This window comes from Helianthus annuus, chromosome 3, assembly GCF_002127325.2.
Source record: "Helianthus annuus cultivar XRQ/B chromosome 3, HanXRQr2.0-SUNRISE, whole genome shotgun sequence".
Taxonomy (NCBI): domain Eukaryota; kingdom Viridiplantae; phylum Streptophyta; class Magnoliopsida; order Asterales; family Asteraceae; genus Helianthus; species Helianthus annuus.
In genome coordinates this window covers 113167661-113311839 of record NC_035435.2, presented here as the reverse complement: position 1 = coordinate 113311839, position 144179 = coordinate 113167661, and the positions used below count along the sequence as shown (strand labels likewise).

General features: G+C 39.4%; 5 protein-coding genes, 3 long non-coding RNA genes and 1 pseudogene across 10 annotated transcripts in view; 6 read left to right on the top strand and 3 right to left on the bottom strand.

Moving 5' to 3' along the window:
- Positions 1-4026, bottom strand: part of LOC110931796 — a 5475-nt gene extending 1449 nt beyond the window's left edge. Inside the window, exon 1 of the mRNA XM_035988124.1 lies at positions 3767-4026. Within this exon, the coding sequence (XP_035844017.1) occupies positions 3767-4026 (260 nt within the window). The remainder of the gene's footprint in view (positions 1-3766) is intronic.
- A 37170-nt stretch (positions 4027-41196) lies between these two features.
- Positions 41197-44249, top strand: LOC110929361. 2 transcript variants are annotated; one of them, XR_002587052.2, is made up of 4 exons: positions 41197-41401; positions 41489-41555; positions 43667-43797; positions 43884-44249. It is a non-coding gene; the product is annotated as an uncharacterized LOC110929361 (long non-coding RNA). The 2 variants fall into 2 exon arrangements; XR_002587053.2 differs by having other exon boundaries at positions 41198-41401; positions 41492-41555.
- Positions 44250-47521: 3272 nt separating this feature from the next.
- Positions 47522-73520, top strand: LOC110927858. Of its 2 annotated transcripts, XR_004889553.1 has the most exons (6): positions 47522-47581; positions 47813-47883; positions 72408-72513; positions 72755-72816; positions 72878-72977; positions 73168-73520. It is a non-coding gene; the product is annotated as an uncharacterized LOC110927858 (long non-coding RNA). The 2 variants fall into 2 exon arrangements; XR_004889552.1 differs by having other exon boundaries at positions 72878-73520.
- Positions 73521-75930: 2410 nt separating this feature from the next.
- LOC110929392 lies at positions 75931-81059 on the bottom strand (annotated as a pseudogene).
- A 2807-nt stretch (positions 81060-83866) lies between these two features.
- LOC110927857 (homeobox-DDT domain protein RLT1) lies at positions 83867-85725 on the top strand. The gene is made up of 2 exons (XM_035988369.1): positions 83867-84958; positions 85518-85725. The coding sequence occupies exons 1-2, from the start codon at positions 84592-84594 to the stop codon at positions 85532-85534; spliced, it is 384 nt and encodes a 127-aa protein (XP_035844262.1). The 5' UTR covers positions 83867-84591; the 3' UTR covers positions 85535-85725.
- Positions 85726-86582: 857 nt separating this feature from the next.
- Positions 86583-87979, top strand: LOC110929391 (probable carboxylesterase 12). The gene has a single exon (XM_022172546.2). The coding sequence runs from the start codon at positions 86874-86876 to the stop codon at positions 87786-87788; it is 915 nt and encodes a 304-aa protein (XP_022028238.1). The 5' UTR covers positions 86583-86873; the 3' UTR covers positions 87789-87979.
- A 6443-nt stretch (positions 87980-94422) lies between these two features.
- LOC110929390 (trafficking protein particle complex subunit 6B) lies at positions 94423-98993 on the top strand. Its single transcript, XM_022172545.2, has 4 exons — positions 94423-94695; positions 96570-96687; positions 96783-96999; positions 98746-98993. The coding sequence occupies exons 1-4, from the start codon at positions 94544-94546 to the stop codon at positions 98772-98774; spliced, it is 516 nt and encodes a 171-aa protein (XP_022028237.1). The 5' UTR covers positions 94423-94543; the 3' UTR covers positions 98775-98993.
- A 21791-nt stretch (positions 98994-120784) lies between these two features.
- LOC118490612 lies at positions 120785-122384 on the bottom strand. Its single transcript, XR_004889551.1, has 2 exons — positions 122344-122384; positions 120785-120939 (listed from the first exon to the last, which is right to left on the bottom strand). It is a non-coding gene; the product is annotated as an uncharacterized LOC118490612 (long non-coding RNA).
- Positions 122385-143312: 20928 nt separating this feature from the next.
- Positions 143313-144179, top strand: part of LOC110929389 (autophagy-related protein 2) — an 8775-nt gene continuing 7908 nt past the window's right edge. The window contains exon 1 of the mRNA XM_022172544.2: positions 143313-143667. Coding sequence (XP_022028236.1) covers positions 143464-143667 — 204 coding nt within the window. The 5' untranslated portion in view covers positions 143313-143463. The remainder of the gene's footprint in view (positions 143668-144179) is intronic.

The window sequence follows — 144179 nt, the reverse complement described above, 5'->3', positions numbered from 1 at the left end:
ATGAAAATGATATATACAGTGGTCAATCTTAAACTTTTATGTTCTTGCTAATTAATCAATTATATTTAACCCAAAAAAGGGCTTAGCTTATTAAGTTATTTTACAATCTCAAACCCCCAATAAATAATTCACTTTCACTTGAACCTTAAATCATCCTTTCTTTTTGTCTTATATCATGTTTGGATTCCAACAAAATAAGTAATTATGTGCACTGAAACAGAAACATTTAACACTTTTTCATAGAGTTGATCGACTCTTTCCAACATCGACGAATCCAGGAATTTTTTTCACCTGGTTCATTTTGGTAGATTATCACTAATTTTCACTATTTTTTTTAAATCATACAAAATTTCTACTACTTTTTTCATTTTTTTCTAAACCGAGGGGGTTCAAGGGAACTCCAAAACACCCCTTGATCTGCCACTCTCCATCCCTATCAATATGATAACTTTTCCCTAATGGAAAAGAAGAAAAGATACAAAACAAATTGGAATAATTAAATAATAAGATATTTTCATGTCCTGCAGGCTGCAACACAGTTTTTTGGTATTTAAATATCAAACTAATCAGATATGGATTAAATTATAACAAATAATGTTAAAGAACATCACAATTTCACTGAAGCAGCTACAATACTACAGTTTTTTTTAAGTGATTTCTTTCTTTTTATTAAAGTAAAAACTTATTTTTTATTGATTTTAAAACTTTGAAGTTTGATATAAACTCAGGTAATAAGATAGAGTTTTGTTTTATCAAGTGATGGTTTAAAGCAGGGCCGGCACATGCCGGGTGGGCGACCGCTCTGCGCCCAATTAGAAATATAGGTCCCGAAAAATTTTATAGTTTTTTTTACATATATATTTAAAAAAAAGTCAGTATGTTAAAAAAAAAACTTAAAGGCCCTGGATTTAGGGTCGAAGTATTGTGGTTGCCCGGGGGTGCACTCGCCCACCCCAATGTTTCGGTTAGAAGTGTATAAGTTTCGATTTTTCGTCCGAAAACTTTAAAATTATATAGGATCGCCCTCCCGATTATTTTTCCTAAATTGTATATCCTAAATATTTATAAACTTTGTATATAAATATGATGGGTGGTTTTGTAAATATACACTTTGTTTTATTTGGAACTATTATTATTTGACCCGACTTGAATCGAATAGCCAACCCGACCCGACCCAAAACATAACGATAAGAAAAAAAAATTTGGGTCCTATCACTTTGCGTCCCCTCGAAATTTTTGGTCAAGCTCCGCCACTGCCTGGATTTATAAAGCATGAACCAAAAACATGAAAAAAATTATAGTTTATATATATATATATTCAAAAATAATCACTATGTTAAAAAAAAAAAAACTTAAAGGCCCTGGATTTATAAAGTATGAACCAAAAATATTAAAGCCTAACTATTTTAATTTGCTAATCAGATTGAGAAGCCCATTGGCATTAGTGTATAATGGATTAATGACTTGACCCAAATCAGCAAACAAAGATAATAGATTAATGAATAGGGCCAGCCAGCCAAATTATTTTTGTGATTTTCGGAGACGCCCTGGTTTAACGCGCCACAAAGTAGTTATTTATTAATTGATAATTATTAAATTATAAAATCCAGTTACACAAGAAACAAAAACCTAAAGCTTATACAGATTATCATGTTTTCTTCACAAAATCATTAATAAAACATGCATGCAGAAAAAGCAAACGAACAACAAAAACTAATACTAGTACTACAACATAGAATACGATCGAAGAAAACAAATAATTAAAAAAATAGAGATTTGAGAGAGTGATCAAACACCTGAACGAGAGTTTGCGAGAATGATTTTGGTTTTTGATATTCGGAGAAGAAGGAAGTTGAAGTATAAATAGGATTAGGGTTTTGGGTTTGGGGTGAATATCTATATATGTATGTATAATTTTCTAGAGATTCTGATTTGAGATAAACCGTTGCATGCAACAAGGAATACGCGCAAACTTATGTTTTCTTGTTTAGCACGTAATGATTATATTATATCAAAACTATAATAAAATAATATTATAGAATATACTATAATATCAGTGTAGTTATGTTTTCTTGTTTACAGACATTCTTTTTGCGAGTTTTGAGGGTAAGAGAATCATATCAGTGTACGGTCATGCCAAAACGCTCTTGTTATTCAGTTAGTTAATACTAAGATAAGCCTCCTATAACGATTATCGGTATTGTTGTCCACTTAAGCTCAACTTATCAGATGTACTCGCGATTAGGGGATATGTTAAGGTATGATTTATACTTACCGACCGGTGTTCATCCACACACGACACATTCCAGTATCAAGGTATGCACGAGAGTTCATCTTACTGGTGAGTATACCATTTATCATCTGTTTTCAACGCATATGATGTGAGATACTCACTTATTTTTGGGTGAATACAAGCCCTATGTGATAAAATCACTTATTTATGAGGAACTTGATATTCGATGCATGAGGGCACAGGAGCAAGTCCGTTAACAGGTTAGTACCATCGTACCGACAAAGAGACGAACTCGACTCCCGGATAAACAGTGATATTTTATCACTTATTGATTGGGACATGTGATTGTTTATCACTTATTGAGGTCGTATGCATCATGTATTATATACATGTTTGTATGATATATACACGTATGTATGGTATCATGGAAGATCTAGACTTGTGTCCCCGTTGTTTTCCGGTAAAAGAAACAACCATGATACCCAGATGATAAACAACATAAAGACCACATATCTCAGAACCTCGGCAATCTATCAAATGAAATTTTGGTACCAAGACCATATGCCAATGAGCGGTTCCCACACGGTCTTCAGTCGATTTAGGTTTATATCACCCAGCACACTTTAAAATGATTGTGAGCCTACCGATACATCTTACATAGAGCTGCTTATCGTTTTTCATTTTAGGTTTAAAGAGGTTTCGACAGACCACTGATGTACTATCATTTTCTCTTTTTCTCGCCAGGAAACTCATTTTTGTTTTTCTATTGTTTTGTGTTTTTGAAATTTTTAGATGTTTTTGTATTTTTTAAAAGTTTTTCAATGTTTTTGTATTTTTCGTTTTTACTCCCCCTAAAATGCAAAAAGTACGAGAAATTAAGAAAACACAAATAAATATTTACAAAAATGATTTTCCGATGTTGGTTTTACTCTGGCTTGACCTTAATGTCGTCTACCATTAGTAAATAGTCAAATCGTGATTTGTCAAAAGCTTTGGTAAAAAGGTCGGCACGTTGGTCATCGATGTGGATTTTCAGAACATCGATAAGTTTCTTTTCATAACAGTCTCGTATGAAATGATACTTTAACTCGATGTGTTTTGTCTTTCAGTGCTGTACATGATTACGAGTGATCTGTAAAGCAGCTGAATTATCAACATAAATAGGAGTAGTTAGGAATTCAAAACCGTAGTCGCGCATTTGTTGTTGGATCCATAGAACTTGCGAGCAACAACTTGAGGCAACAATGTACTCAACTTCACATGTTGAAGTAGCCACACAGGTCTGCTTTTTTACATTGCCACGTGACTAGACGATTCCCCAAAAACTGACATCCAGCTGATGTTGACTTTGCATCAATCTTGCAGCCGCCATGATCAGAATCACTGAATGCAATCAAATCGAAGTTATCATCCTTAGGATACCACAGACCGGTGTCTGGACAACCCTTCAGATAACGAAAAATCCTCTTAACAACCATTATATGAGAAACCTTCGGATTACACTGGTAATGAGCAAGAAGACATGTTGGATACATAATATCGGGCCTTGAAGCGGTAAGATACATGAGAGATCCGATCATAGCACGATAGAGAGAAGGTTCCACATGTTCATCGGTACCATCAGGAGTAATTCCATGATTCTGAGCCAAAGGAGTTCCCGCAGGCTTCGAGTCTTCCATCTGAAATCGCTTTAAGATATCCCCAACGTACTTTGTCTGATGAATGAAGATCCCTTTCTCACACTGATGAACCTGCAAACCCAAAAAGAAATTCATTTCTCCCATAACACTCATCTCGAACTTCTCTTGCATCACCCGCTCAAATTCCTTGCTGTAACACCTCGAAATTTTTGCGTCCAATAATGTATTGACACGTGTCATAAGTTTACACATGGTATTGCACACTAAATAAAGGACCAAAGTTGACAAACATTGAAAGTATGTACATTCGAGGGTTAAAAATGTCAACGAGGGATAGATATACTGTACAGTGACCCTAAATGATGCTCGTACCTTCAAACGAATGAATCATGGATCGTACGGAATGAATTATGGAAGAAAGTGAGAAATTACAAACTACAGGGGCCAAATGTGTCAACATGTTTAAGTTATACCTCTGAGTGACCTTTGGTCATACCCAAGGCTTTGTAATGGTAAATTATTCTCCCTAGAATGCGCGATATAAATTTCACGAAGTTCCGTATTAAAACGAGAAAGTTATGATCGAATTCATTAAAAAAGGGTTAAAAGCGTCAAACATTGAAAGATAAGACTTTTCGGGTAATAATAAATTAACCAAGGGTCAATATGTTGGGTAGAAGTTCCGAGGCCCTTATACGCAAATAATCCAGGCCCAAATCGCAAAGTTACCCTTCGAAACCGAAAGGCCAGGTCAATGATTACAAAAGATTTGAAAATCTTGAAAATCAAGTCTTAAGCGACCCGCGTTAGAGATGCAAATGATCTTACGCAGGCCGCGAGCCATGTGCAGATTCGTTGCCTGACATTAGGATTCAGGCGACCCGCGTAAGGGTAGCCTGATCCTTAACGCGGGCCGCGTCAGGCCGCCAGATGCAGAATACGGGGACAGGAGCACTGTTTGCTATTTTAACCGACTTATATGGCAATTATGGCAGCATGAGCGCCCCCTAAACGACCCCTAGCACCCATGGACACATGTTGATGATCAAGGAACCCTTATAGCCTTAGTTGTGATGATCTTGTGCTTCCATTTTCACTATAAAAGGCCATGAGTTGTGCACTTAGTAAACACACCTCAAACCTGCTCTCTTGATCACATCTGAAGCTCAAGAGCACTCTTCTAACATCTCTGGTCGTGTACCAAGCTTCTGTAAGTATGCCTAACCCTTTGTGGTTTAGTTTTACATAGTTTTAGCTTAAAAGTCAATTCGTCGTAATTAACGATTGACTTTACGATAAATCACAAATGGTCCAGTGGGTTGTCGAATCAAAAGTAGTTATATGTTGTTAATCATGTGGGCATTAAACCCCTAAAAGGGCACCCTCTGATTCCCACTCTAACTTGTCCGAATGTCGAGTCAAACTTGCTTAGAAAAAGTCAACAGAATGCTATTTTGCGATTTTATGCATAATCGGTAATGTAGATAGCGTGTAACCTGTTTTAACACTCATATAACATGATAATAAGTATATTAACTAGTCTAAGCTTGTTTGATCCGACCATTTACTGTTTTGACCCGGTTCGGAACCGAAAGTCGCAAAACTTTGACTTTTGCTTTGACTTCAGTTCTGACCCGTTATGGTATGAGTTAGATATGCCTTAGGACTCTCTTAGGACCAGGTTACATGATGGTATAACCCTCTGTGACCGGTTCGTAGTTTGTCCAAGTCTTTAGCACATTTCCGCTAAAAGCTTAAAAGTTGACCGTAACGCCCTTTTTACTTTAAAAAGAGAATTTTGGACACGTGAAAGGACAATAACCTTAGTTACTGATTTCTAAGCATGTCCCTAAAATTTCACGTCAATCCGAGGTCTAGAATAGGAGTTATGCTAAATAGCGCAATTACGGAAACTTTAGTAATAAAACGGCGCATTTAGCGTAAAGCCTATCTAAACCCAAATTTCGACACCAAACCTTTTACACACTGATGTAAAATAATATTTTGAGATTTTTAAAGATTTTTAATCATTTTTAACCTGCTCATAACCTGCGGTTATGGCACCGGTTCGGTAAATACCGAATATACCCTTTTTGGACATAACTTGAGTTCTACAAGGTATTTTGACCCGATTCCAGTTGCTACTGATTTTAAATAATAAATAGAGTATTTTGGACTTTATAAACCGTTTGGAAAACTCAGATTTCCTGTAGAACTCAGAAACCTCTTTTATAATCTTTAAAATGACCAAAATACCCCTACGGGGCATATAATGGATTTAAACTCGTTACGGGCATTATAGAAGGTATCCTACTGATACCACAACCTCTTTAAAGCATATTGACTTAGGAAACTTGTGTAGGACTCTTACGGTTACCCGTTATGCCTTTTGCGCGCACGGTTCGGTTTATGTAACTAGTTTACATAAACTAGCCGAAACGGGTCAAACCTTATTGTTTTGACCTCAAAATCCAGAGTGTGGTTATATTACCCATATAAAACAAGTCTTTAAACTTGTTGGGTGCGAATCACATTCCATTCCCGGTTTTCGCCTTTCACGCGATTAAACCGTAATTATCCTTTGAAACTGATCGGTCTAAGCTAAGGCTAAATTAAAGACCCGTTAAGATTCTAATAGGCTGTTTAAACCTTCGTTCCAGAGTAGGAGACCAGTAAAAGAAACTTGCATTTGTTTATTAAGGATATTACTTGCTCAGGTAAATACTTTTAACTTGTTTTCCGTTATACGGGCTTGGGTTACGGTATTTAAAATACCGCTTGGTCGGGCAATTGACCCCAACTCATTAGTAGTCGGGTGCTTTCAATGTGACCCGTTTAAAAATTGGTTTTGTTGGCTTTACGCCTTTGGGAGCTTAATGACCATGTCCCGGATATCCTTGGCATCATTTTACGAAATGGCCACGACCCCGACACGCGGGTGTAGGCGTACACCCGGCAATGTGTCTATATTAATTAAAGGTATAACCGTTGGTTTTCCCGCCACGGCTTTATGCTTTGTGGCGTGTCTATTAACCTTAAACCCGGCACGACCCGGGCGACCGAACGCATAGTGAACATGTAATTCTTTTACAAGATTTAATTATAAATTATCCTAAGTTATAAAGAGTTTGTGCCTTGTGCATTCAAATCAATTTTATTAAACATTTTACAAAAGTGTCGGTTGAATGTATTTACCAGTGTAAACTGACGTATTTTCCCCAAAAAGATTAATGCAGGTTCTACACGTAATAGGCTGGCCACTCCTTAGCATCGTTAGAGTCTCGCAAGCTTGGGATGCCAATATCTGTTGAACAATTATTTTTCTATCTTATTTTGATCCCCTGTGGATTATATTTCGACGATTGTGATACTTGGATATTACATTCAATAGTTGAAATATATTTATCTTTATGCTTCCGCTGTGCATTTAAATATTGTGTGGTTTGACTATATTGTTGCCAACTACGTCACGGTAATCCCCCACCGGGCCCACCGGTGATACACGTGGAAATCAGGGTGTGACAGGTTGGTATCAGAGCCAACGTTGAGTGAATTAAACGCTATCCTTATGTGTTTAATCTCAATGACACAATTGCACATACTTGAGTCTAGACAAGAACATAGGACAAATTCGAATTGTTATTCCAGTTTGTCTTTTATTGTTTATTGTGATTTAAAAGTTGTTAAGCAGGAAATATGCCACCAGCAATTAGAAGAGGAGGAAGAGGCAAAGGGCCGATCACCACTCATAATGATCACGAGGCCGGACCTTCGAACATGCGAGCTCCTTCCAGCACGAGGAGTGAAGAACCTCAGAGACGTAGAAGAAACCTCTTTGAGCCAGCAAGACGGTATACCTCACACAGTTCGACACCTTCATACCGTCACTCTTTTGGACCATATTCGGAAAACAACCCCAGTAACCCTCAACCTTCATTTATAGCTCTCCAGCGATCTGCATCGCACCGTTCCTATGGCGATCCTACTCCTTTCTTTCAAGGACGATTTAATCCGGCTGATTATGTCCAGGAACCAATAGGTTATAAACCTTTAGGACCTGAAGACCATTTCTCCGAAGATAATGCGGTAGATATGGATGAAGACACGGATCCCATAGAACCTGCAAGGGGTACTCCCAACCACCCTATCGAGATCTCTGATGGGTCATCCTTTCATGGAACACCCTATCAAGGTCCCGACAGTTACCAGGCAAGGTTTAACCAGTGTGATTGGTACTTCACACCTTCTCACCACTTCTCGCCTCATGAGCAGCAGCAGCAGGATCCCTCTGAGGATTCGCGTTTCGTGGCAGTTACGCCACCGCCTCCACCGCCACCAGTTCAACCAGCACCTCCTGATCCGCCAAGGCGTAGGAGATCAGGCACGCGGATGTCTACCCGAGGAGGGGAAGTCCACTTTAGCACCCCTCGCCACTCGAGTGCAAGTCACTTTCTGCCAGTGCCTGAAGAACCACAGTTAGGGGAACCTTCTGGTCACCCTGCAGAGGTGAATTCTGCACCAGTTGCACCACCTCCGCCACCATTTGGGTATGATAACCCTATACCAGCGTACGTCGGTTCCACCGCGTACAACCCGTTTGAGTAGCCGACTCACACGCACTACAACTATAATTATGATGCCGACCCATACGTGGTAGCGGCTAATTACAATGCCCTCCATCCCGACAGACCTTATGGAAACCTTTGGGGAGTAGATTACTCAGCTCACGGGTATCCAGCACCTCCTAGACCTCCGGTTCAACAACCGTCGCAGCAGCCACGTTTTTCTCCACCAGAGCAGGAAGAAATCCTCCACCGTCTAAACCGAGTGGAACGAGACTTTGAGCAAGAACGTAAAAGTAATCGTGGATTCCTTAAAGGCCTAGCAAACTGATGCGGGCCCAAGTGTGGAGGAACGGGCTATTTTGTATTTGGAGGCCCAAGACCGCGTAACAAAAGGGGCCTCACTAAAATGGCTCTAACTTGGGCTACGGGGGTCCGTTTGGGACGTGCGACCAGGCGATTCGAACGTGAGAACAAGCTCTATCTTGCTGCAAACAGCCTATAGCGGTTTGGGTCATCGTCCGGGCTGAAAAAACGCTTATTTCTATTAGTTTTTTCCATTTTTATGTTTTTTCAAGTATTTTGGGCATTTTGTTTTTGGGCTTGTGTTTGGCCCGTTGTCTTTTTTAGGCCCATTTCGAATTTCTGTCTCTATATATGTATTGCCCTAGTCATTTGAACAATCAGAATTGAATTTTGAGAAAACAGTTTTTTCACTTCAAATTCCATGGCCTTTGGGGTTACAATTTGGGGGTTGGGGAAGAACTACACGGGTATTCGTAGAATCAACGTGTAATCTTCATTTATCGTACCACGCACTACATCAGTTGGTATCAGAGCCGAATTCCTGGCTCAAAATGCCTCCGAGAAGAAACAACAACAGGCCTCTCGATGAAGTGTATGAACGAGAGTTGGAGCAGTGACTTATGGCGAGAGTGGATGAACGGTTGGATCAAGTGGTCGATCAGTTGACTGACCGGATGGCCGACTTGATCAATCGTAGGAGGCAGAGACCCAATGACGGGTATGGTTCTGAACTTAGTAACCCATTTGGTGATGATTCGACTTCCGAAGACGAACGGGAGGGGCAACCAAGGGGTGAACGTGGAGGGGGTAACAGGCGTTGGGATTCTGGGATAAGAGTTGATATTCCAGAATTTGATGGGTCTAGTTTGAATCCGGAGGGGTTCATCGATTGGTTGGCTACCGTAGAGGAGGTGTTCGAGTACAAGGAGGTGCCTGAAAACAAGCGGGAGGCCTTGATCGCTACCAGGTTACGAGGTAGGGCCTCTGCGTGGTGGCAACAATTGAAATTAACACGGAATAGACTCGGGAAGTCAAGGATCGTGACGTGGGCCAAGATGAAAAAGTGCTTGCGGTCCAACTTTTTGCCTCATAATTTTCAAAGGTTGATGTACCAGCGTCTGCAGAATTTGAAACAGGGGGCTAAATCGGTTGATGATTATACCACAGAATTTTACCAGTTGATTGCGAGGAATGATATTCAAGAACCGGAGGAGCAACTTGTTTCTCGGTATATTGGGGGTCTAAGGGTTTAAATCATGGAGTCCGTGAATCTTTTTGATCCGTTAACCATTCCTGAGGCACACCAACGGGCGTTGGCCTTTGAGAAGCAAAACCGTCGGGTGGGTGGTTCATTTACCCCTGCTGGGGGAAACGTTGGGTCAGGCAGTGGGGCACCTCGTGGCGGGCCTAGTCAGCAGAAGCCAGGGGGTAGCAATACCGGGCCTACTTCTAAGGGGGCTAGTAGTAGTGGTCCGAGATGTTTCAATTGTGGTGAGACGGGCCATCGTCAAGCTGAGTGTAAGAAGGCCGGTAAGAGACACTTGTTTGCTGAGTCTGAGGATGAACAGTATGAGGAATATGAAAATAACCCAGTGTATGATGAAGAAACTGAGTACGAAGAAGAGGTTGTGACCGGTGATGTTGGAGTGAACCTGGTGGTCAGGCGCTCTTGCTATGCACCAAAGGCAGATGGGGATGATTGGCTGAAACACAACATCTTCCACTCAACATGTACCATTTTGGGGAAGGTTTGCACGTTTGTCATTGATTCGGGGAGTTGTGACAATCTGATTTCTGAAGAGGCAGTTCAAAAGTTGGCCTTGAAGACAGAGAGTCACCCGAAACCGTACAAGCTTCAATGGCTTAAAAAGGGAGGTGAAGTGACGGTATCTAAAAGGGCACTTGTTTCTATTTCTATTGGGTCAACGTACAAAGATGATGTTGTGTGTGATGTGGTCCCTATGGACGCGTGTCACTTATTGTTGGGTAGACCTTGGGAATATGAACGTAATATTGAGCATAACGGGCGGTCCAATACTTATAGTTTTCTGTTTGGTGGTGTGAAGATCACTCTTGTCCCTAGCAAGCCTAAACAGTTAGCCACGAAACAGTCGGGTAATTTGTTGACCATCAGCCAGTTTCAAGATGAATTGGAGGACACAGACAGTGTTTTTGTTTTGATAGGGAAAGCAGTGCCCGAGGAAGTCGAAATTCCTGAAGCTATGGTTCCTTTGCTTGAGGAATTTTCTGATGTGTTTCCGGTTGAGTTGCCTGATGGATTACCGCCTTTGCGTGACATCCAACATCATATTGATTTGGAGCCTAGGTCACAGTTACCCAATAGACCACATTACAGGATGAGCCCTGCTGAGCATGAAGAGTTGCGAAGACAGGTTGAGGAGTTGATTTCTAAGGGTCACGTTCGTGAAAGTATGAGCCCTTGTGCTGTTCCGGCTTTATTGACTCCAAAAAAAGATGGCACTTGGCGTATGTGTGTTGATAGTCGAGCAATCAACAAGATTACTGTGAGGTACAGGTTTCCTATTCCTCGACTTGATGATTTGCTTGATCAACTTAGTGGTGCTAGTATTTTTACGAAGTTAGATTTGAAGAGTGGTTATTACCAGATTCGTCTTAGACCGGGTGACGAGTGGAAGACTGCCTTCAAGACTCGTGAAGGATTGTATGAGTGGTTAGTGATGCCATTTGGTTTATCAAACGCACCTAGTACTTTTATGCGTGTGATCAATCAGTTGCTTAGGCCTTTTATTGGGAAGTTCGTGGTTGTGTATTTTGATGACATTCTCATTTATAGTGCTTCTTTCAGCGACCATGTTGTGCATGTGAGGCAGGTTTTGGCCTTACTTCGCAGGGACCGTTTTTATGCAGCCACCAAGAAGTGTGTGTTCATGACCCCTAAAGTGTTATTCTTGGGGTATGTTATTTCTGGTGAAGGGATACAGGTTGATGAATCCAAAGTGGCGGCTGTTCAAAATTAGCCAACTCCTACTACCATTACTGAAGTTCGTAGTTTCCATGGGCTTGCTTCTTTTTACAGAAGGTTTATTCCACACTTCAGTTCTATTATGGCCCCAGTGACAGATTGTATGAAGGGGAAGACGTTTGTATGGACAGATGAGGCAGAGTTGGCTTTTCAAATTGTGAAAGAGAAGCTCACTACAGCTCCAATTCTGGTATTGCCTAATTTTTCTCAAGTTTTTGAACTTCATACTGATGCCTCAAAGGTTGGAATTGGTGGGGTTCTTAGTCAGGGTGGTCGACCTGTTGCTTATTTTAGTGAGAAGTTAACTGGGCCTAAGTTGAGGTACAGTACTTATGACCTAGAGTTTTATGCAGTGGTCCAAGCTGTAAAGCATTGGCGTCATTACTTGTTTCAAAAGGAGTTTGTTTTATTCACTGATCATGATTCCCTAAGGCATATTCGTACTCAAGACAAGGTATCTCACAAGCATGGGCGATGGTTGGCCTTTCTTGAGAAGTTTACTTTTGTGGTCAAACACAAGACTGGTGTTTCAAATAGGGTTGCTGATGCCTTAAGCAGGAGGAGTAATCTGCTTGTATCTATGAGGGTTGATGTGCCGGGTCTGGAGGTCATTCGTGAGCAGTTAGCCATTGACCCTTATTTCTCAGTTATTTTGCAGGATGTGGAGACTGGGCAAAAGTCAGACTTTCTTTTGCATGAAGGTTTTCTGTTCAAGGGGAATCAGGTATGTATTCCTGATTCTAGTCTTCGCTTAAAGATTATTAAGGAGTTACATGGTGAAGGGCATGTTGGTCGTGATCGTACTTTACAATTGGTTCAAGCTTCTTATTATTGGCCAACTATGAGAAAAGAGGTGAATCGTTATGTGAAGAGGTGCCGTATTTGTCAGGTTTCCAAGGGCACGGCTACCAATGCGGGTCTCTATATGCCTTTGCCAATCCCTTCACAGCCATGGGTTGATATTAGTATGGATTTCGTGTTGGGGTTACCTCGTACTCAGAGAGGTAATGATTCCATATTTGTTGTGGTGGATCGGTTTTCTAAGATGGTACATTTTATTCCCTGCAAGAAGACGACTGATGCTGTTAATGTAGCCCAACTATTTTTTCGTGATGTGTATCGTTTGCATGGGCTACCTTCTTCAATTGTGTCTGATCGGGATACCCGATTTCTGAGTCATTTTTGGCGTAGCCTGTGGAAGATGGTGAATACTCAACTCAACTTCAGTAGTGCTTATCACCCACAAACTGATGGGCAAACTGAAGTTGTTAATCGGTCACTTGGGAATTTGCTGAGGTGTTTGGTTGGTGATCATGTAAAGGCATGGGATCAAAAATTGTGTCAAGCTGACTTTGCTCATAATCATGTTGTTAATCGGAGCACTGGATATAGCCCATTTCAGGTAGTTTATTCATCTCAGCCTCGGGGACCACTTGATTTGATGTCTCTTCCTGTTTCTGGATCTGTTCCAAAGAAAGTTCAGGATTTTGTGGAGGGTTTACATGAAGTTCATAATGCTGTGTATGATCATTTGACCCGAGCTAATCTGAAGTATAAGCAAGCTGCTGATCAGAAGCGTAGGCATGTTGAGTTCGAGGAAGGTGATTTTGTTTGGGCTGTTTTGACTAAAGATCGTTTTACAGTTGGGGAATACAACAAGTTATCAGCAAAGAAGATTGGCCCAATTGAAATCGTGGAGAAGATCAATCCGAATGCGTATCGTCTAAAGCTGCCTAGTCACATTCGTTGTTCTGATGTGTTTAACGTGAAGCATCTGTTGCCTTATTATGATTCTTCTGATGATGAACCTGTTGGTAATTCGAGGGCGAATTTTGTCTATCCAGGGGGGAATGATGCGGGCCCAAGTGTGGAGGAACGGGCTATTTTGTATTTGGAGGCCCAAGACCGCGTAACAAAAGGGGCCTCACTAAAATGGCTCTAACTTGGGCTACGGGGGTCCGTTTGGGACGTGCGACCAGGCGATTCGAACGTGAGAACAAGCTCTATCTTGCTGCAAACGCCTATGGCGGTTTGGGTCATCGTCCGGGCCGAAAAACGCTTATTTCTATTAGTTTTTTCCATTTTTATGTTTTTTCAAGTATTTTGGGCATTTTGTTTTTGGGCTTGTGTTTGGCCCGTTGTCTTTTTTAGGCCCATTTCGAATTTCTGTCTCTATTTATGTATTGCCCTAGTCATTTGAACAATCAGAATTGAATTTTGAGAAAACAGTTTTTTCACTTCAAATTCCGTGGCCTTTGGGGTTACAATTTGGGGGTTGGGGAAGAACTACACGGGTATTCGTAGAATCAACGTGTAATCTTCATTTATCGTACCACACACTACATCACAAACCTACTAAAAGGGATGAAGAAACAAGATCATTAGTCTCTCTATGTACTATAGTATTTACTATTACAATCAAGTCCCTGCGAGGACATTTGTTTTGAGTATTTTAGTCCCTACGTGGACATTTATCGTGTTTAGTCCCTGCGTGGACTATTGCATTTCAGTCCCTGCGTGGACTTATCTTTTAGTCCCTGTGCGGACATCTATCTATGTATTTGGTCCCTGCGTGGACTTGTTTTCTGTAAACCTCTGCGTAGGTATTTATCTATTTAAAAGTCCCGTTTAGGGCAGTGTGTAACCATTATTATGATTAATGGAATATATGTTATAAATTTCATTTTTGTTATTATATACATTATTATATGAAATAAATCAAAAATCATTCCTTTTTAAATTAATCTGCCTACCAAAGAATCTTAATGGTGAAACCTAGCCTGGTGTCATTATAAGACCCGACCAAGATGGTAAGACCTGATTAAAAGATTCAGATTTCTATTAACCTCTGTAAACATGTTAACATCCTTGGCAGATGTGATTCGTTAAAATCACACGCGTCATTCTTATATACAAATCCATTAAGGGATTCCAAAACCCAAATTAATGATTGGTAAATCATGGGTTAAATCGTCAATAAAGATGATCATTTATTTAAAACATCCATTAGTGATGAAGTGCCTACGGGCCATACTTATTGTCATATAAGACAGAAGGCAGTGGTAGTCTATGACTCCCTGTCAGAAAAGGTAAAAGGACTGCGGTTCAAACCTTCATGCCCTGATTCTCTGCAATATCGGCTTATATTATAAAAACGTCCTTGTGACTAGGCTTTTGTGCCACTAACTATATTGTTTGTAATTAGGATAAGTATATTCAAATCCTAAATAAAAGTGAGTAACAAATTAACCAAATATGGTCTATGTTTACCATGGTTAATGAATTGCTATAAAAGACAATTCCATAATAAACTCCTAAATAAAACGTTGTCATTATCTTCTGTAGCAGATTCAAGTTGCAATGGCTGATCCAAGTGGAGTTAATAGTCAATCAAAGGAGGATGACAACGATAACGCCCAGATTCATTTAACGGGCGCTGAATTGAAAGCCTTGGTAGACAACGCTGTGAAGATGGCCTTGGATCGTCAGTACGAAGAATACACCGAGTCCCGAAGCAGAACCCTATCTACACCACACTCAAAGCCAAAAACCCACTCTAAATCTCACAGCAAACCACCCTCGACTCCGTCTAAGCCTAAGAAGGACGACGATAGGCACTCATCCAATGAGAATAGTGTCCACCCTAAGAAGAAAATGGTCGATGATGCACCTCGCACCAGGGGTTGCACGTATAAGTATTTCGTTTCTTGTAAACCCCGAGATTTCACTGGGGAAAGGGGCGCTGTAGATTGCATAACCTGGTTAGACGAAATGGACACAGTTGTGGACATTAGTGGTTGTGCTGAGAGAGACGTGGTGAAGTTTGTATCACAGTCGTTCAAGGGTGAAGCCCTAGCGTAGTGGAGATCTATGGTTCAAGCCTCTGGGAAGGCTGTTCTGTATAGCATGACGTGGGAGGAATTTATTGCTCTCATCAAGGAAAATTACTGCCCTCAGCACGAGGTTGAGACGATAGAGTCTGACTTCTTATCGTTGGTCATGAAGAACCTGGATTGCCAGGCATATCTCACGACTTTCAACACTCTGTCGAGATTGGTTCCGTATCTTGTAACACCAGAACCCAAACGGATCACGCGCTTCATTGGGGGTTTGGCCCCAGAAATAAAAGCTAGCGTGAAGGCTTCTAGGCCTGCTACCTTCAGATCTGTGGCAGATATATCTCTGTCTCTCACGCTTGATGCAGTGAGACAGAGATCGTTGAGAAATGCCGATAGCGAAAAGAGGAAACGTGAGGATGATGATTCACGTAGATCTAGCAAGAAGCACCGGGGAAATCGTGACCACAAGAAGGGGTCAGAGAATAAAAGGAACGATCGACAGTCGGACGATAAGCCCTTGTGCAAGGTTTGTCAGAAGCACCACTTTGGAAGGTGCAGGTTCGAAAAGAAATCCCAGCCGAAGGCGTGTGGGATATGCAAGTCCTCTGAGCATAGGACTCTTGAGTGCAAGAAACTCAAGGATGCAACTTGCTGTAGTTGCAATGAGAAAGGGCACATCAAGACTAACTGCCCGAAGATAGTGAAGAAGGCTGAAGATGGGAAGAAGACCAATGCGAGGGTCTTTCAGATGGATGTTAAAGAGGCTATCCAGAACGACAACGTCATAACCGGTATGTTCCTTATCAATGATGTATTCGCAAGAGTCTTATTTGATTCTGGAGCAGATAAATCCTTCGTGGATGATAAGTTCTGCGAGTTGTTAAAATTGCCTGTTAAAACCTTGAATGTAAAATACGAAGTAGAACTAGCTGATGGTACTATGGGGACAGTTTCAACTGTCTTAGATGGATGTGTTATATCCATTAGGAATCACTCATTTCCTTTATCCCTGTTACCCTTTAGACTCGCTGGTGTCGACGTAGTATTGGGTATGGATTGGTTATCACATAACCAAGCCCAAATCGTGTGCAACCAGAAGCAAGTGGTAATCAAGACTCCGTCTGGAGAACCACTTACCATCCAAGGAGATACTCGACATGGATTGCCTGCACATGTATCCATGCTAAAGGCATCCAGATGTTTGAAGAAAGGATGTGTCATTTATCTTGCACAGGTGACCATCGGTGAGGAGAAACCCAGAATTGAAGACATCCCAGTCATCTCTGACTATCCTGAAGTATTCCCGGAAGAACTGCCTGGTTTACCACCAGACAGGCAAGTGGAATTCAGTATCGACATCATTCCAGGAGCCGCGCCTATTGCGAGAGCACCCTATAGATTGGCACCCACGGAAATGAAAGAATTAGGGACGCAGCTAGATGATCTGCTAGCCAAAGGTTTTGTTAGACCAAGTTCATCTCCTTGGGGAGCGCCAATCCTGTTCGTCAAGAAGAAAGATGGTTCGATGCGTCTATGCATCGATTACCGTGAGCTGAATAAAGTTACAATCAAGAATAGGTATCCTTTGCCCAGGATCGACGGTTTTTCGATCAGCTGCAAGGAGCGAGCTATTTTTCCAAGATTGACCTACGGTCAGGCTACCATCAATTGAAGGTCAAACACGAAGACGTGCACAAAACTGCATTTAGGACTCGATATGGTCATTTCGAGTTCCTAGTGATGCCTTTCGGGCTCACAAATGCACCTGCCGCATTCATGGATCTCATGAATCACGTATGTAAACCTTACTTGGATAAATTTGTCATTTTCTTCATCGATGACATCCTCATCTATTCAAAAAGTCGAGCTGACCACGAGAAACATCTTCGATGTATTCTCAAACTGCTTCATCAAGAAAAGCTTTACGCCAAATCCTCTAAATGTGAATTTTGGCTACGAGAAGTCCAGTTCCTTGGGCATGTAGTCAGCGAGCGTGGTATCCAGGTGGATCCCGCTAAAGTTGAAGCCGTCATGAACTGGCAGGAGCCGAAGACACCTACGGAGATTCGCAGTTTCCTAGGTCTAGCAGGATACTACAGACGCTTCATCGAAAATTTTTCAAGAATTGCTGCACCCCTAACTTCTTTAACTAGAAAGAATATAAAGTTCAATTGGGGCCCTAAGCAGCAAGAAGCTTTTGATATCCTCAAACAAAAGCTGAGCAATGCTCCAGTGTTAACATTGCCAGACGGAATGGAAGAATTTGTCGTACATTGTGATGCATCGCACACCGGTATGGGTTGTGTGCTTATGCAGAGAGGCAAGGTGATTGCCTATGCTTCGCGACAATTGAAAGTGCATGAAAAGAACTACACCACCCATGACTTGGAGTTGGGTGCCGTTGTATTTGCACTAAAGCTTTGGAGGCATGACCTTTATGGCATTAAATTTGTGATCTATTCTGATCACAAAAGCCTTCAGCATCTGTTCAATCAGAAAGATCTGAATATGAGGCAGCGACGTTGGATGGAAACTCTGAACGACTATGACTGTGAAATAAGATACCATCCAGGCAAGGCCAATGTAGTCGCAGATGCCTTGAGCAGGAAAGAAAGAGTGAAGCCAATAAGGATCAATGCCAAGAGCATTGAAATAAAGAACAGTCTGAATGAACGATTGTTAGCTGCACAGAAAGAAGCTGTGTTGGAAGCTAACTATCCAAACGAAAAGCTAGGGGTAACTGAAGAGCAGTTATCTTATGGCAAAGACGGAATTCTGAGATTGAATGGGAGGATATGGGTTCCTGTTTATGGAGGTCTTCGTGACGTTATTCTTCAGGAAGCCCACAGTTCCCGATATTCCGTTCATCCTGGTGCTGATAAAATGTACCAGGACTTGAAGGCAAATTTCTGGTGGATAGGCTTGAAGAAGTCTATAGCCACCCATGTAGCAAAGTGCTTGACTTGTGCGCAAGTGAAAGCTGAGCATCAAAAGCCGTCAGGCTTGCTACAACAGCCTGAACTTCCCGAGTGGAAGTGGGAGATGGTGACGATGGATTTCATCACCAAGTTGCCAAAGACAAAGAAGGGAAACGATACAATATGGGTAATAGTTGATAGACTGACTAAGTCAGCACATTTCCTACCCATAAAGGAGACTCATAGCTCCGATATATTAGCCCAATTGTTTGTAGACAAGATTGTAGCCCTTCATGGAGTGCCTGTGCCTATCATCTCTGATAGAGATACCAGATACACATCACACTTTTGGAGAAGCTTCCAACAATCTTTGGGTTCACGTTTGAATTTCAGTACGGCTTACCACCCTCAGACAGATGGACAGAGTGAGCGTACGATCCAAACGTTGGAAGACATGCTTCATGCATGTGCAATCGACTTAGGTGGCAGTTGGGATAACCCCCTACCATTAGTCGAATTCTCCTATAACAACAGCTACCATACAAGCATTAAAGTTGCACCTTTTGAAGCCCTATATGGTAGAAAATGTAGAACGCTCGTTTGTTGGGCAGAAGTTGGAGATGTCCAAATGACAGGACCTGATATTATCTTTGAAACGACGGACAAGATTGTCCAAATTCGCGATCGATTGAAAGCTGCCCGGGACAGGCAGAAGAGCTACGCGGATTTGAAGCGTAAGCCTTTCAATTTCGAAGTAGGCGACAAGGTTTTGCTTAAGGTATTACCCTGGAAGGGGGTGATGCGATTCGGTAAGAAAGGCAAGTTAAGCCCGAGATATATTGGACCCTTCGAGGTAATCGAACGTGTCGGATCGGTTGCCTACAAATTAAATTTACCGGAAGAGCTCAGTGGTATCCACAATGTGTTCCACATCTGTAACCTGAAGAAGTGTTTCGCTGACGAATCACTGGTTATACCGCATACAGATGTACACATCGACGAGAGCTTAAAATTCATTGAGAAACCTGTGTCGATCGAGGATCGACAGGTTAAAAAACTTCGCAGGAAGTATATACCTATTGTGAAGGTGAAATGGGATGCCCGTAGAGGTCCCGAGTACACGTGGGAGGTAGAGTCCACGATGAAGGAGAAGTACCCTCATCTATTCCAATAAATCTCGAGGACGAGATTTCTTTTAAGGGGGTGAGGATGTAACACCTCGAAATTTTTGCGTCCAATAATGTATTGACACGTGTCATAAGTTTACACGTGGTATTAAACACTAAATAAAGGACCAAAGTTGACAAACATTGAAAGTATGTACATTCGAGGGTTAAAAATGTCAGCGAGGGATAGATATACTGTACAGTGACCCTAAATGATGCTCGTACCTTCAAACGAATGAATCATGGATCGTACGGAACGAATTATGGAAGAAAGTGAAAATTACAAACTACAGGGGCCAAATGTGTCAACATGTTTAAGTTATACCTCTGAGTGACCTTTGGGCATACCCAAGGCTTTGTAATGGTAAATTATACTCCCTAGAATGCGCGATATAAATTTCGCGAAGTTCCGTATTAAAACGAGAAAGTTATGATCGAATTCGTTAAAAAAGGGTTAAAAGCGTCAAACATTGAAAGATAAGACTTTTCGGGTAATAATAAATTAACCAAGGGTTAACATGTTGGGTAGAAGTTCCAAGGCCCTTATACGCAAATAATCGAGTCCCAAATCGCAAAGTTACCCCTTCGAAACCGAAAGGCCAGGTCAATGATTACAAAAGATTTGAAAATCTTGAAAATCAAGTCTCAAGCGACCCGCGTTAGAGATGCAAATGATCTTACGCGGGCCACGAGCCATGTGCAGATTCGTTGCCTGACATTAGGATTCAGGCAACCCGCGTAAGGGTAGCCTGATCCTTAACGCGGGCCGCGTCAGGCCGCCAGATGCAGAATACGGGGACAGGAGCACTGTTTGCTATTTTAACCGACTTATATGGCAATTATGGCAGCATGGGCGCCCCCTAAACGACCCCTAGCACCCAGGGAGACATGTTGATGATCAAGTAACCCTTATAGCCTTAGTTGTGATGATCTTGTGCTTCCATTTTCACTATAAAAGGCCATGAGTTGTGCACTTAGTAAACACACCTCAAACCTGCTCTCTTGATCACATCTGAAGCTCAAGAGCACTCTTCTAACATCTCTGGTCGTGTACCAAGCTTCTGTAAGTATGCCTAACCCTTTGTGGTTTAGTTTTACCTAGTTTTAGCTTAAAAGTCAATCTGTCGTAATTAACGATTGACTTTATGATAAATCACAAATGGTCCAGTGGGTTGTCGAATCAAAAGTAGTTATATGTTGGTAATCATGTGGGCATTAAACCCCTAAAAGGGCACCCTCTGATTCCCACTCTAACTTGTCCGAATGTCGAGTCAAACTTGCTTAGAAAAAGTCAACAGAATGCTATTTTGCGATTTTATGCATAATCGGTAATGTAGATAGCGTGTAACCTGTTTTAACACTCATATAACATGATAATAAGTATATTAACTAGTCTAAGCTTGTTTGATCCGACCATTTACTATTTTGACCCGGTTCGGAACCTAAAGTCGCAAAACTTTGACTTTTGCTTTGACTTCAGTTCTGACCCGTTATGGTATGAGTTAGATATGCCTTAGGACTCTCTTAGGACCAGGTTACATGATGGTATAACCCTCTGTGACCGGTTCATAGTTTGTCCGAATCTTTAGCACATTTCCGCTAAAAGCTTAAAAGTTGACCGTAACGCCCTTTTTACTTTAAAAAGATAATTTTGGACACGTGAAAGGACAATAATCTTAGTTACTGATTTCTAAGCATGTCCTTAAAATTTCACGTCAATCTGAGGTCTAGAATAGGAGTTATGCTAAATAGCGCAATTACGGAAACTTTAGTAATAAAACGGCGCATTTAGCGTAAAGCCTATCTAAACCAAAATTTCGACACCAAACCTTTTACACGCTGATGTAAAATAATATTTTGAGATTTTTAAAGATTTTTAATCATTTTTAACCTGCTCATTACGGGCATTATGGAAGGTATCCTACTGATACCACAACCTCTTTAAAGCATATTGACTTAGGAAACTTGTGTAGGACTCTTACGGTTACCCGTTACGCCTTTTGCGCGCACGGTTCGGTTTATGTAACTAGTTTACATAAACTAGACGAAACGGGTCAAACCTTATTGTTTTGACCTCAAAATCCAGAGTGTGGTTATATTACCCATATAAAATAAGTCTTCAAACTTGTTGGGTCCGAATCACATTCCATTCCCGGTTTTCGCCTTTCACGCGATTAAACCGTAATTATCCTTTGAAACTGACCGGTCTAAGCTAAGGCTAAATTAAAGACCCGTTAGGATTCTAATAGGTTGTTTAAACCTTCGTTCCAGAGTAGGAGACCAGTAAAATAAACTTTCATTTGTTTATTAAGGATATTACTTGCTCAGGTAAATACTTTTAACTTGTTTTCCGTTATACGGGCTTGGGTTACGGTATTTAAAATACCGCTTGGTCGGGCAATTGACCCCAACTCATTAGTAGTCGGGTGCTTTCAGTGTGACCCGTTTAAAAATTGGTTTTGTTGGCTTTACGCCTTTGGGAGCTTAATGACCATGTCCCGGATATCCTTGGCATCATTTTACGAATGGCCATGACCCCGACACGCGGGTGTAGGCGTACATCCGGCAATATGTCTATATTAATTAAAGGTATAACCGTTGGTTTTCCCGCCACGGCTTTATGCTTTGTGGCGTGTCTATTAACCTTAAACCCGGCACGACCCGGGCGACCGAACGCATTGTGAACATGTAATTCTTTTACAAAATTTAATTAAAAATTATCCCAAGTTATAAAGAGTTTGTGCCTTGTGCATTCAAATCAATTTTATTAAACATTTTACAAAAGTGTCGATTGAATGTATTTACCAGTGTAAACTGACGTATTTTCCCCAAAAAGATTAATGCAGGTTCTACACGTAATAGGCTGGCCACTCCTTAGCATCGTTAGAGTCTCGCAAGCTTGGGATGCCAATATCTGTTGAACAATTATTTTTCTATCTTATTTTGATCCCCTGTGGATTATATTTCGACGATTGTGATACTTGGATATTACATTCAATAGTTGAAATATATTTATCTTTATGCTTCCGCTGTGCATTTAAATATTGTGTGGTTTGACTATATTGTTGCCAACTACGTCACGGTAATCCCCCCACCGGGCCCACCGGTGATACACGTGGAAATCGGGGTGTGACACTTGCACATTTCATCATTTGTAGACCCGAAAATGAAGTCATCCACATACACTTGAACCAGCAACAAATCCTCGTTTCTTTCCTTAATGAAGAGAGTACAGTCGATCAACCCATGTCGAAAACCATTCTGCAACAGATAGGTAGACAACTTTTCATACCAAGCCCTCGGAGCTTGATGAAGACCATAAAGTGCCTTGTTTAGAAGCCAAACTCTGTCAGGATGAATTGGATCTTCAAAACCAGGCGGTTGCTCAACATATACTTCTTCCTCGACCACACCATGAAGAAATGCACTTTTCACATCCATCTGATAAACAGTGAACTTCTTGTAGGACGCAAAAGCCAAGAAAATCCGTATTGCTTCAAGACGTGCCACTGGTGCATAAACTTCATTATAATCAATGCCTTCTACCTGATTAAAGCCCTGGACAACCAATCTCGCTTTATTTCTCACAACGACACGTCGGTCATCCTTTTTGCACTTATAAACCCATCGAGTACCAATCTTCTTATAGTTTGGGGGCCTGTCAACCAATTTCCACACGCCCAATTTCTGAAACTGCTGAAGTTCTTCCTGCATTGTTTCAACCCATGAATCGTCTTTCATCGCCTCTTTCCATGACTTCGGCTCGACCTGATAAGATATAGACTCCTTGCCAGTGGCCTTTGAGACAAAACATGTAACTTGTTCAGACGTGGTAATAGCTTGGCTCATATCAAGAATATACAAGTCGTTAATTATTGGAGCCGTCAACAGAATCCATTCTTTGGGAATCTTGAAACCGGGATTCAGCACATAACAACCGCTATCATCAAAATATACCGTGAACTTCTTGTCACAGATTTGCGAAACACTAAGAAGATTGTGATAGGTCCGTAACGATCCGATTTCAGTTTCGGTTCGGTAAATGATAACGAGACGGGTGATTTTGAGCCATGAACAGTCGATAATAAACAAGAAAGATAGAAACTTTGGATTGTAACAAAGAAGGTTTCATTAATTTGAGTAAAGAAATACAAAATAATCATCCACCCCGGGTGAGCTCCCCCGGGGTGGTGGCTCACAAATGCACACGTCACAAATGAGGTCAAGTACTCTATATATAGCCCCTTGAGCCTTGTCCTCCAAGCAAGCCGCCTCTTGCTTGGAAAACCTACTAAACTCCCTAAAACGCCCGTATAAAATAAATAAAAACGTCATCCTATATAAACAATAAAATTGCTAAACTAAAGCCGCCTTAATTGATAACATCATTCTCCATTTTGACCCAACAATATTCCCCCGAGAATGATGCTATCAATTCTTCAAATGATCTTCAAAAATAAATCTGGCGTCGTTTTCGAATCTTCACAAATCGGCTAAATACCCAATTTCTTCATTGTCGTTTTCCCCCGCAAATGTAGACCCTCCCATATCTTGTCGACCAAAGTTCCGTATCTTATTAAAGATAATACTGTAATAGGCATATTATAGGGTTCGAACTCCAATGATAAAAAATAAATAATTAGCTTCCTTGTGAGGATCTTCAGTTTTGTCAGATTGCATTCAGCTCCCGATCCACCGCTAAAGTCGCCAAATTCCTTTTCAACTATCGTTCCAGAATATAACCAAAATCCACAAAAAAGGATATAAAATCGCTGGCCCATAAAATTAATCTTGTACTCCAGGCCCAAAAAATATATCATTAACTTTCCTGTCCAAAATTGCATCAAATATCTAGGCCCACAAATGAACTTCTAAGACCTGGCCCATTCTTGTAAACCACCATCCAAGCCTTCTAGAAACTGATTTATTACGATTTTTTATGGACTAAAACCATAAAAACAAACTCCACTAATCTCCAACCAATTATATAACAGGTGACTGTCTTTTTGTTACCAAATAATCTAGAATATCGGCCCCACCAAACTACTCCATAAATCATGACCACCAAACTAGATAGTCACCCAAATAAATCCAAACCGAATGAATGCCTTGCAAGCCGGCCCCACATAAACCAAATTAAACTCACTGCATATTATCGGCCCAATTAAACTTGATGAATTCACATTTTCACATTCCAGCTTAAATGCAACCGATTTATATGATCCTTATCAACCTCAAACAAAATATAGTTTCATATACCAATCACATAATTCCAACATAATCCATTTGTTGATTTAAAATCCAAATTGCATACCTAGATTAAATGAATTTGCGTGGCAACTAAAAAAAATGTCAGGTCAGCAAACATTATTCAATAATTAGTGGGGCCCATTCATAATGTTGTACTGCTCGAAAAACATTGCACCATCCAAACAAGCCCAAAACGACAACCCTACTGCACTCTTGACACCTCCAAACAACCCTAGCCGCCACACAATATTACCTTACCGGAATTTATCATCGGCCGGAATCAGCAATCTCCGACCGTCGACTTTAGATAAGAATACCCTTCTTTGACTACACGTGGTCAATCACACCAACAAACGTAACCAAATCGGGTTCGGTTCCTGATTTCTTCATGAGTTCGAACACTCGTAAAGCTTCTAATCCTTTTCCATGTTTGAGCATAGAAAATAAAATACTTTGAAGTGCTCTGTTTTTTTTTGTTTCATTCTTGTGCTTCTGGTTCATACGCCTGATACTATGATTCACATGAGAGAATGCCAATACCTTTAAGGGCTTGTCACTCAAAACCTGAAGTTCCATGAACAGTGGAAGAGTTTCCTTGATAGCAACAATCTTTCGATTAAGAAGAAGAATCAAAGCTTATGTAAAGTAGCACGAAGCAAAGACGGAAGCACACGAGCGCATGAACGGCCAGACGCCGATAATGCGTCAGCGGTTATCTCCGACGCCGGCATGTTTTGTGCAGCGAGTTACAGGTTTCGGTTCGGTGTGTGTTTGCGGTTGTGGATTGAAACCCTAAACCCTACTTCTTTCTTACCGGTTAAGCAATCATATCAACAATTGATCGATTAAAGCTCTGATTGATGATGTGAATCTGTAAATAGGGAGGCTGATTTTCGGGAGTGTAGAGAAGAGAATCTAGAGAGAGAGGGCGAGGGTGAGTTTTGCTGCTAATGACTCCGGGATATCCATAAAGATGATGATGGGTTTGTCTTCATGAAGGAGGATTTGAGGATGCGGAGGTGTGGTAGTGACTAGTGAGAAGAACATTGTGATTAACAAAATCACGGTATTCAAGAAAATCACTAATGAGAATACCATAAAATCGCCAGATCTGAAAATTGCATCAAAACACACATCTAAACTCAGATCTTTCATATATTAACATCTCCGGCGGTTTTCCGATGAAGATCCGACCAAACCGAGAACGGAAACGAGCCACCGAGGCTCTGATACCAAATGATAGGTCCGTAATGATCCGATTTCAGTTTCGGTTCGGTAAATGATAACGAGACGGGTGATTTTGAGCCATGAACAATCGATAATAAACAAGAAAGATAGAAACTTTGGATTGTAACATAGAAGGTTTCATTAATTTGAGTAAAGAAATACAAAATAATCATCCACCCCGGGTGAGCTCCCCCGGGGTGGTGGCTCACAAATGCACACCTCACAAATGAGGTCAAGTACTCTATATATAGCCCCTTGAGCCTTGTCCTCCAAGGAAGCCGCCTCTTTCTTGGAAAACCTACTAAACTCCCTAAAACGCCCGTATAAAATAAATAAAAACGTCATCCTATATAAACAATAAAATTGCTAAACTAAAGCCGCCTTAATTGATAACATCATTCTCCATTTTGACCCAACAATATTCCCCCGAGAATGATGCTATCACTTCTTCAAATGATCTTCAAAAATAAATCGGGCGTCGTCTTCGAATCTTCACAAATCGGCTAAATACCCAATTTCTTCATTGTCGTTTCCCCCCGCAAATGTAGACCCTCCCATATCTTGTCGACCAAAGTTCCGTATCTTATTAACGATAATACTGTAATAGGCATATGATAGGGTTCGAACTCCAATGATAAAAAATAAATAATTAGCTTCCTTGTGAGGATCTTCAATTTTGTCAGATTGCATTCAGCTCCCGATCCACCGCTAAAGTCGCCAAATTCCTTTTCAACTATCGTTCCAGAATATAACCAAAATCCACAAAAAAGGACATAAAATCGCTGGCCCATAAAATTAATCTTGTACTCCAGGCCCAAAAAATATATCATTAACTTTCCTGCCCAAAATTGCATCAAATATCTAGGCCCACAAATGAACTTCTAAGACCTGGCCCATTCTTATAAACCACCATCCAAGCCTTCTAGAAACCGATTTATTACCATTTTTTAAGGACTAAACCCATAAAAACAAACTCCACTAATCTCCAACCAATTATATAACAGGTGACCGTCTTTTTGTTACCAAATAATCTAGAATATCGGCCCCACCAAACTACTCCATAAATCATGACCACAAAACTAGATAGTCACCCAAATAAATCCAAACCGAATGAATGCCTTGCAAACCGGCCCCACCTAAACCAAATTAAACTCACTGCATATTATCGGGCTAATTAAAATTGTTGAATTCACATTTTCACATCCCAGCTTAAATGCAACCGATTTATATGATCCTTATCAACCTCAAACAAAATATAGTTTCATATACCAATCACATAATTCCAACATAATCCATTTGTTGATTTAAAATCCAAATTGCATACCTGGAATAAATGAACTTGCGTGGCCACTAAAAAAATGTCGGGTCAGCAAACATTATTCAATAATTAGTGGGGCCCATTCATAATGTTGTACTGCCCGAAAAACATTGCACCATCCAAACAAGCCCAAAACGACAACCCTACTGTACTCTTGACACCTCCAAACAACCCTAGCCGCCACACAATATTACCTTACCGGAATTTATCATCGGCCAGAATCAGCAATCTCCGACCGTCGACTTCAGATAAGAATACCCTTCTTTGACTACACGCGGTCAATCACACCAACAAACATAACCAAATCGGGTTCGGTTCCTGATTTCTTCATGAGTTCGAACACTCGTAAAGCTTCTAATCCTTTTCCATGTTTAAGCATAGAAAATAAAATACTTTGAAGTGCTCTATTTTTTTTTTTGTTTCATTCTTGTGCTTCTGGTTCATACGCCTGATACTATGATTCACATGAGAGAATGCCAATACCTTTAAGGGCTTGTCACTCAAAACCTGAAGTTCCATGAACAGTGGAAGAGTTTCCTTGATAGCAACAATCTTCCGATTAAGAAGAAGAATCAAAGCTTGTGTAAAGTAGCACGAAGCAAAGACGGAAGCACACGAGCGCATGAACGGCCAGACGCCGATAATGCATCAGCGGTTATCTCCGACGCCGGCATGTTTTGTGCGGCGAGTTACAGGTTTCGGTTCGGTGTGTGTTTGCGGTTGTGGATTGAAACCCTAAACCCTACTTCTTTCTTACCGGTTAAGCAATCATAGCAACAATTGATCGATTAAAGCCCTGATTGATGATGTGAATCTGTAAATAGTGAGGCTGATTTTCGGGAGTGTAGAGAAGAGAATCTAGAGAGAGAGGGCGAGGGTGAGTTTTGCTGCTAATGACTCCGGGATATCCATAAAGATGATGATGGGTTTGTCTTCATGAAGGAGGATTTGAGGATGCGGAGGTGTGGTGGTGACTAGTGAGAAGAACATTGTGATTAACAAAATCACGGTATTCAAGAAAATCACTAATGAGAATACCATAAAATCGCCAGATCTGAAAATTGCATCAAAACACACATCTAAACTCAGATCTTTCATATATTAACGTCTCTGGCGGTTTTCCGATGAAGATCCGACCAAACCGAGAACTGAAACGAGCCACCGAGGCTCTGATACCAAATGATAGGTCCGTAACAATCCGATTTCAGTTTCGGTTCGGTAAATGATAACGAGACGGGTGATTTTGAGCCATGAACAATCGATAATAAACAAGAAAGATAGAAACTTTGGATTGTAACAAAGAAGATTTCATTAATTTGAGTAAAGAAATACAAAATAATCATCCACCCCGGGTGAGCTCCCCCGGGGTGGTGGCTCACAAATGCACACCTCACAAATGAGGTCAAGTACTCTATATATAGCCCCTTGAGCCTTGTCCTCCAAGCAAGCCGCCTCTTGCTTGGAAAACCTACTAAACTCCCTAAAACGCCCGTATAAAATAAATAAAAACGTCATCCTATATAAACAATAAAATTGCTAAACTAAAGCCGCCTTAATTGATAACATCATTCTCCATTTGACCCAACAATATTCCCCCGAGAATGATGCTATCAATTCTTCAAATGATCTTCAAAAATAAATCTGGCGTCGTCTTCGAATCTTCACAAATCGGCTAAATACCCAATTTCTTCATTGTCGTTTTCCCCCGCAAATGTAGACCCTCCCATATCTTGTTGACCAAAGTTCCATATCTTATTAAAGATAATACTGTAATAGGCATATGATAGGGTTCGAACTCCAATGATAAAAAATAAATAATTAGCTTCCTTGTGAGGATCTTCAATTTTTTCAGATTGCATTCAGCTCCCGATCCACCGCTAAAGTCACAAAATTCCTTTTCAACTATCGTTCCAGAATATAACCAAAATCCACAAAAAAGGACATAAAATCGCTGGCCCATAAAATTAATCTTGTACTCCAGGCCCAAAAAATATATCATTAACTCTCCTGCCCAAAATTGCATCAAATATCTGGGCCCACAAATGAACTTCTAAGACCCGGTCCATTCTTGTAAACCACCATCCAAGCCTTCTAGAAACTGATTTATTACCATTTTTTAAGGACTAAACCCATAAAAACAAACTCCACTAATATCCAACCAATTATATAACAGGTGACCATCTTTTTGTTACCAAATAATCTAGAATATCGGCCCCACCAAACTACTCCATAAATCATGACCTCAAAACTAGATAGTCACCCAAATAAATCCAAACCGAATGAATGCCTTGCAAACCGGCCCCACATAAACCAAATTAAACTCACTGCATATTATCGGCCTAATTAAAATTGTTGAATTCACATTTTCACATTCCAGCTTAAATGCAACCGATTTATATGATCCTTATCAACCTCAAACAAAATATAGTTTCATATACCAATCACATAATTCCAACATAATCCATTTGTTGATTTAAAATCCAAATTGCATACCTGGATTAAATGAACTTGCGTGGCCACTAAAAAAAATGTCGGGTCAGCAAACATTATTCAATAATTAGTGGGGCCCGTTCATAATGTTGTACTGCCCAAAAAACATTGCACCATCCAAACAAGCCCAAAACGACAACCCTACTGCACTCTTGACACCTCCAAACAACCCTAGCCGCCACACAATATTACCTTACCGGAATTTATCATCGGCCGGAATCAGCAATCTCCGACCGTCGACTTCAGATAAGAATACCCTTCTTTGACTACACGCGGTCAATCACGCCGACAAACGTAACCAAATCGGGTTTGGTTCCTGATTTCTTCATGAGTTCGAACACTCGTAAAGCTTCTAATCCTTTTCCATGTTTGAGCATAGAAAATAAAATACTTTGAAGTGCTCTGTTTTTTTTTTTTGTTTCATTCTTGTGCTTCTGGTTCATACGCCTGATACTATGATTCACATGAGAGAATGCCAATACCTTTAAGGGCTTGTCACTCAAAACCTGAAGTTCCATGAACAGTGGAAGAGTTTCCTTGATAGCAAACAATCTTCCGATTAAGATGAAGAATCAAAGCTTGTGTAAAGTAGCACGAAGCAAAGACGGAAGCACACGGGCGTATGAACGGCCAGACGCCGATAATGCGTCAGCGGTTATCTCCGACGCCGGCATGTTTTGTGCGGCGAGTTACAGGTTTTGGTTCTGTGTGTGTTTGCGGTTGTGGATTGAAACCCTAAAGCCTACCTCTTTCTTACCGGTTAAGCAATCATATCAACAATTGATCGATTAAAGCCCTGATTGATGATGTGAATCTGTAAATAGTGAGGCTGATTTTCGGGAGTGTAGAGAAGAGAATCTAGAGAGAGAGGGTGAGGGTGAGTTTTGCTGCTAATGACTCCGGGATATCCATAAAGATGATGATGCGTTTGTCTTCATGAAGGAGGATTTGAGGATGCGGAGGTGTGGTAGTGACTAGTGAGAAGAACATTGTGATTAACAAAATCATGGTATTCAAGAAAATCACTAATAAGAATACCATAAAATCGCCAGATCTGAAAATTGCATAAAAACACACATCTAAACTCAAATCTTTCATATATTAACGTCTCTGGCGGTTTTCCGATGAAGATCCGACCAAACCGAGAACTGAAACGAGCCACCGAGGCTCTGATACCAAATGATAGGTCCGTAACGATCCTATTTCAGTTTCGGTTCGGTAAATGATAATGAAAAGGGTGATTTTGAGCCATGAACAATCGATAATAAACAAGAAAGATAGAAACTTTGGATTGTAACAAAGAAGGTTTCGTTAATTTGAGTAAAGAAATACAAAATAATCATCCACCCCGGGTGAGCTCCCCCGGGGTGGTGGCTCAGAAATGCACACCTCATAAATGAGGTCAAGTACTCTATATATAGCCCCTTGAGCCTTGTCTTCCAAGCAAGCCGCCTCTTGCTTGGAAAACCTACTAAACTCCCTAAAACGCCCATATAAAATAAATTAAAACGTCATCCTATATAAACAATAAAATTGCGAAACTAAAGCCGCCTTAATTGATAACTTCATTCTCCATTTTGACCCAACAGATTGTGATCAATTTGACGCACATAATTGATCTTGTCGAAACTAACAACACCATTGGATATCATTCCTTCTCCAGTGATGTATCCGCCTTTATCGCCAGCAAAGGCAACATAACCTCCCCTAATGCTTTTCACATCGTATAAGAGCCATAAGTCGCCTGTCATGTGCCGGGATGCTCCACTGTCAACAATCCAAAGACTATTCACAGTTCCTCCTGGAACACCCTGCACAACACACTACACAATCAGTTTGAGATGGGGACCCAAGCCTTAGTGGTCTTGGGTCGACCCTTATCATCAAGAAATGTTATTTCTATTTCTTGATGATTTGGAAATGGTGTGCCTCCCCCTAAAACTGTACCGGTTTTAGGTTTCCAAGATTGTTTTCGTTTACCAGATTGATTTTTATTTACAGATTTAGACACTTCTGGTTTTAACGAATTTGATTAACTTGGTCCCTTTTCAACAACATCAGGTTTTAATGCTTTTTCGATTACCTTAACATTTTTACGTCGTTGTTTTACTTCTTGTTCCTTAACAATTCGTTTGTTTTGTTTAGGTGACACAGAACGACGTTGGTAATCCTTTTCAAGAGGGGCTTTTTCAACAAACTTTGGTTTTGGTGAGTTTGTATAATTTTTGATTATATGCCCAAATTCCCCACACTTAAAACATGTTCTCCTTTCAACAAATTTAGGAGATTCTGATCGATGTCCCGATGTTGAACTTGCGGGCCTTGAGGTACTAGCTTCATTATCACACCCATTTGTATGTTGAGTGTAATTGTTATCACTGTTACATTTCAAAATTTTGACTTGTTGAACAAAAGCATTATTAGATTTGTTTTCAAAAGTTTCAATTTTGTCAGTACCGCTTGAGGCCACAAATTTAACATCCCTTCCCTTTTTCTTGTTTCGAGCTCCTTTTTGTTCAAACTTAGGTGTTTGATCTCGTTTTTCCTGTTGTTTACCTTTAGGGGCGATTGGTTGTTTCTCAGTTGGTATTTTTTTTTGTTTCCGTATTGTTTTCTAACTTCAGATTTTGGAATAGGATCACACTGAGTTACTGTAACTCTCGGGATCGCGTTACCCAAAAACTTGCTGGTAGAATCTTCCAAAACACGTTCAATCATTGATGGATTAACTGTAACACCTCGAAATTTTCCGTCAAATGAAATAACGACACGTGTCACATACGACAAAAGCATTATAAACCCGGATTTAGCTAAAGATGTATGGCAAGATTTTTAAACACGTCGACATGTTAATTTATACCTCTGAACGACCTCATTATAAATCCCAAGACCCTAACATGATTAATAAACATCTGGTATACCTCTAATCCGGTGATCACTAATAATAATGGATGTCCAAATTTGCAAGAATGGATCCTATGAAAATAATGCTCAATAAAACCTTCGTTTGTGAATACTATCACTGTTCAACCCAATAATATTGCAAGATAAGTAGACACAACTGATCAAGCATGGGTAAAAAGGCCTCATACTGACATTTTCCTGGCTCAAAATAATGCTATGCAAGTTGCCTGTTCAATGCATGAAAGGTTAATTTTTTTGCTTTCTGGCAAAGGCTTACGGACCGTAAAGGTCCTGCCTTACGGTCCGTAAGGGGTGCCCAGCGACAGCAGCTTGGCTGTTGGCTGTTATAAACGTTTAACCGACTTATATTTTCAGCAACATGGGCGACCCCTAACAGTTCCTAGGCACTAGGAAACACTTGTAAATGATCTGGGATCAATGATAGACCTATTTGTCATGATCTCAATGGATTAAGAACACTATATAAAGCCACATTGTTGCAACATTGTGTTCATTCCTTCCTTCTGCATTTGTGGAGCTTTCTGGAGCACAAGTGTCTTTCCTAAGCCTTCCTAATCATGCATTAGACTTCAGTAAGTATGCTTAACCTTTCTTAGTTAAGTTTTTGCTTAGTTTTAGCTTAAAAGTCAAACCGTCGTAATTAACGGTTGGCTTAACGATTAATCACTAAATGGTCCAGTAATTAGTCGAATCAAAGGTAGTTATATGTTGGTAATTATGTGGGCATTAAACCCTTAAAAGGGCACCCTCTGATTCTCACTCTATCTAGATCAAATGTCGGGTCAAAGTTGTTTAGAAAAAGTCAACAGAAGCTTAATTTTTGAATTAACATGTAATTAGCAATGTAGAAGGCATGTGACCTATTTTATCACTCATATAACTTGGTAGTAAGTATAAGAACTGGTCTAAGCTTGTTTGATTCGACAATTTTCTGTTTAGACCCGGTTCGGAGCCGAAAGTCGCAAAACTTTGACTTTTGCTTTGACTTCAGTTCTGACCCGTTTTAGTAGAGTTTAGAAATGCCTTAGGACTTCCTTAGGACCAGGTTTCATGATAGTATAACCCTCTGTGACTGGTTCGTTGATTGTCCAAGTCATTTGCACCTTTCCGTTAAATGCTCAAATGTTGACCATAATGCCCTTTTGACCTTAAAACGAGAATTTTGGATATGTGAAAGGACAATAACCTTAGTTACTGATTTCTAAACATGTACCTAAAATTTCATGTCAATTCGAGGTCTAGAATAGGAGTTATGCTAAATAGCGCAATTAAGAAAACTTTTGTTAATTAAACGGCGCACTTAGCATAAAGCCTATCTAAAACCCAATTTCGACACCAAACCTTTTACACACTGAGGTAATATAATATTTTGGGATTTTTAAAGATTTTTAATGGATTTTTAAAGATTTTTAATTATTTTTAACCTGCTCATAGCCTAAGGTTATGACCTTGATTCGGTAAATGCCGATTATATCCTTTTCGGACATAAAATGAGTTCTACATAGTATTTTGACGCCAATCCAATTGCTACTGATTTTAAGTAATAAATAAAGTATTTTGAACTTTATAACCTGATCAGAAAACTCAGATTTCCTGTATAACTCGGAAATCGCTTAAAACGACTTTATACGCATATTAAACGCATAGTTTGGGTTTAAAACCATTTTTGTCATAAAGACTTATTACCTACTGATGTAACTTGTTAAAATAAGTGGTTTTACTAATTACTTCAGACCCGAACATCAGAAGTATAAATAATCTCTTTTATAATCTTTAAAATGACCAAAATACCCCTACGGGGCGTATTATGGGATTAAACTCGTTATGGGCATAATGGAAGGTATCCTACTGATATCACAACATATTTAGAGTATAATGACTTAGGAACCCTGTATAAGACTCTTACGGTTACCCGTTACGCCATGTACGCCTTCGGTTCGGTTTATGTAACTAGTTTACATAAATTAGCCGAAACAGGTTAAACCTTGTCGTTTTTATCTCAAAATCCAGAATGTGTTTAGTTTACCCATATTATACAACTCTTTAAACTTTTCGGGACTAAAACACATTCTATTCCGGTCTTCGCCTAATCATGCGTTCGAACCGTATCCTTCGTTAAAACTAACCGGTCTAAGCTTAGGCTTAATTAAAGACCCGTTAGGATTCTAATAGGTTGTTATAAACCTTCGTTCCAGAATAGGAGACCCAGTAAAAGCTACTTGCAATTGCTGTTTGTGAAATATACTTTGCAAAGGTAAATACTTTTAACTTATTTTCCCTTATACGGGCTTGGGGTACGGTATATAAAATACCGCTTGGTCCGGCATTGAATCTTTAATCAATTAGAGATTAAATCATTGATATGCTCTGTTTTGAAATGTTTTGTTTGCTTAAAGCCTTTGGGGGGTTAATGACCATGTCCCGGATATCCTTGGCATCATCTTACGAGATGGCCACGACCTGAGCATGTGGTGTAGGCGTACACCCGTCGGTGCATAAATGAATAAATAATGTGGTGTGTCTATTGATCTTTAACCCGGTCTACGAAACGGGCTACTGAACGCATAAGGAACATGTAATTCGTTTACAAGTATTATATTAAAATAATTATCCCAAGTTATAAAATGTGTGCCACGTGCATTCAAATCAATTTTATTAAACCTTTTCAAAAGTGTCGGTTGAATGTATTTACCAGTGTAAACTGACGTATTTTCCCAAAAGGTTAAGTGCAGGTACTAAGCGAACTAGGCTGGCTTTCTCCTAGTGTCCACAATAAGTCTCGCAAGCTTGGATGTCAAACTGTTGAACAATGTTTCCTATTTATTTTGGATCCCCTGTGGATTAATTTCGTTTGTTGTGATACTTGATATTACAATTTATTAAAGTTGATATATATCTATCTTTTGCTTCCGCTGTGCATTTAAATATTGTGTTGTTTGACTGTAATGTTACCAACTACGTCACGATACTCCCCCACCGGGCCCACCGGTGAAACGTGTGAATATCGGGGTGTGACATTAACATTTTTAATTGAGAATTCCTTGTTTGAGTAAATTTTATCATCACCAACCAAAGTATACAACTCATTATCGCCCTCAAACGTAGACACAGATTTCTCCACAGATTTCATCGAATCAATCTATTGTTTTTCAATTGATTGCACAATGGGTGCAGCTGGAGTAGGAGGATCACACAAGATATGATTCTCAGCTGGAATTTCTACTCCTTTCTTCTTATCAAGAGATTGATCCTCATAACTCGAATATGATTCATCTGATTCATCATCTGATGAAAACAGTCCTCAATTATTGGAGGACTTTGTTCCACAGCACAAGACACATTTTCTCTCTTTTCTGATTCCTTTGATGAATCATCCAGTTTGAACCCTAAACCTGCTGCAAACTCTTCGGGATTAAGAGGTACAGATGGTTCAAACCGTGGCTTTTCTTCCTCATCAGGCAACTTGGTATAATTGTGTCTCAACAGAGGTGGACACGATTTATACCCAATGCACTTAACATCTCCTTTCAGCTTCTGAACCTCGATGATATGATCAAGCACATATCGGGAGTTAGAATAACTCTCCAACTTGAGCTTGATCGCATCATGCTCACATTTGGCAATGGCTAACTCTTTCTTTAGTTTTTCAATGATATTAATATAGTTATTAATACCTGTTTGCTTGTTCAAAACTGTTTTTGTTAATTCAGACACACTTTTCTTAAGCGTTTCAATAACAGATTTGAAATCTTTTTCATTGTGAGTTAAAGCCATGTTTGCCTCCTTACATTTCGAAAGGTCAACTACCAATCCTTGATTGTGACTAGTAACAACTTCTAGCTTACGTTTCAATTCCACACAATCATTGCATACACTAGGAGTTTCAGTGCGTACCTGACTAGTCGAGGCTGCAACATTTGCCATAAATGTGACAACTCGTGTTTCTGACTTTCACTTTCACATTTATTGCATGTTGACTTTGACTGTTTAGTAGTTGACTTGTTTGACTTGTAATCATACATGTTATGTTTTAATGAAACGTGTTACGAGTGTGCATGTATGTGACTTATTGATGTTGAAAATAGAACATGGATTATTACAGAACACTTAGACTGATTCACCATTAAACAACTCGACGAGACAGAGTTGTGATTCGCGTGAACTTACTCGACGAAACAAAACATGTTTCGCCAACCCGAACTCGACGAAACACATGTGTTACGCCGAGCCCAGTCTCGCCAAAGCCCACTACGGGCCCAAATCAGTAACTTGAGTATATTATTGTGAACCGACTCATGTTTCACATCTTTTGGCAAATAAGAAAAACCCTAGAACTCTCTCTGTGTAACGGCGACCTTGAGGCCCTAGATCAATTCCGTTCTTGCTCTCATCTATTGCGGTTAGTGTTTAATTCTTACATGATCGTTAGTCTGATATCCTTATAAACTGTTAATCAAAAAGTATGATCTGTTGATGTTATGCAATGCTAAACCTTATGTTGAATCCCTTGATGATTGTTGATGATGATCACTATGCATAATAATGAAAACCGTAAACACTACTCGAATTGTATGGTGACATGGTGCTAAATTTGCAAATGTTTAGGGTTCAGGATGTTGTAGCCTTGATTGGATTATTGATTCATGATAGATTGATTTATGTGGAAAAACCGTAAATGTTGTGTATAGAATAGTCGATGTATAGTAAAGATCAATTGATGTTAACGAAAGATTTTGCCTGATTCTGTATGATAATGATTCTGTGTGATGATGATGACTGATATTGTTCATGACGGCTGATTAGGGTTCCTATGTTGAGACTGTAACCGATCGGCATGATTGACGTAATTAATTGTTGACGTAACTGCCTGGTCCACGAAACAGAACTCATGACGAAACAGGATTTAGTTTCGCCAAGAGCTATTGACGAAACAGGATTTTGGTTTCGTCAAATGGTCCAACGACGAAACAGATAGTGTTTCGCCAAAACATGTTTCGCCAAAACATGTTTCGCCAAAATGTGTTTCACCAAATGTATAACCTGTTCAGTAACTCAGTCTAATCCTGTTAAAAGTTAACTGAGATATTTAACTGCTGTTAAGCGATGTGCATGACTTATGTGATAACGGTTACATGCTAGTACTTCTATGATTATACCTATACGTGAACAACTTGGATATAAACTGATTATGCATACGTACGTATTTAGGACGTGATTGATTTACTTCGAGCACATACTTAGCATACCGAGCAAACCAAGGTGAGTTCACACAGCCAAGGCATGGGGTTCCCGGGTGGGAATGGGATTTGATGAATTATTGTGTATACTCAGATGGTAGAACCTAACGATAAGATACGACTAGACTAGTAACACTTATTGAACTGATCTTCGCACACCTGCCAAGGGTTGGCCGCGGTATTATGACTGACTTCGCACACCTGCCTTAGGAAGGCCGCGAACTAAATTTACTAATCTTCGCACACCTGCATGGGAGGCCGCGATACAAATAAACCTAGTCTAGAATACTTGGGAAAAACATCCCCTAATATCTTCGCATACCTGCCTGGGAGGCCGCGATGGAAACTAATACGATACACGACATAATGAACGAACATACTACTACTCACACTATACTATTAATGAACTATTAACTGTGAACTCGCTCAACTAGTCGTTGACTCTCTGCTGCATGCCTTGCAGGACCTTAGGTACTTATGGAGCTTGCACTAGGAAGGAGCAGGTCGTTGTGGAACATGGATCGTGGATGCCATGTTAAAACGTTTAAACAATCAAACTTAACATTACTTTGGGATTACATTTACATACTTTGGATTTTCATTATTACGCTTCCGTTATGGATACTATGTTTGGTTTAGAACATCAATTGTATTGAATTGGGTTTTACGAACTATCTTATTTATATTATGCTATGTTCAATATGATTGATGGCTTGATCCTGGTCATGTCACGCCTCCAAGCGGTGGTACTCCGCGTGTGGATTTTGGGGGTGTGACAATAAAGGCAGTTTGAGAAGAAGATTCATCCTTGGTGAAGAACTCCTCCATCTCTTTTGATGCAACTTCAGCTTTCTTTATCAGCACAGATTTCTGGTTTTTCAACTCCTCGGCTTCTTTCAATTCCTTAGACAATCAACCTCAGCATCGAGATTTTCCTTTACTTCCGGATCTAAACCATTACCACCCGCATTGGAGCTTTCCTCATCCGAGCTACCGCTGTAACCAGAACTATCATCATCTTCAGAGAACTCCTCACTGTGAACATGCTTGATATACTTGATAATCTTAGCATAACAAGCAGTTCCTCCATTTCCCTCTGTTCCCTGATTTCCCAATTGAACTGACCAGTCACATCCTTCATCTGCATGAACTACTAAGGCCCTGTTTGAATTTGAAGGCCCCGACTGATTTGTGTTACCCGGGTTGTTAGCTGCTACAATGCCCCTTTCATTGTTCACTTGATTGGCATTGGATGAGCTTGACTGGTTTCGGAAAGGATTTTGATTTCCTTGTTTGCTCGGTCGAGTGCATTCCCGTTTGAAATGGCCCTTCTCACCACAATTGAAGCACATAACTGCATCTTTATCAAAACCATACTTAGTGTCCCTTTTACTTTCCAAACGTGTTCTACCCGTTCTCCTCATGTAGTCCTTAGCTCTTCTCACTGCACTCGCAAACTCCCACTTAATATCCATCAGTTCCATTTCCTCCCTGTCTATTTGTTGATAGTCTTCATCTGTCAAATTAATGTTCCCAATTTAACCTGCGACTAATCCACAATAGGCACTCACCATTGTGTTTAGAAGCTCTATATGTTCCCGAGCAGCTTCCACACTAACTTTGGTTAAGTTTGAGGTATCAAATAGGACAGTGTTGGGGTTTGAAGATTGAGTGTTGTTATTCCCATAAAAGGCTTGTTGAGGAGGTGGTTGACAAGGTAGTTGTAAGGTAGATTGTGTGAATCGAGAGGGTTGTTGTTGAGGAGATGGTTGACAAGGTAGTTGTAGGGTAGATTGTGTGAATGAAGAGGGTTGTTGTTGAGGAGATGGTTGACAAGGTAGTTGTAGACCATAAGGATTTGTATTTGATACAAATGCGGTTTGAAGCTTCGGTTGTTGTTGACTGGTACTAACCCCCATATTAGTACCTCCATAGTATATCTCGGGATTTTGTGGAACTGGAAGTCGTTTAGCCTTTCGAATTTCTTCTTCATCCTTGTTTTCGAGCTTTTGGACGAATTCATAAATGCTAACCGTATCCAAAACACCTGTATGTTTCAACAAGTCGATGAACTGACTCCACTTAGGTGGCAAAGCCTCAGCAAAACGCATAACCATTTCTTGCTGTGTGGCCTGAACCTTGTATGAGTGCATCTCATTGATCAAGTGATAATACCGAGTAGCCATCTCGTAGAGTGTTTCGTTCTCCATGAACCGAAATGCTTCGAACTCCTTCTTCAACAAATCATGACGAATCTTTCTCGTTGCAGCATTTCCTTCTCCTCTCACTTCCAAGACGTCCCACAAGTTCTTTGTACTTGTATAATACGCAAATTAATGATAGATATCCTTATTAAGTGCTTACGTAAGGATAGCAAATGCTTTCTTCTCGAGATCGTAAGCTTTTTTATCAATTTTCGCTTAATCCCGTCAAAGCTTGTGCATTGGAACCTGCTTCTTTGAGAGCTTCATTGTACGGTGTGATAAAGCATGTCCACAATTCGGTGTTTTGCCCTAGAACATACGTATGAAAACAATTTTTCCATGATGGATAATCGTTCATGTGATTCAATTTTGGTGGACGATTGCTGCTTCCCGTTTCACTCACGCTTAAGAGAAGATTTTGAATGCTACTGTTTTGATTCGCGACACATGCCCATTGATGTTCGGTGATTTGCTTTTTAGGTATCAATCCTTTCACCCATTGTGAAGGATCTTGTGGTGTACTTGGGTTTTCACTCCAACTCCAAGGATTTGAACTCATTGTGAATTTTTATAAAGAGATAATTTAAGCTAATACACAAATTTTAAGATTTGACAAAATTATAAACCTTCTGTGAAAAATACAAGTCTTTGTCCACAAACACTATGTGGCACGAAGACTTGTAAAGTTCACCAACAATGACTATATTCCACCAACAGTTGAGTACATAACAAAATCTATATATATGATAAAAAAGAAACTGAATGAACAGTAGCCGCAGGGCATTTTAGGGTTTTCATACCATTTTATTTTCCACCTTCTGCTACCTGTCCTTCATCTCACATATGCGATACAGAGAGATAGATGTTAGAGCAGGGAGTACTCCACCGCCTTAGAGCGAGAGAATGCTGCAAACGATGGCCGGAGGAAAGAGAGAGATCGGAGAAGAGAAGGAAGGAAGACAAACGACGGCCGGAGGAGAGAGATCGGAGGAGAGACGACGGCCGAAGGTGTGCTAGATCGGATGATGCGCCGGCTCTTACACTGATGACGGTCAAGCGGTTAGGGTTTCGATCAACTTCCGGTAAGCCCTTTACTATTGCATGTTCGCTATTTGGTTAGATGGGTTGTCCCTGAGCCTTAATCCAACGACTAATGTTGATTGGATCAGTAGGTAACGTCCGGTGAGTTTCCGGCGAGGATTCGGTGAACGGGCAGGCGGACATTCCGGTGAACAGGTAAGCACACAACACTCACAAACCATTAGAACCCATACACTTTGATCTAATGTGTGCATCGGATTGTAGTTAAGTTAAATATATAAACCCACTGAAATTTGGAATGAGAGATAAAGAAACAAAAACAATTAATTAAATAACAGAATCACAAAAAAAAAAAAAAAGCATTTGAGAAGAGTAATTGATTGTTTAAATTGTTACGAAGTCAATAGTTATTACTCATGTTCATAAACGAAGACTAAACGGTTGACCCGAAACACGACAAGATTTTAAATGGGTTCGACACGACACGAATACATATATGGGTCGGGTAAGAGTAGAAGAACGCATGGTTTTTCTCTGCGTACCTTTATGGGACTTTCTGCATCTGTGATGTCATTGGATTTCCACCCGAACAAAGACGACCTCCTCTGTTCGTGTGACGGGGATGGGGAGATACGCTACTGGAGTATAAATAATGGTAGTTGCACTCGTGTATTCAAGCTAAGCTACTGAAGTTAAAAAACTAGAAATTTACTATATTACGTTATTTTTTAGTATTAATTCTTAAAAAAGTTTAATTTTTATTAATAGAAAGTTAAAAAAGTTTGATTTGTAATTAATCAGTAGAGGAATTATGTAATTGTTGTGGATTTTGGATCTATTATAATTTGCTTAGTTTGAATAGCGATTAATAAGATTGTTTGGAGATTAGGTAGATAGATGGATCAGAGTCGTTTATAGCCAATGATTTGAGTTTTGAAATCAGTAGCTGATTAAGGCTGTTTCACACAACGTAACCGAACCATGACAAGTTAAGTTACAACATAGGTTCCAAATGTAGATGACAGGAAGGAACATGTTTTAGAGATGGGCTATTGGGCTATGTTATCAGTTTAAGTTTTTCCGTGGGCTTCGCTTCAGATATGATACTTGAAGAGCGGCTATGGGCTATTGGACATGAAAGAAATGTGATACATGAGTCGGTCACGTAGAATTCGTAGAGGCGAAATAAAATCGATACACTATATATTGAACGCATAAGAATGGTGATATGCGAAAGAAGATTCGGTCGCATAGAATTTATTTAAGTTGAATTTGTATTGATTGAAATAGGGATGAGGTCAGCCGGTTTCAAAAATACCGGTACTGAAAAGTACCGTCACCGAGTTCAATAAAAAAAATAAGGATGACAGTTACAGAATTGGTTCACTTAGAACAGAATCAAGTAGTGTGGGTCACCAAGTTAAATAGATACATCGATAATTACTACATCTACGCTCACACATGTTTATGTATGTATATATGAAGTACAAGATTACTATGAAGGACGGAAGCCGGTTTCGTTTTTTTATAGTTCAGAACTAGGAATTTCTGTACTGGAGCTCCCTACGCCACTACTGATTTTACTAATCTTTAGCGCGCCTCTTGATCCAGAATCAGCTGAGAAATGACAATTGACTTAATATTAAATGCCGGAATAACCTTATCAGACGAGTAAGAAACGATAGATTACAAACATGTATGCATGCCTTCAATCCCATGTAGATCATATTCGTCATGTGAAGTCATAATTCCACTAGATGGACTGATAAGCTGGGAAGTGTCGTCCCACGGAGTATATCCAGGCATAAGGGTACTCCTTGAGGAAGGATAGCACATGGATGTTTGAAGTGGTAATAGAACTGCCATAAAGTTAAAAAAATGTTATTAAAATTATAAATACAGATATAAAATATAACAAATTTGGAGTATATTTTCTATACAACCATTTTTGGCTGCCTTTTGTGGATAAGGATGTGTAGCCTTGCATATAGTTATAGTTAAGGAGTTAATTGATGCCCTTTAGCGAATTACTAATAAACGAAACTAAAAGGGGGTGAACCCAGCAGAGACCAAATTATATATAACAAGCTGCATTTCAACCAAATTACATACAGAAAAATGAGTCCAGTGATTTAAAGCATGGTTCTACAACGCATAGAAAGTAACACATTGAATAATTTGTTCGAAATTTTAGTGAAAAGGTGAATTTTTACCAATTTTGTACGCAAATGTTCATTTCGCTTCTTTTTTTTTCATTTATCTCATTATATAATTGTGTGTTTATATATATCTTCTTTTTCATACAGCGACTCCCGTGGATCAGCTGCCCAGGATCGATGCACAGCTGGCGCAGTCACAGCATGTTGTCGCGAAGTATTCGGGTCTCGGTGGGCAGGGTGGTAATCTTGGTGATGATAAGGAGCTTGATCAATTCATGGTACGAGTAAAAGATTGCGCGTTTGTTCTTTTTTTATGGTTTGAAAATGAAACTGATTGATTTTTTTTATTTGTGCTATAATGCAGACTCATTATGTTCTGTTGCTTTGTTCTTTTAAAGAGCAACTGCAACAACATGTTTGTGTTCACGCTATGGAAACTGTTATCGCGTGTTGGCAGATCGAGCAGTCGTTAAAGAGCTTCACAGGTTTTGTGGCTTTGTTGGTTTGGATTTCGGTTTGATATTTGTTCATGTTGTTTGATGATGATGATGATGATGATGGTTGAAGGAACGGGTGCGACAATGTCGGATGATGATGATGATCAAGTGGACAGGCAACGGTGATGCAAATTTGTTTGATGGGATGGGTTGTTTTTGTTTTGTTTTATACTTTTATGTATGGAGATCATGTTTTGCACAAATGGAACATAATTGTTATCGAGTTTTGAACACAGTAATTATTTTGACCACCTGCGCACCGCGAAGCGCGCGCGAGGTTTAAATCCTAATTTAAATGAAAATGAAGATTAATTTGAAAATTAATTAAATGAAAATATCCACTAAGATTGTTGACCATGAAAATTAATTTAATTTAATGTTCACGAAGAGTTGTGATGGACCAAAAATACTAGAAGTCAATGAACACTTAAAACTTGATCCAAAGTTTGGTCCAACAGTAGTGCTACAAGGGTGCCACGAAGAGTGTTAACTTGTATAAATTTAAAACAAATTGGCCCAAAGATTTAAGTAAAGAATACAGCCCACTAAAAATTATGTCAACTTTAAAGCCCAAAGTCAATTAATGTCCAGTTGAAGTACCCCACGAAGACTTGTAATAAACAAACCTATGAACTCTCCTACTGTTCGTCCAACAAGTCTTCGTCAATTTAACTGTTCGTGAAAGTTGACTTTTGAAATGGTTGGTGAGATTCCCAGTATAGTTAAAAAACAGACATTCAAAGATATTATCTTTTCAGCAAATCTTTTTCAAACTTATCTCTACCAAACACAATCCGGTCACTTTTCCGATTAACCGACTCACCGGAAAAATTGACGAACTCAAATTTTGAAGAAAATTTTAAGAAAAACCAAATCCTAACATGTCTCCATGTGATTTAACTGGGTTTTTGTAAAAATTTTCTTTCAACAACAAATTTTCACCAAGTTTTAAACACTTTTTCACAAAAAAAAAAAAAAAAAAAAAAAAACCCTTAGACTTTCTTGTTTTCAAACTCAAAAACAAACTTTCCAGAAACTTCACAAAGTGTTTAAACACAAGGTTTTGCTTGGTTTTAAACAAGGAAGAGAGCCAAAGCTCTGATACCACTTGTAGGTCCACTTGGAGGATCAAGATTAAACCTACTTCCTTGTTTGTTAACACACTAACGAGCGCGGAATCCACGAGAGTATGCAAACCAAAGCAAAATGAACAAACACAAAGTAACCAAAGATTCACAACTTTGATTAAGTGAAGAGAATTAATAACACATAGACACAGTGTTTACAAAGTTTCACAAAGAACTCTCAAACTCTCTTGACTCTCCTAGTCTGAACTGTGAAACAAATTTCTGTTTATATAGGCCCACTACCTAGTGATACTACGAAGGGTGTACAGTTCCAACGAACTATTAGATAACCACGAACAGTCAATAGTCTTACGAACCCTTCAAAGCCACGAACCCTTATCATGTTGACGAACACTTCAAATATTCTTGGTGTACCTTTAAAGGCAACGAACCCTTAAGGGTTCGTGGTGAACAATCAAATACAAGCCTTCGTCACATGTAATTCACCAACATTAAGTCTTGTTTATGAAGCCTTCGTAGACTTCAACAAAGGATTTCATTATATACAAATGACATGTGACATCATCATGACATCATGATGATGATGTCAAGGTGATGTTAGCTCGCGGCGCTTTGTGCTTCGTGTGTCGAACTCTGGGGCACAGAGGAATGTCGTGACATCGGGCTTGAGCCGAACCTAACCGAGTCAAACCAAACCGGGTCGAACCGAACCGAGTTGCATCCACAAAGTGCATCAACAGTCTTCATCGCTGCCGTTGCTGAATTCAATGCTGCCTCAATATACCTTAGCAAAAAAAATCGATAAAAGTTGCTTAAACCTAACTCGAACTCGGGAACAGCAGTATAACAAGCGCGCGTTTTACCAGCAGACCAGACTACACAATTTGTTAAATGTTCCCTTACAAAATACTAAAGGGTTCCTTCAGATTTTTCTATACGACGTAACATTATAAATCACGAACCGAACGGGTTCCTAGGAACCCCTTCTTGGGTGTAGATCCGCCCCTGATCTGTACACATAAACTATCAAATATCTTTTGTTGTTTCTACTTTGTTAGTTGCTGCTGCATAAGGTTACCTGTAGTGGAGCGCGAACAAGGGCATAGCGCCCATATGGAGCCCCCCACACCGCCCCCAGGGGCGCCATGAGCAAAAAAAAGAAAACCCCCGTGAAAAATTTCGCGGCGCGAGGAAGAAGGAGATTTCCACTTTGGTCCCTGCATTTTACAATTTGGTCCCTGCATTAAAACACTTTGGTCCCTGCATTTTACACTTTGGTCCCTGCATTTTACACTTTGGTTATGATGAGGTAGGGCTTTATGACTACGGCCTCAAGCCCCATAAAGCCCCGGGGTGACGTGGCATGCCACATGGCGCATAACGCCCATTTGGGGGCTTTATGACTACACATGGCCTAAACATGAGACTCAAAATAATATATTACCTTAGAAACCTCCGCTGTTAAATTGACTTTTCTGGTATTCTTTCAGTTCTCCAAGTTAAAGTCTATGATGGTATTTGAATCGTCAATTAAGCAACTTGGAGGTTGTTTGGGGATTTACGGTTTAGACTCAAAATTAAAAAGTACCTTATAAACCTCCGTGTTTCAAGGGTGGTTTACATTACTTTTAGTTTTTAGGGTTTAGACTCAAAATTAAAAAGTACCTTATAAACCTCCGTGTTTCAAGGGTGGTTTACATTATATATATATATATGGAACCCATTAAGTGTAACTGTTTTCCAAATCATTCTCCACCATTAGATCTTGCTGAGATGAAACTCACAAAAATAACTTCTCCTATGGCAGTTCAAAACAGTTCTTCACAGTTTCTTCAACAGGTGGTTACCACCATCTTTTTCTACCCATTATCTCCACAATTCAAGCTGGTGGTTTTGCTCCACTCCTCCACAACTCAAGTCTACAATCCTGGTAAACGGCCATCAACTGCCCACTCTCCCTTAATTTTAGGGTTTGAAGAGGTTATATATAGATTGATGAGTGCAAGAAGAAAATCTGAAGTGGAGTTCTCCTTGACGACGGTTCCCCCAATGCTCCTGTAACTGCCGATTTGTGCTTCTCACCCACCCATAAATCTATGGGTTCCATCTCCAAATAAAAAATGCAAGAGAGTAGATGCCTCCTACGATTGACAGAGTGAGCAGGGGTTGATTTAATTGATCTAGGGTTCCACCCACGGGTTCAAGGTAATTAAGTTCTTAACTCACCAAACCATGGCGTCGTGTACAATCTTAGCCCGAAGGATTGCGGCAGAGCTTTGTTCCTCGTGTAAATAGTAAGGGTTTCATCATCATTAGGTATTTAATTAACCATGAAACGATTAACTGTTAATCTGTTATTTCTTTTATTCACTTCAATTTTTTTTTCTTCATTTGAAGGGCTGGAGTCGACGAATAACAAGTCAACAACTGGGATGTGTATGGTTTTAGATTCTCCTTTAGCATACAACCTTATCCAGGTATTTCGACCTAATGCCTCAGTGAACTTACATATTGAAAGTTTGATTAAAAAAAAAGGAAAGATGAATTGAAAAATGTTGCACTTTTGAGTAGACTTTCCACAATTGCAAAGAGTGTATAACCATTATTTATTGGTTGTGTTGTACAAAATGTATATGAGTAGTTATAATTGTGCAGTTGTGATAATTTGATTGCAGATAAAGATTAAAGTCATGTGTTTTGTTAATTAGGTCTCAAATTGAAACCTCGAAGGAAATGAAGTGGAGCTCGGGTTGGTAAGTCGTTCATCATCGATCATTAGGTAACAATTCACAATCTCAAGTCACCTAACTGACTCGCCATTTCAAATTTTATCAATTAATACCTAGAAGATGTATATGGTTGGGTTTGAGATACTCCATGAAACCAGTTTTGAAATTACGATTTTTGCAAAGTAATCGGCAAGTGGGTTGGAGAAGGAAAACCTTCAGTTGTACCAGTTCTAGACTAGTGTTGTCACACCCCCAAAATCCACCTGCGGATAACACCCGCTTCGAGGGCGTGACCGACCAGGATCCAGCCACCAATTATACCGAATACTTAAGTTGATAACAAAAGTAATACTTACTATGCATAAGCTTAGCAAATATTAAGTTCAGAGTTTAAAGTTTTAAGTTCAGAACAGTAATAAGTAGCGGAAGCATAAGTAACGTAGTTTAAAACAAAGTTCATGATTTCAAAATAAGGTAACACCCAACACAAGGGTGAACAGACACTACACGTTCCCAAGCTGCAAGCTCCATCGTCACTGGTTACCTGCAAAGCATGCAGTAAGGGGTCAACAATAATGCTGAGTGAGTTCACTAGTTGTCCAGTTTTAATTACCAAAAACTTTGTTTCACCGGTTAATTTATCCGTTTATACATGCCCTGGGGAGCTACCCCAAAAGTTAGCGACTAAACTGTTTTTCCAATACCGAACACTAGGTAACCGTTGCGTATCCGCAGGATGCCCCGATGTCAATGTTCTATCATCATTGACGGATTTCTGAGTTCATTAGTTCACGCCCGTCCCAAACCAGGGCACGGTGTGAGGCTGGTAAACACCTAAATAGCGCTATCAACTAATAACCCGCTCGCCTAACCCGGCGACTAATCGGTATTTGTAGTAGGGACTTGAGTGATAGAGTTTCGTTTAGTGCCGTTAGTTGCAATCCGTATAAACAGTAATTAACCAAAATGTTTCCCAATACCCGGGAAGGAAAGGTAAGTTTTGTTCCCAATAACTAGGGAAGGTATGTAAATGGTATCCCCTTTTTCCAGGGGATAGGGTTGCTAGTCTCGTGTCCCAAACCACCGGGACGCATGCTTTTAAGTTGTGAACTCACCTTGGGTTGCTCGGTAGGTTTAGGTTACTTGTCAATCACGTTGGTCACCACGTCCTAACATGGTTACCGGTATAGGTCAGGTTCGGTGCACAGGTATTCACGTAAAACACATATAGGCACGTAACTCGCATACAAGTAAATAGTCATGGGGTCATTGGGCCGGCCCTAACAGAAACACAGTCAAACAGAACACAGCAACACACAGTTTATTTAACAGATAGCCCAAGTTAACACAGAATGGCCCAATAACCAAAATGGACAGCCCACTCGCAACCAGCTGGTCTCGAGTCGCAACCAGGTGGTTTCGGCTTGTCACGCTGTGGTTGCGAGTCGTAACCGTGGTCTCGAGTCATCATGCTGTGGTTGCGAGTCGCAACCGACGTAGTCTCGAGTCGCAATCACATGGTTTCGACTTGTCATGCTTTGGTTGCGAGTCGCAACGGTGCGGTTTCGAGTCGGAATGCTGTCGTTGCGAGTCGTAATCTGTCACTTTCATATACACGTGATGATGCAGATATGACAGTCCAAATAGTACCAAGAATTCAGGCCCATTTTAGGAAACAACCAATAATATTTCACTAACACTTTGCCTAATCTGAATGCTAGTAAAGATAGATCAAACTTTGCCATTTTTAAAACCTTCAAACCATATTCAACAAGTTCATCCTATATTCATATTTTTCTAGGGTTTTCATCATAACAAATCATACCCTTTTATGAACCAAAAATCACATTTATATGACAAGATTAACATGGCAAGAACAAAGAACATATAATATATAGCCGAAATCTTAAGTTTAGCATCATCATCTTGGCAAGAAATAAAGAAGCATAGTATGGTTAGCCATAACCATTCTTAATCTACCATTTCTAGTTATTTTAAGCATGTTTAGCAATTTTTCATACACAAGGTTTAACACACATAATCCAACTTCACAAATCATCCAAAAATCATGTGCAACAATTTTAACTAACCATCTTCTAGTTCATACAATATACATAAATCTTATGCACATAGTAACAACACTAACCGGTTGTGAAGAAGGAGGATGAGCCGAAAGAAAGGAAGAAAATGAGAGAAGATGAAGTGTCCGAGCGATCCGAGCTTGACCGAGTCCTTGTCCGAGGTCCCTGCTTGAGCCGAAAATTTGGAAGAGTTTGGATGTTGTTTGGGGTTTCTTGTTGAGAGAAAATAGGAGGAGTGTGTGTTGGTGTGTTGTGCCAAATGAAAGAAATGAGGGAAAGGTTGGATATATATACAAGGGGTGTTTTCGGGTTGGGCTTGGGGTTTCGGCCCAAACCGGTTTCGGCTCAACGGCCCACTCGAGACCGAGTGGCCCACTCGCAACCGCCCGGTTGCGAGTCATGGTCTCGGGTCGTGGTTCCGGCTCTCATACATATATATATATAATACATACATACATCACATATCATGCAAAAATCACGTTTCCATTCAATGTTTCCATTTAATAATATTTATATACACACGAAATATTACAAGGTGATCGTTCGGAAAAACCTCGAGTGTCACATTATCCCCAAGTTTTAAGAACTTTCGTCCCGAAAGTTGAAGCAGCCACTGCCAAGCTAGCGTGTTTCAACGGGGTGTCACATCATCCCCCCGTTAGTTTGGAATTTCGTCCCGAAATTCGGTTGTAGCTTCAGTGCTGGGGTTTTCGTTTGGGAATAACTGGGGATACTTGGACTTCATCTGGTCCTCCCGCTCCCAGGTAAACTCTGGGCCGCGCCGTGAGTTCCAACGAACTCGTACAAGGGGTATCTGGCTACGTTTGAGGGTTTTGATTTCTCGATCCGTGATCTCAATCGGTTCCTCAGTAAAGTGTAGCTGTTCGTCAATCGCCAGTTCCTTAAAAGGAATCACAAGTGTTTCATCCGACAAACACTTCTTCAGGTTAGATACGTGAAAGACGTTGTGCACTGCACTCAGCTCTACAGGCAGGTTTAATCTATAAGCAACCTTACCGATTTTCTCGGTAATTTCGAATGGTCCAACATACCGTGGATTCAGCTTGCCCCGTTTACCGAAACGGACCACACCCTTCCAGGGTGAGACTTTAAGTAGAACCCGGTCCCCGACCTGGAATTCTAATGGTTTTCTACGCTTGTCAGCATAGCTTTTCTGACGGTCACGAGCTGCCGCCATGCGTTGCCTGATCTGGGAAATCTTTTCCGTTGTATCTACCACTAGTTCTGGGCCTGTGAGTTGACTATCACCGACTTCCGCCCAGCAGAGAGGTGATCGGCATTTACGACCGTACAATGCCTCAAAAGGTGCCGCCTGAATACTAGTGTGATAGCTGTTGTTGTAGGAGAATTCCACCAGCGGCAGATGCTTCTCCCAGTTCTTGCCAAAATCGATCACACATGCTCTAAGCATGTCTTCCAGGGTTTGGATGGTGCGTTCAGACTGCCCATCCGTTTGCGGGTGATAAGCGGTGCTCATGTCCAAACGTGAGCCAAAGGATTTGTGCATAGCTTGCCACAATTCGGAAGTAAAACGAGCGTCTCGGTCGGAAATAATAGAAGTTGGCACCCCGTGCCTGGAGACTACTTCCTTTAAATAGAAACTTGTCCGTTTCCTTAATGGCCAAAAAGTGTGCAGACTTAGTCAGACGATCTACTATCACCCAGATAGTATCATTCCCGCGTTGAGATCTAGGTAGCCCTGTAACAAAATCCATGGAAATTTGTTCCCATTTCCATTTCGGGATTTCCGGCTGCTGGAGTAGGCCTGCTGGTTTCTGATACTCGATTTTGACTCTTGCGCAGGTCAAACATTTGCCAACGTAGGCTGCTATGTGGGCTTTCATGCCAGGCCACCAGTAAGTTGTTTTCAAGTCGTGGTACATCTTATCTGCACCAGGATGTACTGAATAACGGGACTTATGGGCTTCGTCCATTACAAGCTCTCGTAGATCTCCGTATAGTGGGACCCAAATGCGCCCTGCCACATAGTAGGCGCCGTCCTCTTTCTGTTCTAGTTGCTGTCTCGATCCTCGCAGGGACTCAGCCCTGATGTTTTCCGGTTTCAAAGCTTCAACCTGAGCATTTCGGATCTGGGTAGGGAGACTAGACTGGATAGTAAGTTGTAATGCTCGCACGCGCTTTGGTATAGTGTCTTTCCGGCTGAGGGCGTCTGCCACGACATTGGCCTTGCCCGGATGATACTTGATGGCGCATTCATAATCATTCAGAAGTTCAACCCATCGACGTTGTCGCATGTTTAATTCTTTCTGCTTAAAGATATGCTCGAGACTCCTGTGATCGGTGTAAATGGTGCACTTGGTACCGTACAGGTAATGTCTCCATATCTTAAGCGCAAATATCACTGCTCCCAGTTCTAAGTCGTGTGTAGTGTAATTCCTTTCATGTGTCTTAAGTTGTCGAGAGGCGTAAGCAATAACTTTCTCGCGTTGCATCAACACACAACCGAGTCCATGAATAGACGCATCACAGTAAACCACAAAGTCGTCCGTTCCTTCAGGTAACGAGAGAATAGGAGCACTGCAGAGGTTATCCTTAAGCCTCTGAAAAGCAGATTCCTGTGCTTCATTCCACTTGTAGGTGACGCCTTTCTGAGTGAGCGTAGTGAGGGGTTGCGCAATCTTTGAGAATCCCTGGATGAATCTGCGGTAGTAACCTGCCAATCCCAAGAATTGGCGAACTTCAGTCGGAGTCTTAGGGGTAGGCCAATTCTTTATAGAGTCGATCTTAGCTGGGTCGACGTGGATTCCATCCTTGTTAACCACGTGCCCAAGGAAATGGACTTCTCGAAGCCAGAAGTCGCATTTCGAGAACTTGGCATACAGTTGCTCGTTGCGAAGGAGTTCGAGGATAAGGCGTAGGTGCTGTTCATGCTCTTCCTGACTTTTCGAGTAGATCAAGATGTCGTCTATAAACACAATCACGAACTTGTCGAGGTAGGGTTTGCATACCCGGTTCATGAGGTCCATGAACACTGCAGGGGCGTTGGTCATCCCGAAGGGCATAACGAGGAATTCATAATGACCATAACGAGTTCTGAACGCAGTCTTGGAAATATCTTCATTACGGACCCTTAACTGATGATAGCCTGATCGCAGGTCAATCTTAGAGTAGTAGCTTGATCCTTGCAATTGATCGAATAGGTCGTCGATTCGAGGGAGAGGGTAGCGATTCTTGATGGTAACCTTGTTCAGCTCACGATAGTCGATGCACATTCGGAATGTGCCATCCTTCTTCTTAACAAAGAGTACCGGTGCTCCCCAGGGTGACGAACTAGGGCGAATAAACCCTTTATCCAAAAGTTCCTGTAGTTGTGTAGAGAGTTCCTTCAATTCTGCGGGGGCTAAACGGTAAGGCGCACGAGCTATAGGCGCTGCTCCGGGAGCTAGCTCGATTTGGAATTCGACCTGACGATGGGGAGGGAGTCCAGGTAATTCCTCAGGAAATACCTCAGGGTAGTCACGCACAATTGGAAAATCTTCAATCCTCTTTTCCTTTTCCTGCGTGTTGGTAACAAGTGCTAAGATAGCGGTGTGCCCTTTTCGTAAACACTTCTGGGCCTTCAAGAACGAGATAATGCCGGAGATTTCTCCACTTTTGCCACCTTGTACAATGAGGGGTCTGCCAGAACGGCGAGGTATACGAACTGCTTTCTCTTGACAAAGGATCTCAGCGCGATGCTTGGATAACCAATCCATACCAATAACGACGTCGAAGCTTCCGAGAGTAACAGGGAAAAGATCGATACTAAAGGTCTGACCAGACAACTCTAGTTTGCAGCCTTTGACAACACGTGAGGCCTCGATGTTTCTACCATTAGCTAACTCGACGATATGAGGAGAACTTAGTAACGAAAGCGGACGCTTAAGCTTCTTACTAATACGTAGGGATACATAACTAGCATCGGCACCGGAATCAAATAACACAGAAACATAACGATCATCGAGTAGGAACTTACCCGCCACGACATTGGGGTCATTCCTTGCTTCACCAGCTCCAATCACGAAAGCTCTTCCTCTAGCACCATTCCCAGCATTGTTGTTCTGATTGTTGTTCCCAGCTCCCTGATTATTGTTGCGGTTCTGATTCAGTTCAGGGCAATCCTTCTTAAAGTGCCCCTCAGCTCCACACTTAAAACATGCCCGGTTGTTTCCCTGCTGCTGTTGCTGTTGGGGTTGTTGCTGATTCTGTCTAGCTGGGAACTGACTTCGACAATCCTTGGCGTCGTGCCCCATCTTGTGGCATCGCTGACACTGGCCCTTGTTACATGCCCCATTGTGGTGCTTGTTACACTTGTTGCACTTAGGGTAGCTTCCCCGGTAGCCACCCTGTTGCTGGGTGCCTTTGTTGTTTTCAGTTTTCCTTTGCTGTGCTGGGGCCTGAGTGGGGTTAGCATCCTTGCTTTGACTTCCTTCCCACTTACGCTTGTTGTCACTAGAAGTTCCGACAGTAGCACTGATCCTTTTGGGCAACCGGCCCTCTTCCACGGCCTGATCAGTGAGTTTGTGAGCAAGTCGAACGATCGGCTGAATAGTAGTGTGGTTGGCTGAAGTTACATGGCTTCGAATCTCTGGAGCCAAACCCTTGATGTACAGTTCGATTCTTCGATACATAGGTCGAGACATGTTTGGGCAAAGAGCAGCATAGTCATTAGACAGCTTGGTGTAAGTTTCAATTTCCGACCCAACCATCTTGAGCTCATAGTACTCATTCTCAAGCTTGTGGATGTCATCCCGGTGACAGTATTCATCCTTAATCATATCCTTGAAATCCTCCCATGCCGTAGCATTTGCAGTCTCCAACCCAAACATCTGAATCTGCGCCTTCCACCAAGAAAGCGCGCTTCCTTCAAGCGTAGCAGTAGCAAATTTCACCCAATTTGCAGGGGGACACTCGCAAACAGCAAAAACAGCTTCAATTTTCTCAATCCAATGCAGAAGACCTATGGCACCCTCAGTGCCGTTGAAAGGGAGAGGCTTGCAATCCATGAAAGTTTTGAAAGTACACACTGGTGGTTGCGCAGGTGCATGCTGACCTATAGGGTGAGAAGCGAAACGTATAGGTTTAGAGGCGAAAAGACGATGTGGCGGTAGGATCTAAACATCCTAAAATAACGAGCTTACCTATAGGGTGAGCTGCGAAAGCTGCAGCCACTGTGTTGAGTAGGTTAGTGAACTGAGCCTGTGTCATGTTAATGTTTCCTCTTCCACGTCCACTCATTGTCTTCATAACCAGAAAACACAATATGAGTGTGATGTCGTAGTGTAGCGAGAATGAGATAGAAGAGAGAGGTGTATCTATCTAGTTTAGGCACACTAGTACGTATATCAAAACAGGAAACATAAAGCAAACAAGTAAACACTGGTCCGAGCTATGAGGTCAAATGTGCCGAGCCTTGCACTTGGAGTGTAGTGTCGTTACGAGTCACGGGTTATAGTCTGGTTTCTTCCAAAAAGATTTTTCCCCTTTTTTTTAAAACCAAGTTCACTATAACCAATGGCTCTGATACCAATCTGTCACACCCCCAAAATCCACCTGCGGATAACACCCGCTTCGAGGGCGTGACCGACCAGGATCCAGCCACCAATTATACCGAATACTTAAGTTGATAACAAAAGTAATACTTACTATGCATAAGCTTAGCAAATATTAAGTTCAGAGTTTAAAGTTTTAAGTTCAGAACAGTAATAAGTAGCGGAAGCATAAGTAACGTAGTTTAAAACAAAGTTCATGATTTCAAAATAAGGTAACACCCAACACAAGGGTGAACAGACACTACACGTTCCCAAGCTGCAAGCTCCATCGTCACTGGTTACCTGCAAAGCATGCAGTAAGGGGTCAACAATAATGCTGAGTGAGTTCACTAGTTGTCCAGTTTTAATTACCAAAAACTTTGTTTCACCGGTTAATTTATCCGTTTATACATGCCCTGGGGAGCTACCCCAAAAGTTAGCGACTAAACTGTTTTTCCAATACCGAACACTAGGTAACCGTTGCGTATCCGCAGGATGCCCCGATGTCAATGTTCTATCATCATTGACGGATTTCTGAGTTCATTAGTTCACGCCCGTCCCAAACCAGGGCACGGTGTGAGGCTGGTAAACACCTAAATAGCGCTATCAACTAATAACCCGCTCGCCTAACCCGGCGACTAATCGGTATTTGTAGTAGGGACTTGAGTGATAGAGTTTCGTTTAGTGCCGTTAGTTGCAATCCGTATAAACAGTAATTAACCAAAATGTTTCCCAATACCCGGGAAGGAAAGGTAAGTTTTGTTCCCAATAACTAGGGAAGGTATGTAAATGGTATCCCCTTTTTCCAGGGGATAGGGTTGCTAGTCTCGTGTCCCAAACCACCGGGACGCATGCTTTTAAGTTGTGAACTCACCTTGGGTTGCTCGGTAGGTTTAGGTTACTTGTCAATCACGTTGGTCACCACGTCCTAACATGGTTACCGGTATAGGTCAGGTTCGGTGCACAGGTATTCACGTAAAACACATATAGGCACGTAACTCGCATACAAGTAAATAGTCATGGGGTCATTGGGCCGGCCCTAACAGAAACACAGTCAAACAGAACACAGCAACACACAGTTTATTTAACAGATAGCCCAAGTTAACACAGAATGGCCCAATAACCAAAATGGACAGCCCACTCGCAACCAGCTGGTCTCGAGTCGCAACCAGGTGGTTTCGGCTTGTCACGCTGTGGTTGCGAGTCGTAACCGTGGTCTCGAGTCATCATGCTGTGGTTGCGAGTCGCAACCGACGTAGTCTCGAGTCGCAATCACATGGTTTCGACTTGTCATGCTTTGGTTGCGAGTCGCAACGGTGCGGTTTCGAGTCGGAATGCTGTCGTTGCGAGTCGTAATCTGTCACTTTCATATACACGTGATGATGCAGATATGACAGTCCAAATAGTACCAAGAATTCAGGCCCATTTTAGGAAACAACCAATAATATTTCACTAACACTTTGCCTAATCTGAATGCTAGTAAAGATAGATCAAACTTTGCCATTTTTAAAACCTTCAAACCATATTCAACAAGTTCATCCTATATTCATATTTTTCTAGGGTTTTCATCATAACAAATCATACCCTTTTATGAACCAAAAATCACATTTATATGACAAGATTAACATGGCAAGAACAAAGAACATATAATATATAGCCGAAATCTTAAGTTTAGCATCATCATCTTGGCAAGAAATAAAGAAGCATAGTATGGTTAGCCATAACCATTCTTAATCTACCATTTCTAGTTATTTTAAGCATGTTTAGCAATTTTTCATACACAAGGTTTAACACACATAATCCAACTTCACAAATCATCCAAAAATCATGTGCAACAATTTTAACTAACCATCTTCTAGTTCATACAATATACATAAATCTTATGCACATAGTAACAACACTAACCGGTTGTGAAGAAGGAGGATGAGCCGAAAGAAAGGAAGAAAATGAGAGAAGATGAAGTGTCCGAGCGATCCGAGCTTGACCGAGTCCTTGTCCGAGGTCCCTGCTTGAGCCGAAAATTTGGAAGAGTTTGGATGTTGTTTGGGGTTTCTTGTTGAGAGAAAATAGGAGGAGTGTGTGTTGGTGTGTTGTGCCAAATGAAAGAAATGAGGGAAAGGTTGGATATATATACAAGGGGTGTTTTCGGGTTGGGCTTGGGGTTTCGGCCCAAACCGGTTTCGGCTCAACGGCCCACTCGAGACCGAGTGGCCCACTCGCAACCGCCCGGTTGCGAGTCATGGTCTCGGGTCGTGGTTCCGGCTCTCATACATATATATATATAATACATACATACATCACATATCATGCAAAAATCACGTTTCCATTCAATGTTTCCATTTAATAATATTTATATACACACGAAATATTACAAGGTGATCGTTCGGAAAAACCTCGAGTGTCACAAGTGTGTTACAAGTTTTTAAAATTACGATTTCTAATAATATTGCAAATGATCATTGTCATTTGGATTACCTTACTTTGATTCTTATTCTTTTCTTTTATGTTTTACAAGTACAATTATGACAATCTTAAAGAACAGAGTGAGAACATTACCATTTTTGCGGATGGGTCAAAATTACCATCTTTAGTAAAGGGGTCAGGTTTACCGTGTTAGTAAGGGGTGAAGGTTACCTGTAACACCTCGAATTTTTGTGTCCAATGATGTGTTAACACGTGTCATTTGTTTACACGTGGCATCTATAATAAATAAAGGACTAATTTTGACAAACCTTGAAAGTATATAAATTCGAGGGTTATAAATGTCAACAAGGGTAAATATACTGTATAGTATCCCTAAATAATGCTTAAACCTTTAAACGAATAAATTATAGATCGTACAAAAACAAAACGCGGAAGAAAGTGAGAGATTACAAACTACAGGGGTTAACTGTGTCAACATGTTTAATAATACCTCTGAGTGACCCTTTAACGTTCCAAAGACTTTGTAACGGTATTATACCCTCACTAAAATAATATATATGAATTTCGCGAAGTTTCGATATGAAACGAGAAAGTTACGATCGAATTCGTAGAAGAAGGGTTAAAAGCGTCATTAATGAAAGTTAAGACTTTCTGAATAATTAATAAACTAACCGGGGACTTAATAATGCGGGTAATTAACACGAGGCCCCTATCGGTAAATAACCGAGGGCCAAACCGCAAAGTTACCCCTTCAAACCCGAAAGGTCAGGTAAATCATTACGAAAGATTTCGTTATTAATGGCCGGATTCTGCAATCATTGCAAAAAGATTTAAAATTTCTGAAATCTTAACCCTACGCGGCCCGCATTGCATAATGGGTTAAGTTGAGGCGGGCCGCGAGCCTCCTCAACCTACGCGTCTGATCTTCTAAACCCAGGCGGCCCGCATTGTAAACGCATGGAACCTCCATGCGGGCCGCATTGGACGCCCAGATGCAGAAACTTTGTGTTTTCTTGACTTTTGGAGCCTTTGAATGATCAAACACCAATGTATGAGGCATGGGCACCCTACACTTGACCCATAACTTCAGGGGACACCTACCCATCACCCTTGACCTGTTGTAGTGCTTGTAATGATCATGCTTGCTTGACATTGGCTATAAATAGCCAAGTTTGGCACATAACATTCACACAACTCAAACATACACCTCTGATCATTCTAAGGAGCTCCCAAGCATTCTCTTCTGCTTTATAATCAAGAAACAACTTCTGTAAGTCGTTCATAACCATTTTGGATTCACATTTCCATAGTTATAGCTCATAAACGCAACCGTCGTAACTAACGGTTGTCATTACAATATCTTGCAAATGGTTCAGTCTTATGACGAATCAAAAATGGTTATAAGTTGGTATTTATGTGGGTAATAAACCTCTAAAAAGGTTCCCCCTGATCACCACTCTAACTATGTCAATTGTCGAGTCAAACGTGCGGTTAAAAAGTCAACAGAAAGCTATTATTAGCGATTTATGCATAATCTGTAATGTATATGTTATGGAACCTGTTTTGACAATCATAAAACATAATAATAAGTATATAAACATGTTTGCGCTCGTTTGAATCGATCATTTACTATATTGAACCGGTTCGGAGCCGAAAGTCGCAAAAGTTTGACTTTTGCTTTGACTTCAGTTCTGACCCGTTTTAGTGAGGTATAAGTATACCTTAGGACTCTCTTAGGACCAGGTCACATGTTGGTATACGCCTCTGTGGTCGGTTCATGAGTTATCCGAGTCTTTTACGTATTTCCGTCATTCGCCTAAAAGTTGACCGTAACGGCCTTTTAAAAATTAAAACGAGTATTTCGGACACGTGAACGGACCAAAACCTTGCTTATTAAATTATAAGCATGTCCTTAAAGTTTCACGTCAATCCGAGGTCTAGAATGAGAGTTATGCTAAAAGGCGCACTTTTAAGAAAGTTTTGTAATTAACGGCGCAATTAGCATAACGCTCATCTAACCCAAGTTTTCGGCACCAAAACTTTTACCCACTGTGGTAAAATAATATTTTGGGAATTTTAAAGATTTTTAATAATTTTTACCTTGCTCATAACCTGCGGTTATGGCTACGGTTCGGTAAATACCGAATATGCCCTTTTTGGCCAAAACGAGAGTTCTACAAGGTCTTTTGACCCGATTCCAATTACCACTGATTTTAAATAATAAATAAAGTATTTTAAGCTTTATAAGCTGTTCGGGAAACTCAGATTTCCTGTAGAACTCGAAAAGCTTTTTTTAAGTCTTTAAAATGACCGAAAAGCCCCTACGGGGCATAATATAAACTTAAACTCGTTACGGGCATTACGGAAGGTATCCTACTGATACCAAAATACTTTTAAGGCATATTGACTTAGGAAATAAGCGTACGACTCTCATGGTTAACCGTTTCGCCTATTTGCGCACACGGTACGGCTCATGGAACTAGTTTTCGTGCAATAGCCGATATGGGTCAAATTATATTATTTGAACCCCAAAATCCAGAGTATGAACTATAAACCCATATAAAACAAGTCTCTGAACTTGTTGGGTCCAAATCATACTCCATTCTCGGTTTTCGCCTTTTCGTGCGAATTAACCATATCTATATATCGGAATCAACCGGTTTAAGCTACGGCTAATACAAGGACCGTTAGGATTCTAAGAGGTTAATTAAAACCTTCGTTCCAGATTAGGAGCCCCAGTAAAAGCTATCGGTGACTTGATCTAAATTAAGGATTAATACTTGCAAAGGTAAATACTTTAACTTATTTCCCCTATATGGGCTTGGGTTACGGTATGTTAATACCGCTTGATTGAGCATTATATAATTCCATCGCTTAGGTGGTTAATTGATTAAATATGATTGGCTCATTTAAACAGTTTTGTTGCTTATAAGCCTTTGGGGGGTTTAATGACCGTTGTCCCGGATATCCTTGGCATCATTTTACGAAATGGCCACGACCATCGACATCCCGGTGTAGGCGTACACCCGGTATAAAGTGTCGACATTAAAACTAAAAGACGTAGCCGTTGGTTTTTGTACTACGGTTTTACGCAAACGTGGTGTGTCTATAAATCTTTAACCCGGCACGACCCGGGCTACTGAACGCATAAAAGAACATGTAAAACGTTCACAAGATGATTATGAATTTTCCCAAGTTATAAAAGAGTTTGTGCCTTGTGCATTCAAATCAATTTTAATAAACATTTTCAAATGTGTCAGTTGAATGTATTTACCAGTGTAAACTGACGTATTTTCCCCAAAAAGATTAAGTGCAGGTACCTAAACGTAATTGGCTGGTATTAGCTCCCTAGCGTCGGGATAAGCCTCGCAAGCTTGATTGCAGTATCTAATGGAACAATACTTTACCTTTATTTACGATCCACTGTGGATATTCAACTTCTGTAATACATTGATATTATCACAAGAGGTTGAAATTTACATATTTATCTTATGCTTCCGCTGTGCATTATATAATTGTGTGGTTTGACTATATTGTTGCCAACATCGTCACGGTAATCCCCCACCGGGCCCACCGGTGAGACACGTGGAAATCGGGGTGTGACAGGTTGGTATCAGAGCCAACATTGAGTGAATTAAACACTACCCTATTGTGTTTAATCTCAATGACACAATTGCACATACTTGAGTCTAGACAATAACTTAGGACAAATTCGGATTATTACTCCTTTTTGTCTTTATTTTCGATTTGATTTTTAATAAGTTTTGGAGCAGGAAAATGCCACCTGTTATATTCCGAGGAAGAGGAAGGGGACGTAGAGGCCGAGGAGAAATCGTGACACATCACGATCAAGAAGCTGGACCATCTGGTACAAGACATCCTTCGATGACAAGGAGCGAAGAGCCACAACGACGAAGAGATCTTTACGAACCAGCGAGGCATTCCACTTCGCACAGCTCGACGCCATCCTACCGGCACTCCTTTGGGCCAGATTCAGAAAATAATCCCAACAACCCACAACCTTCCTTCATACCTCTACAACGTTCGGTATCGCACCGAAACTACGACGACCCTAGTCCATACTACGTAGCTCAGTTTAATCCGGCTGACTACATACAGGAACCTTCAGGTTTTGTTCCACTAGGGCCACAAGACCATTTTTCTGAAGATCCCATGGAGGAAGATGAGGATCCAACTGAACCAGCTCGTGGTACGCCCACGCATCCGATAGAAGTATCTGATGGATCTTCATATCATGGTCCGCAGTATCAAGGCCCAGACAGCTTTATGGCCTTGTTTGACCGACATGAGTGGTACAACACACCATCTCATCAGACATCGCAACCGAGACATCCACAGGATCCCTCTGAGGATTCACGCTTTGAGGCAGTTACGCCACCACCTTCGCCACCGGCACAGCCAGTTATACCTGATCCGCCGAGGCGTAGGAGGACAAATGCTCGTATGTCTACACGAGGAGGAGGGGGTATCCACTTCAGCACTCCTCGACATTCTAGTAGTAGCCATTATCCGCCACTACATGAAGAAGGACCTTCAAGTCCTATACAAGAAGCGAACTCCGCACCAACTGCACGAAATTCGCCACCATTTGGGTATGACCAACCCATACCAGCTTACACAGGTCCAACGGCTTACAACCCGTTTGAACCATCACAAGCACAATACAACTACGGCTATGAGCGCGACCCATATGTGGTGTCGGCTAGATATAATGCGCGCTACCCTGACGGAGCACATGGAAACATGGGACCACCGGACTACTCAGCTCATGGGTATCCAATACCTCCCAGACCTCCAGTTCCACATCAAGCGCCGCAACCACGTTTTTCTCCTCCTGAACAGGAAGAAATACTCCATCGACTAGATCGGGTGGAGAGAGAGTTCGAGGAAGAAAAGAAAAGCCACCGAGGATTTCTCAAGGGCTTGGCAAATCTACTAAAGGGCAAAAAGAAGAAACGTGACCATTAGCCCTTAATAGTTGTACTAATGTAATTTCTATTTTGAAATAAGTCCCTGTGTGGACAACTTATCGTATTTCAGTCCCTACGTGGGCTTATCTTTAGTCCTTGCATGGACACCTATCTTATATTAGTCCCTGCGTGGACTTGTCACTTATTTTAAAACCTCTCTGGAGGTATGTACTATTTGAAAGACCCGTTTAGGGCAATATGTAATTGTATTTGAGATTTTGGAATGTATGTTATAAGTTTTGTTTTAAAATATATAAAAATAAATCAAAACCATTCCTTTTATATTGATCTGCCTAAATAAAGAATCTTAAAAGGTGAAACCTAGCTTGGGGTCTGTTAAGATCGAGTCAAGATGGTACGACCTAACTGAAAAGATTCTGATTCCCTGTTAACCTCTGTACGCATGTTAACATTCATGGCAGATGTGATTCGTTAAAATCACGCACGTCATTCTTATACAATAATCCTTTAAGGATTTCAAAACCCAACTAAATGATATATAAATCGTGGGTTAAATCACCAATGAAGGTGATCAGTATTATAAAGACATCCATTAGTGATGCAATGCCTACGGGCCAGTATTATTAAAACATCCATTAGCGATGCAGTGCCTACGGGCCAGAACTATTAAAACATCCATTAGTGATGCAGTGCCTACGGGCCAGAATTATTAACACATCCATTAGTGATGTAGTGCCTACGGGCCAATATTATTAAAACATCCATTAGTGATGTAGTGCCTACGGGCCAACCATATTAAGACATCCATTAGAGGTGTAGTGCCTATGGGCCATAATAATTGTCTTATAAAGACAAAAGGCAGTGGTAGTCTATGACTCTCTGTCAGAAAGAGATAAAAGAACTACGGTTCAATTCTCTATGCCTTTGATTCTCTGGAATCTCGGCTAATATTATAAAACATCATCATGATTAGGCTTTATGCCGCCAATACTATTTATATAGTTGAAGTAGGATATATTCAGATCCTAATATGTAATGAACTAATAAGTTAACCGAATATGGTCTCTGTACCATGGTTGACAAATTGTCATAAAAGACAATCATATAATAATCTCCTAAATTAAAATTTTGTTATCTTCTGTAACAGATTCAAGTTACAATGGCGGATCCCAATGGAGAGAACAGCCACACGAATGAAGATGACTATGACAATGCATTTGACAGGCGCACAGCTAAAGGCTCTGATCAACAATGCTGTCCAGGCAGCTATTGATCGTCAAAATACTGAGTCTCAAGGCAGATCTGTGTCAAAACCACCCTCTAAACCAAAGACACACTCCAAACCACCCTCTGAACCCAAGAAAGATGACGACAAGCACTCGTCTACTGAGCACAGCGTTCACCGCGATAGAGAATATACTGATGCGTCCAGTGCTAAGGGTTGCACCTACAAATACTTTGTATCATGCAAGCCCCATGAATTTACAGGGGAAAAAGGTGCGGTTGATTGTATCACCTGGCTGGACGAGATGGACACGATTGTGGACATCAGCGGGTGCGCTGAGAGGGACGTGGTTAAGTTTGTGTCCCAGTCATTCAAGGGCGAGGCCCTGGCATGGTGGAGAGCTCTGGTGCAGGCTTCAGGTAAGTCTGCCTTGTACAAAATGTCATGGGGGGAGTTTATTACCCTCATAAAAGAAAACTACTGCCCTCAGCACGAGGTTGAGAAGATTGAGGCTGATTTTGTCTCACTGGTGATGACAAACCTGGATTGTCAAGCATATCTGACAAGTTTTAACACTATGTCACGCCTGGTGCCATATCTTGTGACACCAGAACCACGAAGGATTGCCCGATTCATTGGGGGCTTAGAGCCGGCAATCAAGGCCAGCGTAAAGGCCTCTAGGCCGACGACCTTCAGGTCAGTTACTGACCTCTCCTTGTCTCTTACACTTGATGCTGTCCGTTTGAGGGCACAAAGGAGCAAGGAGGCTGAAAAGCGAAAACGTGAGGATGATACCTCACGAAAGTCTGGGAAAAAGCACCGTGGAAACGGTGAAGACAAGAGAGGGTCGGAGGCAAAGAAGGAAGGGCAAGCTGATGGAAGACCTCACTGCAAGGTCTGCAAGAAACCTCACTCCGGGAAGTGTAGGTTTGCGTCTGGTTCACAGTCGCAACAAAGGACACCACCCTGTGGGCTATGCAAGTCCAAGGATCATAAGACAGTGGAGTGCAAAAAGATAAAGGATGCAACCTGCTTTAATTGTAATGAGAAGGGGCATATAAAGAGTAATTGCCCGAAGTATGCCAAGAAGGCAGAAGAGACTAAGAAGACAAATGCGAGAGTCTTTCGCTTGGATGCAAAGGAAGCGGTCAAGGACGACAATGTGCTTACAGGTACTTTTCTCGTAAATAATATATTTGCAAGAGTACTGTTCGATTCTGGCGCTGACAAGTCCTTTGTAGACCAGAAATTTTGCCAACTACTAAATATGCCAATCAAAACCCTTGACGTGAAATACGAAGTAGAGTTAGCAGATGGCACGATAGAAACCGCCTCTACTATTCTAAAAGGATGTGAAATATCCATTAGGAACCATTCTTTTCCTTTATCTCTACTTCCTTTCAAACTTGCGGGTTTTGACATCGTGCTAGGCATGGACTGGTTATCCCATAACCAGGCCCAAATCATTTGCGGCAAAAGACAGATAGTTTTAAAGACTCCGAGTGGTGAATCTCTTACCATTCGAGGGGATACGCATTACGGATTGCCCGAAGACGTATCTATGCTGAAAGCTTCAAGGTGTTTGAACAGAGGCTGTGTAATTTACATGGCTCAGGTGATAATTGAAGAACCAAAGCCGAAGATCGAGGATCTTCCTGTCATTTCTGAATACCCCGAGGTTTTTCCTGAAGAACTACCTGGTTTGCCACCAGATAGACAAGTGGAGTTCAGAATTGACATCATTCCTGGAGCAGCTCCGATAGCAAGAGCACCTTACAGATTAGCGTCAACGGAAATGAAAGAACTGAGGACCCAGTTGGATGAACTGCTGGCGAAAGGTTTTATCAAACCTAGTTCATCCCCCTGGGGAGCTCCTGTCCTATTTGTAAAGAAGAAGGACGGGTCGATGCTGTTATGCATCGACTATAAGGAACTAAATAAAGTTACCATAAAGAATAGATATCCTTTACCAAGGATCGATGATCTGTTCGATCAGCTGCAAGGAGCAAGCTACTTCTCCAAGATCGACTTAAGGTCGGGCTATCATCAACTAAGGGTCAGAGATGAAGATGTACACAAGACTGCATTTAGGACTCGCTATGGTCATTACGAGTTCTTAGTGATGCCTTTTGGGCTCACAAATGCACCGGCTGCGTTCATGGATCTCATGAATCACGTTTGCAAGCCGTATCTAGATAAATTCGTCATAGTCTTCATCGACGATATCCTTATCTATTCCAAGAACCAAGCAGACCACGAGAAGCACCTCCGTTGCATTCTCGAATTACTACAGCGTGAGAAACTCTACGCCAAATTCTCGAAATGTGAATTCTGGCTACGAGAAGTTCAGTTTTTAGGACACGTTGTGAGTGAGCGTGGTATCCAAGTGGATCCCGCTAAGGTAGAGGCGGTCATGAACTGGCAAGAGCCAAAGACGCCTACCGAAATTCGTAGTTTCCTGGGGTTAGCAGGATACTACCGAAGATTTATTGAAAATTTTTCGAGGATTGCTGCGCCCTTGACTTCCTTGACCAAGAAGAAAGAAAAGTACATTTGGGGCCCGAAGCAGCAAGAGTCCTTCGAAATACTGAAGCAAAAGCTAAGCAACGCACCTGTGTTGACCTTACCTGAGGGTACAGATGAATTCGTAGTTTACTGCGATGCATCGCACACGGGCATGGGGTGTGTGCTTATGCAGAAGGGCAAAGTGATTGCCTATGCTTCAAGACAATTAAAGGTGCATGAAAAGAATTACACCACCCATGATTTGGAGTTGGGTGCCGTTGTATTTGCGCTGAAATTATGGAGGCATTACCTTTATGGTATTAAATTTGTGATTTATTCTGATCACAAAAGCCTCCAGCACCTGTTCAACCAGAAGGAGTTGAACATGAGACAGCGCCGTTGGATGGAAACCCTGAATGATTATGACTGTGAAATCAGGTACCATCCCGGCAAGGCGAATGTGGTCGCCGATGCCTTGAGCAGAAAGGAAAGGGTAAAACCTATTCGAATCAATGCCAAGAGCATTGAAGTTAAAAATAATTTGATGGAAAGGATATTAGCTGCGCAGCGTGAGGCTGTGTTGGAAGCTAATTATCCTAATGAAAAGCTGGGAGTAACTGAGGAGCAGTTGACTCTTAGCAAGGATGGAATTCTTAGGCTGAACGGACGTATATGGGTTCCGATTTACGGAGGACTACGTGATGTTGTTCTCCAGGAAGCCCATAGTTCCAAATACTCAGTCCATCCTGGTGCTGACAAAATGTACCAAGACTTAAAGGCAAATTATTGGTGGATAGGCTTGAAAAAGTCTGTAGCCGCCCATGTAGCAAAGTGCTTGACTTGTGCTCAAGTCAAAGCCGAGCACCAAAAGCCGTCTGGCTTGCTACAACAGCCTGAACTTCCCGAGTGGAAGTGGGAATGCGTAACTATGGACTTCATAACCAAGTTACCCAAGACCAGGAAAGGAAACGATACAATATGGGTCATAGTTGATAGGCTGACTAAATCAGCTCATTTTCTACCCATCAAGGAGACGTATAGCTCCGATATGTTAGCCCAACTTTATGTTGATAAGATTGTAGCCTTACACGGCATACCTGTGTCTATTATCTCCGACAGGGATACTAGATACACATCTCATTTCTGGAAAAGTTTCAAGCAATCTTTGGGCACGCGTCTAAACTTTAGTACGGCTTACCATCCACAGACGGACGGTCAAAGTGAGCGTACTATCCAAACGCTAGAAGACATGCTTCGTGCATGTGCGATCGATTTAGGTGGTAACTGGGATAAAAACCTACCCCTGATCGAATTCTCCTACAATAATAGCTACCACACCAGCATAAAGGCTGCGCCTTTTGAGGCATTATATGGTAGGAAATGTAGATCGCCTGTTTGTTGGGCGGAAGTAGGAGAGGTCCAATTGTCGGGACCAGAGATTGTTTTCCAGACAACGGACAAGATTGTCCAGATCCGGGAATGTCTCAAGGCTGCCCGCGATAGGCAGAAGAGCTACGCTGATCCAAAGCGTAAGGATTTTCACTTCGAAGTGGGTGAAAAGGTATTACTTAAGGTATCGCCCTGGAAGGGGGTGATGCGTTTCGGCAAGAAGGGCAAGCTGAGTCCGAGATACATAGGGCCTTTTGAGGTCATTGAACGAGTCGGATCAGTTGCCTATAAACTGAACTTGCCTGAAGAGCTCAATGGAATTCACAATGTGTTCCACATCTGCAATCTCAAAAAGTGCTTCGCCGACGAATCGTTGGTGATTCCACACACAGATGTACATATAGATGAGAGCTTAAAGTTCATAGAAAAACCTTTGTCGATTGAAGATCGACAGGTGAAGAAGCTTCGCAGAAAGCACGTACCGATTGTAAAAGTCAAATGGGATGCTCGTAGAGGTCCTGAATATACGTGGGAAGTCGAAGCTACAATGAAAGAAAAATACCCCTATTTATTTGAGTAAATCTCGGGTCGAGATTTATTTTAAGGGGGTGAGGATGTAACACCTCGAATTTTTGTGTCCAATGATGTGTTAACACGTGTCATTTGTTTACACGTGGCATCTATAATAAATAAAGGACTAATTTTGACAAACCTTGAAAGTATATAAATTCGAGGGTTATAAATGTCAACAAGGGTAAATATACTGTATAGTATCCCTAAATAATGCTTAAACCTTTAAACGAATAAATTATAGATCGTACAAAAACAAAACGCGGAAGAAAGTGAGAGATTACAAACTACAGGGGTTAACTGTGTCAACATGTTTAATAATACCTCTGAGTGACCCTTTAACGTTCCAAAGACTTTGTAACGGTATTATACCCTCACTAAAATAATATATATGAATTTCGCGAAGTTTCGATATGAAACGAGAAAGTTACGATCGAATTCGTAGAAGAAGGGTTAAAAGCGTCATTAATGAAAGTTAAGACTTTCTGAATAATTAATAAACTAACCGGGGACTTAATAATGCGGGTAATTAACACGAGGCCCCTATCGGTAAATAACCGAGGGCCAAACCGCAAAGTTACCCCTTCAAACCCGAAAGGTCAGGTAAATCATTACGAAAGATTTCGTTATTAATGGCCGGATTCTGCAATCATTGCAAAAAGATTTAAAATTTCTGAAATCTTAACCCTACGCGGCCCGCATTGCATAATGGGTTAAGTTGAGGCGGGCCGCGAGCCTCCTCAACCTACGCGTCTGATCTTCTAAACCCAGGCGGCCCGCATTGTAAACGCATGGAACCTCCATGCGGGCCGCATTGGACGCCCAGATGCAGAAACTTTGTGTTTTCTTGACTTTTGGAGCCTTTGAATGATCAAACACCAATGTATGAGGCATGGGCACCCTACACTTGACCCATAACTTCAGGGGACACCTACCCATCACCCTTGACCTGTTGTAGTGCTTGTAATGATCATGCTTGCTTGACATTGGCTATAAATAGCCAAGTTTGGCACATAACATTCACACAACTCAAACATACACCTCTGATCATTCTAAGGAGCTCCCAAGCATTCTCTTCTGCTTTATAATCAAGAAACAACTTCTGTAAGTCGTTCATAACCATTTTGGATTCACATTTCCATAGTTATAGCTCATAAACGCAACCGTCGTAACTAACGGTTGTCATTACAATATCTTGCAAATGGTTCAGTCTTATGACGAATCAAAAATGGTTATAAGTTGGTATTTATGTGGGTAATAAACCTCTAAAAAGGTTCCCCCTGATCACCACTCTAACTATGTCAATTGTCGAGTCAAACGTGCGGTTAAAAAGTCAACAGAAAGCTATTATTAGCGATTTATGCATAATCTGTAATGTATATGTTATGGAACCTGTTTTGACAATCATAAAACATAATAATAAGTATATAAACATGTTTGCGCTCGTTTGAATCGATCATTTACTATATTGAACCGGTTCGGAGCCGAAAGTCGCAAAAGTTTGACTTTTGCTTTGACTTCAGTTCTGACCCGTTTTAGTGAGGTATAAGTATACCTTAGGACTCTCTTAGGACCAGGTCACATGTTGGTATACGCCTCTGTGGTCGGTTCATGAGTTATCCGAGTCTTTTACGTATTTCCGTCATTCGCCTAAAAGTTGACCGTAACGGCCTTTTAAAAATTAAAACGAGTATTTCGGACACGTGAACGGACCAAAACCTTGCTTATTAAATTATAAGCATGTCCTTAAAGTTTCACGTCAATCCGAGGTCTAGAATGAGAGTTATGCTAAAAGGCGCACTTTTAAGAAAGTTTTGTAATTAACGGCGCAATTAGCATAACGCTCATCTAACCCAAGTTTTCGGCACCAAAACTTTTACCCACTGTGGTAAAATAATATTTTGGGAATTTTAAAGATTTTTAATAATTTTTACCTTGCTCATAACCTGCGGTTATGGCTACGGTTCGGTAAATACCGAATATGCCCTTTTTGGCCAAAACGAGAGTTCTACAAGGTCTTTTGACCCGATTCCAATTACCACTGATTTTAAATAATAAATAAAGTATTTTAAGCTTTATAAGCTGTTCGGGAAACTCAGATTTCCTGTAGAACTCGAAAAGCTTTTTTTAAGTCTTTAAAATGACCGAAAAGCCCCTACGGGGCATAATATAAACTTAAACTCGTTACGGGCATTACGGAAGGTATCCTACTGATACCAAAATACTTTTAAGGCATATTGACTTAGGAAATAAGCGTACGACTCTCATGGTTAACCGTTTCGCCTATTTGCGCACACGGTACGGCTCATGGAACTAGTTTTCGTGCAATAGCCGATATGGGTCAAATTATATTATTTGAACCCCAAAATCCAGAGTATGAACTATAAACCCATATAAAACAAGTCTCTGAACTTGTTGGGTCCAAATCATACTCCATTCTCGGTTTTCGCCTTTTCGTGCGAATTAACCATATCTATATATCGGAATCAACCGGTTTAAGCTACGGCTAATACAAGGACCGTTAGGATTCTAAGAGGTTAATTAAAACCTTCGTTCCAGATTAGGAGCCCCAGTAAAAGCTATCGGTGACTTGATCTAAATTAAGGATTAATACTTGCAAAGGTAAATACTTTAACTTATTTCCCCTATATGGGCTTGGGTTACGGTATGTTAATACCGCTTGATTGAGCATTATATAATTCCATCGCTTAGGTGGTTAATTGATTAAATATGATTGGCTCATTTAAACAGTTTTGTTGCTTATAAGCCTTTGGGGGGTTTAATGACCGTTGTCCCGGATATCCTTGGCATCATTTTACGAAATGGCCACGACCATCGACATCCCGGTGTAGGCGTACACCCGGTATAAAGTGTCGACATTAAAACTAAAAGACGTAGCCGTTGGTTTTTGTACTACGGTTTTACGCAAACGTGGTGTGTCTATAAATCTTTAACCCGGCACGACCCGGGCTACTGAACGCATAAAAGAACATGTAAAACGTTCACAAGATGATTATGAATTTTCCCAAGTTATAAAAGAGTTTGTGCCTTGTGCATTCAAATCAATTTTAATAAACATTTTCAAATGTGTCAGTTGAATGTATTTACCAGTGTAAACTGACGTATTTTCCCCAAAAAGATTAAGTGCAGGTACCTAAACGTAATTGGCTGGTATTAGCTCCCTAGCGTCGGGATAAGCCTCGCAAGCTTGATTGCAGTATCTAATGGAACAATACTTTACCTTTATTTACGATCCACTGTGGATATTCAACTTCTGTAATACATTGATATTATCACAAGAGGTTGAAATTTACATATTTATCTTATGCTTCCGCTGTGCATTATATAATTGTGTGGTTTGACTATATTGTTGCCAACATCGTCACGGTAATCCCCCACCGGGCCCACCGGTGAGACACGTGGAAATCGGGGTGTGACATTACCGTTTTTAGTAAACGGGTCAGAAGGAGATACTTTATTAAACACGCCAAACTCATCCTTTTTGGTAATCAGGTCAAACTCTTTTTTTTTTGTAGTAAATGAGTCAAAATACCATTTTCTGGTGAACTGGTCAAAATTATAATTTTAGTAAACATGTCAAAATTTTCGCTCTTAGTAAGCGAGTCAAATTCATCGTTTTTAGTAATCGAGTCAAATTACCATTTTTAGTGAACGGGTCGAAATTATAATTTCAGTAAACGGGTCAAACATATCATATTTAGTAAACACGTGGGTCGAAATTGTAATTTTAGTAAACGGGTCAAACATATCATATTTAGTAAACACGTGGGTCAAAATTATAACTTTAGAAAACGGGTCAAACATGTTTAGCCACAACGGAACTTTAACGGGTTTTTTATAACATTTATTGATCAGCATGCACTATATAATGGGGAGCATCAATCAGAAGATAAAAAAAGAAAAAGGGGCCAAAACTTTATATGCTCTAGGAAACCGAAGCAACAAGCACATAGTGGCATGGGTAAGATGGTCAATTACTAATTTACATCTACTTTGAGGCCAAATCTATTTGAAGTTTAAAAACAACTTTGAATAGGCCTGTGAAGTAAAATAAAGGCCAAACCAGGCAACCCGGCTTTCAAATTGGTGTTGTCTATGCAAAATCCATTGTTAATTGACTATTTTTGCCCTTCAGTTTAGCCATGATTTTTTCATACAATTGTTTCAACATTGTCTAACCTATGTTGTGTACTTGTGTGTAGGAAGAATTTGAAGCGCCCGATGTCGGCTGATCTCACGCATGTGATGTGACCAATGAAGATTAGTGAGTATCTCTTTTTTTAGTTATATACTTTGAGGATAAATCGTGCAACTGTGGGTTTCAGGTCATTTGTGATGATGATGTGAGGGAAAATATACCTGCTATGGTTTCTTGCAATGAGGATACACAAGAAGTAATTGCTACCAAAATATGGTTAATAAACAGTAAGATAAAACCTTGTGTTTTAACAAGGTATTATTTAATTTTTTCTATTGTTTGTGTAAATATCTAAACTTGGCTCTTAAAATTTTTATTTTTAGTACCATACATTGGTGGGAAACTGTTTGATTTGCTTGATGACCATTTTCTTGCTTTTGAAGTCAATTTGAGTCAGGTTATGGTGTGCTTGGGCAGGGTTGGAGGTACAAGTAGGAGGGGGTGAAGCTATGAAATTTGTTGAAAAATGGCAAGAACCCAAGGGATTTAATTTTTACTAGATTACATTGTGGGTACAATTAATTTGGTCTGCGCTGTGTTAATGAAAAGACATAGAAGCTAAGGATGAGAATTGGCAGGGGGCTGGCTTTGAGAGACTAGAGAAAACTTTCATTTGGAGCAAGACACCAACTGACATAGTGGAGTATATGGCAAGATGAGTCTGTGTGAGTGCTAATAGTATTAATATTCCTAGAAGGTCATTACAATGGTGGAAGTTTTTAAAGATTACAAGAGAATTATTATTATTTTAGCTGCAATTTGCGTGTTAATATTGATTTATTACTTACGGTTGTTGAACGTGACATGGTCAATATCATGGAAAACTAAGGCCTAGGAGATCAACTAAGCCACAACGATACAATGTTTAGAGATCATGCATGTTTCATATTCCACACACTTTGGCTTATGTTTTAGTGTCAATGGTCTACTTAAAGATTCAATGCAATATCAGTTATTGAAATTGTCTCCAACATTGCCTTTTCAAGTTTTTAACATGTTATACATCTAAATGTGACATGTGAATGTAAAAAAAAATTATGTCATGACGACACTAAAACGCCCGTCCACCGAACGGGTATACTACTAGGGTTTAATAGCGAATCGTGTGTATAGGGTTTTTGTTTATAATATATATCTTTAACGGAAAGATACAATAAACTTTGACTGTTTTATTTAATTTGTAGACATAGAACAGTTGTTTTATATGGTAAATGTACATGTCACCAACAGAAAAAAATGGCACTATAAGCATAGGATTATCTTTGTTTGCTACGTTGTAAGCGTAACCCGTCCACCGGACGGGTATTAAACTAGTTACTTTTAGTTTTAATTTACTTTTTACATATTTTACATAGTTGCTACTTGTACGTGTACTTAGAAGATTAAAAAAATAAATTGATATCAAATGGTACCTCGTAATGAGATGGCGCGACATAACGGGGATGAGAAGATGGCGTGTCACGCGAGCTCTCCAACAAAAAGGCGGTGCGTTACGGAGGCTCTCTCGCAAAAGGGGTGGTGTGGCACAGAAGAAAATGTAGGCCACTTTGCCTATTCTTTCTATGATTTCGAATCGTTTTGGCGGAGGATCATGCACTGGGGGCGTAGTAGTCCGATGCTTCAGCAAGATCGTTCTCAAATTTGGCGTAAAGCATAATTAAGCTGTAATAATACTTTGGCAGAAATAATTAAACTATGCATGGCTATGATTGTATCCTAACAAGGATGACTGGACTATTCTGGGCTTTAATGATACTCCGGCGTAGATGATTTGTCCTCGCGTGATTACAAACAACATTTTTACATTTGTCATGTTTGTCTTCCACTTGATATTTGTTGTTATCTTACAACATTATGTGATTATACACAGGCATGGGAGCGAAACCAATACTTTATAAGTAGTATTTTATTTGTTACCATATGAGCATCCCGTAGTTAAAAAATGACACATAGCAAAGTCTGTAATTTGTATGCAATACTTGATATGTAAAGAAAAGAAGCTGAAAACCTACAAATGTCCCCTGCACCCTTTCAACAAAGAGGTGGTCCGTTGAACGAGTAATCTGGCCAAGAAGTGGCCCAGACATGAAGTAACCTGGCAAAGAGGTGGCTTGGCTGAGGGTTTTCAGCGGGATGAAGTGGCGCCAAGAGGGTGAGGTGACCTGGATATAGCACAATAGCATGCGTTCTTTTCTGGCATGACTCGTGACTGATGCGTCATGACTTGTACGATCCAAAGCCATTGTTATTTGTGTTGTTCGATTTTGTTGAGAAGCCAAGTGTATACATCTAGTTGCGTCTTTAGAAGGGCCATTTATCCCTAGTTGTGTCTTTAAATACAGATCTTTTGGCGTGCAACCAAAATGTCTGTAAATCATTACTGAATTTAGTAGTAACCGCGTCCTCATCATTTACCATCATTCTTGAATGGGGGTGTGAAGAGTATGATCGTCTTTTATGAGGGTCAGTAGTAATAATCGCCTTACGCCGTTCCGATCCCTCCTTTCAATGCAAAAAACGCGTTTAGATTGTTGTTTATCCGCAAGGTTGTATGAAATTTTGAGCTATCTTGTATAGATTCAATACTTGTAGCCAAAATAACTATTAAAATGAAAATAATCCCTTTTATCTTCATAACGAAAGGCAGGGTACATCTGACAATGGTTGAACCATAAGCAAAATTTTGTATGTATGACCATGTTCTAGTATGAAGCAATATGAGGCAGAGCATAATATATATATATATATACTAGTCGTTTACCCGCGCGATGCGGCGGGAAACATATCACTTAGGTTGGTGAGTTTAGGGCTATGTACGGGGATGTAGTTCCGATGTGGCGTGCGACGGCGATGGTGGCACTGTAGCAGAACGTGAGGGTCGGTTGCTGCCTTCTTCAGCGGCAGAGAATCATCGGTGTGCGACAACTGGTGGTTTCGTGATGGCGTTTGGCGGTTATTGCGGGACGGCCGGTTACCGGCTTCAGGAGAAAACAAAGAAAATTGTGTGATTCTAGTTATGTTATGAGGGGTTTTAAAGATGTGGGTAAATTAACGGTTTTAAATGATGAATCGTATCATCAGTTACAATAAGGTCTTCGGCAGTGGCAAAGCTTGACGTTTGCAACAGGGGGTAACTATGTAAATAACATTTAAAAAAAGAAAACACTAACATCTGCGCGATGCGACGAAGGCAAGTATGTAAATAACATTTATATCAATACAAGTATGTAACTTTGCTAGCAAAACAAAAAAAACCAGTAACATAACATGTTAACAAAGCTCAATTCTTATGGTATGAAATGATAATATCTAAAGAAAGCTTCTTGAAAAAAGTTAACAAATATGCTACAAGTGATGTCAATGTGGTTGATCACAAAGGCTGCAACCACTAAACCATCTGTCAGGGAAAGCTCCACCACAATAGCCATCAAAGAACTTGTTAGGCGCACATTCTCACTCATTCCCTATCAAATACAACAAAACAATGAGCTAAACTAATCCAAAACATTTAAACAATCTTCAAACTATAACATTCACAATGCAGGAATGGATCAGACGGATTAGGTATCGGGTAATACCGTTTAAAGTTCTTTCATTAATAGTCTCCTCTCTGCATCAACCATTGATATTTTCCCCCAATCAACCTAAAGTGTCAAAGCAAGAGCAATCGATATAAGATCATAATCGTATCTTTTTGTTGCTATAATAATATTTAGAAAGGCAGGGCCACCTATTAATGTAATAAGATACAATCTCCTATTAGTTATCTTTTATTAGATGCAGGTTCGACCATTCTTTTAATGTAATAAGATACAATCTCCTATTAATGTAATAAGATACAATTCAAGCTTTTAAAGCCAGCTGTGTGCACATAAGTTATGCTCGATTTAGAGCGGTTTAATGGCGCATTTACGGCTGCAAACGCAGCAGCAAACGGGTGTAAAAAACGTAGCCGTTTGCAGCCGTTTAACGGCGGGTCATTTGCAGCAAACGGGTGTAAAAACGCAGCCGTTTGCTGCTGCGTTTGCAGCCGTAAACGCGCCGTTAAACGGCTGCAAACGCGGAAGAAAACGACTGCATTTTTACACCTGTTTGTTGTTGCGTTTGCAAGCGTAAACGTGTCGTTAAACGGCTGCAAACACGGCAGCAAACGGGTGCAAAAACGCAGTCGTTTGCGGCCGTTTGACGGTGCGTTTACGGCTGCAAACGTAGCAGCAAACGGCTGCGTTTTTACACTCGTTTGCAGCCGTAAACACGCCGTTAAACGGCTGCAAAAATGCAGTCGTTTGCAGCCATTTAACAGCGCGTTTACAGCTGCAAACGTAGCAGCAAACGACTGCGTTTTTACACTCGTTTGCTGCTGCATTTGCAGCCGTAAATGCGCCGTTAAACGGCTGCAAACGCGGCAGCAAACGGGTGCAAAAACGCAACCGTTAGCAGCCATTTGACGGCGCGTTTACGGCTGCAAATGCAGCAGCAACCGGCTGCGTTTTTGCACACGTTTGCTGTTGCGTTTGCAGCCGTAAACGCGCCGTTAAACACCTGCAAACGGCTGCGTTTTTGTACCCGTTTGCTGCCGCGTTTGCAGCCGTTTAACGGCACATTTAGGGTTGCAAACGCAGCAGCAAACGACTGTTTTTTTACACCCGTTTGCTGCTGCGTTTGCAGCCGTAAATGCGCCGTTAAACGACTGCAAACGCAGCAGCAAACGGGTGTAAAAACATAGTCATTTGCTGTTGTGCTTGCAGCCGTAAACGCGCTGTTATATACATATATACATACATCATTTTTTCTTGTAATTTGATCAGGTAAAGAAAAGGTGTTAGAGCTGTACGATGTTGTAAAAATACCTCCTTAAAAAAGACTGTTTCTTGATATAACTTGCAAGTAATGAATTCAAGATTTGGTATGTAAATGGCTTCCAATAAATTTGTTGTGTAGTAGACCAAGAAAGATCTTGTGTTGGTGTAACTGTTTGCTAATAACTTCCCTGCGTTCGTTGGCTGAGAAAATGCTAACTGATTGTGTTCAAGGATCAAATCCGAGCAGAAACTTTTCCTACATTCGTGTTGAAAAGATTCAAGCTTTAACCATTACACGAGTTGCAAGATACTAAGCATTATTAAATGCTGTAAACCTCCTAAATCATTTTATAGAACATACAGGGTAAATGGGTCAAACAGAATGAAAAAAAAAGCATAAAACCTCTTAAATCATTTTGTTTAAACAAAAAAAATCACAGAACAATATTTCTTTTGTATTTGACACAATAATGGCACGCGAAAAAAAAAAGCTTTAAATTCTGGGAAAAAAGTGTTTGGGTCAAGCCAACCCAACTTGTTTTAACCTGCACATAAAACTACTCGTGTTACCCGACCCGTCCATTTTACCACCTCTAGAAGATACATTTGGAGATCAAAGCTACCTTGCGGCCTCAAGTAAATGAGTGGCAACATGTTTTCTTCTGTTGGAGGGTGCGACCCAAATTGCACGTATACCACATACCGCAGAGACCGCATCTTTTTCACAAACGATGGCTCCAATGAGGGTGTCTTCTGATATTCTTTCATTTTTCGGCAACCAGTTTTTTCTCCGAAATTCTCTTTGGAAGCTAATGTTACCAAACTGGAGGATCATGGGAGTCAACTTTCCGTCCTTTGTAGTGGTTACGTCTGATTCTTCATTCGAGTTTGAAATTTACCGATGCCCCTTTTTAATTGGCTCCGCAACAAGGCAGCCAGCAACTCGATGTGAGGAAATAAAAAGATAAACCTACAAATATGAAAAAAAGGTCAACCTTCTTTGAATTATGGTAAATAAGTCTTTCAAAGCTTCTTCTTAACTGAAAAAAAAGAGTAAAATGCCATTTTCGTCCATGTGTTTTGGCCAGTTTTGCGACTTCAGTCCAAATGTTTGTGTTTCCGCATCTGGATCTAAAAGGTTTAAAATCTTGCCATTTTCATCCGGCTCGTTAACTCTATCCATTTTTTCCATTAAGTCAAGGGTATTTTCGCCTTTCTTTGTTAGCTTAAAGGGCAATTCAATCTTTTTCAGTTTATGTATAGGCGTTTAACATAACGTACAAGTATTCAAAATACTGAATTGGCCTTTTAAGTTAACCAAAAAAACGGGAATACCCTGACTTAATGAAGAAATATTGATAGAGTTAATGTGTCGGATGAAAATTGCAAGATTTCAAACCTCTGGACGGAAGTCGCAAAACTGGCCGAACCTCAGGGACGAAAATGGGAATTTACTACAAAATATAACTCCAAGAAACAAAAACAAACCAACCAAATCAAGAACATATATGTTGAACAAAAGTCAACCAATGAAATCAAATAATCAAAAACATAATAAAATAAATGTTGAAATAGTCACCTTACAGTGTTTATGGAAGATCCATCCATCCCCAAGGTCCATCTCCATCATCTTAATAACCTCTTCAACCTGTCATTTAAGTATCATTTTCCGAATGTACCAATCGAAGAAATTTAAATATTTTTATTCATAAGATGAAGCAATGATTTCATATCTAACAAAAAATCCATAGTTCATTGGCCCAAGCCCTCAAGTAACAAAGATTAGTTTTAAGATAAAAGAAATAACATAAACAAAATTCAAAGGCAATTCTTGTCAAGAAAATCCAGATCCAATTATGTCAATGGTAGATCTGTTTTATTTCTATATCCATTTTTATAATCTCGATGTCATAGATATGTTCCCTTTTATCTTTAGCATAAAAAGAGAACCAATAAGTAATAAGTTTTTTCGAATTGTTGCTCCTAGAATTGGGTTAACAAGTGTTACAAATTTAAAATTTTGCTAGAAGTATGAAGCTTATGTCGTCTTCGCAATCGACCCACCAACTTACGAATACAACCCGTTTATTTACAAGATGATGTCAACTATCGAATAACTATAATTACAAACTTACAGACAGTTGTGTGGGGAGAATGTACCTAAAGACCTTTTCAGTAACCAAAAGCCAAATAAAACCCCAAAACAGTGAAATCGAGATGGAATCCAAGAAACCAAATAGCAATGCCTTCAAAAAATCCTTTCGAATGAGCTGATGTACCCTAAAAATCTTACCTTTTTTCTGTAAAATCCAAGTAAAAGATTGTGTTTTTCAGGGAACAAAAGTCAACCCACTTCGTGAAATGACCAATTTACATCAAAAACAGTGAAATCCAGATAGAATCAAAGAACAAAATCACAGTGTATTCAAGAAACCAATTTACCACTAACTAACCTTGGTTATGTGTGGTTTATGTCCGCAGTGATTATCGGCTGTTGGAAGCACTACCCTCATCCTGGGTTTGCTCGATGTCACCAGATTAGAATTCCAGGCCTCACGAGTGTTGACAAAAGTGCAATGTGAAGATGAAGACACAATTTTATATACCCACTTTATCATTTGTGACATCTTTATTCATCACAGCATCAAAAACAAATCCATGTTTATCATCATATTCAGTCAAATTGACCTGCAAAAGTAATATATTTGAGTCTCTATACTTTAAATTAGTTACACTAAAGCCAACTAAATTCAATACAACAGTTATTTATTATGATACCATAACATAAAGATTCAATCCAAACAAAATGAGAACATAATATCACGCAACAATGTGACTCCACTAAGAACTTACCCTAACTTTTTATTCATACATAGTATGTGAGCAGCAGCTGGAATGACTCCGCCTTTACAGCACAAACACCTCGCTTTCTTTCCGATTACAACTTCGAGACGCATCTTCCGGCGGATCCATGGCAGTCGCCGAGCTCAAGTCTTTGAAATTCTCCACAACGGGCGGTTGTGAAGGTTCCCGATACGTCGATTTCTCTGATGTACCTCTATTATTAGCCTGTGAAAATGAAATTGAACCAAAAACAAATCTATATACATGAAATTTGAAAAAAAAAAATACATAGAAACTGAAGAGCATAAACCATTGGGGTTTAAAGATAATGAGTCGTATGAGAGAGAAAATACTTTGTACTCCACTAAGATCTAGATCTTGGATGGATGATGAAACAGAAAAGGGAGATGAAAATGAGAGATCTAGACCTGAGATGAGATGAAAATAAGAGAGGATCAATAGAGATCTAAAATCGTTTCATGATCTCAAATCAACTTGGATCATCGTTTTTCACCTTGTGGTCTTCTTGGTACCGTGATGAAATTTGTAGGGTTTCTTGAGAGAGAATGGCTCTGAGATTTGATTTTGAAAAGACAGGAAGAGTATTGGGAAGTGGGGATGAGCGGGGATTCAAAAATTTTGGAAAAAAAGGATTGGCCGCCCAAAACCGAGGTTGAATAAACTTTTGATGCCGTGTGTTAAAAAAGTTTTCAACAAATTCATGCTTAAATACTTGTACAATGGGCTTCAAATGGTTGTACAATGGCAAATGACCATTTTTGCCCTTCCTATATGCTTATTAAAGTAGTATAGATATATATATATATATATATATATATATATATATATATATATATATATATATATATATAATTTTTGCTAATATGAAAATTTATTGCCCTTCAAATCATCCAGGGTGCAATAGGAATGGATGGTAAACATGTGAAATTACTAGGTGGAGTCTCGTTTTCCTTTTCTTTTTTTATGAAAGTAACCTGGTGGCGTGTACGCGGGCGGCGCGAACCGGGTAGCGTGTACCAGATGGTGCCGAAGCCCGTACGTTCTACTTCGTGTACTTTATAAACAATAACAAAACTGTAATTTCTCCCTGAATAAGGATCGTTCGTTGCGTTGGTTGGAATATCTGAATCAGGGCACCAGCTCTAGTTGGTCGCGCCCGGTATTAGTGGTGGCAGCGGGTGCGAATCCCCAAGTCCATTGCTGCTAAGTTATGTTAGAAACACCGCACTTAAATAGTAAGTGCTCAAAAGCATAATGCAAGTACATATAAAAGTATATGGCATGTGGTGATATATCATGTCTGTCAAGCAAAAGATGGGCATATGATTTAGGTAATCTACCGTCAATAGCCATAAATTCAGTGAATGGCACTAAATTTGAGCTAAAAGACCATATTTAAAACCTCTCACCCATGAGTCCATGACTGATATGCAAATAGTTGTGATTCGTAGATCGGCTGCACCTAATCTAAGACTGCCCGACAAATATGATGGCCGAAATAATGAGCTAGCATGGTGAGAAATTATCAAGCGAGATCCACGCTTTCGCCCAAATATTAAAACCATGCCAGTGGCATCCATGTTATCCCCTGATCATCTAATATAGAGCGCTGTTAAGTGCCCTCAGTTTGTCAAAATCAAATGCATTGTTGCATTTATCACCCTAGAGTGTGTATGTTATCTAGCATACAATAATCGGGATACCACTAGAGCGTCTATGACTTAAATCTTTCTAAACAATTAAGAATAATAGTTAACCCCAAAGTATATGTATTTTTATGGTGCGTATATGTATTAATCCAAAAGAGGTCAAGAGTTTCGATATATGGTTACATTGATGGAATGAGTAAGGTCCGACCCTTTCTGATGGTTACCAACGTAATCTGATTGTTAAGATAAATGATAACCAATGATTTATAATTAGTTTTTTTATTTATCAGCATATCCCTTGTCTCCGCCTACAAAAAAGCCTAAGCAGAAGGATGCCGTGATTAAGGTGTTGATGTTGACGATGTGTTGATTAAGGTGCTCATGTTGACGATGTGTTGATTGCGGTGTTGACGATGATGCTGATTACGATGTTGTTGATGATGTTGATTAAAATGCTGATGATGATGCTGATTCGATGATGAAGAATAGATTAGGAGATTAGGATTTGAATTAATCTTTCAAGAATTTAGGGATAATTTAATTGTTGTTTTTAGCAGGGTCGACCCTAAGAATTCATGTATCATATTCGAGCTCGAAAAACGTGCCCTTAGGCCTTCACAAAATTGGGTATTGGGCTCACTAAAGGTCTAAACATAATGTCAGTGGGCTAATAACTAATCTAAACCATAAAAATAGTATTATAAGTGGGCCTATGTTGGTGTTTGTATGGGTATACCCTATTAATTTATTTATTTTTACATATACATATCTGAGTTTTTTAAAAATTAACGTGCCCTTCGAAATATCGGGCCCTAGCCGGTGGTCCTCCCCGCCCACCTTCAGGGATATAAATAAAGGGGTATAAAAGTCTAAAATACCCTTAAATCAATTTTTTAATTAAGAACACATGTTATTAAACTGTTGGTTCTTACAGTTTGTACAAAGATACATGTGTGGAGATCCTATACCATATGATCACTCTATGTATTCTTCGTATACATTTTAAATTTAAATGAGTTATAAAGTTATAAATTAATAATTAAAGTTCATTTTCTGTACTTCATGTGCAAAGAAAATCATATCCTATACGAACAAAACTCTCGTTGCAATTGCATTGAATTTCATCACGAAAACTTACGTCCGCTAATCATAGATGAGTAAAAAGTATATGTGCGGGTGGTGTTTCACACATAACATACATCAACATTGGTAATATACGTAATTAATCTCTTTGTCTAAAATAAATCATATACAAAGTAACTAGGTTAGTTCCCCGTGTGTTACACGGGTTGAACAATTTAAACTATATAGTATAGATATTTCCTGTAAATACAAAACAAAGACATAGACATTTACATACCATATTGACATAAATGAGTTAATATAAATGTAACCCATCAACTCATACATATTAATTAATATCCTAAAGTTTGATAAGACGGCTCTAATGTCGGTTGAATAAGGTCAATCAGAGTCTATTTGATACCCTTTGTACGACTTCTTATTTTTTGAATATTTGTATTTGATTCTAAACCTATTATTAATATTATTGATAATAATTTTAGTTATATATATCAATAATATTATATATATATATATATATATATATATATATATATAGGCTAATTATAAAGAGAAAACCCACTCCAGTTGACTAAACCCTGAAAACTCTCACATGTGGATCAGATTTAGCCACGTTCCTTATTAGTTGAGAGAAGACAAGGGCAATTTTGACATTTTCTTTCTTTACCTTTTGAGAATTGTGTGACCCTTTTCATTTGTAAGTCTGCACACGCAGACCTTACAACATTGCTTTTGCTTTTCATTAATTACTTTCTCTCTCTTCAATTTATAAAAAACTCACCAGATTTCATCTTCCTCATTCATCTATCCTCTCTACCACACTTTCCCCAATCTCTCTCTCTCTTGTTCCAATATAGATAAAACAAAATCACAAATGAAATCGGAGGAACAAATGAGCATCAGATCCATATAGACGACATCTAAATCTAGATCTCGATGCATCTAAATCTAGATCTGGATGAAATCGGAGGAACAAATTTTTTTGGGGGTGTTTTAAAGTTGAAATCTGTTTTCTCCTCTCTCTCTCTCAAGAATTTCCCCCTTCTCTCTCTACATATTTGTCTCCGCACAAAATTATTTTGTGGGTGTTGTAAAGTTGGAATCTTTATGTCGGTTTTCATCTTGGAACCCTAGTTTTTTTGGGTATTTTTCGTGTGAATTTTTAGGGTTTTGTTTCAAGTTCTGATTTTTAGCTCTGCAATAGAGACTAATGATAATATTTAATGGTCAAATTGATGGATTCAAGAAACCCAAACGCCAGATGAAGACTCCTTATCAACTGGAGATTCTTGAAAAAACCTATGGTTGTATGTCTCTAACTTTCTAATAATTTGTTGGTTTTTGAGTTGTGTTGTATGATTTTTTTTTTAAATTTTTTTTTGGGTTTTCAGGGGTTGTGTGTGTGATAAATTTGTTAGAGTATTATGTTGATGTATTAATTTATGATTATAATTTATAAAGATTTATTATTCATGTTGTGGATGATTAAATATATGTTTGCAGCCGAGATGTATCCGTCTGAGGTGACAAGAGCACAGCTGTCGGAATCCCTAGGGTTAACCGACCGGCAGTTGCAAATGTGGTTTTGCCACCGTCGGTTAAAAGAGAAGAAAGAAGAAATTGTTAAAAAGGTAGTCGGGGAACAGATGGAGGTTTTAAAATCTTCTAAACGAGAATTGATTGTGGCTGAGCGCGATGGTTCGCGGTCTATGTCGCGTCATGAGTCATGGTCAGGTTCAGGTTCAGAGTCGGATTCTAGCCGGGATAATGAACCCGTGGTGCGTAGCAGGGCGAATGAGTTGACCCAAGGTACAGATGACATGACTCATAATTCTCATCATTTTTCATTTAGTTTACGGATTGAAATGTTATTTTGGAAATGAAATGTTTGAACTGCTATTGCTATTTCAAAATCCATTGATTGGATAGATCTTTGGTAATTTATGTTCAAATATGTGATAAAATACCCGTAATGTATAACTCTTGGGGATTTAAATTTTTTTTTTACAAGGTGGGTTGTGTATAATAAAAATAAAGTGATTTTTTGTTACATGAAATATACTAATTTGCAAAAGTGATGGGGATTCATAGAGTGTAACAAATGGGTCTTTACATTTTTATGTAACAGAAAGTAAATTGGTCACGGCTAATGCTAGTTTACAAAAATCAGGGGAATTCATAGAGTGTAACAACTGGGTCTTAACATTTTTATGTAACAGAAAGTAAACTGGTCACGGTTGTGTTACAATTTTTGTGTAACATCCATGTTGATAGTTCATGTTTGCTGGGTTCAGATCCATGAAAGTTTTATACTCTGTTTTTATTGTTACATTTTATTGTTATTATTTGAAGTTTTTTTTCTTGACAGAACCGCTGCCGCCATAGTGAAGGAGAAAAGGGTTTTTGTAGGTGGTTGAAGATAGTGGTGAAGGTGCATGTTACATTTTTTGATCATGTAAAAAGTGGGTTTTGTTGTTACACATTGTGCATGTTACATTTTTTGATCATGTAAAAAGTGGGTTTTTTTGTTGTATAGAAACATAGTGTTATTTGTTATAGATGTTTTACAGAAACAATGTGTTACATAAAGTGGTTTTTGTTATTGTTACACATGGTATGTTTTCATATTTATGTAACGTTTTACATGTTGTATTTTTTTGTATAACATTTCTATGTTACATTTTCATGTTTTTATGTTTATGTTTTTTGATGGAATTGCAAGAAAAAGACTCTTACAATTTTTTTAATAGCCAAAAAGATGTAACATACAGTCAATGTATTTTTTCATATCCAAAATGATGAAAGATGAGAGAGAAAATGAAGAAAGAGAAGAGAAAATGAAGAAAGAGAATAGATTTGATGGGTTTGTTGCAGGTCACGTGTTTACAACTACAACAATTGTTCCCATTATACCCTTTGGATGTACTATATGAGTTTAATAATCTAAAAAAGTAACAGAGATCACATCTCTCATCCTAGCCATCCATTCATGATAATCAATGGTTTTTATAGAGTTTCTTGGGTTTAGTCAACTGGAGTGGGTTTTCGATTTATCCTTGCCCTATATATATATATATATATATATATCAATAATATATTTAGTCTAACATATTAATATTGTTATGAATTTCAAAACTTGTTTAGCTAGGATTTAAGATTCTATTGAAGTTTTAGTTTAACAATAGGTTATTGAATTAATAATAAGAATTTGTATTAGATTAGATTAAATATTATTATTATTATTTGTATTAGATTAGATTAAATATTATTATTATTAGTATTATTAATAATTTTGATCAATTAAATGAGAGAATGACAAGTGTCCCAAAACAGATTTCTTTTATTATATAGTATAGATGTGACTTATATAAACAATATCAATATTTGCGGTATAATTACATACGTGTTGACAAGCAATAAACAATAATTAAACGACGAAAATACCTAAACTTAAACAATAAACAAACAATTTGTTACAACTAAACAATAATTAAACGACGGAAATACCTAAACTTAAACAATAAACAAAGAGTTTCTTACAACAACTTTGGGGCTTTTTGTATCTTAAATCATAATAATCATTGCAACTACATTACTACCCCACATAAATGTTACGGTTCACCAACCACATGACTCCATCAATGATCATTCAATTTTAATTCAGTAACAATATCTTCTTCTTTCTTATTTCAACCCCAAACTTCTTCATAATTCATCATCATCAATGGCTTCATCAACCGAAATCACTCATGATTTTCCACCATTCATACGGGTGTACAAAGACGGCCGTGTCGAACGCCTATTCGCCACGCCCCGCCTTCCACCGTCCACCGATCCAGTCACCGGAGTTCAATCTAAAGACGTCGTGATCTCACCCGAACTCGACGTCAAATCGCGCATCTTCCTCCCGAAAGTTGACCCAGGAGCCCCACCACAAAAGCTTCCTCTCATAATCTACGTCCACGGGGGCGGGTTTTGCATCGGATCACCGTTAAACATCATCACACAAGGCTTCCTCGCCCCATTAGTATCCCAAACCCCCGCAGTCGCAGTTGCAATTGGCTACAGGCTGGCCCCGGAGCACCCTCTCCCAGCCGCATACCACGACTGCTGGGTGGCGTTCCAGTGGATCGCCTCCCATGCAACTGGGTCTGGACCCGACTCGTGGATCAACAATTATGTTGACACTAGTCGGGTCTTTTTGGTGGGAGAGAGTGCTGGGGCCAACTTGGCCCATTACATTGCGGTCCAAGCGGGAATCAATAAGACAAAATTGGGTGTCCGTGGGTTGATCATGTTGCATCCGTATTTCTCTCAGAAAGAACCCGATAAGATGATCCAGTTCTTGTACCCGGCTAGTTCGGGTTCGGATGATGACCCGAAACTGAACCCTTGTTCGGATCCGGATCTTGAGAAAATGGGTTGCCCGAGGGTTTTGGTGGTTGTTGCGGAGCGGGACAAATTGAAACCGAGAGGGGTCGGGTATAAGGAGACATTGGAAAAGAGTAAATGGGGAGGTAAAGTGGAGTTTATGGAGAATGAAGGGGAAGATCATGTTTTTTATTTGTTTAATCCATCAAGTGAAAAGGCCAAGGGGTTATTTGAAGCCTTGATTTCATTTGTTAATCAAGTAGTCTAATAGTAGTATATCTGTAGTGTTTATGTTTTTGGTCAAGTCGGGTCGGGTCGGGTAAGAAAATCAAAATGAATGAGCCTTTAAATCTTTTGATTCGGTGATTTCAAGGTGTTTTGATAGTATCATGTATTTGTGGATTCAATAATTATTGTGATGATCTTGAAATTACATGAAACACCTATTAGCCTTGTGTATTTACTTAAAAAATCATACTAGGTGTACTAATTGGATGAGCCAGCCAGGTGCATCGAACTGCGATCTATTATACTAACTTGTTTTACTGTTGGAGGTCCTGGGGGGTTCAGGGTTCAACTCCAGACAAGAGAGATTTTAATACTAACTTGATGATACTAACATACTAACTATTAATTCGGTTAGCGACATCTTAATCAAACGCCGTTCAAAAAAAATCAATCACAACCTTGTGTGATCATCTAAATCAGCACCCACAAACCTTTCATACGAAACCTTTACCAAACAACCAACACCATTTCACAAAATTCGTTACATTTCTGTGTTATCTTCTACTTTTACATATCACTTTATTTATTTTAAAATAACTAATTTAGTTGTTAATACTGTCTAAACATATATAAAAGTATTAAAAGTATTAAAAGTAAAAAAAGTTATTTATTATATTTCGATTTATATAACTGAAACAAAATAATAAACTTGAAATTTACAAGTACTAAAACATTAAATAATCTAAAATTAAAACATTACGTATATTATAAAATTATAAAGTCTAAAACATATATAAATGAACTTGTTTAATTTATAATCAAATTATAGGTTGAATTAATATAAATTAATTAATGTTTTTTTTATAAATAAGCAATCCTTTATAAAATGAATGAATTCAAGATTTGTGGGATAATACTTAACCAAGGGCAAACCCACCAAAAACCCAGGCCATAATTAAGATATTTTGGTGGATTCAACAAATATTGTGAATATTTTCTTTGTCCAAAAATGTATAGCTTATGCCTCGAACCAAACCTAAGTCAATTATATCAAGTAATGATTTAAAACTACCGCGTTTTATGCTAAAATTGTGTATATTAGTTCTATACCCGTCCGGTGGACGAGTATATTAATGGTATGATGACGTAAGTATTTTATTATAAGGACCCATTGTAAAGTATTAACCCACAAGCAAAGCAAGCATGGCAACCTTACACACCGTTGACGTGATGATGTCTTTCCTTTTGTTATGTATATGATGTTAGCATGTTTTCCTGATCACTAAGCAATTTTTCAGCTTCTAACGCAATACCCTTGAAAAGCAAACAGAACTTTTATGTGAACTTGTAAGTAGACAAATTTATAGCTGATGAAGTGAAATAAAATTTCAAATTCCTACCAATTGCACAGTAACATTACTTGAGAATAAACATGTTTAGGGATCCAACTGCATTATTCTACACTAAACCAATGAAAACATGAAAGTAAAACCCAAAACATAGACATCTGGCCTTCTATTGCTACAAGAATCTGAAATATTCATCTCAAGAAACTTACACATCGAAATTTAACAAAAAAAACTACACTTAGGGGAGGGGGTGGTCACTAGTGATAGAATTCTATCACTCACAAGCACCAATCAAGTTCCGCCATGTCATCGACCATTTTTCCATCACTCACAACCTTTTTTAGTGGGGGTGGTCATCACTCACCACCACACCCACCAGTTTCCCCCCAACCAACAATTACACTCACAAAACAAAAGAATAACGCGTTGAAAAAATAAGGAAAATCGAATCCCGTGATGCTATAACGCGTTATATGAAGAGGTGGGGGTGGGAATTTGATTGTTCCACGCGTTATTAATTTTCCGTGATAAAAATAACGTAACCGCCCCGTTGGGCCTTATAAGAAGAGAAGTTCACTCATAAAGAACTATTTACATCCTTTGTGTGTGTAATGCGAGGTGTCAGTGTGAATTTTAGCCTCTAAAAGTCAACAACTAGGGCTGTAAATGAACCAAACGTTCAACGAACAGTTCGTGAACTGTTCGGCGGGAAGTTCTTTTATGTTCGTTCGATTAGCTTAACGAACGAACACGAACAAAAAATTTCGTTCGGTTAGCTTAGCGAACGAACACGAACACATGTCTCGTTCGTTCGACTGCGTTCGTGAACGTTCGGTAATATGTTCGGTTACGTTTGTTTGTGTTTGTTTGATTATATTAAAAAATAATAAATAATAAACCTTTTATCTAAGCATATTGAAAACTTGAAACCCTATTTTTTCTAAGTTTGCTAAAATTTGGACATTCCAAGACATTTTGGGGGATAATTATGTCTAAGTTAGTTAAACGTGATGTCGTGATTCATCGTTTGGTGGTGCAATAGACTTCTTGTGTTTTAATTTATCATTTGATGCTTATATTTAACTATTTATATTCAATGTTTAAGGATGACAATGTTTTTATTTTTTGTTTTCAAGTTAAATGTTCGTTTGCGTTCGTTTTTATTTGCTTGTGTCCGTTTGTGTTCGAGACCAGTGTTCACGAACTGTTCATGAACAACTGAATTTCCTAAACGAACGAACACGAACATAAACTTATGTTCGGTTTGCATTCGTGAACAGTTCACGAACATGTTAATTTCCTTAACGAACGAACACGAACATAGCCTTGTTCATATTCGTTCGGTTCGTTTACAGCCCTATCAACAACCACCAACATGTTGACCAGATGCACTCCCATATCTTCCTGGTACTCTAACCACCATAAGCAATAGAAACATTATTCATGCATTCATGATAACGAGGTTTAACCCAAACCAATTTGACCGGTTACCCATCCATCTTGCCCAGAGTGGAGATTAAGTTTTGACTCATTCCCATATACCATGTTTACATTTTAGTTAACACTAACATAAGTACATAACATAACCCTTTTTTATATAACTATATTGTTTTGTGATCACAATTTAAGCCTTAAATATTTGTGAGACTAAAAAGAAAACATGGTTGAAGGTCAAACTGGCCCATTTTGATCCATACTCGTGATGAAACCGAAACCTATTTTGAGATGTTACCCACCTATCTTGCCCACAATGGAAACTACTTCATGTATCGGTTTTGACCCACTCAGCCCAACGCTAGTGTTTTTGTAATCACAATTTACGCCTTCATTATTTATGAAAATTAAAAGAAAAGGTAGTTGAAGGTCAGAATGGGTGTTTCGGCTCATACTCATGATGACCCGGTTCAGCCCAAACCCGTTTTGACCCGTTACCCAACCCATGAATCTTGCCCATAGTCCGTAACTATAACATGCATGTAAAATGTACCTAGTCAAGGAGGGCATCTATGTAATCCTCTTGTGTTTGGTCATCCAGTTATTCTTCTTCATTCTGTCACAAGAATAGAACTTTAGAAGTAATATTTGACCAAAAAATTGCCATTACTGATGATACATCAATACCTTAGAACCATCATATTCATCATGGGTAACTTTTTGTTCCACTTGTCTTTCTTCTTTCAAATTTATAGCTCCCTGCAACACCATATATGGTCATAATCAGTACCGGTTATTACATAAGACACCAATTAGCAGCTTACAACTAAAAAAAAAATTAAATTTAACCGTATAATAGCACAAGAATTAATACCTCATCATCTTCTTGAGTTTCACTCTTTTTTCTGTGAGGCACAGCAAGATAAAAAAAATGACAAAACAGAATGGTAAAAATAGTTTCACTTCTTCTCATGTAATCAAAAGAAGGGAATTGTCCTTACACAAAATTCCTGGTACTCAAATCGCACCACATTCTCCGATTTATTGTTGCTATACGAAACTTCAAGAAAACCGACGAAGTTGACTTCAAACCTGCATTGGATCCTTCTACGGTTTGATCCGCATCACTTTCCAAAAGCTTTTTGTTCATCGTTAGGATCTCTTAAATCGACCACTGATCGTAGGGTCGATTAGGGTTAGGGAAGGAAGGCGACCGATGTGGGGGGAGAGGTGACATCAATGTGGGTCTGGAGATCGAAAGGGGATTGAAGAGTGATGAGTGAGGGCAGTTTTTGCAGAACGTGGGTGGGAGATGAGGATCATCCAAAAAGCAGTTGAGATTAAAGGAACATAAAGGCATGTTTGGCTAAGCTTTTTCAATCAACTTATTGACTTAATCAAAAAACCAATAAAAAGTTTTAGGGTATGTTTGGCAAAAGTAGCTGGTGGCTGGTAGCTGGAAGCTGCAAGCTTGTAGCTGTTGGCTGAAAACTGGTAGCTAGTAGCTGTAGCTTTTTAGATACATTTGGTGTTTGGTAGAGTAGCTGGAGCTTTTAATAAAATGTATAAAATGACCAAAATGGACATAACTAAAAATTTAGAAAGTTGGTGCATTAAAAAGTTCCTTATTTTTAGTGGTTAAAATAGTAATTTTTCCCTAAAAGCTTGTAGGTCATTCTAAACGCTACTAGTAGTAGCGTTCAACCAAAAGCTTGAAGCTCCTAACCTAAAAGCTTAAAGCTCCTTCAACCAAACAAGACATTTTATTGAGTAGAAGCTTCTTCTTAAAAGCTTAAAGCTAGAAGCTCTTAAAAGCTCCTAAAAGCTCAATGTCAAACATACCCTTAGTGTTTGGCAAACATAAAAGTCTTTTTTAAAATGATTTTTTGAAAGGAAGGAAAAAGAGTTTTTGAGAAGTTAAGATGTTCTGACTTCTTGATCAGCTTATAACTTTTCAAACATCAAATTACCAAATTACCCCTTATCTAACACCCCCTTATGTTTGAGAAGTTAAGATGTTGTCCCTTTTAGTCATTATATATCAATAAGCTAAGCCAAACACTTTTTAAAAAACAACTTATTGACTTATTGGCTTTTCCCACCTCATAAAGTAATCCAAACACTTTTTTTAAAAACTTCTTTTCAAAAAGTCATAAGTTAACAAGTCATTTTCCCAAAAGTCCTTTTTAACTTAAATAAACTTAGCCAAACATGCCCTAAGAATAGATAAAATTATGTCAGGTTTTAAAGTTTTTATAGAAATTATATTTTTTGTTGCAAGTTTATATTCTAGAATACTACTATGCAATTTTTTTTGAATTAACCAAACACTACCTAATGCCAGGGGCGGATCTATGTGGACACCAGGGGTTGTTCGGGATACCCCTCAACTTTCTTGACGAAGTGTAATTTTTTTCTTTTTTTTTCGGTCTTTATGGGTTAGGATACCCCTAAATATAATTTAGAGAGAGATTGATGAAGAAAAATGGAATAATTTGAAAAAAAAAGTGAGAGCTTTATTGCCGGAACTAGGTTGCAGGCTTACGAAGAAGAAGAAGGCACTGTTTTCTTTAGAAGAAAAAAAATTGTTATTATATAGATTTTGTTATCTTTTTTGAAATCTTGAAAAGTGTGTTGCACGTGGTCTCCCCAGCCTACATTTTTATCCTACAATTATGAATTTTCTATTTTATTTACTATTAATATTAATTACATTATGATTTAACTTTAATTTAATTAACTCACATATTCTATTAAATGTACGGTTTTTAATTAACTTATTAGCTATTAATTTATTAATTTCTTTTATTTATATTTGAAGCTTACTTTTTTTTAGCGTCAATTTTTTTTAATCCTTATCGTATGTAGGAGTTGAATCTAATATACATTCTTCCAAATTCAGGTGTTTAAAAGCTTTTACTTTGTCAATAGACCATCACTCATTGATATATTTAAAGTTTACTATTTGTAACAATCCTTTATCAGAAGATACAAAACTTATGTTAAGACTTAAACCAAACCGAGCAAGGAATATTTTAGGTTCGTTTGTATGAAATTGAAACATCTATAAACAGTGATTTTATCTCCATACATATAAAATCCTAGATCCGTCACTAAATGTATACTAAAAAATTTGCTCTATTTATGAATGTAGTAAAAAAAATTGGGATACCCCTGAAATTTTTTTCTAGGTCCGCCACTGCCTAATGCTTTGTTCGATTCATGTGTCTCACACGATGTCGGGATCGTATTGGGTTCGACACACCAACCCATGAACACAACTTATAACACCAACACATGTTATTAACCAGACCAGAGTTGAACGAAATAGGGTATAATTTTAAGATCGGTGAGTGGTACCGATTTATCATGGTCTCCTCCAATCGGCCGGTTCAATTAGCCTGTCATCTCGTTTGTTAAAACAAGTGCAACAAAAGCATACATCACCATCCCACACCACAAGTAGAAAGAAAACTCAACTTTGCATTTTGCAACTTTCTGAAACATATTCAAGAGTTAATTATTGTTTTCGTCCCTATGGTTTGTCAAAAATTACTATTTCAGACCATTAGTTTAAAATTTACGATTTCAGTCCCTGTGGTTTCACTTTCGTAACCATTTCAGTCCACCTCGTAACCATTTCAGTCCCTGTACTAACAGAATTAATGGATTGAAATGGTTACGAAAGTAAAACTACAGGGGCTGAAATGGTTACGAAAGTAAAAACAACAGTGACTGAAATCACAAATTTTAAACTAATAAACTGAAACAGTAATTTTAACAAACCACAGGAACGAAAACAGTAATTAAGTGTATATCTCCGTCACAATATATAACAACGGCCCAGTGGTAAACAAAGCTGAAAAACTTTCGGCCCACAAAAACGTACAACATAAAAAGCACAACGTACAACCAACCAATAACATCAAAACTCACCAAATCACCGGAGAAACTTAACCTTGATCATCATCATCATCTCCGTCACAAATTCGTCAGAATCACAGGTACAAAAATGGCGAGAGAAGTATCAGAGAGCTGTATGGACAGTTTGCTCACTGAAATAGTATCATCATACTGCAATGTCCTCTACGCTACTAAACCAGAGCTTGCGGCTCGGAGAATTGAAGCAATCGGTTATCAAGTCGGTCATCAGTTATCCGAAAGGTATGTAGATCGCATCGAGAAAAGTAGTTGATTCGATTGAATTGATCTGAAATGGCGGTTGATTTGTTGAACTGATTTTAGGTTTTTTAGGATTTTAGGTTTTTAGATCGTGTTAGGGCTTGTTAGTGATAGGATTTTGTTTATTCGTCTGGATGTTATGATTTTGATATGTGAAGTGTGAATGTGTGTGTATTTGATTAGTTTTGTTTTAGAGGATATAGATCTGGAGAAGTAACTGATTTATTAGGTTTGATTTGAAATGTCAGTTGTGTTGTTGAGATGATTTTAGGTTTTTAGATTGTGTTAGGGCTCGTTAGTAATAGGATTATGTTTATTCAGCTGGAATGCTGGATATTAAAATGTGGATCTATGAACTGTGAGTGTAGTGTATTGGATTAGTTTCTTTCGATTTGATTGCTTACGTAGAGAGCTTAAGTTTACAGATCTGGAGATAAAGTATTGAATCGATTGATTTGAGCTTGTTTCAGGAATTAGATTGTAATGTTGGTATTAGCTAATTGCGTTGTGATTGATTATTATCATGTTCAGAATGCAACATTAGAGTAACCAGAGATGGCATAGTTGTTGCTTAACATACAGGTTGACATTTGGAAACATAAAACCAGCATCTATCTCACTTTGAAATTCTTAGTTTTAAAAAGTGTGGTGTTTTGATCAGGGCCCTCTCCGAGAATGTAAAAAAAAAAATGGGCCCTCGGCGAGATAAAAAAATGGGCCCTACCCGCCCTAGTAAAACAAGAATTCATGGCCGTTGTTGTTGAGTCACTCAACAATTCGATCAAACCCTTTTCAAAATCCCACGTTGCTGCTGTTGTTGCCTCATTTAGCCCTGTGTCGCTGTGTTTTTTTTTACGGCCCCTTTTTCCTTAATCGACATTTGGTGTTTATTTTTGTTGGGTTTGAATGTTTGAACATTTGGGCCTGGGGGTTGGGGATTCGGGTATTGTAGTGGACCGAACCGATTCTGGTAAGCTTCTAATAAAACTTATAATCAAATTTGAAAAACCATTGCAATCGACAATCCAATTTGTACAAATATTGGTCAACTGCAAACGGTGTTTCATCACGCATAAGATCACATCGGACCGCACCATGTAATGCAAATCATGGAATCGCATCACTCGATGACTTGGCCTTAAAACGCGCGCATCAGGAACACATAATGCGCGCATCACCTGATATAGTGATGAGATAGCGTCCATGATGTGATTTCATGATGCGCGCATCACATGCTGTGGTGCCTAATGCAGTTGACCGGTATTTAAACAAATTAGACCATCAATTAAACAAATCTGACTATACAATGATGAGAATGTCTTATAGTTTAGTGTTTGAAGGTTGACAAGTTAAAATATTAGCTATAAATATATTTTTTTAGTATTTATTAATACTGAACGCCTTGCATACGTGATGTGTGCACTTTGCGCATTGCACATCACACATCGGCTTTTGGGATCAAACTACACCGGATCGTACACGCTTTTTAAAACCAAGCTCGATGCGATCTCATTACCGCATCATGTGATGCGCGCATTATGCGCATTTTTAAAAACTAACAGTTTGAATCAAAGCTATATTATTTTTTGACAATTTTGTTCTTATATTCTGAATGTGTGTTGATCAAATTTCAAAACTAGCTGGTGAATGCAACAGATAAGATATGATCTCACTTTGGTTTTATTTTCCGTTAATCAATTTTTTGATAATGGTTCAATGAAATGGTTACTGCAATTAACAAGTAGCTTATGACCTGCTTACCATAATCGCTTCACAAAATTGAACTCTCAAATTTAAGCTGACCAAAAACTTTCATAATCGTTGTTACTGAGTGAGTGAGTTCAAATCTTAATTAGGTACACCATGGAACGACCACGGTTCAGTGACCATCTGGAGGCAATCAAGTTCATCTGTAAAGATTTCTGGTCCGAACTCTTCAAGAAGCAGATAGACAATTTAAAGACTAATCATAGGGCAAGTAACTAGTTTCATTTTTCACACCGCATATAGTACAACAATTATAATATATAGTAGGGGATTGACGAAGTGGCTTATTTGTATTATTTTAGGGTACATTTGTTTTGCAAGATGATAAATTTGCATGGCTTTCACGCATGTCGGGGGAGCCATCAACAGAGACTCGCGGTTCGGCTCCTGAGGCTGGAAACAAAGCTGCGGAAACAACCGGCATGCATCTATACTTCCCTTGCGGGATTATAAGGGGCGCTCTTTCAAACTTGGGTATTCCTTGTGCTGTTTCTGCAGATATATCCAATCTTCCTGCTTGTAAGTTTCCAAGTGCTTCTGAGTTCTGACTCTAGTATTTGGCCAAATTACTAAAAAAAATATCAAAAACGTGTCTATATCATGTTGATTATTAGAAGAGTAAAACACCATTTTTGTCCCTGAGATTTGGCCATTTTTGCGACTTTCATCCAAAGGTTTGTTTTTCCGCATCTAGATCCAAAAGGTTTGAAATCTTGCCATTTTCATCCAACTCGTTAACTCCGTCCATTTTCTCCGTTAAATGAGGAGTATTTCCGTCGTTTTAGACATTTTTATATTAAAATAAGAATCACTATTAACTATTAAGAAATAAAGATACACCTTTGTTGACTTTCTAGTTATGACTTTTCTTATAAACATTAACAAATAGGTAAACGGACGAAAATACACCTGACTTAACTTTAAAAAATGGATGGAGTTAACGAGTCGGATAAAAATAGCAAGATTTTAAACCTCAGGGACGAAAATGGCGTTTTACTCTTATAAAAAAGACATATCATCTGTTGATGCATAATGTCTATCGCCTGCGTCATCAGTCTATGTCGTGTCATTTACGTGTAATAGTTTAAAAGTTAAGTTTTGTATGTATTTATCATCAGTCATTTGACAAACAAAATAACAGTAAACAAGTTGACGATATAATAAAGATTCTTGTGTTAGATTGCTTATCTGATAAGCCAGGACAAAGGAGTTAAGTTTAAAATATGTACCGAAGTATATATGATTAAACGGATTGAAAGTCATCCAAAATGTATTCATTTACATAAACCCTCCTACATCGTTTACTACAAGAAGTTAGATTGGTTATTCTAGGTAGTCAAAGCTCAAAGGCTAAAGATGCACACCTTAATATTAAAAATGCGCAGATCAGGATCGCATAATGCGCGCATCACATGATGCGGTGATGATATTGCGTCACGTGATGCGATTTTATGATGCACACATTACATGATGTGGTTTAATGCGGCACCTTATGCAGTTCGCCAGTATTTGGACAAATTGGACCGCGATTACAATGGATCTGAGTCTTTAAAATCAGATTGAACAAATCTGACCATTGATTGAGAGTATTTTAACAAATTAGACTATCGATTGAACAAATCCAACTAGAGACGATGAGTTTATCATGTATTTTAGTGTTTAAAGTTAGCAAGTGAATAATATCTATGAACAACTTTTTAAACGCCTTGCATACATGATGTGCACGCTTTATGCATCACGCATCGGCTTTTGGGATCAAAACGCATCTGTTTGCCACGCGCTATTTAAAACGAAGATGCACCCAAGGCGCTTAAAAATCGAGGCTGCGGGGGCCTGTGGCAAGCAAGGCGCACATGTATTTTAGCTGTTAGAGATTTCTGTTTTAGACTAACTTAGGCCAGTTCAGACAGTTTTTGTTTTGTTTTGTTTTTTTTTTTTTTTTTTTTTTTTTTTTTTTGTTTTTTTTTTTGCAGATTTTTGCCTGTTTTTTCCAGTTAAAATGCACCTTTGCTGCGCTAGGGCACCTTTGACTAGTATACTACTATTATTAGCATCATCAAAATAAAGTTTATTTTTATATTATTTGACACATTAATCGTTTAGGAAGTTACAAAAAATTAAGCAAAGATTTTTTTTGCGGGTCAAAATGAGGCTTAACATGTTACATGACTTAAAAAAACTGTCATCCTGATTACCATAGTGCTTTCCTTCCATGTGTGTGAGTTACTCGAACGGATATTTATTTTGAATAAATTTGATGCACAGGTTCCTTTGTGATCCGGATAAAGGTGTAGCAAACATCATCCGTTCCTGAGCTGCAGACCAAGCAATGTATTTTTTTTTTCTTTTTTCAGTACTACAGCAATGTAAGTAACCAAGCGTGTAATTGTAGTTTCTGTTTTAACTGTTGACAGTTGAAATCAATCAACAAGAATTCTAGAAGGTCGGAAATGAGTGATATAGTATATAATTATATCAAAAAGACGACCGTTTGGTTAGTTTTTTATGTGCAATCTGTTTGCAAGTGAGATCGACTTACATAGTCGAACTATCTCTAAATTTGATTATTGATTGCTTCAATGATGCTTGAAACTGACCTGTTTTTGTTTGAAACTTCAAAAATTTATATGGTTTGCATATGTTATGTCTTGTGCTAGTTCCTTTAATAGGTAGCTATTAGTCATATAAGGGGGGACGGGGCGGTCCGTGGTGAACCACCCACAACGCGTTTTACCGCGTGATACACCACCGCCGGTGGTTTCCACAACGCGTCAATTTGATAACGCGTGAAGAATGGTAGGTGGTTGTTTGATTTGTTCGGTTGTGAATGGAACAAGTGCTTGTTGACCGTTAGTTGTGAGTGAGTAATGAGTGCTGACAACCCCTACCCCTAATAGGGGACGTTCCTTAATGCAAGTGTGTCTCTTGTTGGGATCCGGCTCCTCTAATCTCAAGCCCCACACACACATATAATGAGAATGATAAATAAAGAAAAAAACAATTAAAAAGTCACCACTTACAAACTGTTCATTTGAGTTTGAGTTATTATTAGTTGATTAAATAAATTAAATGGTTATAAAGTCACTAGCTATTACCCATTTTCGCAAATGAAAATTAGACGGGTAAATATAAAATAAAGTACGAACATGACCTGACTTTAAGTATGTTCGACAAAAACACTACGCGAATAAATATATGGGTCGTTCACTTATTTAACCCGCTAATGTAACAGGATTCACATCCATATACAAAACCTTGTTGTCGGCCATTTGAAAAAAGTGAAAACTATAAATTATAATTCTAACTTATCAAAAAGTGAAAACTATAAATTATAAATTCAACTTATCAAAGATAACAAAACTACTGCAACATTAAAAAATAGAATTTATTTAATAATGAGAAGGTTATACAAACACGTAATCATGTAAGTTGTAACAAATAGGAATGGATTGTGAGATTCGGATTAGCTAAATACATCCTACTCTAATTTTCATTTACACCCTATTCTAGTGGATTAATTAGATTTGACTAAAGCAAACCAATCAACATTTAGTTAAATTTAATCATTTTTGACTAAAAATTTAGTGTACATCAATAATCATAGCATTAATTTGGTCTCCTTAATTACATTTTAATCCATTTAAGAATTTAAGTTTTACGATTTTTTTATTTTTATTTAGAATGGTCCTGGTTTTTTATTTATTTTACACCTTTTATAGTTTAATTTTATGTTAAATTAACAAAACAAATCCATTTAAGGATTTAATATTTACGATTATTTATTTTTAGTTAAAATGGTACTAGTTTTTTTTTATTTATTTTACGATTGTTTATGTTCTCTATATAATATTTTTTTTTAAATTAGATTAAACTAACATTTCTATTGAAAATTCAAAAAATAAATATATAGAAAATAAAATATGATTGTACCGTTTTTGAATGATTTTATAAATTAATATACTTATACATAGTTATTTTAGTTTTAAAAAAATAGGCACACAGTTACACTGGTTCGTTCATCTATTTTTACCTTCCTTTTTTTAATTGTAAAAATTCTTTTTTATCGTTAGGAAGTTATATTTGAATAATTGTATACAAATCATTTAAAATACCTCACATGTTATTTATTTCCAGTGTCCGTGATAATTTTGAGTTTCATTATTATTATTTTTTTTTCTAAAGGTGGATCTTTATTATGAAAATAAATTGAAAAGATTAAAAAAAGAAAAAAAAAATATATATATATATATATATATAGCTGATTGCATTTAAGAAGTATCTGATAATTAAATAAATAATAAAAAAGACTGGTTGCATTTATTGAGAACTATAGTTAAAAATAATAATCACATTTAATTAGACTATTGAATTACTTTATAGAGTAGGGTGTTTGTAGAGTATGATGTAAATAGCAACACCTTTAAAAAGTGTCATTTTTGACACATTTTCCAAGTGTTTTCTGTTTAGTATATATCTTTTTTTTTTTGAAAGGTATAGATCAGTGGAAAATCCCTAGGCTGGTGAAACCCAAGCCGCAAGTTCGAATCCTCCGGCGCTCGAAAGCTACCTCCCGGTTGGACCGGACTCGCCCCCGTGCGGGAAACCCACTAGGCCCGGGATCGAACCCGGGACCTGTGGGTGAAAACCCTCACACCTCAACCGCTGAGACACGGCATCATTGGCGTTTAGTATATATCAATAAATAAATTAATCAAAATGAAACTTGTGTGAATACACAAGGCAACTTTCGGAAATTTTCCTTGCAAAGAAAAGTTGATTGCAAAAAGAAAAAGAAAATCCACACCACACGATGTACGAGGGGAAGTCTAGTTCTTAGATCAAACGTAGTGGGGCGCTATGGCCTCCCATAGCGTTGGAAAACGCCTTGGAACACCGCCACGAAGAGCGGTATGAATGCCAAATTTGATGTGGGGCGCGAGTATTATAGCGGCGTGATTTTGATGTTTTTTGAAAATTTGACCATTAAACAACGGTCTTAATATTAAAAAAAATCAATTTTTTTTAATTTCACTCTATAAATAACTCCCAACTCTTTCATTTTTTTTTACAATTCATACTCAACTATTCTCTCATTCTCTATATATTTTTTAAAAAGTGTTGATGCTACTCCCACCCTATTCAAAAAAAATGGGTTCCGCGTCGGAAGACTTCTTCACCGATATTTACCAAAGATTTTTTTCACCCGAAGAAGACGCGGAGGAGGAAGAAGCGGTTACGAGTGCATTTACTTTTGTGATACAAGCATTTGAGCACGTTCGGCCTAGTCCCCCTCCACGACCCATCTTGCGGCGCACCTATATCTTGCAAGATCGTGAAGCCGCGAACGAGCGTTTGATGAAAGACTATTTTGATGCGACACCGGTTCACGGACCCAATGTTTTTAGACGCCGTTTTTTGATGAGCCAAAGGTTATTTTTGCGCATTAATAATGATTTGGAAAATAAATATGATTTATTTAAGCAAAGAATGGACGCGCGGGGATATTTAGGCTTCACCTCAATTCAAAAGGTCACGTCCGCTTTACGCATATTATCATACGGAAACACGTACGACATCAACGACGAGTACTTGAAGATGGCGGAGAAAACAACCCGAGATTGCTTGGAACATTTTTGTTATGGTATTTTTTATTGACTTTTATTTATTTACTTTTATATATTTATTTTTTAGTAGCTTACTAGTAAAACTTTTATATATTAAATTATATATTAGGTATATGCCAGTTATATGGAAAACGTTATTTGAGAAATCCCACTTGGAACGACCTTCAACAAATATATGAGGTGCATCTAGAGAAGCATGGAATACCAGGCATGATTGGTAGCTTGGATTGTCGTCAATGTCGTTGGTATAATTGTCCAACCGCATGGCGATGTCAACATACATGGGGTGATCAAAAAGGGCCAACTTTGGTATTACAAGTTGTTGCGTCATACGACCTTTGGGTTTGGTCGGCCTTCTTTGGTGTAGCCGGGTGTTTTAACGATATTAATACGTTAGAGGCTTCACCATTATTAGAGAGCTACATTTCTGGAACTATACCAAAGGCCGGTTTTCATGCGAACGGGAACGACTACGAGCATGGCTACTATTTGAGCGATGGTATATACCCGAAGTATTCGATTATTGTTAAAACGTTTTCTGAAACGTTCGATGAGAAAAGAAAGTATTTTAAAAAATTACAAGAGTCTTCGAGAAAGGATATCGAGAGGTGTTTTGGGGTTCTACAGCAACGATGGCATTTTATCAGAAATCCTTGTCGCATGTGGCATAAGGATAGAATACGAATGACCATGTATGCATGCATCATTTTGCATAATATGATCATTGAGTATGATGGAAGAGCGATATGCCAAAACTATATTCCAGAAGATTTAGTCGAAGGAACCCAAGCAACAATGGAAGAGAGACTCGCAAATGCTCAACTATTGCGATCTAAGGAAATACATAACACGTTGAAGGCGGATTTGGTTGAGCATGCTTGGGCGATTCGCCCAATTCGATACAACAGTGACGACGAAGAAGATTCCGAGGAAGAAGAGGTTGAGGAATTCGAAGACGGGAACTTTGAAGACGTAGGTTTGGATGCTGGAGAAAACGAAGAGGAAGAAGGAGAGAACGAAAATGAAGCCAAAGAATAAATTTATTTTTTTAGGTGTAACATTTTTTTTTCTTTAACGTTTTTTTTATTTTAATGTATTGTTTTTTATTTAATGCAATGATTTTTAATTTTATAAAACTCAGAAATGAATTAAAAATGAAAATTAAAATAATTGAGTAATGATGACAAAGGGGCTTTATGACTACGGCCTCAACTTCCATAACGCCCCATAAAGCCCTGTGGTGACGTGGCATGCCACATGTCGCATAACGCCCCCAAAAGGGTCTTATGACTACGGGTGACCTTACACTAAACTCAATGCTATGAAATATGTCTGTTCCAACATTTTTAGAGGCTCAAGGCGAAATGAACATTTGGGGCCCTTTTTTCTTCTTTGATTATTATAAACGATACTTTTTTATCTGTATTTAGAAGCAAACAAAAATCTAACACAACTATCACACAAAGTGGTTTGTTTGTATAATGAATCAACAATTTAAAATAAAAAGTTTGGGCTATTTTTATAGTAAGCATACTAATTTTCTTTTGAGTAAACTTCCGTTTTGCTCCCTATGACTTTAACGGTTTTGCCAAACCTTTAAAAATAGTCATTTTCCTCCAATAGTTTGCTATAATTTTTCCATTTTGCTCCCCGCCTCTTAACCCAGTTAAATCATTCAACTAAGGGTAAAGGTATTTCGGTAATTTTATATATAAGTAATTAATTGTTTATATATAATAACCATCTCTCTACTTATCTCTACATAATTAAAACCCCCTCCCTCCATTTCCTCTCTATAACTTCTCTGCACCATCCACCACCCACTACCACCACCATCATTGCCACCGCCACCACCACCCCGAATCGGCCACTGAACAACTCACCACATCTAACTCTTTCTTTAATGAAAATGAAATAACAATTGTTGTTCAGAGAAAAACCACATGTACAATGCGGTGATGAATAAGTCACCTGAATCATCACAATCAAACGAATTAGAAAAACACCCGATCTCATCCAACGGCGTTTTCCAAAAAAAGGAGTTTTCTAATGTACCCCACCGTCGCTATAATCATCTGTAACATTTCCATTTTTTTATCATATATGAATTATAGATTGCTTAGATTTATTAACCATTAGTAACTAGTTTTATTTTTAATATAATTATTCGACCCATATAGTTTTAAAAACTATTTTATATATAATTGGTTGGAATGTTATACTAATTAATTGGCTTGTATATGTGTGACATTTCTATTTTCTATATTAAAATAAAGCATATAAACCTTATGTTATTAAACGGGTAGATTACGGGTAAGCTGACCATTAGAAATATGAAGTACCTAGACGGGCCTACTAACCGTTAAATAATTAAATTATAAAAATACTAAATATTTGAATCTACTCCGTTTTTAATGAAACTTGGTTCAAAATGTAGATAAGATTATTTTCGTTCTAAAGACATATTCATTGTTTTGTAAAACGGCATATTTTAAAAGTTATAAATGCCAGATGAGTGAAGCAGCTGAATTAATTATAATATATAAAATAATAATAATAATCAAAATAAAAAAATAAAAACAAAACTTAAAATATACGTAAGTAATACAATAATAAAATAACATTAAAATAAGAGTTAAATGCTCGGATAGTCCCTATGATTTGCCCTTTTTTTCACCTTTAGTCCCTAACTTTCCAAAATTATAGTTATAGTCCCCAACTTTTCAATTTTCGTTCCCGGATAGTCCCTGTGCCTAACATCAGTTAGTTTTCTCAGTTAAAAGGGTGTGAAATGACAAAAATACCCTTTCTTAAAAAGGCAAACCACAGGGACTATCCGGGCATTTAATAAATAAGAAAAATAAAAATCTAATTAATAAATTAAATTTCAAATGGGCCCCATAACCTACCCCATCCTCACCCTACCCCTATCATCTTCTTCTTCTTCCTCTTCTAAATATCCATCACCCACCTGCAAATAAGATTAAACCAACCCACCACCTGCAAATCAAACAAAACTTGTGCGTTACCCAACATGTATTCCAAAAACCCTATATCAGACGTATCCCCCTCACATTATGAAAACTTGATGGTTGTAAGGTTTGTTAGCATACAAGCAGGAATCGACTTTGATTCTCCAGGCTTTTGTTTCTTACACGAACAAAAACAGAAAGTTATTTTCAATAATATATAAAGATACAAATTTAAACAAGAAGAAAAATAAAGCCAAACCTTGACATCCCCCCATAGAGTATCAATACACAAATATTTCAATAATAGACTAAACATATAAAAAAAAGCTACAAGATAACAAACACTAAAACACCAGAGTAATAGAAATGGATAAAAGGAAAATTATAGCTTAAAGATGAAAAACGCATGTTGTTTTGATTATATCTGAACGAGTGGTTAATTGCAGTGTACGCAAGCTGGAGTAAAGTACCGGACAAAGTGATGGTAGTGATTGTGGTGTTTGATCAGTGATGGTGGTGTGGATGGGTGATTGTATGGTGTGTGTTATGTTTGAGATCAGAGTATCAGAGATAGAGGGAGAAAAGGGGGTGGGTGGGCTGGTAGATGGTGAGCCCCCTTATCTTTAAAAATAATTAATTATAATGTTTTAATTGTTATATTTTAATGATAAGGGTATTTTGGTCATTTCACACCCACTTAACACCAAAAACTAATCTCCATCTGTGCCAGGGACTATCCGGGAACAAAAATTAAAAAGTTAGGGACTATAGATGTAATTTTAGAAAGTTCAGGACTAAAAGTGAAAAAAGACAAACCACAGGGACTATCCAGGCATTTAACACTTAAAATAAAAAACTAAACTTAACTTTCCTATTTTGAAAGTTTGCGTGGCTTTCACATAAAAGAATAAAATAATAAAAAATTGAATTCTACATTAAATGCAGAATCCTTATGTGTCTTTGAATTAATTGAACTATGCTATACTTGGAGGTATGTATACACTTCAAGATTTTGATTTTTTTTTTTTTTTTGAAAAGTTGACTTCAATAACAACTCCGAACCCGAAAACCGGGCCGGAAACAAAGACAATTACATATTCACAAATTTACACCAATCCCTCCAATCTAAACAACCTTTCCTAGCTCTGTGTTTATACCAAAAAAAACTAGTAACCATAATTTCGCTAAAAATCTCGTCCACACTACTCTTTTTACCATTAAACCTCAAGTTATTTCTAGCTTTCCACAGAACCCAACACGAAGTAAGAATGATGCCATGAGCCGCTTCTCTCTCCGTCTTCCCTTTGTCTCCCAGGTTGTGGATCTCTAATAGGTCTCTGAACGAAAAAAACGAAAAAATTATGTATCCTGCACCAAAATCTTATTTTCTCCCAAACTCCCAAAGCCAACGGGCGGCGGTAAATATGTGTGACACCGAGTCTAAACCTTCATTGCAGAAATTACACGTGTCGTCAATCACCATCACTCCCCTTTTTTCGAGCGCCTCAACTGTAGGCACATGGTTCAACTCCGCACGCCAAGCAAATAAGTTACACTTTTTAGGAACCCATTTGCAATGATTCATAACAAAACGGCTACTGAAATCACGTCTGGAAACCAAATGATTTTTCACAGCCGCAACCGAGAAGTCTTTTGATCCACTGCTCATCCATGTCCACTTGTCTGGGTCGAGAGTCAAAGAAACCGAGGCCACTGCAGCCCCTAATTCCTGCCATTCAGCCCACTCCTCTGCCGATTCCGGATCATTTTTCCACAGCCACAAACCGTCTCCCTCCAGACGGTCGCTCACGCTACAGGACTTCACAACCTCTAGACGGAAAAGAGCGGGAAACTTCTCCTTCAACGGGACATCAAACAGCCATGGATCAAGCCAAAATAAATCTTATCCCCCCTACCGACCACTCCTTTAAACAAGCTCCGGATAGGAACACTATCGCTTAAAGGGCGATTAACAACCGAGACAATGTTGCTCCAGACCCTTCCTAACGTTTTTTTTACTGGCAGAAAGTTCCAATCGTTGTTGCCAGCATGAAGCGCATTTATTACTTTAACCCACAAGCTGCCTTGATCATTTGTGAACCTCCATCCCCATTTAGACAACGGAGCTATGTTCACATCTTTTAGCTTTTGCAAACCTAAACCACCCGACTTAACTGGAGACGCAACCCTATCCCAAGCAACCCAAGTCACTTTATTAACTTCAAGATGTTGATGGAGTAGTATAAATAACAGCTTCATTTCAATCTTTTCGATGCCTTCTCTCTTCGTCCTCCTCTCTCTCTCTCTCTCTAAATTTCTATTTTATTTTTATTTTCCTTATTCTCACCTATAATAATAATAAAGCCATGTCCCGTTTTAAGTGTTTTAACCCCTTATCACTATTACCCTGTCCGATTGATCTTGAGCCCCGTAACGCATGTCAAGGCTCTGTCCGACTAAGTTCGTTGGGGTTCTGTCTCGTGACGTAGGGATAAAGTTGAATTGGGTTACTATACTTAACACGGATGCATCATATATTTATTAAATAGCTCAGGAGTTGTTACACCCAGTTTATAATATCAGATTTAACAACATGTAAGACTTACAATTTATGCCAAAAGTAGACTTTACAAAAACTTTCAATATTTGAGAACCAACTAGTTACGACATTCACAAGCTTAACCTACCAAATCATGTTCAAAGTAAAACTACAAGTGTTTATTTTAGAACAAAACAAAAGATCAAGTGCGGAAGCGTAGTATTGTGTGTTCGGTTCGACTCGATTGCTTGATCATCATCCTTTACTTGAGTACCTGAAAACTAATATTTTAAACAGGCGTTAGCATTATGATTCTAAAATTTCACGTAATTAACTAGATTCGAACGCGTATTCAAGAAATTAAAAACAGAATCACACCAAACTGGGTTCCACCGTAACTTACGGTGACACCGTAAGTTACGGTGGCTTCTGGACAAATTGGAGCCTACCGTAAACCAGTAGGATCCCACCGTAACAGATTTACAGGCCACCGTAAATTACGGTACCACCGTAATTTACGGTGAGCCCTGCACAAAAACCCCCTTGTTTCAAATGCAGTTTTGCTGATTCTTTTATGCGTCAAAACAGCTTAATTTCACATAATTTGTTAAGCGACTGGTCTAATTTCTCCATACATGTATTTTACTTATGATAATACTCAACTATTCTTATACGGGCATGTCTACGGAATTAACTTACAAACTAAATTACAAGGCTTTTTAGTTAGTCGTTTGTACTATTGTCATGCATCAAATCTAAACCTTAACTCCTATATTAAGAGCAAAGTTTCTTAATTTGCTTATGGTGTTCGCTACACGGCTTACACATCATGTAATTCACGCATTTTATATAATAGTGTCTTGCTTCGTGCTTATTACCAAAACTTGTTTGACCCGTTTGGGTGCTAAATTTACACACCATTAAGGATATGCAAGATTTCATGCTTTTCACTTGTTTTGACCCGTTTACTTGTTTAAGAAGCACAATCACTTTCGTGACACAATGTTCTATCCTATTTACCATGCTTTTCACTATAACATGAGAACAATAGTTAACCTTGATGTAACGAAGCAATAGTTTCGTACCTTTAGAGCACACCCTTTCCCCGTGGATTCCTTTCGGCTTGTCCGCTTGACGATCCGGACTCTTTGCCTAAAAATTTCAGTTTACAACATGTTTAGAACTCTTTTTATGACCACAATCACATCATTATGGACCATTATCAAATCTGCGTTTTTATCCAAATTTTTACATTTAAATCCTCACTTAGGCATTTCAACAAACACCTAACGGGGCAGATTTTCCTACAATAATTACCAAGTTCGTGACGTGAAATTTAACATCTAATTTCACTTTATTTTCATAAAAGTTTATATTATCTTGACATCAATATTTCTGAATTACTTCCTAATTCAGATTTTGCTAAATTAAGAGTCAAAATCTCTAGTATTCACCAAGTTTCTTTTAGTTCTTTGTTCCCCACATGTAAACCCAAACTCTTACAAACATGACGTAAGGTTTTGACAAGGAATCACCTAGTGTTTAACCATAGACATCAAATTACTTCAAGATTCATTCATGCATTGCATATCTAGGCTAAATTTCAGTTTATCCTAGTTAACCCAAGATTCAAGATGGAACAAAGTATCAAGATTTTTCATACCTTTATGATCCTCACTACGAGGGGATCACTAATTCGTGTTTAGAACTTGATTTGAGACAGATTTGGGGCTTCAATTTAAAGGATTTTGGTGTGAAGCTAGGGTTTGAAGAACCCCCTTGTCGCCCCTCTTCTCTTGATCGACCAGACACACCAATTTTGGTGTGTTTGGTTTGGTTTTGTTACTATTAGTAACCAACTTTTCTAATTTGTCAATTTTAGTCCCCCAACTTTGTTTTGTTCTTAAGTTAATGTGTTTTAGGCATATCATGCATTATTTCAAGACTTGAACTTAACTAGGTTATGTTCCTAGTTAGTAATTTCTTGTTTATTAATTCTTTAAAATTTCAAGGTAAGGGTTTTTATTTTCGGGGTGTTACAAGTCCACCCCTCTTAAAAGGGTTTCGTCCCCGAAACCGAATTACGTACCGAATAAAAAAGGGTATAGCCGTTGCATCTCCTCTTCGGATTCCCATGTGGTATCCGCCCCTTTCTTGTGTTCCCATTTGACCCTCACTTGGTTGACCTTTCAATACTGGAGCGTGGGTCAACCTTTCTTTGAGCGTTTGAAAAGCTTCCTCTTGCTTAACGCCCCATACAAACTTTTCCTCCTTGCGAGTCAATTTGGTCAATGGCAAGGCAATTTTGGAGAAATCCTGTATGAATTTCCGATAATACCTCGCAAGCCCTAAAAAGCTTCGAATTTCTGAGGGGTTTCTTGGAGGGTTCCATTTTGACACCGCTTCCACCTTGGACGGATCCACTAGTACTCCATCGGTACTAATGATATGTCCAAGAAATTGCACCTCTCTTAGCCAGAAAGCGCACTTAGAAAATTTTGCATATAGCTTTTCTCGTCTGAGGGTGTCTAATACTTCCCGCAAATGACACACATGCTCAGCTTCATTCTTCGAATATACCAAAATGTCATCGATAAATACGATTACCGACTTATCTAGCATGGGTTTGCAAACCCGGTTCATGAGGTCCATGAAAGCCGCGGGTGCATTTGTCAATCCAAAGGGCATTACAAGGAACTCATAATGCCCGTACCGTGTACGAAAGGCCGTCTTCGGTACGTCTTCCTCCTTTACTTTCAATTGGTGATAACCAGATCGAAGATCAATTTTGGAGAACCAACTTGCTCCTTGTAATTGGTCAAATAAATCATCAATTCTTGGAAGTGGGTATCGATTCTTCACCGTGAGTTTGTTTAACTCTCGGTAATCGATACACATGCGCATACTGCCATCCTTCTTTTTCACGAATAAGACTGGTGCGCCCCACGGAGACACACTCGGTCGGATAAACCCCTTGTCAAGAAATTCCTGAATTTGAGACATCAATTCTTGTAACTCCGACGGTGCAAGTTGGTATGGCGCCTTGGCCACGGGTTTCGCGCCCGGAATCAACTCGATTCCGAACTCTACCTCCCGTTCTGGTGGTATCCCCGGTAGCTCTTCCGGGAACACGTCTTCATAATCTCGCACGACCGGTACATTCTCAATTTTGAGGGGTTCTTTTTCCGTTTCGCTTGCATATACCATATAGGCCTTGCATCCATGTTTCATGAGTTTACGGGCTTCTAGCATTGTGCATATCACCGGGTTACCTCCCTTTTCTCCATATATCGTAACTTGTTTTCCGCTAGGAGACATTAGTTTTATTTCCTTTCGGAAACAAACCACTTTCGCGTGGTAACGGGATAGCCAATCCATTCCCACTACCACTTGAAATTCTCCCATCGACATCGGAATCAAGTCTATTGCGTATTCCTCGTCATCAATGTTCATCGTACAGTTTTCACATACATCGCAAACAATAAAGCTTTTGTTATTACCTATCTCTACTTCTAAGGGCATAGGTAATTTTGTTAGAACAAATGAAGGGTGCCGAATAAACCCATATGAAACAAAGGATTTATTCGCACCAGTATCAAATAACACACGTGCGGGAATTGAGTTTACAATAAATATACCTGAGACCACGTCAGGTTCGACCTTTGCTTCAGCAGCGGTCAGTTGGAAAGATCTTGCTTTGGCTTTTGAGGCTTCACCTTTCGAGTCTTGCCCTTCTTTCTTTCCAATCAGTTCCGGGCACTCCGATCTTTTGTGACCCGTTCGGTAACAGTTGTAACAAACGGTCACTTTCTCCGGGCATGCTATAGCCATATGTCCCGTTTTTCGACATATGGGACAGGGCTTATCTTTGAAGCGACATTCACCCTTATGATTCTTGCCACAGATTTTGCAACTTGGTGTACCGCCCTTTGTATCTTATTTCTTCACTGTTTCATTCGTTCTTGCTTTCTTGGTAGGGCTTGGATTTACGTCTTGTGTCCTTCGTTCACCCCGTTCTATACTCTTTTTCAGCTCGATCTCCCTTTCTCGAGCGGCATTGACAATCTCGGTAAGGGTCTCGTACTTTGAAGGGGTTATGAACTCCCTATACTCTGCGCTTAGCATGTTATGGTAGTAATAAACCTTTTGCTCTTCATTCGTTATCAGATCGTCACAAAACTTCATCTTGTCCATAAACATCCCCGTGATCTTGTCTATGGATTCACCTTTGTGTCTGAGTTGCATGAACTCTTCTTTGATCTTGTTTATAACCGCTTTGGGACTATGGTGTTTAAGAAACGGCGTCTTAAACTCCTCCCATGTCATGGCCTTAGCCGCTTCGCTTCCAATCTCCTTCTTTTTATTATCCCACCAGTCTTTCGCTTGACCTCTTAATTGACCCGTACCATAAGCTACGTAGTCATTCTCATCGCAATGAGTTCTCTCGAATACTCCCTTGATATCGCCTATCCATCGTTGACACACGATTGGACCAACCTCCCCATTATATATAGGTGGTTTACAAGCTATGAATTCCTTGTATGAACAAGGCTTTCGTTCCCCAGATTTTTCCTTTGCTAGATTCGAATTATCTTCTAGCTTCTTGATTCTCTCTTCTATTACTGATAAAACCGTGTTTTGAATTTTATCAATGAAGTTTGACAAACTGTTTTCGATCGCCTTTCCAACCTCTTCGGCAATCACTATCCTCATTTGTTCGGTGACTCTTGGCACCGCATCATCATTACCTCCATCCGCCATCTTTAATACTGAAATGTTTACATACATTGTTAAACATTTCATTTGTAACACATGTTTTACTTGTTTTGATTTAATCAAGTTCGTGACTTGACTCAATCATTCTTGTTTCATGCCTTTCTTGAGTGTGTTTACACACTCTTGATTCTATCGTTCTTGTTTCATGCTTTTCTTGTGTTTGAGTGTGTTTACACACTCCTTTCCATGCATATTTGTTCGTGAATTATTTCTATACTCTTTAAATTTTACTTAAGCAATTACTTTTACCGGATGTTGATCAAGCTTGAACCGAACACTTATTGGCAACCTTAAGCTCTGATTACCAACTTGTTACACCCAGTTTATAATATCAGATTTAACAACATGTAAGACTTACAATTTATGCTAAAAGTAGACTTTACAAAAACTTTCAAGATTTGAGAACCAACTAGTTACGACATTCACAAGCTTAACCTACCAAATCATGTTCAAAGTAAAACTACAAGTGTTTATTTTAGAACAAAACAAAAGATCAAGTGCGGAAGCGTAGTATTGTGTGTTCGGTTCGACTCGATTGCTTGATCATCATCCTTTACTTGAGTACCTGAAAACTAATATTTTAAACAGGCGTTAGCATTATGATTCTAAAATTTCACGTAATTAACCAGATTCGAACGCGTATTCAAGAAATTAAAAACAGAATCACACCAAACTGGGTTCCACCGTAACTTACGGTGACACCGTAAGTTACGGTGGCTTCTGGACAAATTGGAGCCTACCGTAAACCAGTAGGATCCCACCGTAACAGATTTGCAGGCCACCGTAAATTACGGTACCACCGTAATTTACGGTGAGCCCTGCACAAAAACCCCCTTGTTTCAAATGCAGTTTTGCTGATTCTTTTATGCGTCAAAACAGCTTAATTTCACATAATTTGTTAAGCGACTGGTCTAATTTCTCCATACATGTATTTTACTTATGATAATACTCAACTATTCTTATACGGGCATGTCTACGGAATTAACTTACAAACTAAATTACAAGGCTTTTTAGTTAGTCGTTTGTACTATTGTCATGCATCAAATCTAAACCTTAACTCCTATATTAAGAGCAAAGTTTCTTAATTTGCTTATGGTGTTCGCTACACGGCTTACACATCATGTAATTCACGCATTTTATATAATAGTGTCTTGCTTCGTGCTTATTACCAAAACTTGTTTGACCCGTTTGGGTGCTAAATTTACACACCATTAAGGATATGCAAGATTTCATGCTTTTCACTTGTTTTGACCCGTTTACTTGTTTAAGAAGCACAATCACTTTCGTGACACAATGTTCTATCCTATTTACCATGCTTTTCACTATAACATGAGAACAATAGTTAACCTTGATGTAACGAAGCAATAGTTTCGTACCTTTAGAGCACACCCTTTCCCCGTGGATTCCTTTCGGCTTGTCCGCTTGACGATCCGGACTCTTTGCCTAAAAATTTCAGTTTACAACATGTTTAGAACTCTTTTTATGACCACAATCACATCATTATGGACCATTATCAAATCTGCGTTTTTATCCAAATTTTTACATTTAAATCCTCACTTAGGCATTTCAACAAACACCTAACGGGGCAGATTTTCCTACAATAATTACCAAGTTCGTGACGTGAAATTTAACATCTAATTTCACTTTATTTTCATAAAAGTTTATATTATCTTGACATCAATATTTCTGAATTACTTCACTAATTCAGATTTTGCTAAATTAAGAGTCAAAATCTCTAGTATTCACCAAGTTTCTTTTAGTTCTTTGTTCCCCACATGTAAACCCAAACTCTTACAAACATGACGTAAGGTTTTGACAAGGAATCACCTAGTGTTTAACCATAGACATCAAATTACTTCAAGATTCATTCATGCATTGCATATCTAGGCTAAATTTCAGTTTATCCTAGTTAACCCAAGATTCAAGATGGAACAAAGTATCAAGATTTTTCATACCTTTATGATCCTCACTACGAGGGGATCACTAATTCGTGTTTAGAACTTGATTTGAGACAGATTTGGGGCTTCAATTTACAGGATGTTGGTGTGAAGCTAGGGTTTGAAGAACCCCCTTGTCGCCCCTCTTCTCTTGATCGACCAGACACACCAATTTTGGTGTGTTTGGTTTGGTTTTGTTACTATTAGTAACCAACTTTTCTAATTTGTCAAGTTTAGTCCCCCAACTTTGTTTTGTTCTTAAGTTAATGTGTTTTAGGCATATCATGCATTATTTCAAGACTTGAACTTAACTAGGTTATGTTCCTAGTTAGTAATTTCTTGTTTATTAATTCTTTAAAATTTCAAGGTAAGGGTTTTTATTTTCGGGGTGTTTACAGGAGTTATACCCAAGATTTATACCAGGAGGCTTTCTAGTTGAACCCTAAAGTTACAAAGTGAGTCATTCTCTTTTCTCACAGTTTGTGAGTCATTATTTTATCACCTTTTTGTGATACAGTTATATTTAAAAATGCTTTCCAAAATCCTAAATATTTATCAGTTATACTTACAGTGATTAAATTTTTGTATTTTGCAATAGTTGTCGGTATGAAAGGTTTTATACATTACTTGACCCTCTGTAACACTCTAGTTAATTTATATGTAAATACCATAATTAGATGTGTAGTTAAGACCACACATATTATATGAATGCGGGTTTATTTAAAACTTTTACAAATTATAACTTATTCTACATAACGTGATCGAAGTTCGTTGTTTAAAATTGACAACGTGGCGAAGTGCGGAAGCATGTAACTGTATCGTGTTCGGTTCTTCGTTGAGCTTGATCGTCTTCCGGCTTCCACAAAGTACCTACATTTCATAAAAACATGAACTGCTTTAGTCATACGGAAATTAAAACGTATCTAAATAAGTCCGGGAAACAAAACTGATCAAAAATACATTTTGTACAGGGCCCACCGTAAATTACGGTGGACACCGTAATTTACGGTAGTCCTTGTTTTGACTTGTTTCCATCGTAAATCAGGAGTGTTTCACCGTAACCATTTCAGGTCCACCGTAAATTATGGTGGCACCGTAATTTACGGTGGCACCTGCATCCCACCTTTCCATTTTGCCGTAATTTGACACGAAATCTTTCGTATCTTTCAAACCGCTTATCCGTTTGACCTACCGTTTCTTCCCACATGTTTATAATTTAATTCTCCATTATATGGAGTTAAGATCTAACATCCGGATTAAATAAAATTGAGACTTTTAAGCCTTCGGCTTATTATCTTTTTAACAATTTTCGACCCGACTATGTGATTATCAAACAAACATGTTTGTTTGACCACCATTCATCATAAACCCTTAAATTCTAATATTGTCAATCATATTCAGTACTGAGCACGGGTTTCTACACAATTATTTACCCGTTTTCGTTTAAAATCTTATTTTGACCCGTTAAGGGCATTTACGACCATTTTAGCACGGACGGTGCTCATTTCTCATGTATCTCATAGTTCTACCAATTTGTTATTAGCTAGACTTCCACCACAACTATGAATGTGGTGGATTTAACGAAATGGACAATTTATTCCGAGTTTAATCCTACGGATGTGATATTTTTGCGGCAACACACAATTTAAGCATTTAACTCTTGAAAGTTTATGTCTACAACTTACATGCGCGTCTAAAGGTTACAAGATCGTAAGATAAGTTCCTAAACAACATTTATAAGTTGTTCGCTCAATTTACCCTTCAAGGGCATTTTAGTCGACATTAGCCTCTCATTTACTACGAGGGGCTTTCACTACCTATTTGACCAAGTTTGTATGTTAACTATAATCGTATGCATACGTACCTGGCTAGGGTCAACATATAGACCCAATTTATACCTTGCTTTTATCATCACACTTGGTGTGGGCGAAATTAACTGAATCGCTAATCGCTCCTGTTAACACAAGACTTGACAATCGCATTAGTCGATATTGTCAAATAGTGTTATCACCACCATTTGACCCGTTCGGCCTATATGCCCAACGTTGCCTATTAAATCAAAAACATGGTTTTTGACTTCTAATTCATACATCCATCCCGTCCCGGATTTCATTACCGAATCCCCTTTTTGCCATAAACATGGTTTTTATCATCTTTATGTGTTCCGACTCGTATCAATCACGTCGGAAATCCATATTTTCAATATTAGCATTATTGCATCTATAACGTATAGAATGAACAAGTAATCTACACAATTATGTAAGTTTCACTTACCTTGCATCCGAGCTACGCTTTTCTTCCATGCTTGACTTGTTTGACCCGCTTTCACTCCAAGCTTCCACCTAGCTTATTACGCGTCAAACTATCATCATCGTTTTCAAGGTGGTTAGTTTAATCATATTCTAATACGATTATTCCACCTTATGCATTTCATATCAAAATTGCTATTTATCGTATTATAGGTCAGTTTGACCCTTTTAATAGTCAAATGCCCATTAGTATACTAATTTGCATTTTCGAGTTATCAACTAGTTTTAGCACTCATTAACTACTCGGTAGGCGTTATCTTTAGACCTCCGTTTTAACCAAAGTTCTAATCGCGTTTAACACATTTAGAACTCTCTTTAATCACTTTTTGCATAATAGTCGACACATCACAACTAGGTGTTTTAACTACAAAATTCTAGTTTGAGGCATTTCAACGAACACCTTAAGGGCAGAATTTTACATGTTTATTTATCATGTCTCTAGCTTATCTCTTACCCCAAATTTCACATAAATCAACCATCTTACAAAGTGGTTAACTTCTATAATTTCTGAATTCACTTCAAAATCGTCAATTTACACTAGATCAACAATCTATTTCCTAGTGTTCATCATATTAACATAAAACCCACTTATCACAATGTAGGGTAATTACCAATTCCCTATTTTTGACAACAGTTCATCAAATTTTCTACTAGGGTTTGTTTCTACACCAAGATATAATCATAATAACACTCATAGCTTCAAGATTCATTCCAGAATTTCGATTATGATTGTTCATCATAATCTCAAGGTATCACCAAATCATATATTTCAACATACCTTGTAATTCCCATGATTAGGTGATCACGATTTTGTGTTCATGCAGAGATTTGGCTCTTGATTTGGGCTTCAATTTGATCAAGTTGTGGAAGTTAGGGTTTGAGCTCCCTGAGCTTTCTCCTGGTCGACCTCACACACGCACACACTAGGTGTGGTGTGTTTTTATTTTTGTTGTTAGTAAATAAACCTTATTCCCAATTATCCAACTTTGGTCCTTCATGTTTCGTTAGTTATTAAGTTGATTATAACCTACTTATTTACAATCCATATTCCCTTTTTATTAACCGGGTCAAGCATTCCTAGTTAGCTTAGCGGGTTCGGGAATATTTATGACTAAGTTTAATTTAGGTCCCGTTAACTCGGGCCCTCTAAGCTTTTATTTCCTAAAAGCTTTTATTGACTTTTTGTTTAATATTAGGATTAATTATTTAAATCCTAATATTTACCGGTTAAATTTTACCACTAACGGTATTTTACCCATTCTTTTGTATTAACGAGGTTTAATTACTAAACCCGTTTTCGGGGTGTTACAAGTCTACCCCCCTTAAAGAGGTTTCGTCCTCGAAACCTTTTCTTACATAGTTCATTGAGTTCTAAACTCAATGCGTTTTGACTTGAGTAATTTCTTAAGCATTACTCATACTCTAACCAATTGTTAGTATTACCAGAAAAATTATGGTAATGTCTTTCCGGTTACAGAACCTCTACGTACCTGATACAACATAATGTGACTTGAAATAACGTAACTCCGTTATTTTTACTTGTTTAGTTAACTTAGCGATTTCCATCGCTTTTAGATATTATCGAACTCTTGGTGAATCCGTTACCTTGACCCGTTTAAAGGTCTTTAGTGAAGTCTTTCACTTTTAGCAACAATTTCTTCTGTTTTCGAAATTCATTTATTCGGTTTAGTTATACCGAATCTACCGCTTACAAGCAACCAGATTACTTAAATGACCTTTACCGCTCGCTTGGTTATAATGTGATTCCACTTCACATTGCATTTCTTGATCGTGATCATGTCACGCATGTTTAATTTATATCAACCTTTCATTTTCAAAAAAGATCATTTTTCGAATATATCGTCTTGCGCCTATCAGCGTCAAGACTTGAACCTTTTATGATTACTATTCAAATTCCTGTCAGAATTTATATTTATAAAAATATTATTTCTTACTAAATCTGAATTTTAGTCTAACGTTTTTCTCTTAACTATGTCAATTACTCATGTCAAGGGAATTGACAACCCCTAATTTATTGTTTTTCGTTCTCGTTTTACGCGAGGGATCGTGACAAGTTCCCTCACCTTACGCTATTGACCTGTAGGTTCTTTCACCTAACCTCGTAGGCTATTTTCTTAAGCTTTCGTCTCTTTAAGACGAGGCCCTTATGATCCCTTTGCTTTAGTTCATGACCCGTCGGTCATTTTGGCCCCTCCATTTTTCCTTAATTGACTCGTTTGACTCATTTTAGGTGAATTTTTATCACTTATGAATGTCAGACTTCGTTCTTTATTTGACCCGTCCAACTTTGAAATGGTTGAACGCAATTACCAAAATTTATATTTGCGAAGATTCTTATCATCTTTTAGTCATGACTCATATTCCGAGTCTTTTGACTTTCTACTTCGCGTTCCTGTTTCTCAGTCTACGCATGTGTTTAAATCCTTACCCACCAACTGGGTGTTTTACCGAAGTCGTTACTATTGCAACCCTTACGGTATGCATTATGACTTCGTTTTACTTTTATATTCCCACTTCGTTCTCAAATTTGGTGTTTTACAAAATCGGCCTGTTAAGAGTCTTATTTGTATTCTTCGGGTTCGAGTGTAAGTACACTGCCTCCTAATGCATATCTTGATCATTTTACATGTTTATATTCTTCGGGTTCGAGTGTAAGTATCACTCCCTCCCAATATTTGTCTAAATCGTTTTACATGCTTGATGTTTTCTGGGTTCGAGTGTAAGTACACTCCCTCCCAATAGCTTGATGTTTTCTGGGTTCGAGTGTAAGTACACTCCCTCCTAATAGCTTGATGTTTTCTGGGTTCGAGTGTAAGTACACTCCCTCCCAATAGCTTGATGTTTTCTGGGTTCGAGTGTAAGTACACTCCCTCCCAATAGCTTGATGTTTTCTGGGTTCGAGTGTAAGTACACTCCCTCCCAATACTTGTCTAAATCATTTTACATGCTTGATGTTTTCTGGGTTCGAGTGTAAGTACACTCCCTCCCAATAGCTTGATGTTTTCTGGGTTCGAGTGTAAGTACACTCCCTCCCAATACTTGTCTAAATCATTTTACATGCTTGATGTTTTCTGGGTTCGAGTGTGAGTACACTCCCTCCCCATACTTGTCTAAATCATTTTACATGCTTGTTTGTCCCTTCACTCGGGCTCATTATCCTAATGTAATACGCTCCCGTCACTTGGTTGTGCGTTTACATTATTATCAAATATTTTGTTTATCTGATTCATTTGGGCACTTTTTAATTAGTCCCATTCACCCTGCCCTTACTACATCGGATGTAAACGTGTCCGCCATAAGAAGTTCATGGTAACATATGCCGCTACTTACTTGGCCAGAGTAAGCGTTTAACACATGACACGCATGACCTTTTTACAGTTTTCACATCACGCCCTATGTAAGTAATACCTCTATCTGTTTTTCTTGGAAACAATATCCCGGATAGGTTTTCTATTCAGGTCTTTCCAAGTTTTTTTTTTTATTTTACATATGCAACTTTTAAGTTCCTACTTATTGTTGCATATTACTATTTATGCTATTATTTAAAATGTGCACCTGGTACTGTTTTCCCCGACGGGCATTCTTTGCCATTAACTTTGTTCGCGGTCATTACGCGATTTAGTCCTCGGTGAGTATGCTCCTCTTGTCATACTTCGGACCGTTCCATCATCATATCCACAATTCGTTTGACTCTCGTCGTCTTCAAACGCGAGTGTCCTTCAATTAAAACATTCACAAAAGTTAGTAACGTCAACCTCAATAATCGCCCGTATTATAATACAAGGCTTTTTCTACTATACGCGTCAACGCGCGTATTTTCGTCAACTATTTCAGTCATTTTAATTGGGGTAACGCGTATCACACGATAGCCCTATGTGTTGTTTACAACACTTTAGCATACTAACTATTCACGTACTTGTACTTACCGGATTTGCGATCAAGCCTCGAACCGAACACTATTCTTTGTCAAGAGCATAAGGTTTAAGTCCAAGCATGGTTCCTCCCCACCATACTCGAATCTCTTAAACCAAGGCTCTGATACCAACTTGTAACACTCTAGTTAATTTATACGTAAATACCATAATTAGATGTGTAGTTAAGACCACACATATTATATGAATGCGGGTTTATTTAAAACTTTTACAAATTATAAATTATTCTACATAACGTGATCGAAGTTCGTTGTTTAAAATTGACAACGTGGCGAAGTGCGGAAGCATGTAACTGTATCGTGTTCGGTTCTTCGTTGAGCTTGATCGTCTTCCGGCTTCCACAAAGTACCTACATTTCATAAAAACATGAAATGCTTTAGTCATACGGAAATTAAAACGTATCTAAATAAGTCCGGGAAACAAAACTGATCAAAAATACATTTTGTACAGGGCCCACCGTAAATTACGGTGGACACCGTAATTTACGGTGGTCCTTGTTTTGACTTGTTTCCATCGTAAATCAGGAGTGTTTCACCGTAACCATTTCAGGTCCACCGTAAATTACGGTGGCACCGTAATTTACGGTGGCACCTGCATCCCACCTTTCCATTTTGCCGTAATTTGACACGAAATCTTTCGTATCTTTCAAACCGCTTATCCGTTTGACCTACCGTTTCTTCCCACATGTTTATAATTTAATTCTCCATTATATGGAGTTAAGATCTAACATCCGGATTAAATAAAATTGAGAATTTTAAGCCTTCGGCTTATTATCTTTTTAACAATTTTCGACCCGACTATGTGATTATCAAACAAACATGTTTGTTTGACCACCATTCATCATAAACCCTTAAATTCTAATATTGTCAATCATATTCAGTACTGAGCACGGGTTTCTACACAATTATTTACCCGTTTTCGTTTAAAATCTTATTTTGACCCGTTAAGGGTATTTACGACCATTTTAGCACGGACGGTGCTCATTTCTCATGTATCTCATAGTTCCACCAATTTGTTATTAGCTAGACTTCCACCACAACTATGAATGTGGTGGATTTAACGAAATGGACAATTTATTCCGAGTTTAATCCTACGGATGTGATATTTTTGCGGCAACACACAATTTAAGCATTTAACTCTTGAAAGTTTATGTCTACAACTTACATGCGCGTCTAAAGGTTACAAGATCGTAAGATAAGTTCCTAAACAACCTTTATAAGTTGTTCGCTCAATTTACCCTTCAAGGGCATTTTAGTCGACATTAGCCTCTCATTTACTATGAGGGGCTTTCACTACCTATTTGACCAAGTTTGTATGTTAACTATAATCGTATGCATACGTACCTGGCTAGGGTCAACATATAGACCCAATTTATACCTTGCTTTTATCATCACACTTGGTGTGGGCGAAATTAACTGAATCGCTAATCGCTCCTGTTAACACAAGACTTGACAATCGCATTAGTCGATATTGTCAAATAGTGTTATCACCACCATTTGACCCGTTCGGCCTATATGCCCAACGTTGCCTATTAAATCAAAAACATGGTTTTTGACTTCTAATTCATACATCCATCTCGTCCCGGATTTCATTACCGAATCCCCTTTTTGCCATAAACATGGTTTTTATCATCTTTATGTGTTCCGACTCGTATCAATCACGTCGGAAATCCATATTTTCAATATTAGCATTATTGCATCTATAACGTATAGAATGAACAAGTAATCTACACAATTATGTAAGTTTCACTTACCTTGCATCCGAGCTACGCTTTTCTTCCATGCTTGACTTGTTTGACCCGCTTTCACTCCAAGCTTCCACCTAGCTTATTACGCGTCAAACTATCATCATCGTTTTCAAGGTGGTTAGTTTAATCATATTCTAATACGATTATTCCACCTTATGCATTTCATATCAAAATTGCTATTTATCGTATTATAGGTCAGTTTGACCCTTTTAATAGTCAAATGCCCATTAGTATACTAATTTGCATTTTCGAGTTATCAACTAGTTTTAGCACTCATTAACTACTCGGTAGGCGTTATCTTTAGACCTCCGTTTTAACCAAAGTTCTAATCGCGTTTAACACATTTAGAACTCTCTTTAATCACTTTTTGCATAATAGTCGAAACATCACAACTAAGTGTTTTAACTACAAAATTCTAGTTTCGAGCCTTCTTTGAGGCATTTCAACGAACACCTTAAGGGCAGAATTTTACATGTTTATTTATCATGTCTCTAGCTTATCTCTTACCCCAAATTTCACATAAATCAACCATCTTACAAAGTGGTTAACTTCTATAATTTCTGAATTCACTTCAAAATCGTCAATTTACACTAGATCAACAATCTATTTCCTAGTGTTCATCATATTAACATAAAACCCACTTATCACAATGTAGGGTAATTACCAATTCCCTATTTTTGACAACAGTTCATCAAATTTTCTACTAGGGTTTGTTTCTACACCAAGATATAATCATAATAACACTCATAGATTCAAGATTCATTCCAGAATTTCGATTATGATTGTTCATCATAATCTCAAGGTATCACCAAATCATATATTTCAACATACCTTGTAATTCCCATGATTAGGTGATCACGATTTTGTGTTCATGCAGAGATTTGGCTCTTGATTTGGGCTTCAATTTGATCAAGTTGTGGAAGTTAGGGTTTGAGCTCCCTGAGCTTTCTCCTGGTCGACCTCACACACGCACACACTAGGTGTGGTGTGTTTTTATTTTTGTTGTTAGTAAATAAACCTTATTCCCAATTATCCAACTTTGGTCCTTCATGTTTCGTTAGTTATTAAGTTGATTATAACCTACTTATTTACAATCCATATTCCCTTTTTATTAACCGGGTCAAGCATTCCTAGTTAGCTTAGCGGGTTCGGGAATATTTATGACTAAGTTTAATTTAGGTCCCGTTAACTCGGGCCCTCTAAGCTTTTATTTCCTAAAAGCTTTTATTGACTTTTTGTTTAATATTAGGATTAATTATTTAAATCCTAATATTTACCGGTTAAATTTTACCACTAACGGTATTTTACCCATTCTTTTGTATTAACGAGGTTTAATTACTAAACCCGTTTTCGGGGTGTTACACCCTCGTTACTATTGGCCAAAAAGTTAGCCAATAGTAGCATGACCACAAGCATAAGGGAAATCGTGCCCCGGTAGCCATAGCCTATAACTAATATTATTTTTACATTAAATCATTAATAAATTTAATGTATGATTGAAATAAATCTAAATGGTTTTTATATAAAACTAGAATTACGACCTGCCGCAATGCAGCAGGGATTATTTAGTTATAACTAAGTCGATTTAAGACGTGCACCTTATATTGAACCTGCCAAACGGGAAAAAAATAGATGATGTAAAAACGTTCACCCACACACCCACGTTACGTCGTGTTAACTCGTAAAATTTAGAACGAAATGTAAAAACGTTAACCAAAGACGCACGTTCCGATGTGTTAAGTCACAAAATTTAGAACGAAGTATAAAGCGAAAAATTTGCGGAAAACAAAAACTATAAAGGACCAAAGCTGAAAATAAGAAAAAAAGTTGTGAGGATTGATTGCAAAAGATAAAAAGTTTTGTGTTAAAAGTAAAAAAAACAAATAGTTTTGGATTAAAAGTAATTTATGAAATACTTTTGGGTGAAAAGTAAAAACATTAATTTTTTTTAAAAACCCCCGAAAGCCAAGGTTTTAACAACCATATGCATAACCATTTTGTGTTTAAAAAACCCCAAAGCCAAGATTACCACACGTAAGTAAAAAAAATCAAAGTGATTAAATTGCAAAAGATGAAAACTTTTGAACTAGAAGTGAAAAATCAAATTAATCAAAGTGGTTAAATCGTAGAAGATAGAAACTTTTGAATTAGAAGTGAAAAATCAAAAGGGTTAAATACAAAGATTAAAACTTTAAACTTAAATTGTCAAATATTAAAACTTTAGGGTTAAAAGGAAACAAAGATTAAACTTTAAACTTAAATTGTTAAAGATAAAAACTTTAGGGTTACAAAGGAAAATTCTAGTTTTTTTTTGGAAAACCCCCTAAGCACATGTTACAATACATGTATGCATATTCAAGTTGCTTATTTATATGTTAATAATAGAGCTTTATTAATTATTAAAATATATATTAAATAAAATATATTTAATAAACCTAAATTACTATTAACACTATAAAATAATGTTTAGTCCATAAATGTATACCATAATAAAATAGTCAAATATTATATTTTTAATCTTAGTCATGTTTATATAATAAATAATAATAATACAATTATTTAATTAATATATTATATTTGATAAAGTTATAGTTATGAATTTGACAGAAAATGATATATTTCATTTTCTGGGCTAATTGGTTTTGTGTCATAGAAAATATATTTGACATAGTAATGTCATGGGACACTACTAAGTTCAGAGTCACTAGTTGAGAGAATGACCAACAATGATATAACTAGAAATATGATCAGAGTCACTAGTTGAGAGAATGATCAACAGTGACATGACCAAAGGCACTGGTTGAGAGAATGATCAACAGTGTTATGACCAGAATCACTAGTTGAAAGAATGATCAACAGTGATATGACCAGAGTTACTAGTTGAAAGAATGATCAATAGTGATTTGACCACCGTCACGGGAATCGCCTAGTGACCGACACCATTGAATCCCAATAAGATATATTTTATATTTATTACTTGATAAACTTCACTATTGGACGAAAGTTAGCCAATGAGTAATAAGACTACGGTCACATCGGAACTGCCACCATGTGACAAATACTGATTGAGTTTTGGGTAAATATAAACAAATATAAAAACCCTTAATGCTGTAAAGTATAACAATATATTTTATAAAAATGGAATGAACTCGCCAGTATTTATTACTGATAAAAGTTTTCAAAACGTGTTTCAGGTAATTTGCTGTAAAGATAATAGAAGTTAGTTATGGAGCACTAAAGACAATTACGTTTTATTTATTTGGTTTTATCCCTATAAAAACAATTGAATTAAATATGATTTTAAGCCCATTTGTTTAATATTAAAAGTTTGGTGTTTTACAAACCCCGAAATTATTTCCTAACTACGATCCTGATAAAAATTTTCTGCTGCGTAATTAATAAACACCGATACCATCTGACTGGTTCACGGCTCCCGCTCCCAGGGTGGGGTCGGGGGCTGTGACATCATCTGACTCTTTCTGTTCGTGTTCGTTCGTTAAGGAAATTCAGTTGTTCACGAACAGTTCATGAACACTGGTCTTGAACACAAACGAACACAAGCAAATAAAAACAAATATAAATGAACATTTAACTTGAAAATAAAAAATAAAAACATTGTTATCCGTAAACATTGTTTAAAGTGTCCAAATTTTAGCTAACTTAGAAAAAATAGGATTTAAAGTTTTCAATATGTTTAGATAAAATGTTTATTAGGGTCAGGATCATTTCAGAACCATAAATGTTTACAGAACTCGCAGAACTCCCAATAAACAATCTTTTTATTTATATATTTTCATGTTCAGGATAATTTTATATGTATGTAATCAAAGAAATACATATAATAGATGATAAAAAGATCCTAAATACAAAAACTTATATATAAAATGATTGTTTATTAGGAGTTCTGAAAGTTCTGTAGTTATTTAGAGTTCTGAAATGAACTCAACCCATGTTTATTATTTATTATTTTTTTAATATAATCAAACGAGCACGAACAAATATAAACGAATGAACGTAACCAAACATATTACTGAACGTTCATGAACGCCGTCGAACGAACGAGACCTGTGTTTGTGTTCGTTCGCTAAGCTAACCGAACGGAATTTTTTGTTCGTATTCGTTCGTTAAGCTAATCGAACGAACATAAACAAACTTTTCGCCGAATGATTCACGAAAGCTCGCTGAACGCCAGGTTCGTTTACAGCCCTAGTAACATACTATCATGTTACGCGTATCAAAATCACATCTATATATCATTAGATTATGTAAATCAGGCAATTTGTGGTGATATATATAAGGGTAGTAATTAAATTGTAAACAAGACAAAATAAACACTATTCATCGGAGATGTTAAGAATTAATATATAATATATAATAAATGTGTTAATCAGATTGGTGGTGTTGCAAATATGGGTTAAATGGGTTAGGGGATTGATGAAACAATGGTTAACCGGGCAGGGTTAACTCACTAGTCTCGTCAAGAAGGGTTCATCCCTTCCTCTCGAGGATCGCTGGCTGGTCACCGGTGGGTTGATCTCCTGCACAAGGAAACAAACCGTGACTCGTAACAAGGAGGATGAGGTGGGGGGTGCTCCTTGTTACCACTCTCCGGCGTGAGAATCAGTAGTCTGCTTGGGAAGCAAAGTATGATAGTAGTAGTAGTGAGAGAGTTTTGAAGAGATACCTCAAACCTAGTTTGGGGTTGGTATTTATAGCCGAGGAGTGAAGGAGGAGGTGGATGGATAGACTGACGGCATGCTGCACCTTTGCAGGTGTGTCAGACATGTTGGCCGGCTGTTGCTTACATAGTCCTGACAGGCGACTGCCATTGGTGCTACTTGCTCTGTGGTGTCAGTCCCACTTGATGAGTAGACAGGGTGCGGTGCAAGCCGCATCGCTGTTTGCTGTAACTGTAGATGTTCCCGCGTCTCACTCTTTGATCAAGAAATACGCGAGATGCAGTGCCAGGTCGCATCGTCGTCCGTGGTGACTGTTGCTGTTATCCAGCTTCTCTGTATTGATAGAAGTGTTCACTGGATGTGGTGCGGGGCCGCATCGCTGTGAATACTTCCGTTTTCATACACCAGATGCGGTGCCAGCCGCATCGCTATACCGTTCTCATATTCCAGGTAAGTCCTCCTCCATCACTGAACAGATTGGATTCAACCACTGTGTCGATGCGTTCCCGCACGGACATAAGTAGGTTGTTAGCTAGTAGGGGTTTTGATAAGGGTAATGGTCACTCGCGGTCGATGCTGACGCGAGATCTGGGACCATACCCCTTCAAGTCCCCCCAGTCTAGTGTTGCTGCCATATGCAAGTTGCATATGGGAGGAGTACTGGACTATGGTGTTTAGAAGGTAGTTTGGAGTCTGGAGAAGATCCTAGGCCATGTGGATGGTCTTTGCTCTTTGTAAATCAAGCTGGAGGTCTGGAAGGGTCGTTTGATGCCTCTTCCGTACCGGGGAGAATGTGTCGTCTGATGCGAAATTCTCAGCCTCGGGTTGGGTGCCACCTGTTGGTGTGTCGAACCAACCTTGAGACCTTGCTGGGCGTATGCACAAACTTCGAACCAATCTCTGAGATAGTGGTTGAAGGTGTGCACAAACTTCGAACCAACCTTTGAGGTGGTGAATGAAGAAGAGAGTTTTCTGTTGTCATGATTGGACATCGAATGATGATCCCTTTTGTGGGGTGTTCATGTTCTTCCAATTAGCTCTCTAGTAACCGTACGTCCTTTGCGGTTACCTCATTGCTTGACATTGTTGGCCACGGTTGTGGGAACAATGTTGGGTACTTGCGTCATTGTTGGCCATGTTTGGTCGAACAATGTGATTCTGGATAATGGTCAAATAAACATGGTCATAGGCATGGTGATGCCCACCATTGTTTATTCTATCCGTCTTACAAGTAGGGTAACAAAGTCATAAGCAGACTTGTTACCGCTGTTCGGCCGCTTGTTGTTCGACGAGATCTCGCATGAGCATTGGGGATCTCGTCCGCACCTCTTCCTTAGCCACTTTCCTCCACGCTCTAATACCGAGGAGTTTTCCTTAAAGTAGCTTCATTCATCTATGTGATGACTTAGTTGTGGCTCTTCCGTAGCAACCGTTTGCGGAAGCTATGGTTGTGTCCGCAGTGACTCATGAGTGTCTGCGGTTTTGTCACCCCATACTCGCTTGAAACGGGTGTGTTGCTCGGATGTGGCTCTTGAAGGATCAGGAGTCAGGGTTGCTGATGTGCGTGTGCGTACATTCCCTTCCTTCTTCTCGTTGAAGAAGTTATTTATGCACCCTCTGTGGTTGTGAACCGGACAGGAGGGATTTGAAGCTTGAAGAGAATGAAGGCAATGCGGTTTACCTGTTTCTGAGATGCGGTTCAGTCCAAAGAACAACGCTGGTTCTGAGTATCTGACACACCTGTACGGGCTCGTGTGTGTCATCTCCGCATATTCCACGTGTGCTCGTGGGTATGTGCGGATATGTTTATACCCCCTTAACCATGGAAATATATAATTTTTGGCTATTTTATGGGGTATGTAAAAAAACGACATGCGGTATGGGTTATGGTGCGGTATCCAGAGAAACCGCATGCCGCTTGTGTTTGCATAATGCTGTCGCTTTTTGTTGTACACGTGGCTGAGCGCACGTGTGAGTTGGTGGAAGTTGGTGAGATTCTCTGGCATGTGCTGAAATGAAAGGACATTTGCACTGCCCGAGGTCATTAAATGCACTGTAGCAGGAGTGTAAACGTCTCTTTTGTCAGGCGCGTGGGCGGCCACGCGCGCGTGATAACCGTCAACGGAAACGGCGCTTGACACGTGGTGCCGCATAATTCGCTCTTTTTGGACGTGATGATTCAGTTTCCATGCTGCACTTATTGCGATGAGTATATAAGGGGAAACCGTTCGTGGTTTCCCCTCACTTGTTCAAAATTTCAAAAATTTCGGTGAGAGAAAAAGCTTCCTCTGTCTTCTCCGATAAGATTTTCTGAAATTCCGGTGAGGTAGTTTGAGTTTTTCTACTCACGTTCTTCCCTACGTCTATATTTGTGATGGCTGAACTGTCGAATGTACACAATGTGGAGGGTGAAAACCCTGAGCAGCCGCTGGCAGGGGCTGAAGAAGATGAAGATGATGATGGTGGTGCCGTCGGTGGTGGTCTACTGGTATTAAAGTGGACGACAGTTGGTTTTAAAACCCTGATGACCACTATTCAGATGGCCGACGATTGGAAGGCCACTTACCCACAAGAGGGTGATACTGGTGCCGATGCTCCGGCCGGTTATATCACCCTGTGCGCTAATTTTTTCACGGAGGGCAATCTCCGATTGCCGGTGACAGTGTTCGTTGCTGAGGTGTTAGAGTACTATCATCTCCATATTTCCCAACTAAGTCCATTTGGGATGTTCCGGATTAGGAACTTTGAGTACACCTTTCGTGCCCATGGGTTGGACGTTACGGTTGAGAACTTCCGGCGGTTTTACCAGTTAACGGTGAACACCGGTTTTTTCTATTTTAATCAACGACATGGGAGTTTGAAGTTGATGACACCTCCCAAGGGTGTCTCGAAGTGGAAGACGAAGTTTTTTTACGTCAAAGCTTGTGCGGTTTATGCCCATATGACTTTCCGGGACGTAAATGTGGGTGTCACCGATGAGGATATTCCTGTTGCCACTGCGAAGACTGTGGATTGGTTCTCTAGGCTGCGGCCTATTGAACTCAAGAAGTTAGACAACAGCCAGTTGTGGGTGTTGCGGATGATGCTCAGTAGGCCGGATAGGAAGGCAAGGCCCGTTCTGCAGGAGAAGAGTGGTGGTAAGCCTGTTACTCTTGATTATTTTCCTTGCTTCTTTATCCTTTTAGTAATGTATGTGTTTTATCAGTGAATGTGATTGGCCTGTGGAGGATGTTTGAGCCCGATTTTGAGGGCAAGGTTAAGCTAATTCCGTGTGAGCTACGGGAAGGTTTCCACCTGGAGATTGTTGGCAATTTACGCGTTCCTACCCATGATGTGTTGAAGGCACCTGTGCCAGAAGGCCCAAGTATTTTCTAAGTTGCTCTTGTTTTCAAAGATCACCTTTGTAACTTGTTTGCTTCATTGTTTCAATGCAGGTATTCTTGGGGATTTGGGGAAGTTTGAAAGGCGTATCCCCAAGAAACACGTGGAGAAGAAGCAGGTGAACAAAACCGCGCGGGGCCGCGGTAAGGAGAAAACTGAGGTTCTGCTGCCACTCCCTTGGTGCCATAGGCCGCAGGTACCTATCGTTCTTGTTACCGCAGATATACCGATTACGTGGTAGTATCTGACACCCTTGAGGGTTTGGGTGTTCCAGGTAGTGGTGCGCTGTGGGTGGAACCGCTGCAGGTTCTACTGTTGTCGGTAAAAAGAGGGAGCCGGAGCAGACAGCTGTTGGTGGTGGTGAATTGAAACGTCGGAAGCTGTAGTCTAAAAGGGCTGCTCCGACGCAAAAGAAGCCTGCGGTCGCTGCTGGTAAGTATAACTGTTGCAAGTGTTTTGCGAGCACGACTTGTTTATTAATAGTTATTGCCTTGTTTGTATTGCAGAACCCCAAGATGCAGGATATTCTTTCTTTGATGCTCCTTTGTCTCCCTCGCATACCACAACTGCGGCTGCGGGGGTACCAAAGGAGCCTGCGACACCTTCTGTTAAGGTGGTTCCTGATCCCCCCGTGCAGGTGGAGAAGACTGCGTCCGAGATTTTTGATACTGTGGATTCCTCCAACAACCTGATCAGTCCAAATGATGGTGAAGGATTGGACTTGAGGTTTTCTGATGTTGGACCACAGAAATCTGGGGTTAGATCGCAGAAGTCTCCAACTGCTGAGAAGGCTTCTGGTTCCGCGTCCGGGGGTGCGGGTTATGAACGACCTCCAATTCAGCCTGGAGAGTCTGAGTTGGAATGGTACTACCGTACGTACACTCCGGATCGGAGTACGAGTTATCATCGACCCCCCTGGGCTGTTATGCAGGGGGATGATATTTCTAATGATCCTTCTGCATGCAAGGAAATTCTGGGTGGTCTGGGCACCCCATTTGAAGTTGAACGTGCCCGTTCCCGTTCCGCACCCCATGAGCTGCGCATCAACCAACTTTCTACCATGTTAGTAGGAAGTTCCATAGTGGCGAACGCTATTCTGGAAGATTACAAGGTGCTAGGCCGCAGGGAGGAGGAAGCTGCTCTCTTGCGGGCAGAAGCGGAAGAGTTGGTGAAGGCTGCTCGTGCGGGTGCGGAGCAGCTTGAGAGGGATAGAGCTGCTTTTGAGAAGCAGAAACAGACCGCAGAGTGGGCTGCAACTGCTGAGTTAAAACAGGTTCGTACTCTTACCAAGTTACTTTCTGAGGAGCGCAAGAGTTGGCAAGAAACTCTTTCTAGTGAGCGTAAGTCGTGGAAAGAATCTTGGGCCAAGGTGAATGAAACACTGTTTCGTGTTCGTCAGGAGTTTACGAATGCCAAGGCCGCGAATGCTGCTCTGGGAAAGAGAAAGCTGCGGCCGAGGTGATTGCGGTTAAAGCCCAACAGGCGGAGGCCCGGGCTGTAAAGGCGCTTGAAGAGGCCAAAGAGGCGGGGGCTCGTGCTGCAAAGGCCCTTGAAGAGGCCAAAGAGAGGGAGAGCCGTGCTTCTAAGGCTCTTGAAGAAGCAAATGCTGAGCGGACCCGTTTAAATCAGGTTGCTAGCAGCCTTCAGGTATGATTTGTTTTACCTGTTTTATCTTTCCTTCTGCCTTTCAAGAATGTTTACCAACTTTGTGTAACATGCTTCTTGCTTTTTGAAAGGTTGAGGTTCAGTCTTGCGAAGCTAAGCTCGCAGACACTACTGCCCGCTTGACTGTAGCGGAAGAGCGGGCAAATGCGGCTGTCGAGGCCAGAGATGCCTTAACCTCTTCGTTTAACCAGCTTGAGGCTGACCGTGAGTGGATGCGGAGTCACGGTATTGCACATGTAAGTACTCCATTCCTTTGTGTTTACTTGGATTAGCATGTGAGTCTTATCATTCTTTTATTGCAGATTGTTCAGGCTATCATGGATGCACCTGAAACTGCAACTGGTTTAGACTTGGTCAAGCAACGTGCCCGCGATGCCGGTTTTAAAGCTGGTTATAGCCGTTGTATCGGTCATATAAACGTCATGTCTAAAGGCGGTTATACTGAAGAACGGTCCGGGTTTCGTGACGTGGACACCGAAGCGCTTCTTGATGCGGCCGTTGCATCTTTTTATGACACGTCTCTCTCTTGTGTGGAGAGGCTTGACGAATGATTAGAGGCCGCGGATTATGTAGACCGGTTGCGGATGCTATATGCCGACGCAGAAGAGGAAAATCCTGCTGGTGGCGGCCAAGATGGCGCGGGTACCAGTGGTACAAAATAGGACTTAGGTTGGCCTGTGTGCCCTTTTTTTGTTTTCCTCTTTTATATGTTGGAAACTTTATGTAAATCCATTGTGCACCGCGTGGGTGCCTGAATTTTTTGAATATAAAGTTTGTTGTTCAATTTGTACAAGTGTTTCTATTTCTTGCATGATTGAGCATGTGTATGTGGGACTCTACCCATTGTGAATGGGGTTGAGTATACTCCATACTGTTGTCGTATGAGTATGCGTCAATTCCATTGTTTGCCTTATTAGGGTTTAGGAATTGTGTAAGTTTTGTAAAAACTTGTCCGGAACTCTACCCATTGTGAATGGGGTTGAGTATACTCCATACCGTTGTCGTATGAGTATGCGTCAATTCCATTGTTTACCTTATTAGGGTTTAGGAATTGTGTAAGTTTTGTAAAAACTTGTCCGGAACTCTACCCATTGTGAATGGGGTTGAGTATACTCCATACCGTTGTCGTATGAGTATGCGTCAATTCTATTGTTTACCTTATTAGGGTTTAGGAATTGTGTAAGTTTTGTAAAAACTTGTCTATCCAGCTGGATAGACACTTAATATTCTGCCTTTTGCTGGCCTATTACAATATTTGTGTGTGGTTAGCACTTTGTGTGGGTATCGCGAATGAAGATTTTGCCAATCTGTTTTTACGGATACCGCAAAGTGGAACACGCATTTGTAATAGTAGTAACAAACAATATTGCATTGAATTGCTCGTTTATTTATTTGCAAATGGCCTGCGGCCCGATTGGTTACATGAAAATGTAAAAAACATGGCTTACATGTAACAGCGTCTAAGCTGTTGTGCATTCCATGTACGTGCGATAGGTTCGCCTTCTAACATTTGTAATTTATACGCGCCTTTGCCCAAGACCTCATTGATGAGGTAGGGTCCTTCCCACTTGGGGGCAAGTTTTCCTGGGCGTTCAGCATTAGATGCCTCGTTGTCGCGCAGGACGTAGTCTCCCGGGTTGAAAGTACAAACGCGGACGCGTGAGTTGTAGTACCTTTCAAGTTTGGATTTGTACTTGGCCTCATTGATGGCCGCGTTTTCACGCCTTTCTTCCAAGAGGTCCAAGTCAATCCTGCGTTCCATAGTGTTGTCTATTTTTTCAATAGCCAACATTCTGGGAGAAGGGATGCCTACTTCCGCGGGGATCACTGCTTCTGAGCCATAGACCAGGCTGAAGGGTGTCTCTCCGTTGCTTGTTTTTGGGCTTGTGCGGTGAGCCCATAAGATGCTTGGGAGTTCATCGACCCAGCCACGCCTGGCTGTTCCCAACCTTGCTTTGATGCCTTCGACTAGATTTTTGTTGATACTCTCAATCTGGCCATTCACTTGCGGATGCGCCACAGATGAGAATATGTGTTCGATGTGTAGTTCTTCTAGCCATTTTTGAAATTCATCGGCAGCAAAGTTCGTGCCGTTATCGGTAACGATACACATTGGTAGACCGAAACGGCAGATGATGTGTTCCCAAATGAATTTCCTTGTTATCATAGCAGTGGTTGAGGCGAGCGGTTTCGCCTCTACCCATTTTGTGAAGTAATCAACCGCTACTATGATAAATTTGACTGCACCTGGTGCGTCTGGGAAGGGTCCGACCACGTCGATTGCCCATTTCTGAAAGGGCCATGCAGTGGTGACCGGGACCAAGTTGTTTTTGGGGCGCTAAGTTTTTGGAGCATGTCGTTGACAGTTAATACATTTGCGCAACTCTTTGACGGCATCCAGGTGCATGCCGGGCCAGTAATACCCAGCATTCATGATCTTAGCCACTACCATGCGTGGTACTGCGTGTATGCAACACATTACTTCGTGTATCTCTCTGATGAGGTATGTGGCATCCTGGGGGTTGACGCATCGTAGGAGTGGCCCTAGGTATGATTTACGGTATAAGATACCGTCTCCCATTTGATAATGGCACGCTTTGTATTGTAGCTTGCGTGCCTCTGACTTGCTTTCGGGAGTCACACCTGATTGCAAATATACAATAATTGGTGTCATCCAAGATGTTGTGCCGTATTGGATGACATTGACCTGGCGCAGGGGTACTGAAGGATTCTGTAGAATTTCGATGCGTATCTCCTTTGCCAGGTGTTGGAAGTTGGTGGATGCAAGTTTTGAGAGTGCATCCGCGGATTTGTTTTCACTTCTGTTGATATGTCGGATACTGAATGAAGTGAACTTTGATGTTAGTTGCAGGGCTTGCTCGAGGTAGACGATCATGATATCCCTCTTTGCGGCATAGTCGCCGTGTATCTGCCCTGCAACCAACATGGAGTCGACGTGTGCTTCCAAATGTTGCACGCCGAGTCTGACTGCTAAACGTAGTCCTGCCAGTAGGGCCTCATACCCTGCCTCGTTATTTGTGCTTTTGAAATCGAGGCGGATTGCATATGTAAGTTCTTGGCCATCAGGGCTGACGAGTCGCAGACCTGCGCCTGCACCTTCCTCGTTGGAGGCACCATCAGTGAAAAGTGCCCAAGTTTCGGAGGAAGATGGTGCTGGCATGGAATTTTGTGCTTCTTCGCATTCTTGAATGTGATAGGCCGGTACCTCGGCGGCGAAATCAGCTAAGACTTGGCCTTTAATCGCGGAGCGCGGTTTATAGTTTAGCGTGTGCGCGCCCAGCTAAATTGCCCATTTTGCTAACCTCCCAGAAATGTCAGGTTTGGATAGGATCGGGCCGATCCTGTAATTGGTTAGCACCGTGATGACATGGTTTGCGAAGTATCGTCGCAACCGTCTTGATGCATGTACTAGTGCTAATACCAATTTCTCCATTATTGAGTATCTTGTTTCTGGGTCGTTGAGCATCTTGCTGATGTAATAGATGTGCGTTTGAACCCCCTCCCGCTCCACTATTAGTACCGCACCTACCGCGTTGTCTGCGGCAGATAGGTATAATATGAGTGGTTCATCCTTGCGTGGTGCGGTTAGAGTTGGGAGTTGTATCAAACACTCCTTCATTTCCCGGAAAGCATTTTCGGCCTCTGCGGTCCATTGGAATTGTTCTTTCTTCAAACAGTTCCGCAGGGTCTTGATGAAAGGATATGACTTAGCTGCATGGTTGGCTAAGAATCTATTTAGTGCGGCTAGCCTGCCGGCCAGCCGTTGCATTTCTTTCATCGTTGAAGGCGACGACATGCGTTCGATCGCCTGAACCTTTTCCGGGTTTACCGTGAATCCATCTTTGGTTACGATGAATCCAAGGAATTTGCCTTCTTCCATTCCAAACGAGCATTTCCCTGGATTGAGATTTATGTTAACGCTTCGCAGAGTTTGGAATGTTCTTTCAATATCAGTGAGCATGGTATCTTCCTGCATGCTCATGACGACTAGATCGTCCATGTAGATTTCGACACTTTTGCTTATTTGCTCGCGAAAAGTGTCGTTCATCAGTTTTTGATAGGTTGCGCCCGCGTTGCGCAACTCAAACGGCATTTTTGTATAACAGTAATTCCCGGTGGGAGTGCGGAATGTCGTTTTGTCTTCATCCTCGACTGCCATCTGAACTTGGTGGTAGCCTTTATAACAATCGAGGAAACACTTCCATCTGAAAGGTGCGAGGTTATCGACTTTTTCGTCGATTTCTGGAAGTGCGAAACAATCCTTTGGACAGGCTTTGTTGAGGTCTTTGTAATCGACGCACATGCGCTAGCCCCCAGATGGTTTCTCTACCATGATTGGGTTGAATAACCAAGTCTGGTATTTAACTTCCCGCAGGATTCCTGCGGAGAGCAGTTCTTCCACCTGCTCATACATCGCCTGGTTTTTAGCGGATCCAAGGTGGCGTTGGCCTTGGATCACCGGCTTAATACCTGGCAAGGTATTTAAGCAATGTTGCGCGATTTCACGCGGGACCCCATTTATGTCTGCGGGTGTCCACGCGAAAATGTCTTGATTTCTGAAGAGAAGCTGCTTCAGGTGCGCTTTGGTGTTAGCGGACAAGGCGTGGCCCAACATAACCTTTTGTTCTGGGTATCTCGCGTTGAGAACCCATTTTTCCGGTTGGTTGTTGGGGGTAGGCCTTGCTATCTTGGTCGGACGTATTTCGTCCGACATCATGACGTCTCTGCGTGCATAGATTATCGCAACCCCCGTTTCGGTTGGGAAACCGATAGCAGAGTGGGGTACGGACGTAATCATATTGAAATCACCCTGGGATTCTCTCCCAAGGAGTACGTCATATTTGGATGTATGAGGTAAAACCATGAAGTTTACCTCTTCTGTTCGTGTGTGCCTTCCGCTGGTAAGGCGCACAAGGAACGTAATTTGGCCTAGGGGAAAGACAGTTTACCTGCGAACCCGACCAACGGGTAGTCCACTGCTTGTAACCGATCTTTGTCCTCCTGATCGAACTGGTTGAAGCATTGCTCATAGATGATATCGGAAGTACTGCCTAGGTCGATGAATAGACGTTCGATAAAGTAATGAGCCAGTTGGCCTGTAACAACGACGACGCGTCTGTCGCGCGAGCCGCCTCGGACTTTTGGAAAGACGACTTTCTCGTCCTTCCAGTCATTGTCCGGTCTTCTCGATGCCTTGCGCGGCCTACCTTTACCTCCGTTGATCATGTGGGTTGAGGCCACATACATGGTCCTCTTCCCTGAGTAGGTGGCTTCGCCATGAGGGGTGATGCGCTTGGTGGGTTTCTGCTCACCTGGCAAAAGATGTTGCAGTTTCCTCTCTTTTAAGGCTCGCTCGATCTCCAGCCGGAGACTGATGCAGTTGTTTGTGGTGTGGCCCGAGTCCTTATGATACTCACAATAGAGAGTGAGATCCTGATTTTTATTGGACTTCATTGGTTGGGTTGGTCGCAAGAGCTGTGCGTCCGTAAGAAGGATTTCGCTTGGCGACACAGTGATCTCGGTCCAGTTGCGGTCCCGAGAATCTTTCTTTGACGCACGGTTGTCCCGTTGGGGATTGTGGTTCCTTGGGTCAAACGGGTTGGTCCGCGGGAAGTATGGTTTGGAAATGCTGTCGCGATTTCCAACGTCTCGGTTGCGTTTATTGTTACGCTTAGACCCCTGGTGGGAGGTTTCGGCTTGGGGCTGTGCCCTTGACATATGCGGTTCAAGGGACCGCTGCGTCTGGGCGTATATCTTGACTGCGGCCATGACATCTTCCCATTTTTTAGGCAAGCCCTCTTTGCCAGAGATGGTCATAACCATCTGTTTGTCCCTGACGGCCTTGATGAAATGGTTCCGTGCCATTTGGTCTGCCACGTCACCTATTTCTAGGCACTCTTTATTGTATCGAACGACAAATGCTTCTAGAGATTCGTCGTCCCTGCGCGATATTTATGACGTTTAACGAATCACGTTCGTGACGTCGTTGTTAGCTGAAATGGGCGAGTAACTTCGCATGCAAGTCCTCGAATGAAACCAGTGACGCCACTGGCAAAGAATCGAACCAAGCCCTGGCCAGACCTGTGAGGGTCTGGGGGAAAAAATTGCACCAAGTGGGTTCATCCCACTGGCCGTTGCATCCTGCGCCTATGAAAACGTTCATGTGGTCGTCCGGGTCAGACGAACCGCTGTATTTCCCAATGTTGAATGAGAATTTTGTTGCGGTGACATGGGCGTGGGTAATTCGCGGGGCAAATTTTGAGTTTTCGGCCGCAGCTTTCGGCCTGTAAGGCTGGTTTTCAGGGCGCTTTGCAGCCCTGAGGTATGTGTTGCGTGGATGAGTGGGAGGAATATAGTTGCGTCCTCCCGGTCTGCTGCTGGTATCATGCGAATCCCCGCAATATGTATGGTCATCCGGGTCGGTACGGCCATAACCTTCATACTGGGGCAGCGGTCACAGCCTGCTTTGGATGCCGGAACTGCGGTGGACTGTGGATTGCCGCCTATTACCACCTTGGGGGCCTAGGAGGCTTTTTATTGGTCCTCTGGTGCGGGACCCATATGAGGAGTCGTCCTCATTTAATGTGCGAACCTTACAGTAAGAGGATCCGCGGTCCTCACGCCTGCTTCTGGAGGCTGGACGTGAGGGTGCCCTGCCGTCGTATTGTAAAATACGACCCGCAGGTGTGGTTGGTGCCGGGGTAGGCTCGGCCTGTATTTGCGATTCAGCGCAAGCTCGGTTATATGTTGCGGCCAGCAGGGCGGCCTGCTGGTAATACCAGGTGTGAGGGTCCATGTCCGGAAGGATCACAGATGCGTACTGTGATAGGTCGTGTCCGAACGTTAGGGATGGACCCCTTTGCGTGGAGGTGGCAATGTGGCCCGGATTTGGGTCTGGGGGAGCTGTCCCCGCATTCTCTGGGTTGGTGGGGAGTAGATTATCCCCGGTAGTATTGTTTTGGTGATCAGTCATGATCTTTTGAGAGGGAGAAGGATGGTTGGGAAAGTGCTAAGAGTAGCGGTGGGCGCTAATGATGAAACAATGGTTAACCGGGCAGGGTTAACTCACTGGTCTCGTCAAGAAGGGTTAATCCCTTCCTCTCGAGGATCGCTGGCTGGTCACCGGTGGGTTGATCTCCTGCACAAGGAAACAAACCGTGACTCGTAACAAGGAGGATGGGGTGGGGGGTGCTCCTTGTTACCACTCTCCGGCGTGAGAATCAGTAGTCTGCTTGGGAAGCAAAGTATGATAGTAGTAGTAGTGAGAGAGTTGTGAAGAGATACCTCAAACCTGATTTGGGGTTGGTATTTATAGCCGAGGAGTGAAGGAGGAGATGGATGGATAGACTGACGGCATGCTGCACCTTTGCAGGTGTGTCAGACATGTTAGCCGGGGAGGCGACGCCACGTCAGTCTGTTGCTTACGTAGGCCTGACAGGCGGCTGCCATTGGTGCTACTTGCTCTGTGGTGTCAGTCCCACTTGATAAGTAGACAGGGTGCGGTGCAAGCCGCATCGCTGTTTGCTGTAACTGTAGATGTTCCCGCGTCTCACTCTTTGATCAAGAAATACGCGAGATGCGGTGCCAGGCCGCATCGTCGTCCGTGGTGACTGTTGCTGTTATCCAGCTTCTCTGTATTGATAGAAGTGTTCACTGGATGTGGTGCGGGGCCGCATCGCTGTGAATACTTCCGTTTTCATACACCAGATGCGGTGCCAGCCGCATCGCTATACCGTTCTCATATTCCAGGTAAGTCCTCCTCCATCACTGGACAGATTGGATTCAACCACTGTGTCGATGCGTTCCCGCACGGACATAAGTAGGTTGTTAGCTAGTGGAGGTTTTGATAAGGGTAATGGTCACTCGCGGTCGATGCTGACGCGAGATCTGGGACCATACCCCTTCAGGGATCGACTTGTTTAATTAAATAAGTCAAAACAAACACCATATGTTTAATTATATAGATCAACTCAAACACATTCCATTTAATTTAAACAGGTCAATCTATACACGATCCGTTTATTAACTAAGTTACAACAACTGATTATCTCTATATCATGTTCTTGTTTTCGAGGTAGTTTCTAAAATTGACGTGTAACATATCGCTAGTAGATATTTGAAGGAAAAGTTATCATATAGCCATGCCGAAAAAGAGAAATATTATCCACTACTATCCACAATTCCACTTGATTGTGATAAGTTTTAAATTTTGTAAGCCTACTGGCTACGCAACGTGATTTAAATATTAAATCTTAATTATTAACTTATTTTACAAAACCACTATAACTATAACATCGTCAGCATAAATAAATTTAGATAAGTGACGTAAATTGTACAAAGATTTTAATATTAATCAACAACCCTACCGCTATTAGCAATAGATTCCCTCTAAACTAGCCAAATCTAACATCAAGATTCGAGACTTCTTGTAAACTAAAATTCAATAAATTTTTAATATTTGTAAAATTGTCCTTACACCCTTAGAGCATGTGTAAGGGTCTCACTGAAAACAACCCCTATATTCCTACAGAGTAGAGTTAAGGCTGTCTACATCTTACCCTCTTCAGACCCTACCTTAGCTTTGCTATTGGTGGGATTTACTGAGTATGGTGATAACACCCTTAGACCATCCGTAGTAGGGCGTGATTTTTAAAAAAAATTGAAAAATAACGCCCTAAAACGCCCCCACTACCATTACATGGGGCGTTATTTTACAAAATTTTTGAAAAAAAAGGGTTCCGGCGTTTTATTCAAAACGCCCAAACAACAACTTGGATGGATATGAGAACTTTGACTGACCAATGGAAAGGGACCAAGTGGCCTGACAACTCCACTTTTTGCATGTGATTGTGTACGCCACTTTTGGTTTCTTTTTTCTTTTTTTTTTAATGATTGAATGGGGGTTATTGGCATAATGCCCCACTACGTCACTTTTGCTATAATGCCCCAACGCTGACTAGGATGCCACGTGTCGGATAATGCCCCATGGTGGGGGCATTATGTTTGTTCACCACTACACATGGTCTTAGAGCATGTGTAATGGGGCTTTATATCATGGGGAGAAGGGCTATAGCGCCCCATAGCGCCGCCCCACACCACTACGGGGGTGATTTTTCTTGCAGGCACTATGGACATCGCGGCGTGATTTTTCTTGAGAGGGAGGAGTTATATAAAGCCCACTCACACACATATATATATACATATATTAAGCCCCATACATATATATCTCCACTACACACTCAAGTTATATAAAGCCTCATAAAGCACTTCTCTTACACGTTTTACCACTTATCGCATAACGCCTCGTAAAAGGCTTTATAGTCATATAGGGTATCATAGTTGTTTTTCATTTCTTTTTAGCTTATGGGGATAACACATGGAATGTTAAAGTAAAAAGAAATATGATTCACCACAATAATTCTTTTTAAAGTAGGCTTGTTTTAATAACCATTTTCCTTAACCTCCTCTTTAAAATTTACAACTGGTCTTGGATCGCTTTATTTGGTGTTTGTTGATTATGTCCCTGACCAAATTTTCCAAATGTATAAATTTATTTATTTTTTCTTTCAAAATCTCTTTTACTGAATATTTTAGTACACCTAGTTAATTATATGTTTAGTCTTTATAGTTTGTGAAAAGTAACAAGGTTGAGTACTAATAGTTTAAAGTAATAATTCAGAGTATTAATTTTTGATTTTGCAACATTTTAGAGTATTAACGCTCACATTAGTTAAAAACTAACTGATTAGTGAGGTTACTTTTGTTGTTTCACATCTTAGTATCAACTTTGTTATTTTTGAGAAACCACTTGACACTTTTCTTAATTATTTAACTAAATATTTTTGGAAATGGTAAGTTTGGCTTGATTGCACATAACGAAACGTAGATAAAAAATACGTCGTGATTTTGGCTCGGTTTTACATAACGAAATTTAGATAAAAATATGTTGTGACCTAGATAAATTCTTTTATAATATATAACTTTTCATAGAACGAAATGTAGATATAAAAATACGTCGTGAGTTTGGCTTTGTTTCACACAACGAAACGTAGATAAAAAAGTATGTCATGACGTAGATAAATTCTTTTAGAAATATTTAACTTTTCACATAACAAAACGTAGAATAAAAAATACATTGTGAGTTCAACTCGGTTTTACACAACGAAAAACAAATATTGAAATCGTCATGACATACATAAAACTTTTAGAATATGTAATTTTTCACACAACGAAACGTAGAATAAAAAATATGTGGTGACGTAGATAAAATATTTTAGAATATATAACTTTTCACACAACAAAACATAGATAGAAAAAATACTTCGTGGGTTCGGCTCGATTTTACATAATGAGACGTAGATAAAAAAAATACGTTGTAAATTCGGCTCCGTTTCACACAACGAAACGTCGATAAAAATACGTTGTGAGCTCTGATCAATTTCACACAATAAAACTTAGATAAAAATGCGTCGTTATGTAGATAGAGTCTTTTATAATATATAGATTTTTTCACCATGTAATCCGGTTAAATAGGTTAAAGACATTAGTTAGACAATAAAAGAGAAAGAAAATTTGTGTTTTACATGATATGAGTTAATTACGCGGTAGGTCCATATGGTTTTTCAGTTACCCTTAATACTCTAGAATATTACAAAATCAAAAGTTAATACACCATTTTGTTACTTTAAGCTCTTAATATCAAACTTTGTTATTTTTCACCAACCATAATGAGCAACTGTATAATTAACTTTACTACTTCAGACTCAATATTTTGTTAACAATGTAAACAAAGTATAAAACAAAAAAGGCCTTGACACAATCAAGTTTTTTAATCGTTTTTTAGTAAGGGATTATGTTTTTTCTTATTGTTTTCACGACCAAACCGAAGACAAGTGAAAACATCAGCCCGGTTCTACCTAATCAGCTAGTTTTACAAATAACCGGCCAGTTAGAGACGCTCTTCGTCTAAACCATCAAACCGGAATAAAAAGCTCAACTGAAAACGATGAATCCAACACCCATCAAACTGGAATCAAAGACTCAACCGAAAACGATGAATCCAACACTACAAGCCTCACACTAACCTTTTCACAAAAGACAAAACCTACATTTTCAAGGGACTATTTTTATAAATAAAAATATCTAATCTAATCTAAATTATTCACAAAAGATTCCTAGAAAACAAACTTGCAAGTTTCATTCAAAACATTATTATTCAAAACCTTTTCCATATCTTTCTTTTCAATCATTATTATTCATCTTTCTTTGTCTTCCTGTTTGGATGGACGCCGAACCTTTCGTCTTTCTCAAAATCCCCAATTTCCAAAACCCTAACCCTAATTCCCCCACTCAAACCCTCAATTCTCAATCTCTATAAACCATGTTCCCCTGGAACTTCGCTAAATCGGCCGAAGCCATCTTCTCCCGATTGGCCGTTAAGAAGATTTGCAAGTTCTTGTTGAAGAAGAAATTAGGGCAACTTATTATTGGCGATATCGATCTTGATCAGCTTGATGTTCAACTTAGTAACGGCACGATTCAGCTCTCTGATCTTGCACTTAACGTTGATTTTATTAATCAGAAGGTTTGTTTTTTTTTTGCTTTTGTTTTTTGTGTTTTTTGATTTAGGGTTTTGAGATTGTGGTTAGATAGTTAGTTTAGAATCTGTTATTCTGTTATGATATTTAGGTTATGAACTTCAATTTGTGAGTATAAAGTGGTTTTGATCATAGTTGAACATATTGATATTACAACTAGATTGTTATAAACTCGTGTATTAGACGCGTTGAATAAAGGAAATATTAAATAGTTAATAATGAAAGTTTAGAAGTTATGAAATGATATTTTGAGGTTTTGATCATAATTGAACCTATTCAGTTAATGCGGTAAAATATCGGATATCGGTCAAGGGCCGATATTTGAGATATAGGTTATCTCGGGGAGATATCGGTAATTTTAATATAATGTAGAATTTATATATATAGCAATTTAACACTGATAATTCAGTGATATATCGGTTCAAATATCGGCGATATTATCGGTACCGATATTTTGACCGATATTTTTACCAAGGGACCGATATGATCGATATAACCG

Excerpts from the sequence above, each read along its gene's own strand:
- LOC110927857 (XM_035988369.1), top strand. The coding sequence starts at position 84,592 with ATGATTATAATTTATAAAGATTTATTATTCATGTTGTGGATGATTAAA.
- LOC110929391 (XM_022172546.2), top strand. The coding sequence starts at position 86,874 with ATGGCTTCATCAACCGAAATCACTCATGATTTTCCACCATTCATACGG.
- LOC110929390 (XM_022172545.2), top strand. The coding sequence starts at position 94,544 with ATGGCGAGAGAAGTATCAGAGAGCTGTATGGACAGTTTGCTCACTGAA. Across the intron at positions 94,696-96,569 it reads GGTCATCAGTTATCCGAAAG|GTACACCATGGAACGACCAC; the intron begins GTATGTAGATCG and ends AATCTTAATTAG. Across the intron at positions 96,688-96,782 it reads ATTTAAAGACTAATCATAGG|GGTACATTTGTTTTGCAAGA; the intron begins GCAAGTAACTAG and ends GTATTATTTTAG.